General features: G+C 38.3%; 6 protein-coding genes across 10 annotated transcripts; 3 read left to right on the top strand and 3 right to left on the bottom strand.

Moving 5' to 3' along the window:
* Positions 1 to 41,643: 41,643 nt before the first annotated feature.
* On the bottom strand, positions 41,644 to 43,075 carry LOC134750616 (uncharacterized). Its single transcript, XM_063685822.1, has 2 exons — positions 42,842 to 43,075; positions 41,644 to 42,075 (listed from the first exon to the last, which is right to left on the bottom strand). The coding sequence occupies exons 1-2, from the start codon at positions 42,999 to 43,001 to the stop codon at positions 41,660 to 41,662; spliced, it is 576 nt and encodes a 191-aa protein (XP_063541892.1). The 5' UTR covers positions 43,002 to 43,075; the 3' UTR covers positions 41,644 to 41,659.
* Positions 43,076 to 46,560: 3,485 nt separating this feature from the next.
* On the bottom strand, positions 46,561 to 47,668 carry LOC134750654 (uncharacterized). The gene is made up of 2 exons (XM_063685877.1): positions 47,459 to 47,668; positions 46,561 to 47,040 (listed from the first exon to the last, which is right to left on the bottom strand). The coding sequence occupies exons 1-2, from the start codon at positions 47,658 to 47,660 to the stop codon at positions 46,583 to 46,585; spliced, it is 660 nt and encodes a 219-aa protein (XP_063541947.1). The 5' UTR covers positions 47,661 to 47,668; the 3' UTR covers positions 46,561 to 46,582.
* Positions 47,669 to 48,127: 459 nt separating this feature from the next.
* Positions 48,128 to 53,867, top strand: LOC134750643 (serine/threonine-protein phosphatase PP2A 65 kDa regulatory subunit). The gene is made up of 6 exons (XM_063685863.1): positions 48,128 to 48,516; positions 49,124 to 49,358; positions 50,670 to 50,856; positions 51,580 to 51,734; positions 51,978 to 52,095; positions 52,799 to 53,867. Exons 1-6 carry the CDS (start codon positions 48,291 to 48,293, stop codon positions 53,648 to 53,650), a joined length of 1,773 nt encoding a protein of 590 aa, XP_063541933.1. The 5' UTR covers positions 48,128 to 48,290; the 3' UTR covers positions 53,651 to 53,867.
* A 4,639-nt stretch (positions 53,868 to 58,506) lies between these two features.
* LOC134750734 (V-type proton ATPase subunit B) lies at positions 58,507 to 70,656 on the bottom strand. The gene is made up of 11 exons (XM_063685974.1): positions 70,500 to 70,656; positions 68,524 to 68,642; positions 68,108 to 68,237; positions 66,905 to 67,036; positions 66,091 to 66,215; positions 64,953 to 65,183; positions 63,855 to 63,957; positions 62,992 to 63,146; positions 62,181 to 62,318; positions 61,491 to 61,619; positions 58,507 to 59,617 (listed from the first exon to the last, which is right to left on the bottom strand). Exons 1-11 carry the CDS (start codon positions 70,570 to 70,572, stop codon positions 59,480 to 59,482), a joined length of 1,473 nt encoding a protein of 490 aa, XP_063542044.1. The 5' UTR covers positions 70,573 to 70,656; the 3' UTR covers positions 58,507 to 59,479.
* A 1,822-nt stretch (positions 70,657 to 72,478) lies between these two features.
* LOC134750735 (4-hydroxybutyrate coenzyme A transferase) lies at positions 72,479 to 96,056 on the top strand. The gene is made up of 10 exons (XM_063685975.1): positions 72,479 to 72,774; positions 88,441 to 88,603; positions 88,949 to 89,087; positions 89,567 to 89,657; positions 90,018 to 90,206; positions 92,140 to 92,266; positions 93,299 to 93,387; positions 94,196 to 94,315; positions 94,873 to 95,019; positions 95,362 to 96,056. Exons 1-10 carry the CDS (start codon positions 72,600 to 72,602, stop codon positions 95,544 to 95,546), a joined length of 1,425 nt encoding a protein of 474 aa, XP_063542045.1. The 5' UTR covers positions 72,479 to 72,599; the 3' UTR covers positions 95,547 to 96,056.
* Positions 96,057 to 96,719: 663 nt separating this feature from the next.
* LOC134750478 (serine/arginine repetitive matrix protein 1-like) lies at positions 96,720 to 135,504 on the top strand. Of its 5 annotated transcripts, none has more exons than XM_063685648.1 (9): positions 96,720 to 97,003; positions 110,383 to 110,486; positions 112,654 to 112,775; positions 113,566 to 113,760; positions 115,666 to 115,765; positions 123,562 to 123,664; positions 125,605 to 125,691; positions 130,353 to 132,199; positions 135,225 to 135,504. In XM_063685648.1, exons 1-9 carry the CDS (start codon positions 96,869 to 96,871, stop codon positions 135,301 to 135,303), a joined length of 2,772 nt encoding a protein of 923 aa, XP_063541718.1. In that variant the 5' UTR covers positions 96,720 to 96,868; the 3' UTR covers positions 135,304 to 135,504. The 5 variants fall into 5 exon arrangements, with proteins under 5 accessions (XP_063541718.1, XP_063541719.1, XP_063541716.1 ...); XM_063685649.1 differs by lacking the exon at positions 96,720 to 97,003 and adding an exon at positions 103,606 to 103,881 and having other exon boundaries at positions 110,380 to 110,486; XM_063685646.1 differs by lacking the exon at positions 96,720 to 97,003 and adding an exon at positions 108,115 to 108,474 and having other exon boundaries at positions 110,380 to 110,486.
* Positions 135,505 to 144,179: the final 8,675 nt, after the last annotated feature.

The following is a 144,179-nucleotide window of genomic DNA, read 5'->3' as shown; positions in this document are numbered from 1 at the left end:
TGCGATCTCTGAAAATGACTATTGTCTGACAAACCAATTTGTCAGTAGAAAAAGCCAGCAATCTTGAAAAATATAGACGAGAAAAAGTGACGAGATACCATAAAATTTTCACTAATATTTATCCTTTATTTCCTAATATAATACATATAAGATATTCTTCCAATAATCCCGTCATCTTCTAAATTCTTCAATGATTTCTTTATTTTCCAGGCAGTTCAGATTGTGGAATTCATTATGTTTAAAACTGCAGTAAAAGAATATTGTTTATAACTTCTGTAACGTTTTTTTGCCTTGTCCCCACTACCCAAAGGTTGTCTGGAATAGATTGCTCTTTAGCGATAAGACCGCCTGTTGTCTACCATAGTTTGTTATATGCTTAATACGTATGTACCTATTGTTTCAATTGTGATAGTTGAGTAATAAAGAATATTTGTATTGTATTGTATAGGTACCTACAGCGAGCTGCAGAAGTGAAAGATCAAATTTAAAAAGTGGGTATGCACTTGTGCAACTGTGTGTACATGGGTTTTTAGAAAACTCAACTCACTCTCGCTAACCTCTCGCTTTGAGTTATCACTCAAAAGTTTTTCCATACGCAAGCTAATGGACTCCAAGATACGAAAACATGCGTGTCGTCATCAAGTCATATATCTTGTCGATGTAACTGTAGCATCACCGTACTTAAAATTCTTTACTGACAAAAATAAACTCTATTGACTTGTAAATTAAGTTTAGATTTAGAAAAAAACAAGGAATAGCTTTCTGAATAATAAAAAAAGAAAATTGTCGAAGAGATCGTGACATTCGTGACGCATTTGTAGTTTCACGAATCAACACTATCCACAGGCTACTATAGAACTTCCGTGTTCCTTACACGATCCGACCACGAGATGTTCATTATGTCACGCAATTAATTACAATTATGTTGGAGGGGTGCTGACATGCAGTGAATATGGCCGTTTGCTGCTAAAATCGGTTATATCAGCCACCTGAGAGCTCACGAACGCTCTCATTAATCAGCATTCATTACAACAGTCGTCGTTAGGCCGCCCGTACTGAAAGCGAGGACCTACAACTTTAAAAATGGAATAAAAAAAACATAAAAACAGTCGCCGTGGTCGAACCCGGCCACGACAGTATGATGAAGTAACTTAACAATTTGGTTTGGTTTTGACACGACCTTAACGCTCGTCTTGGTTATTGGCGCGCATCTCACGCACAACTTACACGTCTTTTCGAATGCACCAATCAGCTTGAGCGATCGTATCAAAATAAGATCAAAACCGTAACAAGTTTTTAAATCTGAATCAGGCTCCATATCAATCGCATCAAGGTTACCCACTGTACAGTCTTTGTAAAGTAGTTTCAGTTCTGACGAGTGTACGCGTATTTATCACCGTGCGGCAATAAAATCAAAGTTAACAGATTAAAGCAAAAATTCATTCTAATCTTGCAAAAATACGAATATTTCACCTACCAAAGCAAATAAATGAAAGGTAAAAATACAGGAAATAAGACGAGGTGCATTGTCGCCTGCTGCGGTGTGGTGTGACACATTGCATTGCACTAGTGTTGTGCCTTCGAGTCTAAATTTGAAGAACTAGACTCGTTTTACGCGACTGCGCTTAAAATATTTATATTGTCAAAAAATTCATTTTTGATACAAGCTTTTATCGCTGAATGTTTTCTTTTAACAGACAACTAATACTTATCGAGACCATTATACCTAATTTAAACACAATTAGATTGCGTTGTTTTATTACAGAGTTCCTATGACCACCTGTGTCCATCATCAAATCAGCTCGATGGTACCATAATATTGCATTGTCTAATGCAATATTTGACCCGAATAAACATGCTAACCTACAAACAATCAATAGTTTCATTTCAACGACTAAACATTACACTGTTTGTTTGTAATATGTTTATTCGGGTCAAGTCCTTTATTAAGTGTTTTAAGCTTTATTGAGTGCTCGCTTAAAAGTCTTTGCTTACGGTGGCGTCGTTGATCGGGTCGCCACTTTCCCGAATGAAGGTTGAGGGAGACGATGGCTGAGATACGCGTCATACTCGTGAACGGGTGCTGTTTGTGGAGACTGGTCTGTTTAAGCTAACACGAGTTATATTAGTAACTTTATTTTTAAGTATAATTACAGTGAGACGCCTCATTCTGTTCTCGTATGTTTCTTTTCTCTTAATGAATTTCTTTCGAGTTAGGTCACATTCTGAGTTCGTCACATTCTGAATACGTCACTTTATGAGAACGCCACTTTCTGAGATCGTCAGTTTTAAAGTTCGTCCATTCAAAGTAGTTAAATCATTTTTAATTACTGACACTATTAAAATATAAAATAAAATAAATTAAACAAGAACTTACTTGTCGGCAAAATGAAATAAGACGTTCTATTGACTAAATTGAGGCCAAGGTGCGCTTCAGACCAGATGGCGCCACCTAACGGAACTTCGGAGCGGTGGGGCAACAAGCAGTGGGAAGGCATAAAAACCGGTCCACTGCGCCCGCGCCGGCATTCTGTTGCGGACCTCCGACGGATCGTTGTGCCTCTAGTGATTGACTTAGAATATTCCTAGTAAATTGTTGTTGTTAATTATCGAAAGTGATTAATGTGTAATTTGTTTTGATCAATATACCGCATATTAAAAGTGTTCCATTGTTTTACTTACTGCTGCTAAAATAGTCGTCTTACACGTCCACATGTCGGATCTTGAGCAACCCAAAGACCCTGACAACGGCACTAAGCCGACATCAGAAGTGACAAAAGAACCCAGTGACGACAAAAGCAAATGTGGCAGTATGCAAGACAAACCATCCGCGAGTGCAAACAATAATGACGCTGATATTTTTATGCGAGTATTGCGTAATATGGCAAGTGGTTTACAATCTCAAGTGACACCTAATTCGGCGCCTGGGCCGCCACTGAAGCTCATTCGTTTTGACGCTGATATTGAAGGATGGTGCAACATAAATGAGGTGATAATAAAACAAAGGAAGCTTGAAGGTACCGATTTATTATTGGCTTTAACACATGCATTGCGTGGTCGTGCAGCTTCTTGCTTAACAAAACTTAAAACTGATTGTATCACGTGGAACAGTATAAAGGAATTGTTATTATCCAAATTTGATAAGCCAATGCTTATGCAGGACTACTTTGATAGTATTATTAAATTCCAAATAAATAACAAAGAAACTGCTGCTGATGCTGCTGTACGACTATGGCAATTAATTGAAAAGATTCCTAATCTTGATTTACCTGAGAATGTGATTACTGGCTTTGCCATATCGGTTCTATCAAATACTGACCCGAATATTCGACGCGAACTAAATGCCCACGTTATCACTGCAAAATCTCATTTGTGCCGAGTGTTGCGAGGTGTATCTCTTCTAAAAAGGAAACATGATGATTTTGAACAACGCACCGATAATAAACGAACACGGTATTTTGATTCTCGCACTTTTAGCGGCACGTGTCACCGATGTGGTGAAGTTGGCCACAAAATAGTGAACTGTCATCTGAATCGACCTACCAGTTCGCAGATTCCAAAGCAGCCCTCCTCTCGACCGGAAGAAAAACGCCCTGTTACCTGTTTTACCTGCGGCAAGCCTGGACACCTGTCATCCACCTGCCAAGCCATCAAAGGAAAGAAAGATAATGTGACGATCAAGGAAGTTAACCTATGTTCCAAGGAAGCGGTAACTGGTGAGCTGAATATAGCAGGTACTAACTGTCATTTTATTTTTGATTCCGGTTCTGAAATTTCAATGGTTAAACGAAGCGTTGCGCAACAAATCAAAGGAACACCATTTCACGAAACAGTTCTTTTGAAGGGCGTAGGTGAGGGTGTTATATGTAACGAGCAATTGCGTTGTGTTGTTAACGTGCAACAGTTGACATTAGAGATATTGCTGTACGTCGTTAGTGATAGTAGCCTAGTAGAACCTGTATTAATAGGTCGTGATATTCTTAAAATGGGGGTACGTGTTGAAATAGATGACGAGTCAGGGCTCACAATATTTAAATCAAAATTTGCTCAAGTCTGTAATGTACTTCCAAAAGTTGATTTGTCAAAGATTGATACTGACGTTACTGGGTCAGATCAAATTGCTCTTTTAGAATTGATAACAAAATTTTCTGATAGTTTTGTCGACGGTGTGCCCACTAATAGAGTGAACACTGGCTTTATGAAAATTGAATTGATAGATGAAAACAAAACCGTACAAAGACGGCCATACAGACTTTCGGCTGCTGAAAGACAGGTTGTTAGGAGTAAAATATCTGAACTAATGGAAGCAGGCATAATACGTGAAAGCAATTCGCCTTTTGCTAGCCCCATTCTTTTAGTAAAGAAAAAAGATGGTAGTGATCGTATGGTAGTCGACTATAGGGAACTAAATTCCAATACTCGTGCTGATAATTACCCACTTCCTAGAATAGCTGACCAAATCGATCGGTTACATGGTGCAAATTATTTCACCTCACTTGACATGACCTCTGGTTTTCACTGTATCCCTATTGAACAAGAATCCATAGAACGAACATCATTCGTTACCCCTGATGGACAATTTGAATATGTTGCCATGCCATTCGGTCTCAGAAATGCGCCTTCCGTTTTTCAAAGATGTATTCAAAAAGCCCTCAAAGGTTGCGATTTTGCACAAATTTATATGGATGATGTCTTAATACCATCTCAAACTATTGCTGAAGGGATGGAAAGATTAAATCGTGTTCTCAATGCTCTTACTGAGGCTGGTTTCTCTTTGAATATGAAAAAATGTAGCTTTTTAAAGACACGAATTACTTACCTCGGTTATGTCATCCAATCGGGAGAAATCAGACCTAACCCGAATAAAGTGCAGGCCTTAGTAGACAGCCCTCATCCTCGTACAGCTACTCAAGTTCGACAATTTATCGGTTTGGCTTCCTATTTTAGGCAATTCATACCGAAATTTTCGCAACTAATGGCACCTTTATATCCGCTAGTCCAACAAAAGGGAACAATCAATTGGACAGACCAGCATACTGATGTTTTCAAAAAAGTTATAGAGATTTTGACTTCGGAGCCTGTATTGGCCATTTTCGACCCCAATAAGGATATAGAGCTTCATACGGATGCTAGCTCTCTTGGCTATGGTGCAGTCCTGATACAGCGGCATAATAAAGTCCCTCACGTGGTGGCCTATTTTAGCCGCCGTACCACTGAAGCCGAATCGCGTTACCATTCGTATGAGCTCGAGACCCTTGCTGTAGTTCGGGCTATAGAGAATTTCAGACATTATTTGTATGGGCGTCGATTTACAGTACGTACAGACTGTAATGCACTGAAAAGCTCTAGTTCAAAACGAGACCTGACGCCACGTGTCCACAGGTGGTGGGCAATCTTACAATGTTATGATTTTGACATAGAGTATAGAGAAGGTCGACACATGTCACATGCTGATTTCTTGTCAAGAAATCCTCTCCCTACCTCCTCCTCTTCCGATACTGACTTAAAACACAAAATTGTCCAAAATGTTGAGTTGCAATATGGATGGCTAGCTGTAGAGCAGCAACGTGACAGCGAAATTTCTGACATAGTTTCGAAATGGAGTAACGGTGACCTTCCCCAACACGTAGCACAGTCTTATGATGTTAGGAAAGGAGTATTGTATAGGAAAATCCAGCGCAATAAACGTAGTTCGTGGTTGCCCGTGGTACCCCGTTCCTTGGTTTGGTCACTCATTAGTCATATTCACGTAGAACTCAAACATCTTGGTTACGAAAAGACATTGGATAAGCTGTATGACTGTTACTGGTTTCAGGGAATGGCTAAGGCGGTAAAAAGATTTGTTGACTCTTGTCTAATATGTAAAACATGTAAAGGAACTTCTGGAGCGCAACAAATTCAATTACATCCAATCCCTAAAGTGTCTATTCCTTGGCATACCGTGCATATCGATATTAGTGGTAAACTTAGCGGTAAAAGTCAAAGAAAAGAGTACGTTTTCGTGACTATTGATGCATTTACCAAATACGTTTTGTTGCGTCACACACTACATTTAGATTCCACTAATGCAGTTCACACTTTAGAATATGCCGTAAGTTTATTTGGACCCCCAAAACGAGTCATTGTAGAGTAAGGGCGCTGCTTTGTCAGTAATGAGTTTAGGGCCTTTTGCATCGAAAATCACATAGATTTACACATCATTGCGACCGGAGCTAGTCGAGCAAATGGACAGGTAGAAAGAGTTATGCAGACTCTTAAAAATCTTTTAACAATAGTGGAAAATAATGATGATAGTGTCTGGAGGGATGAACTTGAAGAAATTCAGTTAGTTTTAAATACAACAAGATGCCGCGTAACGGGTTTTACGCCCATCGAGCTTATGCTCGGTATTAAGAGCCAACCATTAGGTATTGCAAAGATAATACACGATGTAGACGCTAACGATAATAATAGGAATACTTTGGAGGAAGACAGGCAACTCGCGGCTGATAATATTCTTTCTTCAGCTAATTCCGATAAAGAAAGATTTGACAGGGGCAAAGCTCAGGTAAAACCATTTAGTGAAGGTGATTTTGTGTTCTTGAAGTGTTGCGAACGTAACCAGACTAAGCTAGATCGAAAGTTTAAAGGGCCTTTTAAAATTACTAGTGTTTTGGAAAATGACCGCTATGAACTGCAAAACATTGATGGCTCAAGTAGGACCTATAAATACCCCCATGAAAGCTTGCGAGAGGTACCTAAAGGGCGAGCAGGGCTGACTGAAGTGGCAGAGGTTATGTGTGATGATATTTTTGCGGAGGATGAGACCGTGTCGGCAAGTGAAAGCGACACTAATGAGAATAGTCCGATGGTAGTAGATGTTGAGGTGCATAATGAGATGGAAGACATTCCGGTAGTCCCTGGGACTAGCCGAATGTGAGACTGCAGTATTTTGTGTGAGAGTGAGCTGCATATTTGTTGACTGGCTGCAATCTTCTGGCTTGCCTCACTCTATACGAGTGTCGGCCCCCAGATAGAGGCGCAGAGCTGTAACAAGTGCAGGACGAAATCCGTTGGAGTGACATAAGTCTGATGAATTGATTTGTAGTCAAAGTGATGATAAATTTAATTATGATTAAGATTTAAGTGAAATTTATGGTAAATGTTTACAGATTAGGCGCCCGAGGACGTGCGAAAGTCAGGAAGGCCGTGTCGGCAAAATGAAATAAGACGTTCTATTGACTAAATTGAGGCCAAGGTGCGCTTCAGACCAGATGGCGCCACCTAACGGAACTTCGGAGCGGTGGGGCAACAAGCAGTGGGAAGGCATAAAAACCGGTCCACTGCGCCCGCGCCGGCATTCTGTTGCGGACCTCCGACGGATCGTTGTGCCTCTAGTGATTGACTTAGAATATTCCTAGTAAATTGTTGTTGTTAATTATCGAAAGTGATTAATGTGTAATTTGTTTTGATCAATATACCGCATATTAAAAGTGTTCCATTGTTTTACTTACTGCTGCTAAAATAGTCGTCTTACACGTCCACATGTCGGATCTTGAGCAACCCAAAGACCCTGACAACGGCACTAAGCCGACATACTTATTAAAATTCCCGACTCAGCTACACCAACGCACACCACCATTGTGGTAAAAAGATTTGCCAGTGTTAACTGAATCCTAACCACTCCGGCAAACGAAATTCTAAACTTTACCCCCGTCTCACTCCCTCCTCAGTCTCAAAGTACAGAGTGAGAGAGATAACAGTTTCTAGTTTGGAGGTAGTTTTCGCTGGTCCGTTGATGGAATTTGAATTGCAAATGCAGTGAAGCCTCGTCAACTTCGGTTTTATTTAGGTGAGCTCAGGTGCTAGAAAGTGTCATAGTGTGGATTATGCTTCTGGCAGTTTTGTAGATAAATCTAGTGGCTTTAGCCTATTTACGAATTTTCCCACTGCGAATGTTATGCGAAAATCGTAAGTTATGGATGCTTGCATCTCCAGCAGCGGTGCCACGATCCACGAACGATTGTTGAACTTTTATTCATTAATTAATTTAAATTATCTTGTACAAAAAAACTTAATGTCCAAAAGGTGAACTTAATGCCATGAGTTACCAGTTTTGACTGCAAAGGAGAAAAGATCCTTTAGAAATGAGAAACCTATTGTAGGTAGTAATACAAAAATTTACAATTTACTGTGTTAACACTTGACAGGCGTTACATTTTAAGCGAGGTTTAGACTAGCAAGAACTTGCATGCAATTTAAGTTACATTGCCGACTACTAAAGTAAACTGTATTCAAAAGGTTGATAAGATACCGCAATGTAACGAACATTGCATGCAAGTTCTTACTAGTCTAAACCTCGCTTTACATTACGGGCAAATGCAGGTTTTTTACAAAAGAAGTACGTAGGTAATCAAAAACAGAACATCACATTAATAAGTACATTGCTCCTTATGTTAGCCGATATATTACGATTGCTCAACCATAGACCTAATTCTATTTATCCCAGTCCGTAGAACCCATTAAAACTAGATTTATATCCTCTTCATAAACATTATTCACAATTAGCATTAAGATTAGCTCATTCGTAATTATAAACTGGCAGCCATATTGTTTTGCAGGTGATTTGGATAATATATAGAGGTTTCGTAATATTTTTAAAGCGGAAAGTGTTGGAAGATGGCCTATCAGGTGAGGTTTCCGGCATCTATGGAACATTAGTGGTGACGAATTGTAGTTGAAATATTTTAAGCTGGAGTTAGGTAATGTTTGTTTGAAATTAAACAAATAAAATAAGGATTTAGGAGGTCTTCACATGGATTACATACATGCTACGAGTATTCAGGTGCACTGCGCTGTCTCGCACCGTGCGTGCCTGCGCGGCGTGCGCGGCGTGCGCGGCGTGCGAGGCGTGCGCGGCGTTCGCGGTGTGCGCGGTGTGCGGATCAGCATTCGTGTCATACATACCAGTTCGACTGTCAGAATCACATCAGAATGATAATTGTATCATTTTATTTAATTATCGTGTGTATCGCCCGCGCCAATACATGTACGAACAAGTACGAGCAAAATGCACGATAACTAAATAACATGATTCAAACATCATTTTGATGTCAGTGTGCGTTCGGATTGGCCTGATAATTTCAGTAGCAAATTCTGAAGACATCAGAGGCTCGATTCCAGCCCCGGGCGCTGGCCTAGGCCTTTAACACTTTTTATTTTGTACCTATAGGTAGATATCGTGTGAAATATAATCCACACGGTAGGAATTTGGGCGACAAATAACCCCCATGGCTTCAGTACCTATTTATCATCTTCTGAAAAGGACTCTTTAACTCATAGTACTTATATCTTTATGTCACATAATATCACGATACAAAGCTTAGCAAATAAAACCGATGCCCCGCTTACAGTGAATTCAGAAACATGATGGACGACGGACGACCGTTTCTTTACACCTCAGACCCAAATCGACTTATGTCCAAGTTATTCTACACGCGATTTTACTGTTAAACACTTGAAACCTAAGATTCAAAGTAGCGTAAACATTCACATCAACTTACGAGTATGTTATTCTGTTATGGGTGTAGATGTACGACTTGTACGAGTATCAATATCAGCATTTTATCAGTTGATGGCTACAACAGTTGTTTGGCAAGTGGCGATTCTGTGAATGGAACTTTAAGTACTTAGATGTGTGTTATGTCATGTCGTACAGTCGTAGTTATGTAATGTAATAGTTATAAACTGAAATAGATGTCATATATTAAAGAAAAAATGACGAAGCCCTCCAGTGGTGAAGGCCGGATTCGAACCGGCGTCTTTATGGCCACCCCGCCATCGCGGAACTCGTCACAATTTCTCACAACACAAACCAAAATATTTAATAAAATAAATAATTTGATTTGTTCCCAAATTGTGTATGTAATAGTTGTAAAATTTGAGATAAATCCGAAGTAATAAATAAAAACCGCATGTTGGGCCACGCTCAGTGTAGGGTTCCGTAGTTACCCTTCAGTCACAATTAGGTTGAACGAGGGCTATTAGCAAGTACCATGGACATTACAAGCAAAATGGAGTACCTTCGGAGTGCTTTGTACGTCTTTTTACTAAAAAGGGAAGGCTTTTCGCGATAACTCAAATACGACTTAACGAATCACGTTCACTATATTAGTTATGCTGTGACTATAGGTATAATTTTATACCTAAATCTGACTTTTGTAAAGGAGTTAATTTTCTGTACGGTAGTACTATTAGTTATTCTGTGACTATAGTTTTCATTGAAAGTATTTATTAAACTTTTTTTTTTACGATATTGTTCATATATTTTGGGTCAAAAGTAAGAGGGTGGCGGATGCATATTTTTTTTATTTCGGAGCGATTATTTTGAAAGTGGCAACTTAGTTTAGCGCGGCGGCGCGGCGTGGCGAAAGTTGACGCTTTCCGCACGGAGAACAGAAAAATTACAACATGTGCACATTCAATACCTATAATATTTTAATCTATACCTACCTATACGTAATCTGAAATTTGATTTGAGTGAAATTCAACATTCCAGCCTCATGGCATCCTTTGGAATATGGAAATAATAAGTTTAAATGTTTCAAAAAATGTATTTATTTATTTCCAAGTAAGAAAAAAATATGGAATCATTCGATTCCTTACATTTTATTTAAAAAAAATTGTTTCACCGACAAAATCGCAATTTCCTTGTTTTCCATAAATATATCGAAACGGCTTCTAAGCAATAGCGACATTACATGGTGACGTCACGATATATTGCCATTTAGTTAGAAGCGTTTCGTCAGTAAAGTGCGGGTGCCAGACTTTGACCATCATTTGTGACTTCTTAATTGTTTTAAGACAATGGGTCCCATACAGATATTTGATCCTCAAAACAAACCTGATCAACTCTTACTCAACGTGAAAGTTTCACGAAGTAATCAATTAAATAAGCTCTTATAACTTGTACATAAAGTCTGTGTCATTTAATGTTTGATGTGTCATTTTATCATGTTCTACAATTAAAAGGAATTCTGGCGCCACTGATGTGTATTGTGCTAACTGTTTCTTCCGTGTGCTGTATTAATAGACAATAAATTGGTGTGTATAAAACGACGCTTAGTGCTTGTTATTTACATCCGCATTTGCACCCGCTTACCGGCACGCTTGACAACAGCATTAAGGCAAGTCTACCTACCACATCTACATCATGTTCAGTTTTATTTTCAAGCTTTTAATTTTATTTTAGATTTTTGTTTACTTCCGATGGTTTAAAGAAAACTCGCCTCAGAAATCCAGTGTAAAATGTGAGACAAAAGAAATGAAAACAATATAGACGTCACTAAACTTGCAGCGATCTTTCGCTCTTATATATTGGTACGGTCAATGAATTTGATTTCTTTGCCACTTCGTACCTTGTCACAGTGCCAATAATATGAGAACCTAGCGGCTTTTATGTACAAATACGACTGTGACAACCTTGTCCTACGAATTGGCGCAGAAATAAATTATTATTTTTAGTGTTCCGTGCAAAACTTTGTTTTGACAAACGGAACACTTATTTGAATGTACAAAGGCTACAAAGTTTAGTGTAGTTGAATCTGCAATGTAAAATTATTGGAATTTCTCAATAATGTTTTATTTATTTTTGAACAAACATAAAAATATAAAAACAGAAATAATACTAAATTAAATTAACTTAAAATATCTACCAAATATATACAAGTAAAAAATGGGAGCTAGCTCGGTAGGGTGCCCAGAAGGCTGGTGGCATTGCCGCGCTGAATGGCGATGCCAATTCGCTGGGTAAGGAAGTACCCAACCCTGGTCACCCGTATACATATAGCATCAGTGAGACCAAAGATAGATATAACTCCGTAATAGATATATACAGTCTAAGGAAAAAACGTGCCTCGAAAATCAAGATAATTTTATTCTCGTTCAGAGGGCGCTACTAGCTTTGGCTTACTGTCGTATAGATGGCGTTGACGGTTTCGTTTGTTATTTAACAATTTTAACGCATATCAGTGAAAGAACATGGGTCAAAATCATAAAAATAATTAATGCAAATAAAAAAAATCATTTATCCATATTTAAATACATTTTATCGTATTTTTATAAATATTTATTTTTAGTTTTAACGTGTGTCGACAGATGGCAGTGAATTTACTGGGGTTACAAAATTTACTATGACAGTACCGCTCTAGTATAAGTTACTCTATGGTGAGACGCTTCGCTAGCTCCCCTAAATACCTTGTGCTCCAGGTCCCCAAGGCCCGAGGATCTCCTCCCTAAACGGCTCAAACATGCAACCAGAATCAATGGCTGCATATTTGCGCCGTTTGAGGTGCTCGGCAGTTGCGGCGGCCGACCCAGCCTTGTTCGAGGTCCCTGGGACGGCGCAAGAGTATCGACACACGCGGCGTCCCAGACTAGGGGCCGGCAAAGCTTATTTACTTGATCCATTGGTCAGATGCAGACGTATATAATGTATGAGAAGGTTCCTAAGTATAGGTAAGTTAAACTGAGATTCATAAAGGATCACGCTAGAAATTTTCGTTAGAAAGCATCACGTGATCAGCGATAACCCGTCATAATAACTGAAGTCGAACAAACGAAAGAACGAACGAACGGTATCGAAATCCTCGGCCCGGGCCCGGACTGTACTGTATACCACTCATTACTCCTAAAGCGAATGCTTGCTAAGCAATGAAAATAACACATGTCTTACTATAAGCTTGTTGTCATTAGTTTATGACTAATTATATGAATGAAATATTTGTGACGTGCCACCATATTTATAGAACCGGAGTGTGTAGGGCAGATGTTTCGAATCAGAAGTTACTACAGGAAATTAACTTTTTCTTTGTCACTTTCGGGGTTCGTTGAGTTGAATAATCTTTGTGTCAATCCGGAAAGAAAGTGTTAAAAAAGTAATTTTTTCGAACTTATTGGCCAAAAATGTGGGAGGTCGTGCCGCTCACGCATCGGCCTCCACAGTCACCAAACCCGTTGTCTAAACAGCAATGCATAAATCGTCTGCAATAGACGCAAAGGCCTGTGAGGCTGTGATGAACAGTATTTTGTTTTTGGTTATATTTTAAGTAGAATCATGTCATGGGGGTTGACTATCGCGGGGGTTGAATATTACAAACACAAAATTTCACCTCACCGTCGCTTGTGAAAGTGTAAAATCAAATTCGTATTCAATGTGATCAAAATTACTTAATGTATATTAGTATTTTAGTTCTTAGGAAAATCTATTCCATAATCAGTCTTAAGAAAAATTTTACACAATTTGTACCGTAAAACCACGCAACTGTAGACCATAAGCTCCTAACTATGGTTCAAAAATATCTTAAATATCTCCTTGGAATATAATATTTTAATGCAATATGATGTAATCAAGAACATTTCAAACACGATGTGTTTTCTCTCAAAACGAATACGACACGGTCCCCAATTTCCGCAGCCGCCATATTATATATTATATCTCGTATATCTTATATCTTAAGAGGATAGTGGGCGAGCGCTACTCGACACAAACGTAGTCCCCATTTTCCTCCCTGGATATTGACTTTATGGAAGTAATTTTTACGCAATTTGACGTGTAGGTACAACAATGCCCCTTCGTTTGACTTTTTTCTATTTTTTGATTATTATAAACTAGCGACCCGCCCCGGCTTCGCACGGATAGTTCAACTAATTTACACAAAACCTTTACAAATTATACATATAAACCTTCCTCTTGAATCACTCTATCTATTTAAAAAACCGCATCAATATCCGTTGCGTAGTTTTAAAGACCTAAGCATACATAGGGACAGACGGACGGGCAGACAGCGGAAAGCGAATTTGTTTTATAGTATGTATAAGAGTGAAGAAAAAAGAAAAGACGAACAAATTCCAAACTAAATTTTAATTACTAACTGCGCATAGCTCGACGGACATTGCTGTAGTAAATTTATATAAAAAATTGTAAAAATATTTTCTATAATGTAAAAGCACTGTGATCCAGGGAGGAAAATGGGGACTACGTTTGTATGGAGAAGCGGTCAACCACATATCCTTTTGATGGTGACGTTTGATGTCCGCCGCAGCGATGATTAATGGACTTGGTGACGTATAGATAAGCTGTGAAATATTAGTCTTTATAAGGTGGAAGTCAGAGTACCTACTCATCACTGTCCAGTGCATGTCATCCTACTTATCTTACAATTTACGACATTAGAAATAGAGGTGACAGCAAGGACTTGTACCCGGGTATGTCCTTAAACTACGTCCAAAAGAGAGGTATGGGCACTGTGAATGACATCTCGCTTTGTGTGGTAGGGCACAGGACAGCGGATGTCATTCCAGATCTAGAGCAGAGCCCAACTGGGGAGGTACCTCCACCTTACAGAAAACCGCAGCCAAATAACACTAGACCCTACTAATAGTGTTGTGTTCCTGCCGGTGAGTAAGGTTGCCAGAGCTCGAGGGAGAGGAGTGTTAGGGTCGGCAACGCGCATGTAACTCCTCTGGAGTTGCAGGCGTACATATGCTACGGAGACTGCTTAACATCAGGCGGGCCGTATGCTTGTTTGCCACCGACGTAGTATAAAAAAAAGGTGTTAACAACTGGAAACTATCTATAATTGTTGTATAAAAAAATCTCATCATCATAGAGCTTTATCGGCTGTAAATGCCTGGTAGTCCTCTCCCTTATGGGAATATAGTTCAGATCCGGAAACCGACCAATTTTTAGCATGTCGTTTAGCATGGTATTAGGTCAGCAAAACTGCCGGGAGACAGCGGGCGGCCATCTACTTCAGCGGAATGACGTCATCAAAATGACTCCCGCCTCGTTGCGAATATTGCATATTGCAACCAAACTATGCATGGGGTCTGAACGCCTTCTTATTTTAAAACTTCGTAGTTACGATAGTTTTTGCATTAGTTTTTACACAAGCAAGGCATTGTTATTGTGTGTGTGGCGAGCCTTGGGGAGGCCTATGTCTAGCAGTGGACGTGTATCGGCTGACATGATGATGATGATGATGATGAAGGCATTGTGATTAGACTGTATAGTTGTATACATTGATAAAACGTAGATCGAGTATGAATACCACTTAGACTACTTTTTAAATGAGTTTGTGAGATTCAGTGTGAGAAGCAACCAAACGCATTAGCGCTATTATTGTCAGTTCCTGCAGTAAAGCTGCCACAGCGGGATGAATGGCGTGGTTTATGGCGTTAGATACTGCACTGTGGTAGATAGGATATATACATTTTAAACATTGTTAATATGGTAGTGTAGCCGACTAACTAGAGCGGTAAATAAAAACTAGGTCCTTATAAAATAAACGGCGTACAACGGTCCTTATAAAATACAGCGTTCGTGGTCACCCGTTGACCGTTCGAAACGTCGAGATGTATTATAAATTCAATATACGCGATATAATCCGTTTTCATAGTTTTATTACATGAGTAACTATCGCGGTAACCGAAGACTCCTTATAGTAAAACAAATTTCTTGAACAATATACATATATTATAATAAAAATTGTTACTCGCTTTCAATCGCGTAACTGCGATTAACAATCGCTTCGCGCCGCACGTTCAAGAGTTATAATGGTTGATCTCGTGAAATTTTCAATTGCAATTGATCATCTCTGGACTGCTTATAGTAGTTTCTAGTCATCATAGCAGTGTCACCGTCCTATTGTAGATAGGTAGGTACCTATTTCTTATTTCCTTAGCACTGATATTTTCGCAAACAAACGATAGCCTTTTACCGGCATAGACGGCCCATATTGTTTCTTCCGGTGCATGTCATATTTATTGGCGAAATTTTTAACAGTCTGCCTTTGTTTACTTATTCTGTATTAATGTCTATTTTATAGGTCTTGCAATTTAAAGAATGACAAATTAATGACGATTTAAAATATATTTGTATTGCCATCAAGGCCATCAAGTTAGCCTAATGCTTGTTAGCCACCTATATTATATTAGAATATTCCTGGTAAGGTCATTTATTTGCGTGTACACAGATGTATTTAAGTATTTATCTGTCATCTATAATCTATATAATGTTTTTTTTTTTTTTTTTATTCACTTTAAATATTCATACAACTTTTGCCAGCATGCCACTATTGTAAACCTCTTTATTTAATATATAGTATATTGGCTAAGAAGTTTTATTTTTATTTTACAGTACATATGGTGCTACTTTTCGCACTAGTGCGTAAAGAGCACTTTTCGTGCATATGTCGAAAGTTTAAAGGGCCATATGTACTGTAAAACGTTGTACGATGCACGTGCGATTAGGTAATTCGCAACTCGTGTCGATTTAAAACACTCCCTGCGGTCGTGTTTTAATTTATCGCCACTCGTTTCGAATTTCCTCTTTTCCGCACTTGTATCGTAAATAACTATTTCAACACACTTGCTGTCGACGTTTTTATTCCACCGATTTTTGGCTCATAATCCTAGATATAATAATAATAAAGTCGTATTTTCATAGTTCCACAACACAAGCCCTTTTGAGCTTACTGTGGGACTAGCTTGATTTATTGATTATGATTGATTCATTATTATTATTAATAATCAAGAGAATAATAATGTTTGAGGCACGCAACTTTCATTTTATCAACTACTCGAAATAAGTAAGTCCCATTTGTTACTTTCAACCCTAGATTATTTGTCTCCCTAGTACGCACATATCTCAATACCGTATCTAACCCACGTCCATCTACAAATTGGATAAAATTTCACTCGCAAGCTGATAAATTCGCTCAAATGAGGAAAAACTGAAAAACCAGCGCAAAAACGTCCCTAAACTCCGACGCTATCTCTTTCTATCCAATCCGTATGTTATTGAAGAGTAAAAGAGACGGAATGTCGTTTGTGGATTGATTCTTTTGGTGCTGTATCGGAATTTTGACGATAAAATATGGAAGTCCGGTTATTGCAAACTGTTCCATGGTTTTTGATATACAGTGAATAAAGTGTTAGAGGCTTTGGAAGGTATTTACATATTCATAGATTATTTACTGGACACGATTCGGGTAATCCTACTAGAGTTAGACCAAGACAAGTCTGCAACGATTTTGATAGCACAGCAGTGCAAGTGCTATTTATACGTCACAATTTCATAGAAGTTTGTCGTTTAAAATAACACTTGCACTGCGTGTACTATCAAAATTGTTGCACACTTATCTTGGTCTCACTATATATATATCACTAATAAAATGTAAAAGTTCGTATGTTTGTTGCTTAATCCCTACTTAATATTATAAATGCTAAAGTAACTGTCTGTCTGTCGGTTACCTCTTAACGCCTAAACCGCTAAACCGATTAAGATAAAATTTGGTATAAAGATAATTTGAGGCCCGAGGAAGACTCGCAAATGAAGTCGAGGGCAGAAGCTAGTAAACAATAATGTTTGTTGCGTAATTGTAATAAAAAGTGCTTAACTGATTTGTATAAAGTTTGGAACATAGTTTACAATCTACATTAAGATAAACTTAAGCTACCTTTTTTCTCGTAAACCATCCCTAAAGGAGTGTAAGATGAGTGAAAATTTGTATAAGAGGGTTTTAGGATGTATGTAGGATCGGATGTAGGATCCTACATCCGCGTAGTCAGGCCGCGGCCCGCGGCGGCGCGCCCGGGCGCCATCTACAGCGGTCACGCACACTACAAAAAGCATTATGCCTACACATACGCAAACAAACAAATATTATAGGTCAGCCAGCTTGCTGACGGGGGCTCCAACATGTCTGAATTTATCGAAAGCGCCTTTCTGTAGGCCTAGCACATGATTGGCGCGACAGTATCTCGCCGCGAGATAGACTACCCGTCTTTTACTAACTGTATGAATTAAAGGGGGACGGGTATTCTATCTCGTGGCGAGATACTGTCGCGGCAATCATGTGCTAGCCCGGCTGATATCGGATGTCGAAAGGCGCCTATGACAAAAACAGCTGCGGGAAAGTGCCATTGGCATTAAATCCGCCTTGTTTATCGTTTTTTAGTGATAATGATTTATTAAATGCATAAATAAATACAGAGAAACATATATCCTACATTCTACTTCCTTCCGACATCCGATATCGGATCGGACAATGTGAAAACGCTCTCAAATTAGAATCATTTATTGCGAAGTTGATTGAGTTCAAGTTTTATATACTTACATATATGTCTATGTCTATGTATGTAGAAGGGTAAGTAGAAAAGTTCAATATACTTTTACGATAAAATCTTGTATCCAAAATTTTACGTTAAAAACTTATTTCCTGTCGTCTCTTATATCTGCTCTGCTGCTGCTGGTGTAGTTGCTCGTTTAATAGTATGTTAGCCTTTTTTCACCCCAATCAAGCAATCGCTTTAACTGTCTAGACTAAATATAGTAAATGCTAAACCAACTTTCATGCCAAAAGACTTTGCACTTTAGTCTCAAAAGACTTGGCACGCAAACTAAACTTATGACAAATCGATATAAAATAAACGTATAATCGTCGCGTGCTAGCAAAAACGCCGTACAATCGGGATCGCAAAATAATTTGGGCTGTTTCTCGCGGGAAGTCGCGACTCGCTGAATTATTCATCCACAGGGCTATTCAGATGAACAATTGTTTTAGGACCATTTTTTTTTCCCCACCCCACATTTCCCCACCCAAAGTGTAAAAACGGGACCCTATTACTAAAGGGGCCCACTGACTATCAGACCTCCGGACGATATCGGCCTGTCAGTTAGAACAAAAATTTGACAGTTCCGAACAACTGACAGGCCTATATCGTCCGGCGGACTGATAGTCAGTGGGCCTCTTAAGACTCCGCTGTCTCCGCTGTCTGTCCGTCTGTCTGTCACCAGGCTGTATCTCATGAACCGTGATAGCTACAGTTGAAGTTTTCACAGATGTTGTAGTTCTGTTGCCGCTATAACAACAAATACTAAAAAGTACGGAACCCTCGATGGGCGAGTCCAACTCGCACTTGTCCGTCAGGTTTTTTATTTATTTGTCGATTTTATTTTATGCCAGATTTAATAAAAAATTGGTAGGTTTGAAGAGTTCCTCCTCATTCTGGTCGGAATAAACACGAAATCCAAATTTGGGACAAAAAAGTACATGTAAATTCCGATTGAGTTAAACCCATACGTTTTCGTAAATAAGGCTTAATAAGATTCGTCCCTCAAGAATAAGCCCGTCATAAAAATGCCATAAAGGTTACAGCCGGATAATCTGCCGCTTAATCTTTCTAGAAACAGGTGAAAACAAGCGCGGCGCGAAAACATAGTCGTGAATTCGTCACACTCACACTTCATTTTCTTGCTGTATGTACTTCTTGTTATGTTAAAACTGGGGAAATATTCGACCAGTTAGAGTAACAAGTCGTAACATGGTTAAAGTATGTATTTTTTCTATATTACAAAAACCATGAATTTATGCCTGTATAGCCACCTATCTTAGCTTAAAGATTTGGGGGTATCTATTGATTCCCATAAAGTTTTAAGTCATAATGTCCTTCGTCCGCATTTTCTTTAGTTATAATTTGGTTTTTCTCAAAAACGCGTAACTTTTCAGGATTGCCATAAAACACACCTAACCTAACCTATCTATATGATAACCTTACGAAAATCCTGAAACTAACGGTTTTAAGAATTATGACATTTATGACTCAATAATAATGTCATACAAAGTCGCGAATATATACATACTAGCTTTTGCCCGCGACTTCGTCTGCGTGGAATTAGTAATTTGGGTACCTTAATTCTTAAACAAATCTGCTTTTTAATCCACCCTTTTTCACCCCCAAATTGGTCCACACTATACATTTCCACCCCATTTTTTACACCCTTAAGGGATGATTTCGGGGATAAAAGTTATTCTATATCCTTTCCCACAGCTCATACTATCCCCATACCAAGTTTCATCTAAATCGGTTCAGCGGTTATTGATTCCCCATACAAATTTCCACCCCCTTTTCACCTCCTTGAGGGGTGAGTTCTGGGATAAAAAGTATCCTATGTCCTTCCCATGGACTCATACTATCTGTATACCAAATTTCAACTAAATCGGTTCAGCGGTTTAAGCGCGAAGAGGTAACACACAGACAGACAGACAGACAGACTTTGGCATTTATAATATTAGTATGGATTGTATTTCGATTCATGGGGATTGGATTACGGAAAAGGGCGTACTTGGGAAGACCGACTGCTGGTGGCCACCCGGTAGGTCTGCCCAGACCGCTGGGGAGACGGTGTAGAAGCGGATCTGAGACAGCTTCAAGCCGATTAGTCATACTTGTTATGAACAAAATGCTGCACTTCATGATAAAAGCAAGCCGCCTGCACAGTGATAGTAGGGACCAAACTGAGCGATTTGACCTGCAGCAGCGGCAGTTTCACCCCTTAGGAATAGAGATGGCGCCACTTCTTTAAAAAATATTTCAAAAAATTCTACAAGCTAAACCAATGAACCGATTTAAATGTTTAGTATCTCAAATGAAAGCGCATTATATACATTACTTTTAAAAAAATACTCAGAAAATATATACTCAATACTTTTGATAAAAACGGGAATTTTAAGTTTGTTTTTTTACTCGAGTGATAATTTTTACTTGATTTCTCAAAAAATTGTATGGAATATGAATAGTTTAATGCATGTATATATTACTGAATAAATAACAAGTATTATAAAAAAAACCCGACACCGATATCTCTCATACTTCCCGAAATATTAAAGTTTGAATGTGAGTGTAAATTTCTTCAAGATATATTCCAAATAATTCTACAAGCTAAACTATTCGACCGATTTTAATGTTTAATATCTCAAATAAAAGATCATCATATATACTACTTATAAAAAAATATTCAAAAAACATATACTGAATACTTTTGGCAAAAAACGGCATCTTAAGTTTTTTTTCTTACTCGATTGATAGTTTTTACTAGATTTCATAAAAAAAAATTATGGAACATGAATAGTTTAATAAATATATATATATATAGTACTGAGTATATAAAAGTATTACAAAAAAACCCGACACCGATACCTTTCATTCTTCGCGAAATATTTAAGTTCAATTATGCACGTTCTTACAAATAAATTCTTTAAAAGAAATCTTTAACCGCAGTAAGTCCACTGATTTCAATATGAAATATGTCATATGAAAAGAAATCACCCAATTTATTTTAATAAATAAAAAAATTAATAAATAAAAACTGAATAAAGTTTTTTCCTGGTGCTGAATTACAAAAAAATATAACAAATCTAAAATTAGGAATTATTTTTATTTAAAGTGACTACATTTGTAAACAAAAAACTTAAATGTCCTCTTCGGGTTCACCGGTAGATGTAGAACTGAAAAAAAAAGTCGTTTTGAGAAGTACTCGTACCATTTCAATACTACAAAATCACCGATCATACATGAACTGGTTGCTATAGATTACTGTTGGATAATTTTTGTGCCTGTAGATTTACTGTTGAATTATTTTTGTGCCTAGTTGATTACCATTAAACCTATAATTTTGTGCCAGACCTATAATCAGTGGTCAGCATGCAAAATAACTCTGGATTGAAAATTACATTAACTTACTTTTGATTTGTACAGCCACCTTTGCATGATTTACACTGGGCTGTGCATGGTAAGCTGACGCGACGACACTCACAACGCATAGTTTCGCAGCCAGATTTGCAGCCACAATGGTCCAAGAGGCTTAATTGCGACCAAATCGCTGTAACTGCCGACCATTCCGGAGTCCAACTCTCTTTTTCCTCAGTCCATCCCCAAGAAGATGGACATGGTATGGAAACTTCTGGTTTCATAGCGTTTCCCCATATATGGCCCGCTTGGTAAGCCGCTCGAAGTGCATGTTTATAGAGAGCAGCTGATGTAGGTGGCAGGCTTGTCACAAGCTTGTTTTTTTTAACAAACAAATATTTGTGAACTTCATTTACGTTTATGTGTTCCGTTTGGCCAAACAATAACACAAATCTAGGGTAACTTTATACTAAAATTAAAATATGTAGTTACACACCTGACAACTGACAAAATCAAAAACTTAAAAGTTGACATACTCCTATTTTCCCGTCATTTTATAGTGGCCAGAGAAAGGCAGCTTGATCTGAACGAATTCTTCCAGTACGAAAACCAAATTTGTCCACCTTCGTTGTCAGTAAATGGAGGGCGTCGTTCAGGGAACAAATCTGATTTGGCCGAGAAATTAGAACCTGCCAACCCTGCCACCTACATCAGCTGCTCTCTATAAACATGCACTTCGAGCAGCTTACCAAGAGGGCCATATATGGGGAAACGCTCTGAAACCAGAAGTTTCCATACCATGTACATCTAGTGGTTTCGGGGATGGACTGCGGAAAAAGAGAGTTGGACTCCGGAATGGTCGGCAGGTACAGCGATTTGGTCTCAATTAAGCCTCTTGGACCATTGTGGCTGCAAATCTGGCTGCGAAACTATGCATTGTGGGTGTCGTCGCGTCAGCTGGCCATGCACAGCCCAGTGTAAATCATGCAAATGTGGCTGTACAAATCAAAAGTAAGTTAATGTAATTTTCAATCCAGGGTTATTTTGCATGCTGACCACTAATTATAGGTCTGGCACAAAATTATAGGTTTAATGGTTATCAACTAGGCACAAAAATAATTCAACAGAAATCTACAGCAACCAGTTCATGTATGATCAGTGATTTTGTAGTATTGGAATGGTATGAGTACTTCAAAACGACTATTTTTTTTCAGTTTTACATCTACCGGTGAACCATATAATTTGACATCACCTAATAATAATTAGTTGCCCGTTTATTTTTGTATTTAATACACTAAAAATTATCTGATTCAATTCGGCTTATATGTATAAAAACTACTAAATTGACCTACTTTTATATTATACACATAGATTTAAGATTAGATCCTAAGTATGCATGTAATATTGGTATGCCCCCACGGGGTCCATGTGGAACTACCAAGAATTTGTAATACCTATAAAACCATGGTTGCAATAAATAAATATGAAATATGAACCCGAAGAGGACATTTAAGTTTTTTGTTTACAAATGTAGTCACTTTAAATAAAAATAATTCCTAATTTTAGATTTGTTATATATTTTTTTGTAATTCACCACCAGGAAAAAACTTTATTCAGTTTTTATTTATAATTTTTTTATTTATTAAAATAAATTGGGTGATTTCTTTTCATATGACACATTTCATATTAAAATCAGTGCACTTACTGCGGTTGAAGATTTCTTTTAAAGGATTTATTTGTATAGGTAAGAACGTGCATAATTGAACTTAAATATTTCGTGAAGAATGAAAGGTATCGGTGTCGGGTTTTTTTGTAATACTTTTATATACTCAGTACTATATATATATTTATTAAACTATTCATGTTCCATAATATTTTTTTTAAGAAATCAAGTAAAAACTATGAATCAAGTAAGAAAAAAAACTTAAGATGCCATTTTTTGCCAAAAGGGTTCAGTATGTGTTTTATGAGTTTTTTTTTATAAGTAATGTATATAATGAGCTTTTATTTGAGATATTAAACATTGAAATCGGTCAAATAGTTAAGCTTGTAGAATTTTTTGAAATATATTTTGAAGAAATTTACACTCACATTCAAACTTTTATATTTCGTGAAGTATGAGAGGTATCGGTGTCGGGTTTTTTTTATAATACTTGTTATTTATTCATTAATATATACATGCATTAAGCTATTCATGTTTCATAATTTTTTTTTGAGAAACCAAGTAAAAACTATCAATCGAGTAAATAAAAAAATCTTAAGATGCCGTTTTTTGTCGAAAGTAATAAGTATATATTTTTTGAGTATTTTTTTAAAAGTAATGTATATAATGAGCTTTCATTTGAGATATTAAACATTTAAATCGGTTCATTGGTTTAGCTTATAGAGTTTTTTGAAATATTTTTTAACGAAGTGGCGCCATCTCTGTTCCTAAGGGGTGAAACTTGCGCTGCTGCGGGTCAAATCACTCAGTTTGGTCCCTACTAGCACTGTGCAAAGCGGCTTGCTTTTATCATGAAGTGCAGCATCCGGGCAAAAAATGGCCATAACAAGTATGACTAGATAATTGGCAGGAAACGGCGCAGGATCGGGAAAAGTGGAGTGCTCTCGTTTCGGAGGCCTAGACCCTCTTTGGGTCGTTGAGCCATGTTAGTTAGTTAGTTAGGGATTGGATTACAAATATTTTAACGGATAGCCTATTCGGTAGTCACCCTGCTGACGATGCAGGAGAGCCCGGGTTCAAATGTGTTACGGTTTAAGTGTGTACGGTCGCACCTTCAGTACTTATATAAAGGATGTCGAAAAATTGCAAACCAGATTAGTTAAGTATTTAGTTGACAGTAAAATAAAAAATATGTGTAAGGATTATAGCGAGTTATTCCCACTATGTAAAATTTTACCCGTACAAAAGAAAAGTAAATACCTGATGGCTTTAGAAAACTATTATTTAGATGAGCATAAAAGGCCAGTATTTAATAAATACAACACAAGACGGGTACGAGAGGGGAAGTTAATACAGCCCCCAGCGGTCAACTATTATGGAAGAAGGTTAAATAAATATTTAGTGCCTAGGCTGTTTAACGAAATAGGGTGGTTGAGAGATAAATCTAGGTTTAGTATGCCGGTCCTTAAAAAGAGACTAAAAACATACCTTTTAGAAAATTGAACATTGGGAAAATTTATTTACTTATTAGGTATTTGTGCATGTTAGTTTTTATGTTATATATAAGGATTACTGTCTAAGCTGTTAATTATTTTGTTCAGGTGCATGATTCCATTTTGTTATTGAGCGCTTCAATCGCCAACAAACTGGTTACAGTTTGGCGATGCATAAATTTTGTTTGTAAGCATGTACCCTTTGTGTAAATAAATTTAAAAAAAAAAATCGTATGGGCATTTATTCGTGTGTTTATCGCAGATATTTGTTTCTGAGTTATGGATGTTTTCTATGTATTTAAGTATTTATCTATCTATAGTATCTATTAACTATATACATTATCGCCTAGTACCCACAACACGAGCCTTATTGAGCTTACTGTGGGACTAGGTGGATTTGTGTAAGATGACCTGTAATTATTTATAAATAATAAATAAATAAATAATATATATAAATAAATAAATATTATAGGACATTCTTACACAGATTGACTAAGTCCCGCGGTAAGCTCAAGAAGGCTTGTGTTGTGGGTACTCAGACAACGATATATATATAATACTTATACAAATACTTAAATACATAGAAAACACGCATGACTCAGGAACTGTATTTAATATAGTATAATATTTGTGCTCATCACCCAAATAAATGTCCTTACCGGGATTCGAACCAAAGAGGATATAATAAGTTATATCTATCTTTGTTCGAACCCAGGACCATCGGCTTCATAGGCAGGGTCACTACCCACTAGGCCAGACCGGTCGTCGAATCATATTAATATCGTTTTTGAAGACATATTGTCTCTGCATGATAAAACACATTGTTTCTTTTGGTAAATCCAAATCCATGAGTAATTAAAATTACACTAACAGCCATATTTATGTCATGATTCCACAATAAATCAATAAAATTTTTATCTTTGCTGTTTAGTGTGTATGTTAACATTATGTACTTACTAATGAACCTCCAGGTCTGTTTTCTTAAGTATGTTAAGTACATTTGTACTTCAAACCCATTTGTATATGTGACTGTTTGTGTTCTAAATAAAGTAAAAAAAATATATATAATAAATCTAGCTGTCAACTTAAAGGACAAGTTTTACTAAACACGTGTAACATTTAGAAACATCAGAACACATTTCTATCTACAGCCGAGAAACAAAAAGTCACGCTGAAATGACTCTTATATTTAGACATTAGGAGATAAAGCTGAGTTTGTGAAGTGTTAGGTCGCGTGATAGATTAGTTAAGTGATAGATAAATGGTGGTCATTTCTATTGTGGTTCTGTCAGAAAGCTAAATGATGTGAAGGAGTGGCCGTACTACTAAAATCGAGCTAAGTAGTTTCTGTAACCACCACCCACTATTTTTTGCTATTAGACTAGATAGTTTTTTTTAAAGTGGATGTATTTTATTTTAGCATCGCAAATCCCAAATTAAAACCTGATTTTTCAATGACTGTTACTTACTTAGGTATTTTTTGGGTGTAAGGAATTACAGTCAGTACCAAAATTAGGGGATCAGATTACGCGTCAAAAGTATCTACATTATCTAAAACAAATAATAGAATAGAATATAAATAATTTATTCGTTAGAACACAAATAGAAAATTATATAAAAAACAGAGAAACATAAAAAAGAAAAAGTGCCACGAAATGGTCTCACCTCAGCATGTTGCTGGCGACTTCCAGCGCTGATTTTCCGGTGATATATGGAACAGATACTATGAAACACAAACTGTAGTCATCTCTATTTCGAAAAGTATTCCAGGGTGGCAGATTCTTCTGGTACAGTTGCCATCAGATATATCGGAGCGGTCAAGGCGCTCACAAATATCTAAACACGCCTCTATGAGGGCTAACGCGTATGAATTCGCCGCTAGGGGCGATAGTGTAGATGGTGGTCTTCGCAAAGTTCGAAATGTCAAATGTCACTTGTCACTTCAATGACTGACAGCTGTTCTTTAGTCTTTTGGACCACCATCAACAGAGGCGCCGACTGGTGAGCAAAAAAACGATAGCCCTCATTTTCAAGGCGTTAGAGTGCGTGTTCAGATATTGCGAACACCTTGGCCGCTCTGATATATCTGATGGCGACTGTACATTCTTTTATTTCATCAGCGGATGCAAGAGTAGCGACTCTTACTGTTGCTGACTGTACCTAAGTTATGGCGCTTAATTATTAACCTATCATTTTAATATATTAATGCGGTCAACAATCAGTAAAAACGGGTACAAATGAAGGAAGCAGCGCCTAAAGCAAACATTTCCTTACAAACAAAATCAACCGTTTCTTTGCTCAACTCTTAGGCAACTCACAAATCGAATCAATAGGCACAGCTGCGAGCTCAAATAATGCCTTCATTACGTATCAGGGATACTTTCCCAACTAGGGCTGTCACCAGGGAGGAAAGTTATAATATCAAACCAAAGCCAAAGCCAAACTTTCGCCATGGAAATGGCAAATTCCACCGTCCTTGACCTTCAGATTAAGGGCCGGCTGAACCAAACCATTTGTAAACGTCGATGCCATTCGTTAAAATAAAAAGTTACTAGTAAAAACCTACATTATTTATTTGCAATCGTGTTATTTTACAATTTAATGTTCTATCATCCCTACGTGCATGACTATGAAAGTGATTCGAAATGAAAGAGCGTGTTTGACGCGGGTGCTGACGGCTGCCGTTATTGAAACCTACTTTCGTCATTTCTTAGTAAAAAAACTCGTATCTTAACCTGTCAACCAAATAAAAAATGTTGGAATAATGATGAATTTCTTACTGAGTTACTGCGTTTCAGTTTTGCATAGCAGTATGAGATATGAGTGTTTTTAAGTAGCCTGGATTTGTCCATCTCAAACGATCGCGGATAAAGATTAGGCTAGGCTCAACTGATCATTCTTATTCATCCAATGATATATTTTTTCAGCACAAAAAGACTTCATATGTATCCAAGGACATATTCACGAAAAAATTATCTGTAAATTTGTGGGCTTTCGTATAGTCATAATAATGCATTGTGTTGACGTGATGCAATACGTTTACAGGAAGACCCGTTACGAGCTGAAAGTATTCCAGCTGCGATCGCGCTATTACGTCCACTTCAGCTCGGTCGAAAGTGCGCGTTCCGCGGCCGCTGCTGGAAACCATCGCGAGCGCGGACTTCAGACAGAAAGGGTCCGCCGCATCCTACACCGGAACAGAAAACTGTGTCGCCAATATGATTTTTAGGGGGTCCTTTTGTTTGACATAATTATTGAAAGTCATAAATACTTAGTCATAATGTAATGATTGTCAGTCATGTCATATTATTCTAAAACCGTTAACTTTTCAGGATTTTCGTAAGGTTATCAGGTTTGTTTTATGGCAATCCTGAAATGTTACGCGTTTCTGAGAAAAATCAAATTATGACTAACGAAAATGCGGACAAACAATACATTATGACTTAAAAGTTTATGGGAAACAATATAGACCCGATTTTTAGCTTATTAGATATCGATCTGTGGGCCTAATTGCCTGAAAAAAAATGATATTTGATTTTCATTAATACAAACGAAATGCCCTACAAAAGCGAGCTTCAAACAGCAGCCAGCTAACTAGTAACGCAAATGGTAATCATCGATGATCGATCATCTAACTGATGTTCTTTGATCGTAGAAAAAGGTAAGCAGGTGATTATTATAATAAACAACGATGCTAATCATCTATCAATGGTGCCCTGAATAGTTGGCAGATTTGTTGTAGAGAAGTACGTCTAAAAGGCAAAGATAGTGCGTTAAAACGTGAGATACCGTAAAATGGGGTGAGTAGGGTTCGCGGGGAGAGTTGGGTTATGAATGGGGAGAGAAGGTATGAAAGGGGGGTGAGATGGGATTTTAAGACTGCTACAAAAATAATGTGTTCCAAGTTAAAATGGAGCTATAGTAATACTCATAATAAAAAAAAATCAATCCAACTATCTTCCAAAATCACCTTTGTATGAAATTACGAGGGACTACGGGGTGAGGTGGAATTGTCTGTTTATCGTCAAAGTTATGAAATGGAACTACACAAAATAAAATAAAAACTAAAATACAAACGTCCGGAACACTTATTATATACACCATTCAGTTTGCATATATAAAAATAAAATGTTATCGTGGTTTGAATGTCAGTTTTGCGCCTACTCACCCCATTTTACGGTAGGTAAATAAGGTAGGTAGGTAAGGTAGACGAAGACGACCGAGGACTCAAAAAGGACGACTAAATATGAGAACATGAGTGCCTATGCAAATATCCTATTCCTGTATGTGTGTCAAAGAACTTGTGTTAGGTTAAACAGCTGGCAGGAATAGCTCAGCAAGTTATTCCGACGGCAACGGCGATAAACTTGCCCCATTGACTGCTTGCGTCACTTCAAGGGGTAGCTACGAGCTACGAAAGGGTTAAACTTAAATGTACGAACATGGAATTTCATTTGTATACCACTTTGTACCGGACCCGGGCCGTTGTAACGTGAGTCACGTTATCAGTTATATTGTGATCCTCAACGGTTTTCATATTGATTGTTACTATTATGACAACGTACGAAGTGGAACACAAATTATCTTATCTGAATGTATTTAAATATCTACCTACTTGTACCTAGAAACTGCGAACTGGCAGACTCAACAGCATCGGGAGGGCTGGAAAAGGCAACGGGGGCCCTTGTCTATCACTAGGACAACACCCCGGGACCATACACATAGTCGACGGGTGGCATGGGAAGTAGGCAGAGACGTAGTGTGGCCGCGCTCCTCGTCATCGGCCGCCAAACTGCCCTGCTGTAGCACTGGGTAAACTTACCCCGGCCACATCGACGGGTGGCATGAGAAGTAGCGAGGGAAGTAGGCAGAGACGTAGTGTGGCCGCGCTACTCGTCATCGGCCGCCATACTGTCCTGCATACTTCCCATACCATTCGTCGAGTGTGTGGCCGGGGTAATACATTTTCGTAATAGACTGAGCGAACGTGAAGCACGAGCGAAGCGTCTCCTGTTCAGCTTGGGCAAAAGGTCTCTGCAAGTCGCATTTCTCCACCTTTAATGAACCAAATTTTATGAACATGTTCGTCGTCATATTGAATTTTGTCGATTAATTTTTTTTAATGTCGGGGGTTCGCGAGTTCTTCAACTCACAAAGCCAAGTGTAATAATAATATATATCTACCCACAGTAAGTAGCACCAGTTTGAAAAGTAACTCTAGTCAAGATAAGTAAAAACGTGAAGTACTTAATACCGCCTCCAACAATTCGAGATCCTCCGAGACGGAGTGCACATACGTCAGCCGGGAGCTATCAGACGCACACACTCGCTCAAATACAAATATATTTACTCACAGGTTTGATGAATGACCTATCTTTAGTCAGGATTAGACTTATAAATAGGTAAAACCTGTTTAGGTTCCAGGGCATCCTCACAGCCTGGGATCTAAAATGTATCCAAATCCATATAACCTAACCCTTCACATACACGTTTTTCGATGCTAGTGTATCGAACAACGTACAGTTGCGAAAACTTCCGTCAGAAATAAAATCTGAGTTACCGTCTAGTCGCGCCTAAAGAAGTTTTACTTCAAAAAAACCGCAAAAGCAAATATTATAAAACCTTGTGATGTTTTTTTTTTAAACGGAACACCTCAAAATGTTCATACACAGCTTGTTTTCGTTGTTTTTTTGTTTATTCATGCAGCGCATTATATCACGTAACTTTTGACAAGGTTCATAAACACAGTTCGGCTGAAATACAAGGCGAAGCAGTAATAAATATTAATCTATGTACTTTGAAAGGGAAGCCATGTTTTATGTGATTTTTTCAAAAAGGGCGCATTCATATAATGAATTATATCTTTAGCTGCGTTGGTCCCTAGAGCTGAGCTACAATAGTGGCAATTATCATCGAATCCAAATTAAAATTGCAAACTATTTTATTTTTTTTGGAAGGACGGAGTCACACAAATTGCTATCATAGTTAGCGTTGAAAAAACCGGGAAAATTTCGGGAAAATTTCAAAACGTCTCGTTTTTTTTTCAAGTTTCTTTCGAAAAAACAATGTATTTTCAATATACTTAATTAGGAATTTAAACAGGTAAGTTAAGGTTGTATGTCTAATGTGTTTGTTTATGGCATTGACACTGTCATCACTCATCAGTGGCATTGTGTGTATTTAATTTTCCTGAATAGAACTGGAAAAAAACCGAAAAAAAAACGAAATTTTGTAAAATTCCCGAAAAGAACATTTGTTTTTTTCCGGAATTTTCATCCCTAATCATAGTACACTCAGCGTCAAATACTCTGTAGCAGTCAAAGTGGCAAAATAGTTCGGTACATCATACTAAATATACGGTGTACCGAACTATTTGGCTACTTTGAAATCTGAGACGAGCATCTTAGAAATCTGAACATGAATTCGTCGTATGGTAATATTTACTACGCCGTAGCACATAGTAACGCGTATGCGTAGCACATATGCTACACACTCATTCATCAAGGAGCGACACGTCATTCCAACTATAAAACCGGACAAGTGCAAGTCGGACTCGCCCACCGTGGGTGCCGTACTTTTTAGTAAGTATTTGTTGTTATAGCGGCTATAAAATTTCAACTGTTTAGCTATCATGGTTCATGAGATACAGCCTAGTGACAGACATACGGACAGACAGACGGACTGTGGAGTCTTAGTAATAGGGTCCCGTTTTTACCCCTTGAGTACGGAACTCTAATAAAAATCTTTTCGTGCTACTCGTCGACTTTAATGGTTAAGACTTTGTATACCAAACTGTAATCGCATCCTATGGGCTTCCGACTCAACTATAATGACTTCTTACGAAACGCTTTAGTCAACTGTAGTGAATTCGACCAATCACGTGTCGCAAAAGGATGCAACAAAAGATATCAACGCTCTATTATTTAATGAATAAGAAGTGCGTTGTCTTTTGAACTATCTCACTATTAAAAAAATCACAAGTATTTATTTTTAACAATTGTTTGCAAACATAGGTATTCGCTCTTTCATACAAAATTATATTCAGCGCTAAAAATAAAAATAACCTAATATAATATGACCTTAAAAAGCTATTCTTAACTAATTATATGTGAGTAATAGCTGATTTGCAATGATATTAGCTACTATAACTAGCAAGCATTCAGCAAGCTTCGTGGCCTAAACACGGTACTCGAGTGAAAAATACTCTATTACATAACAATTGTATACAATACTAATATAGCAATGCAGGCCTATTCGAGCGTATAGAATAGAACAGAAAATAGTGCCATGCTTTGACTTTATCAACGACCGGGCATTTTTGCATGGTCGGGTTATGGCATCATAGCAAGGTAGCGATGGCGAAATACCGAAATTTATAAGAGTGAAAGAGAAAAAGGATTATGCTGCCAGTTTAATGTAACTGTCAATACATGAATATGTCTTTCTCTTACCCCTGGTCGCTCGGTTTCATGTCTATAACTACTATACTATGTCTCTGATGTCTATGGAGCGTACACTGGCATCTAAGGATGTCATTCAGTTATCTTGCATTCCGCTCGCACTACTCCGTACATGTATTTGCGCGAGCGAGGCGATATGATAACTAGTACAAATTATTTTTTGTGATTGGCACCTGCATTTTTCTTTTTTCTCTGATATCGATGTAGTCCACAGTCCACACTGTACTTGCCGCAAAACTAAGTGGCGAGTCAGATCATAATGCCATCTCTTTCACTCTTGGTTGGTCTTAACATGGGTAGAGATAGCAGTTGGTATTGCGGCAATGAATATTTTAATCTTCTAAATCTAGATAAAAATATGTGACTTCAAAGATCTACCTACAACAAGTCTTACAACATGAAAATATAAAAAAAAGTGTGTGCGTGTAATCTTTACGCGCGATTGAAGTAAAACTTCTTTGACGATGACGTTTATCGCTATGTTGGCACTTTGACGCGTGTCCTATCTAGAACGTTACTTCCGTCAGAAAAAAAAAACTGAGTTACCCTCTAGTCGCGCGTAAAGCAGTTTTACATCAAAAATATCTCAACAAATCTCTTCATCCTTGTGCTCACTTTTTTACTGCGAAATAGTATGATAATATTGCATTTAGCCGTTTGATCATTTGTTACCCGTGACAGCCTATTACAGCCGCGAATCATTTATCATTCGCGTCACCGGAATGATTGAATAAGGGAATGTTTGAAAAAATAGGGAAGTTGCGAGCTTTTGGGCTCTTAAGGTATTAGGTACCTTTCGGATGCAAACTACACCTGTATTACTGTTGCAGTATTGCAAAGAGAAATTACTGCCTTTAAACTTTCACGTTTTGTACACATAATTAATGTCATTAACGGGTCTAACGCGACAAAATTTCATTATTTTACCTTTTTTCCGACGTTTCAGCTAGGTTGCACTAGCTGTGGTCACGGAACACTGACGTTCCAGCAAAATGTCAATTGGGTTTTTGGTAAACAACACTAAACTAAACTACCCGACATAGTTTATATAAATGTTCGGGGTAGACAAATAAATGTATCTACCCGTTTCTGTTTAATGTTTATTGTACATGGCACTACACGCAACCTAGTGCAACCTAGCTGAAACGTCGGAAAAAAGATAAAATAATGTTTAATCACGTTAGATCCGTTAATGACATTAATGACTGCCGACTGCATTGCTACCGCAAATGAAAAAATCAATGTTACTGGCCGGATTTTCTGTAGGTATTCTGTAATTTTCAAAAGTAGGGGTCCTTAAAATTGATAGTTAAGTTGTAACTATAAACTGTAATAGATATCATACTCTAAAGAAAAAGTGACCAAGTTCACCGGTGGCCGAGACGGGAATCGAACCCTCGTCTTCAGCTTACGCGGCTAACGTCCCGACCACTAGGCCACCCGGCCACGGCGGTACCCTTCCCAAATTCTCTGGTGTATGCTATCTTCGAAAGGCTACGTGATGGCTTGCCTTTTGCACACTTCAACTATCTTTAAACGCAGTGTCGCTCTAAAACCTAGTTTTTTTTATTAGCCTAATTTGGTGTCCCACTGCTGGGCATATGCTTCCCCTCGTTTTCTCCACTCGACCCCGTCATCGGCATTTTTCCAGTAAAGGGGTAGAATGTGTCCAAGTCGTCCCGCAATCTTTCTCCGGAAAGGTGGGCCAAAATGGTTACTTAGTATGGGACCCACGGAACATCATAGATGGTGCAATCCGGGGTACAGGCAGACCGAAAATCTAGATCTATGTTAAAAACAATCTTTAACTTTCATATCCAGGTCAACATCGCATTAGACACAATTAAGAGTCCCTGGCAAGCTCGGCCGAATTTCATCTTCCCATACAAACGTAGTTTCGTTCTCATTTTAAAACTACGTGTTGGATTGGAAACTTTGCACATATAATGACATGAGGTATATCTAGGTCTGTAATTAGTTTATATAGCTCCAGTTTATAAAACAAACGAAATAGAGCAAAAACAAGTTTTGTATGAAAAACTAATTCGCTGTATTTCTTTAAATATGGTATATATATCAGAAGCTACATAAACTAATTACTGATATACCTTATCCAAAGTAAGTACAAAGTTTCAGAGCAAACTAGCTACTCGTTTCAAAATGAGAGCGTAACTATATACTATGCGAAAAACACTCGTAACCCGGTCCTTTCCCTTCACTCGGCACTTTCACGAACCGTTGAACAGATTAATACGCGGCACTAACCACCGACTTACATTTGCACCCGAAGGCTTTCAGGCTTTGTTTTATAATGGACCGCGAGCCAGGCGCAAATTTCGTCAGTCATCGCCTCCCGGGCGAAAACTTGTATAGCGGTTAACGGCTATGTATGATGAATCCTCGTGAACGTCAGCTGACGCTCCGTTGGTGGGTTGAGGAATGGCAGCTACCGAAACGCGTAACACGATCTTTCCACCGCGATACGACCGGCTGACGATTTGTTTTATTAACAATAGCATCTAAACTATCATCTGACAAAGTATCAAGCGGGAGGCGATGACTAAATTTTTTTATAGACTTTATTTGCTGCCATTCCTCAACCCACCAACGGAGCGGTAGCTGACGTTCACGAGGGTTCATCATACATAGCCGTTAACCACTTTACGAGTTTTCGCCCGGGAGGCGATTGGTCATGGAAATCTGTTCCTGGCCCGCGGTCTATAACATCGCGGTCGATAAACGAAAATGTGGAAATGTCATCTCGCTCGAATCTGGAGCAGCCCAACTGAGGAAATACCATCGTTAACATAATTAACGATAATATATAATAATATAAAATAATATATATAAACATTTTTGGAAAGAGAGAAAGACAAAGAGAGTGTATAAGGGAGAGGTAGAAACGGGAGTTGGAAGGGGCAGACCTCGGCGGACTTTCTCTGATCAGATCGGGGAAATCCTGAAGAAAGGCCAGGTCAAGAGCACCCTAAACCGGCGAGCGTGTATGAGGAATGTTATGAAAGTGAAGGAAGCGAAAGAGATATGTCAGGATCGTAGCAAGTGGAAATCCGTGGTCTCTGCCTACCCCTCCGGGAAATAGGCGTGATTATATGTATCTATGTTTTTGGAAAGATAATGGTCACCGATGTTTACCGATGGTAATTTAAGAGACTAAGGGCCACTTGCACCATCCCACTAACCCGGGGTTAACCGGTTAAACCGTTAACCCAGTGTCAAATTGTACTGGTAACCATGGTAACTCCCGATTCAACCGGTTATCCCGGGTTAGTGGAATGGTGCAAGTGGCGCTAAGTTTTACATACTTACAAAACTTCTACTCGCTCTGTTTCCTTTGCATAACAATTGTTTGCAACCAGACACAGAGATGTATACATATAATACATATGTTACGTGAATGTTCATGCCAAGTTACTCAAGTTACATGAACCTGCTTGAACCAACTAATTTCAGCCTTTTTCCTCAAATTTGTTTGGATTTAACGATTGCCTCATTCATCTCTCGCATCATATCATAGTATCGTTATCAATAAACAATAACAGTTGGCAATAAACTGATTGGGTCAATTCACTGCACAGATAAACTTAATAGTGGGCACGCACCCTATTTGTTATAACGACTACGATGAGTCACGGCAGAGCAGAACGGTCCGGGTCCGAGGCATAAACATTTTCGATGGATTAAGACTTAATTTTTCGAAAAATAAAATACAAAATAATTATACACAATTTATAAAACCTCTACGATTGCCCGCTATGCCCTAGGGGGGGGGGCTAAAGTGGGCACTCGCTTAGGGCAAAGTGGTCACGCACATAATGTACCGAAATGGGATAGCCATAACTATAGAAAACAAACCATCTATTTTAATCTCTCAGCAGCAATCACAGAGGAAAATCATTATGCCTTGCCGTGGCAGTGCCCGCATTACCCTGCCCGCTTTGCCTTTTCTGACACTTAAAATATGCAATCAAAATCGAACCTCAAAATATTGAGAAATGTGGAGTTTAATGCAATGGTATTGCGGCCAGATAAGTAATTAATAATTGACAGGCATTGATAATGTCATTGCAATCATAACAAATGAGAGAACACACGAAACATACCTTGCAATATTTTTCAATAAACAGCTAACATTTTTTCGACAAAGCGTATAATGGCGTGCTCGCAGGTGACCCGGACTGACACGGACATGACGCGAGGTGCGCGGGCACCGCGCTCTTTTTTGAAACTAACGACTTACTTTTTTGAAAGTAATTCGCTTTGGGCACGGTGCCCGCTTTAGGCCACCTTCCCTAAACCGTTAACCCAGTGTCAAAACGTACTGGTAACCATGGTAACTCCAGGTTTAACCGGTTAACGCCGGGTTAGTGGAATGGTGCAAGTGGCGCTATGAGTTACAAACGCTCATGCACTACGGTACGCGTTTACCTAAGGTGGACTAAGTTAAAAGATCTATTTGAGTTCGCTTTTGTGAAAATAAAAAACAATATATTCATACTGACCACCTTGTCGTTGAACTTTAGTTGTTACCCTAATTTTTACGCACATAAATCCTATACAAAACAAATTAATAGTGTTTAATTTCTGCAATAAACCCGAGCGAACCATACTTTCCGGTCAATTCACATCTGACTATTGTCTAAAGCCTCTCTTGCAAGTAAAAGAGACTAACTTTATGCTCTAACAAGCCTTTTTAAATCTTTTTGGCGTGTGGCTTAGGGCTTTATCCAGCCGGAGATAGTGTGTAGGTTAATATGGCAGTTAAATGGAAGCCTAATATTCTGAATGTGTGTCAATGGCTGAAGCTTCAAATCAAACATGTAGCTAGCAAGTGCTTAGGGGCAAATGCGCCTAGCTTAGATTGAATTGGATACGACTGTCCGTCCAAGCATCAACGTGTGAAAGGAAATGCCACCATTACTGTATTTTTATCAAAAGTAGACCTAAAAAATCTGTTGATATTTACAATATTTCTTATCTTGACTATAATATAAGAGAAAGCTCATATCATCAATGGATTTTTCATCTTGATCCGATTTGCCCTGTGGTTCAATTCGCCTCGGTCTACCCCATGATGTTTAGGTATAGTATCACACTTTATCACAGCAAAGTCGTTGCAGAGTTAGCTGAGACGGTCTTATAAGTCCTTAACTTAATGGCTCCTGTACACGGTGGCCCAGCGCTGGACCAGCGAGATGGCCATGCGATAATTGAAAAATGCAACTAAGTACAAGATATAGTTCTACAAACTTCATTACTTCATGATGAGGCCACGTAGTCATCTTTTTAAGCAAAAAAAATCGTAAACGTACAAAGCACGAACGTCCACACTCGACCGCGGTCGAACACCACTGTGAAATGGGCCACGTGTAGATGCGTACTGGCGCTGGCGCTGACCTTTGATGTGCGGGCGAAAAAACGACACGCCGCGCCATAAGCCATCCGACACCACTACCCTCTCTACACGGTGGCCCATCTTAGTGGGCCAGTATCTAGAATTCCGATGCCAGTCATTACAATAGGGTTGTTGACACATGTTAAATTTTATAACTTAATCTAGTTAAATAGATAGATAAAATGAGCAATTTATCACAATAACATGCAGTGTGCAGTTGATCATTATGTGTTCATTTGCCCCGAGTGGCCCTGACTGACTTTGTTTATATGCCGTCGAATAGTGTAAATAGCTCGATAATCTCGAAATGGATCACTGCGTATTCCGATTCCGATTGAAACAAACATCGTATGGAATAAACAATTGCAACACTGTTGAAAATCAACTATTTCATCGCTCCTCAGTATGGCGCAACGATTTAAATATTATTCTAACAATAAAAGATGAAGATAATCGCTGAAATGCGAATGCGAGATTTGGGTTTATTGTACTTATGTGCTTTTAACTTTATAGCGACAGACAGTGGGAGCAGCGGGGTCATTTGGTTTAGGGCCGCGGTGTCACCAGCAAAGATAGATCTAACTCCGTAATAGATGGATACAGTCTTAAGAAAAAAACGTGCCTCGAAAATCAAGAAAATTTGATTCTCGTTCAGAGGGCGCTACTAGCTTTGGCCTATTGCCGTATAGATGGCGTTGACGGTTTCGTTTGTTATTTAACAATTTTAACGCATATAAGTGAAAGAACATGGGTCAAAAATTATAAAAATAATTAAGCAAATAAAAAAAAATCATTTATCCATATTTAAATACATCTTCATTTTTAGTTTTAAAGTGTGTCGACAGATGGCAGTGAATTTACAGTGGTTACCAAATTTACTATGACAGTACCGCTCGAGTATAAGTTACTCTATGCCAATAGCAATACCTAGTATAGTATTATATAATCTGTGCTATTGCTGCCTAAAAAATATACATATTAAGAGAACTTTAGTCACGTATAGCTTTTTCTCTTTATAGGTAGGTTTGTTTTAAGTGCGATTTCGTTGACTGGTACATAATGCGTTCTGGCATTAAGTCCGCCTTTTGTACTTTATGTCCTGTGCAATAAAGATTAAATAAATAAATATAGCAGAGAAGTGACTATAAGTATACGCAGTAGCTTAGTATTACAATCACTATATAGTAATAAAACATCGCTTGCGTCGTTCAAGGAGAGGTTAAAGAAGCTGTGGTTATCTGATTGATTAATGTGCCTATATTTGTATTGTATGTTGCTTTATATTTTTCTACTTCTTTCCAATTTTTAGTGTATTTTCCCCATTCCTTTTTGTGTAATATATTATATGTTTATCCTATTAATTTTGTATGTATTTATATCCTTTATCTTTCTGGTACCTTGTTGTACATTTTGCTACATTTGTCACCCTCTTTTCACTTTCTCCTCTCATCTACTCAAAGGTTAACTGGAAGAGATCCCTCAAAGGGATAAGTTCGCCTTTGTACATCTTATTATTTGTACCATGTAATTTTTAATATGTATATTTGTACAATAAAGAGTTTACTACTACTACTACTACTACTAAAACAAAGTCGCTTTCCGCTGTCTGTCCGTCCGTCTGTCCCTATGTATGCTTAGATCTTAAAAACTGCGCAACGGTTTTGATGCGGTTTTTTTTAATAGATAGTGATTCAAGAAGAAGGTTTATATGTATAATTTGTAAAGGTTTTGTGTAAATTTGTTGAACTACCCGTGCGAAGCCGGGGCGGGTCGCTAGTTTACAACAAAGTGACTTCTCTGCTGTACGTTTAAGCTATATCATCACATCACAATTAAGCTCCTACTAATATTACGACTAGAAAACCGTGATGACGGACGCATGTCGTCACCTCCCTTCGATAAATAGCGCCATCCTGCTTTACGACATCATAAAAGTTAAAACGAGGTTTTAATAATAGATTGCATCAGTTGCTGTTTACTCATCTGGTAATGTTTTTGATGTGTTTTTACTCTTTTTTTAAATCTGCATGAGTAGATTGGCTCTCTGCTCTTCACTATCACTACATAATATAAAACAAAGTCGCTTCCTGCGGTGTCAGCATGGTTGCATTTTTATCACCTGTCACTATGCCTGTCACATTCGCACTTACATACTTGTTAGAACGTGACAGGCATGGTGACAGGCGATAAAAATGCAACCGTGCTCAGCCCGCTGCTGTCTGGATGGATTAAAATTACGCATCGGATTTTGATGCGATTTTTTTTAATAGGAGTGATTCAAGAGGAAGGTTTATATGTATAATACATCAGCATTGCACCCGTGCGAAGCCGGGGCGGGTCGCTACTTATAATATAAGACAGTATATACCCACTAGATAAGGTATCTAGTGGGTATATACTAGCGCCTAAACATAATGTTTTGGTAGGTACTAAATGATCACTTAAGATGGGGCTTAAAGCTAAGAAATTATAAGGGAACATACCAAGGCTATGGCGCGCCGTACGAAACTCGCGGAAAAAATGGCCATAGCGCGGGTTTTTACATTTTTTTCTCAATCACTGAAAAAACACATGTTAAATTTTGTTTGTCAGATCCTTTGGCCATAGAACTACTGCACTAGCTATTTTATACTAATACATATTAGTTCAGAGAGATATATTAGTGATAAAGGCATTGGACAATTTAATTTACAAATTATTAAATATATAACACTTATTCAATTCTGTTTAATTTCTAATTTATTTATATTCTATACATGACCAAATCTGATTAAATAATATAATAATTGTAATTTTATTAATTTTATATGTATAATTTTGCTGCTATTTTATGAATTATTCTAATTATTGACATGTCTATGATTATCATACTAGTAAAATTTTAAATTTTAATGGAATAGTAAATGTTTTATGTGTTATAAATAAGTACGGCTCACCCGGTATTTAGTCCTAGCTCTAAGTTATTGATGTGCATGGTAGGTTTTAATTAATTGTACTTTTTAACATTAGTATTTAAGTTTTTCTTTTGTTACTAACACCTCTATGGGCCATGCCTGAAAATAAATAATTATTTAATTTAATATTGTCTTCGGTTACCGCGATAGTTACTCATGAAATAAAACTATGAAAACGGATTATATCGCGTATATTGAATTTATAATTCACCCGTCACCCGTTGACCACGAACGCTGTAAAGAGTTCGAAACGTCGGGATGAATTATAAATTCAATATACGCGATATAATCCGTTTTCATAGTTTTATTTCATTATTTAATTTAATTTAATTTAATTACAATGGTCAATAGTCAATACTATTACAGTATGTATATGCTATCAAGTAGCCATGTTCTGAGCACTTGGGCCATGTTTCCTGCAATTGCAATTCGGAAACCCTTCAAATGCAAATGCTGTTTGGTGAAATGGTGCGTACCTAAGATAAACGTCCTAGTTCTCGACATGATAATTCTCAGTGTTTAGATGATACCCTACTGTCACCTTTATTGTTAAAGATACCATGTGTCAAGATATTAACACGTTGGCTGCCCACCATACTTTACATAAAGTGTTGCTCCCACGCCCCATACAAATTTAGTGATCCCACCGGTGATGGTAACAGCATCAGACTATTACTGAAGTTAATAAGAGGTAATGAGCTTTTGATCCCACCGGTGATGCTTATGGTCACACAGAGAAGATTTATATGCTGCTGATGGCCACACAGAGAAGATTAGGTACGTGATCCCACCGGTGATGTTCATGCCAGCCAACGTCTTAAATATCAATACGGACAAATTGCCAGAAATATGTATCAACCTTAATATTGCATACATTAAAGTAGTGTTTCAAGTCGTGTTGATATTTAATACCCTGATTGTACTGGGACAGAGACCAGCATTCCCCTAGTACGTCTAGCTTATAACAACATATATATATATATATATGACAATTGGGCCGTTTTGGACCAGCTGAAAAAACCCACTCCTACCTCTACCTCTCATTAAAATTAGTAAGAGAAAGCTCGTATTAACCTCAAATTAAATGTTTTATGTATGTGTGATAATTGGGATGAAAACCCTGAACATTTTAAATGATAGAAACAAATACAGTAACATTCCCTTTATTACCGACGAGGAGGCTGCTCCGCCGCTTGTCTAGCAACCCCATGCACCCTGTACCCGCAATAGTCCATCAACGCCAACCCCAAAGGGTATATCACCTTCGGGCCGAACCCACCGATCTGCGGCGCGGCCAGATACGAGAACACAGCCGCACCTGCCGTGTACCATCCCCACCCGCTATTCTTTTCATGCGAGTAGAACACTAAACAAATTATGTTGATGAACACCATGAGGTTCCCGAAGTGTCTGTCCTCAGTTCCTGTCACTGCGATGACGAAAGGGACAACTCCGGAGAGAAGATGGATGAGGGAGCGTACGTCATCGCCTCGAGTTAGGTCGGCCATTAGACAGGGGATCGGGAGGTATCTGGATGCGGCCAGGCTGATCTTGTAAGCTTGGGCGACGTCACCGAAGCCTCCTGGAAATAAAAGACCCATTGAAGATGGTTTAAAGCCACCGCAAACATATCCGAATCAAACATATAAGATCTGAATGTCTGTTTCTTGGATCAATTTAGATCTGGCCAACCATTCCTGTAACTTAAAAAAGGTGCGCTGTTCAGAACGTCTTTGGGCTAACAATCTTTTATGCAAAAATTCAGATGTCTTTTATCGAAGGAAATGTTTATCCAGAATAGAAGTGTCCCTGGTTCCGGCAAAATTCTTAAATATACATAAAAAAACCTAAAACTTTTCAGAAAAGATTTTAGGGACAATAGACATTGAAATCTGAATTCAGATGAACACTTGCCCTTCAACTCCCAGCATTTTGTAGAGTAAATGATAGCTTCAAGCTTTTCGTAAATTTAGTGATAGTTGAGGGGTAATCGTCAGTTCTTCTCTGTCTGACACGATTTGAGGCCCAAAATATTCTGCCCTCCCAAGCCCAAACTATCTCAAAAACAAATGACTGAAAATTACATTTTCAGATAAAGGCACTTGTATTATGATTGCATTCAATTTTGATATCGTTAATTGGCCTAGAGTCGGACCACGCCATGGACCATGCTAAGTTTTCATGCCAAGTGCTACGTCAAATATGGCGCTTATAGGGATAGGTGGATTTCTTACGCCAAGTTTGTGCAAAAGTATCGTAAAGACTGCCCACGTAAGCAGCAGGGCCGTATTGCTTTATTGTCAAATGGCTTTTAAGATTTTTTTTATAGCTGATAACAGTCAACTAACCGTGATAGTGAAGGAATCCCACAACGCCATGAAGCAGCAGGTTCGTGTGCATACCCGGGTGGGTGTAGTTTTTGATATGCACGCGACCAAGACTGGGTCCTGTGACGCAGCAGAGCACCACGTGCGATAGAGCCGCGTGGATATTTTCATCTTGGCCCATTAGCTAAATAAAAAACATTCAAAAATAAACTTGTGTAGAAAATAGTAAAATTGTAAATGACAGTGACAAACGGCTGTCAAGTTGTATGACTTGTATGTTAATTTAGGTGTCACTACCTTCACTACGTTGTCGATGTAATGAAAAGTGCCAGTGCTTGTCTGATTTATTTAAACGAACATTATTGTTATTCGGGTTAATAATTTAGCCAAATCTATACAGAATGCTTAGAGCCGGACTAAGCTAACTTTGCATGGTTTTTGCAATGACAGTGTTAATGTCAAATTTCTATAAAAATGTGAAGTGTATAATGACACCTCCTCACTTAGTTCTATTCAAGACGGTGCAAAGTTATCTTAAACGGACTTTGAATAGAAGGAATAAGATCACAGAACTAGTAGTATTCCGTGAATAAGATGTTCAACAAGTAGGTAATAGGTATCTAGACTAAGTTTAATGGGTGCAGTAAGCAAAGAAAGTAAGTGTACTAGGTATTGCTCACACCCTTCTCGTGCGGATATTTTTGCGACTGACTGTACTATTAAACAGTTGTGTAATATAGTACACGAAATACACAAGGGTACACGAAAAGAACATGTCTAGTCACTTTTTCCGGAAAATGAGATTTTCATCTCAAAATGTAGAGCTCTTAATGAACTATTACTTATATATTTTGCTACCACTGCATAATATATGTAACACAACTTTTTTTTAGTAAAAAAAGACCTGGTCACGGAATTACCATACATTTTGACATGGTTCCAAATTTTAAAACCGCGATTACTCAAAATGTTACTTAAGTGACTAGACATATTCTTTCCGTGTACCCTTCATATGTATTTCTTCACAAAAACCTTTTGCGTCTGGGAATAATGCAGTAAGTATCGGTTTCGGTTTCTGGATCCTTGATAATGGCCACCAGATGCGGTAACCGATATCTGCTGCTCCCGAAAATAAAGGCACTACCTTTTATATTTCGTTTTAGTAAAGTAGTATATAGGTATAGTAACACTAGTAACCACATATGTATGTCATTCCCGTCACGGAACAATGGTGTTTCGGACATTTGGGAGGCGTGCGCGGAGCCGAAGCCAACACGAAGAAGCCCTTTTGACATTAATGAAATGTAAGGGGTACACCGAGCATATGCGGATGGGATGCCCTTGTCCGAGTCATAAGTATATGGGACGCACGCAGAGGCAGCACCCGCCAGTGACTAATGACTTGATGGAATCTAAAATTAACTAACCACAGTATTGTGTTACCTACAAACAAGTTACTTATACAGTTATACATAAATTGAGTTGAGACAAAGACAAACTGGGGCATTTTCTATGAAAAGGGACCTTATTGTCGATGGCGCTTACGCCGCACAGCGTCGCGCGGCATTGTATTTATATCGGAGCATCTTTTATAATGGCGTAAGCGCCATCGACAATAAGGTCCCTTTTTATAGAACATACCACTAACTGATCTCTGTACAAGGAGTTTTAGATTCTAGCATAACATTGTATACGTTTTAGTAAAGCTTTTGTTTTATTAACTCCGGGAAAATTTCCAACTCATATATCGGGTGTCCCTAAAACCAACGCCAAGACTTAAAGAGTTACAAAACAGCTGATGGGATACAAGATTAGGCAAATTTACCCTTAATGAAAATCTCATGTTTTTAGATATCGGCACTTTTGTATACCTTTTATAATATAACCAGGATTCTTATAAAGGTGCCGATATCTCAAAAAATGAGTTTCATTAAGGGTAAATTTGCTTAATCTTGTAGCCCATCAGCTGTACTATAAGCTCTTTAAGTCTTGGCGTTGGTTTTAGGGACCCCATGTACCTATAAGCTCGAAGTCTCTTAGGTACGAGGTTTATGCAAGGTACTGTATGCTCTCGATATGACTTCAATATTACTATTCTTATATTGGTTACGTTAAAATGCGTAATTCTACTTTCAACTCGTCTAAGACGTAATGAAATTGTCCCGGCAGGGGCTCGAATGGGGCACCCTAGCGCGTGCATTAGGGACACTCACTCGAACACGCGACGGTTGGTTACCCTACCCTGTTATTGTATCGATTCCTTTTGTTTTGTGATGACAAAGCTTTTTGTGACAAAGCAAGACACGTATAGACAATGGGAATCATTTCAAACGTCGTGAGAGGTAAATGGTAAGTTTATGTTACACGGTAGATAGTGGCGGCGCCACTGGGCGGTGCTTCAGTGAGTCAGTCCAGTACGGCTACTACAAGGGCCTGACACTCTTTGATAGAGAAAGATAGTCTTATTGCGATTCCTATAAGAGGAAACAGAAAATAGTGCCATGATTTGTCCTTATCACCGACCGGGTGGCATCATAGGTAGGAGGCGATGGCGAAATACCGAAATTTATAAAAATGAAAGAGAAAAAATCCTATGCTGCATGTATGCTGCCCAAATTTTATAATTAATTAATTATCGAATTTAAACTGTTGTGAGACATACTAACATTAAATCATTTTACGGTTTACGTACGCAATACACGGTCGTCGTGAACGCTGCTCGCACTATTAGTGCTTGAGAAAGGAGACCTAGGCTCTCCGAAACATGTCGCGCGAGTGACTAAAACAAGTGTCTAAACCGTAAAATGATTTAATATTAATTAATTAATTAGTTAATTGTAATTGTATCATGATTACCATCTACAAATGTACACAGTACTGCAATAAATCATTCTTATTCTTATTATACTTACGCCCGGTCGCTCGGTGGCGCGTCTATAACTACTTGTATATAATGTCTATGTCACCAGCCCATATGGGGCATTCCCAGGCATTCCACAAAAAAGTACTTTGTCGGAGACTTGGCGCATATGACAGCTACCTTAATAACCTGCAGAAACCTGTATTCAGTATCGATGAATTTATAGCTATCAAAAGTTATGTGCCAAATATCGGCGTCTTAGCAGAAGTGTTAAAAAATAGCTCGTACCCGATACTTTTGTAATGCCCCATATGCGTCTCATTGTTGGGCACAGGGCACAGACCCCGCACAGGTTTACTCTCATTGTATAAGAGCTCTGGTGTATAAACGTTGGCAGAAAGATTGTGGCCCTCACATATCTTCGAACTTTTTCGCAATAGGCTTTCTCACGTCTCCTTTATATTTCGTGTATAGGTAAGTCCCGAGAAACTCATTGTTACGATCTAACGGATATCATTCAGTTATCGTGCATTTCGCTCGTCCTTAATTTTCCATGTATTGGGCGTATTGGCGCGTGATTGGCTCTGGCGAAACGCACGATAACTATATAAGTAAAAAGCATGATTCAAATATCATCCTGATGTCAGTATACGTTCGAATTGGCCTGTTGATACGTAGATAGTTTGAGGCCCGATAGGACAGGACAGTTTTTATTAATTATCTATCATAATCATTATACCACACAGACGAAGTCGTAGGTAGAAACTAGTTATGTATACAAATTTAGATAGTATATAAGCTACAATGAAAGCTCGTCACTCCCTGTTGATCTTGTGTTATTTAATAGCAAAGCTTAGTCATTTATTTTTAAAACTTCTTCAGAGGGCTAGTTTTCTTTACAATCAACAACCACAAGGATCAATGATAAGCAGCACGGCTATGATAAAATTCATAATCATCTTCTTACGTTCTAATTTAATTTTAAACGCCCTATAAGCGCAATACTCCATCAGTGCCAAGCCAAAAGGATATATGATCTTAGGACCCGTTTGGGGGCACAAATAATAAGTAAAAACCGCTGCGGCAGCGGTATAAAAACCCCACTCCACATGGTTTTCCAGAGAATAATGTCCTAAAGAAATAATGTTGCCAGCTATAACTAAATTCCCCACTTGCGCGCTGTCAAAACTAGTGCCCATCATTGATAATGAGAAGGGAACTAAGCCGGACATCAAATGTAAGCCTGCGAAAAGATGGTTGCCTTTGTAGAGATCGGCCATCATGCAAGGAATAGGAAGATAGCGCGTAGCTTTTCCGCTGAAATTGTATACTGGGCCCATATTGATTTTAAATCTTGCGCCTGGAAAAAAATAATAGCAATAGTTTGAACCCGTAGTTTGAATAGTATTTATGAATAAACGCATGTATCAAGGAACATTTCTACGTTAATATTCATGTGTTTATTGGTATATCTATTACTTTGGCCCACCTTGCACCCCAGGCGACTTGAAAAATAGATGAGAGAATGTTTAATATAGGTAATTAGGTATCTACTATTCATCAATATTCATTTATAGGGAAAACGCGCCAAAACCATAAAACATGACCAGCCCAATCAATTGGCCTCATTTGGCAACAAATCGCATGGGATTTATGATACATTGCGGCTTTTGATCGAGCAATTTAATTCGTTGAACCCACTTAGCCAGCAATGTATCTAAAATTACATACCACTTGTTACAACAGATTCTTGTTGTTACAAAGTCAAATAATAATACTTTGGTGCAAAAGGTATCCAAAAATTCCAAACAGAAATAGGTTGCCGTGCATTCCAGGTTGGGTGAAGTTTATCTCATTCCAGTGACTTATTCCTTGTCCTGCAACGCAGCTCAACACGATGTGGGCTATGGAGGCGTTAATCGCGATTTCATCCTGGCCTTTCGTCTTTTCACTGGTGTCTGGTCCATTGCCGAATCTCATGCCAAGAGTGGAAACTCCTGAGCACACTATGTCATGATTAAATTTTGGGTTTTGATAACCATTATGAACTTTTCTCTCAGATGACAGAATAACACAAAAAAATTAGAAGGAGGTTCTTCTCAGTTCTTCTATAGTTCTATTAACCTATCTGTTAAAATTTAAACTGGGCTGTTTGGATAAGTACCTACTTGCTTTAGTCTAAAAGAGAAATAGGTTTGTCTATAGTCATTTTAATGTTGCCATTGTATTACTATTGAGAACCCATAAATTTGAGGGAAATTGTAATAAACATGAAATAAAAGGTATAGAAATCTGTAAGATTTTGATTGCTAAAATGCTATTTTATATATTTATTTTTTTACTTATTCCAAACAAGTATTATACAAAACGCAAACAAATAGGACAGGACGACATACATAAATATTTTCAGAATTTATAGGGTTTCTAAACAATAACAATGGCAACACCATTTTCACTCTTTGCTCTATGGCTGTGATAGCTGCCATTTTGCACGTCTTGTATTGAGTATTGAATCTTGGCTGCGTACAGTTTTTAACAAAAATCTGAAGTAAATCTAAGTGAAGCAAGAAATTATTCCAATCGAAGATATACAGAAAATTCCATAACAAAATGGCAGCCAGTGACTCTGGGACCGATGAGTCTTTGTATCCGATCGCGGTGTTGATTGACGAGTTGAAAAATGAGGATGTGCAACTCCGATTGAATTCTATCAAGAAGTTATCCACCATTGCCTTAGCTTTGGGCGTGGAAAGAACCAGATCTGAACTGATCCCCTTCCTCACAGAGACGATCTACGATGAAGACGAAGTGCTGCTGGCGCTTGCTGAGCAACTCGGTATGTAAAAATAAAAAGTTCGCCGATTGATTACTCATTCGTACACACAACGCGTTAAAATGATTTTTGTTTGTAATTAATTTATTAAGACCTTCAGATTTCTGTTTATAGTCTTTATCGCATTGTTGTGAAGGGACGTTAATTTGGTCAAACATTATTTCTGTGCTTAACATGTTGCCAAATAACTTAGTGTGTATATAACATTTTGAAGGACGCCATACCTACATTAGGTTTCTTTTTTCTATAATTGTTGTTGTTAATTTTACGCATTGCCAAACCAACCAGAACTAAAGTTGGAATAGAGTTCTAACTTGTGCTCTAACTCGTGCTTGTTCTATAAAAGCATAGTCAAATAATTCTGCTTTTGACGAAGGCCTAATACTGTTCTAGCAACCCTCAACAGCATATAAAAGTTGAATATAAACTCAGTTAATTAATTAATTAAATTTCAAGTTAGAATTATTTTATCAACCACATTTTGGTGCCTCCAATTTGAGTATAAAATTGTTTTTAATATAACATGTGAACTATTTGTTTAGTATAAAATTTCTTCTTATTTTAACGTGAACTCATCTCATTATTATTTTTTCAACTATTAACATTCCAGGCAACTTCATCAACCTTGTTGGTGGCGGTGAATTTGCCCACTGCCTCCTCCCGCCTCTTGAATCCCTTGCCACCGTAGAAGAGACGGTAGTGCGCGACAAGGCTGTAGCATCCCTCAGGGCCGTGGCTGCCCATCACACGCCCCAGGCCCTGGAGCAGCACTTTGTGCCGTTGGTCCAGCGTTTGGCTGGTGGGGATTGGTTCACATCCAGGGCTTCGGCTTGTGGCCTGTTCAGGTAAATTTTTTTAACAAATTACACGTTTTAATTTCTCAACAGTGACATTATCTTGAAGATTGATTGTTATAACTGCCTGACAGCTTAATAAACATGGAATAAATTAGCTGCACATTCCAACTAATTCCTTCTTTATTGTATATCAGTAAGAATTACATATTAGTTTAGAAGATCATTCAATTTTTCCTTAATATAGAAAAAAAAATATGTAAAGGGATGATCAGTAGTGTTCCTATCTGGAACACCTCCAATATAACATGGTGCTATATCAGTGACAAGCTCTCTTATGACAACACAAATTCCCTTTTTAATTTGCTTTACACTATATTAATTTAGTTTAGCACACAAAGACATAACTCCTATGCTCAAGAAATTCATTAAGTTCCAAAAACTTAATCTCTGGTTTTGTAAGCATTATTGTTGGGCCACCAGCACTTTTCTTTGAGCTTATGGTACAAGCACAGTGGGTCTTACACAGGGTCATGTAAAGTATGAGTTTGCCAGTCACTCAATAAAGTTTTCCAGTTAAAACAACATTCTTTTCTCAAACATGCTATGTAATATTGATAATACGTTCTTTATATTAGGCTGGGAAGTATCACGTTTCAGGCGTGGCTAGACGAGATGTCTGTAATGAAATTTCATACAAAGTTGCAGGCCTAGGCCGGGAAGTCGCTTTTTTTTAATTTCTATTTCACATATAATTGTGGCACAGCATCATGGCATTCAGCCATTTTTTTTTAACCTGACGGGCTCTATGGCACTATGGCCATTCGAGCAGTAGGACTGTGTGGGGGGATGGTAGCCTGGGGAAAATCCAGGACCCTTCCGCATCACACGAGACGGTTTTGCTACGCTGGAAGCTGGAATACTCCTAGTTTAAAAAAAAAACGATATTTGATTGATATATATAGTTGGTCAGCAAATCTTGTTAATAAATAAGAAAAAAAAAACTATACTCATCCTTTTCTTTTGGGTGTTAGTACTAGTGTAAGACAAAGATAGTATGATTCTCTCTGTCTATGTTTGAAATAAGACAGTCCTTTGACAAACTATATACCTATATTAAACGTTTGAGAAAAGCACTATACATACATCGGCGTGAAAACGGGTTGTCGGCCTCATAACTACCCGTATATTCTATTCGGCCGGCAACCCCTACCTTCCCGGCCTCTGTAGTAATGTACTATTTTGCGACCATAAAGTGTTGTTGTATATGACGGCACCACTATCCTAGGAAAACAGAGCTTTAGACCCCAATATGATTGCGCAATTAGTCAATGGTGTAGTTAAATTGAACCTCCTTCCCAGCGTATGCTACGGCCGCGTCTCAGCGCCCGTGAAGGCGGAGCTCCGCCAGCACTTCCGCCTGCTGTGCCAGGACGACACGCCGATGGTGCGCCGCGCCGCCGCCTACAAGCTGGGAGAGTTCGCGAGGGTCGTCGAGGTGGAGTACGTCAAGTCCGATCTCATACCCATGTTCGTCAATTTGGCACAGGTGAGTTGAACATGATCTTATCGTCTAAACCCAGAGGCCTATATAAAGGTCTTCTATTTTCCTACGGCTGCGTCTGAGCCCTGTGAAGACGAAGCTACGCCACTTCCGCCTGCTGTGCCAGGATGACACGGTCAAATGGACCTACTCGGCCTTCTCCCACAGTCAGTTTAATAAGGTTCATTTTTATCTGTAGTAGAGGTGGGCCGAATATGCAGTTTGCCGAATACGATGTTAACATGAAATGATTCCCAGTGTATTTTATTTTATTGACATTTGCCTTGTCATGTGTTTTTATGAGAGCGGGTAAACGTAGCCTGATGGAAGAGAGTTCCTACTTGAAAAATTCTGGGGGAACTCACATTTTACAGTGCTGCGATAAGACAAACATAGGTAATAAAAAATATTTGCCGGCACTTTAACCGAATAATTTGGCCGAATATAAACATTAGAAAACTTGCCGAATATTCAACCCATCTCTAATCTGTAGCTTATTTTGTCAGTCATTGCCGTAAGTGCATCGTCTCCCTCTAAAGATAAACTACTTCCCCATACAATGTGACGACAGTATTTGATGTCAACTGAAGTCTTTTTACATGATATTCTTTTATCTTGTTCTCATACTAGATTTTCAAAGAGTCCAGTTCATTATGCCAGCTGAAGTTGCCGCTACCCAATATAAATCTGAGGTGTACTCCTTTAAACACCATAATTGTTTAATAACAGGACGAGCAAGATTCCGTACGTCTCCTGGCTGCGGAAGCCTGCGCCGCCGTCGCGGCTCTCCTCCCGCCTGAAGATATGGAGCAGCTGGTCATGCCCACAGTACGAGCTCGCGCCGGGGACACATCCTGGAGGGTCCGCTACATGGTGGCAGACAAGTGAGTAAAGTAAAGCCTCCTGTAAAAATGATCTGTCCATTGTAGTAATAAAAATAACATGAAACATCGCAAACCTCTTCTGCCTTGTATAAAAGTTTGAAGAAATCGAGAAAGGTGTACGCCAAAATGATGTTGTTAAATTTCGGATATGGTTACTGGAAGCGGGCTCGCACGCCGCGCCGCTCCGGTGCCCGGTGTTTGACAGGGTGTTGTTGATGAATGTGTGTGGTGGTCGGTGGGCAGGTTCGTGGAGCTGCAGCAGGCGGTGGGGCCGGAGCTGGCGCGCGCGGACTTGGCGCAGATCTTCCAGGCGCTGCTCAAGGACACCGAGGCCGAGGTGCGCGCCGCCGCCGCCGGCAAGGTCAGTCAGTCTCACTATTTAACCCTTTAACTGTCTAGACTAAAAAAAATACACGAACCAAGCCTCATCGCCTCAGTCCTAAATATTCTGCATAAGCAAAAAATAATAGTAAAACTGGCCAAGTGCGAGTCGGACTCGCGCACGAAGGGTTCCGTACCATTACGCAAAAAAAAACAACAGAAAAATCACGTTTGTTGTTTGGGAGCCCCACTTAAATATACATTTTATTCTGTTTTTAGTATCTGTTGTTATAGCGGCAACAGAAATACATCATCTGTGAAGATTTCAACTGTCTAGCTATCACGATTCATGAGATATAGCCTGGTGACAGACGGACAGACAGCGGAGTCTTAGTAATAGGGTCCCATAAGGTGATATTTGTTTCCGTATCCACCCCACACTAGTGTCTCGCGAGCGTCAGCGTTTAGTCAACTCTATAGCTGCTGCTCGACGCTCGACGATATCTTTTCCGAGTCCATCCTTCTGTCGCACATCTTACAATGACTTGACACTGACTGATGATTATTGTTGCAATCTAGACAAAACTGGTCAGTGCCATGCTAATATTAATATTACACACCCCTAAGCGCGGCAATAAAAAATACACATGATTATCTTATCACTTTCCATTACACCTTGTGAAGTACAGCCTAAAATAAGAAATAAAGGTATTCATTAGTAAAACGATAATTTTCATTCCCAGGTGAAAGACTTCTGCATGAACCTGGACAAAGCCCACCAGGAGCACATCATCATGACCATGATCCTGCCCCAGATCAAGGACCTGGTCTGCGACCCCAACCAGCACGTCAAGTCCGCGCTGGCCTCCGTCATCATGGGCCTCAGCCCCATCGTCGGCCGCCAGAACACCATCGAACACCTCCTGCCGCTCTTCCTCACGCAACTCAAGGACGAATGCCCAGAAGTCCGTCTCAACATCATTTCTAACCTCGAGTGTGTCAATGAAGTTATCGGAATCCAACAGCTGGTCCAAAGTCTCCTTCCGGCTATAGTGGATTTGGCTGAAGACACAAAATGGCGCGTACGGTTGGCCATCATTGAACACATGCCGCTCCTAGCTGGACAACTCGGGCAAGATTTCTTCGATGAAAAACTCACAGGCTTATGCATGTCCTGGCTTATCGATCACGTCTACGCTATCCGTGAAGCTGCCACCCTGAATCTTAAGAAACTCGTCGAGCAATATGGACCGTCTTGGGCAGAAACTAATGTGATCCCTAAAGTACTCGCCATGTCCCGCGAACAAAACTATCTGCACAGAATGACTTACTTATTCTGCATAAATGTCCTCTCCGAAGTATGCGGCAAAGATATAACTACTAGAGTACTCCTGCCCACAGTGTTGTCTATGGCCGACGACAATGTCGCCAACGTCAGATTCAACGTGGCAAAGACGCTGCAGAAGATGGCGCCTTTCCTCGACCCGGCTGTTATTCAGCCTCAAGTGAAACCAGTTTTGGAGAAACTTAACGTAGATCCCGATGTGGACGTGAAATACTTCGCGTCGGAAGCGATTGTAGGAATCGCCGGTTAAATAGTACCTTATTTTTAATTAGTATTTATTCCATTATTCCCAGTATCTTAAGGAGATTAACGCGGGGAATACCGTTTGTACCGAAATTAAACCTTAGTCTGCAGCAAAAAGTACCTAACAGTGAGGATTCTTTGGATGTTTCATAGCATTTACTTTGCACTTTATAATTATGAAATTGTAATTAGTATAAAAATAATCAATAAAAGCCTTTATCCAAGATACTTGTTTCATTCGTCATCCCACATGATCATTCTAATCGTTAACCGTCAAAGAATTATGCAACGTCTAGCTAGACGTCAAAAGTACTGGACAAAATATTTTTCCATGCTTGTTATTCCGATCCGTTTTAAATAGCTATTTATGCAACAAGTGCGGAAATCATCTTTACGCACGTGTATCATACAATGTTTTACTATGCATTGTGCGAGTAAATAAAAAAACATATGGCAAATAAGTTTAATTATTAAAAGGAGTGTTTTAAATCGACACGAGTTGCAAATTACCTATTCGCACGTGTACCGTACAACGTTTTACAGTACATATGGCCCTTTAAACTTTCGACATATGCACGAAAAGTACTCTTTTCCGCACTAGTGCGGAAAAGTAGTACTTTCCGCATGATATGGCTCCGTAGGAAACGCACTTTTCGAACACATGCATTGTAAACTTTTTTTCATTATTTGTAAGCAAAGAATAATTTTTCAATTAATGTGCTTGTCGTAGAATAGTTATTCGTGCAACAAGAGAGGAAAGTTGGTTTTTCTTGCGAGTGTTTATTTTCCTCACTCCCTGGTATATAACATTTTGAAGGACGCCATACCTACATTAGGTTTCTTTTTTCTATAATTGTTGTTGTTAATTTTACGCATTGCCAAACCAACCAGAACTAAAGTTGGAATAGAGTTCTAACTTGTGCTCTAACTCGTGCTTGTTCTATAAAAGCATAGTCAAATAATTCTGCTTTTGACGAAGGCCTAATACTGTTCTAGCAACCCTCAACAGCATATAAAAGTTGAATATAAACTCAGTTAATTAATTAATTAAATTTCAAGTTAGAATTATTTTATCAACCACATTTTGGTGCCTCCAATTTGAGTATAAAATTGTTTTTAATATAACATGTGAACTATTTGTTTAGTATAAAATTTCTTCTTATTTTAACGTGAACTCATCTCATTATTATTTTTTCAACTATTAACATTCCAGGCAACTTCATCAACCTTGTTGGTGGCGGTGAATTTGCCCACTGCCTCCTCCCGCCTCTTGAATCCCTTGCCACCGTAGAAGAGACGGTAGTGCGCGACAAGGCTGTAGCATCCCTCAGGGCCGTGGCTGCCCATCACACGCCCCAGGCCCTGGAGCAGCACTTTGTGCCGTTGGTCCAGCGTTTGGCTGGTGGGGATTGGTTCACATCCAGGGCTTCGGCTTGTGGCCTGTTCAGGTAAATTTTTTTAACAAATTACACGTTTTAATTTCTCAACAGTGACATTATCTTGAAGATTGATTGTTATAACTGCCTGACAGCTTAATAAACATGGAATAAATTAGCTGCACATTCCAACTAATTCCTTCTTTATTGTATATCAGTAAGAATTACATATTAGTTTAGAAGATCATTCAATTTTTCCTTAATATAGAAAAAAAAATATGTAAAGGGATGATCAGTAGTGTTCCTATCTGGAACACCTCCAATATAACATGGTGCTATATCAGTGACAAGCTCTCTTATGACAACACAAATTCCCTTTTTAATTTGCTTTACACTATATTAATTTAGTTTAGCACACAAAGACATAACTCCTATGCTCAAGAAATTCATTAAGTTCCAAAAACTTAATCTCTGGTTTTGTAAGCATTATTGTTGGGCCACCAGCACTTTTCTTTGAGCTTATGGTACAAGCACAGTGGGTCTTACACAGGGTCATGTAAAGTATGAGTTTGCCAGTCACTCAATAAAGTTTTCCAGTTAAAACAACATTCTTTTCTCAAACATGCTATGTAATATTGATAATACGTTCTTTATATTAGGCTGGGAAGTATCACGTTTCAGGCGTGGCTAGACGAGATGTCTGTAATGAAATTTCATACAAAGTTGCAGGCCTAGGCCGGGAAGTCGCTTTTTTTTAATTTCTATTTCACATATAATTGTGGCACAGCATCATGGCATTCAGCCATTTTTTTTTAACCTGACGGGCTCTATGGCACTATGGCCATTCGAGCAGTAGGACTGTGTGGGGGGATGGTAGCCTGGGGAAAATCCAGGACCCTTCCGCATCACACGAGACGGTTTTGCTACGCTGGAAGCTGGAATACTCCTAGTTTAAAAAAAAAACGATATTTGATTGATATATATAGTTGGTCAGCAAATCTTGTTAATAAATAAGAAAAAAAAAACTATACTCATCCTTTTCTTTTGGGTGTTAGTACTAGTGTAAGACAAAGATAGTATGATTCTCTCTGTCTATGTTTGAAATAAGACAGTCCTTTGACAAACTATATACCTATATTAAACGTTTGAGAAAAGCACTATACATACATCGGCGTGAAAACGGGTTGTCGGCCTCATAACTACCCGTATATTCTATTCGGCCGGCAACCCCTACCTTCCCGGCCTCTGTAGTAATGTACTATTTTGCGACCATAAAGTGTTGTTGTATATGACGGCACCACTATCCTAGGAAAACAGAGCTTTAGACCCCAATATGATTGCGCAATTAGTCAATGGTGTAGTTAAATTGAACCTCCTTCCCAGCGTATGCTACGGCCGCGTCTCAGCGCCCGTGAAGGCGGAGCTCCGCCAGCACTTCCGCCTGCTGTGCCAGGACGACACGCCGATGGTGCGCCGCGCCGCCGCCTACAAGCTGGGAGAGTTCGCGAGGGTCGTCGAGGTGGAGTACGTCAAGTCCGATCTCATACCCATGTTCGTCAATTTGGCACAGGTGAGTTGAACATGATCTTATCGTCTAAACCCAGAGGCCTATATAAAGGTCTTCTATTTTCCTACGGCTGCGTCTGAGCCCTGTGAAGACGAAGCTACGCCACTTCCGCCTGCTGTGCCAGGATGACACGGTCAAATGGACCTACTCGGCCTTCTCCCACAGTCAGTTTAATAAGGTTCATTTTTATCTGTAGTAGAGGTGGGCCGAATATGCAGTTTGCCGAATACGATGTCGCCAACGTCAGATTCAACGTGGCAAAGACGCTGCAGAAGATGGCGCCTTTCCTCGACCCGGCTGTTATTCAGCCTCAAGTGAAACCAGTTTTGGAGAAACTTAACGTAGATCCCGATGTGGACGTGAAATACTTCGCGTCGGAAGCGATTGTAGGAATCGCCGGTTAAATAGTACCTTATTTTTAATTAGTATTTATTCCATTATTCCCAGTATCTTAAGGAGATTAACGCGGGGAATACCGTTTGTACCGAAATTAAACCTTAGTCTGCAGCAAAAAGTACCTAACAGTGAGGATTCTTTGGATGTTTCATAGCATTTACTTTGCACTTTATAATTATGAAATTGTAATTAGTATAAAAATAATCAATAAAAGCCTTTATCCAAGATACTTGTTTCATTCGTCATCCCACATGATCATTCTAATCGTTAACCGTCAAAGAATTATGCAACGTCTAGCTAGACGTCAAAAGTACTGGACAAAATATTTTTCCATGCTTGTTATTCCGATCCGTTTTAAATAGCTATTTATGCAACAAGTGCGGAAATCATCTTTACGCACGTGTATCATACAATGTTTTACTATGCATTGTGCGAGTAAATAAAAAAACATATGGCAAATAAGTTTAATTATTAAAAGGAGTGTTTTAAATCGACACGAGTTGCAAATTACCTATTCGCACGTGTACCGTACAACGTTTTACAGTACATATGGCCCTTTAAACTTTCGACATATGCACGAAAAGTACTCTTTTCCGCACTAGTGCGGAAAAGTAGTACTTTCCGCATGATATGGCTCCGTAGGAAACGCACTTTTCGAACACATGCATTGTAAACTTTTTTTCATTATTTGTAAGCAAAGAATAATTTTTCAATTAATGTGCTTGTCGTAGAATAGTTATTCGTGCAACAAGAGAGGAAAGTTGGTTTTTCTTGCGAGTGTTTATTTTCCTCACTCCCTGGAGTGAGGAAAGTTGCATCAGACAGAAAAAAAAGTATTATAATATGTACGATACGATACGGGACGGGACGGGACGGGACCGGACCGGACCGGACCGTACCGTACCGTAACGTACCATAGTTCATGGCCTTCACTAAATTAAAAAGCTACATTGTTTCACTCCCTGGAGTGAGGAAAGTTGCACTTTCCTCACTCCAGGGAGTGACGAAAGTAGGCTTGTTCGAGCTGCTGAGGTGAAATAGTTATTTGTGCACCAAGAGAGGAAAGTTGGTTTTTCTTGCGAGTGTTGATTTTGAGTCTCGAGTAAGCGAAAGATTCTATAATTTAATCACGAACAAAGCGAGTGATTCTAAGTTAGAATTTTGAGCGTCCCTCGACTCAAAAACACGAGATGTAAAATAACTGCTCTCGTGTTGCACATAATTTTTCACCTCAGTGGTGCAAACATATTAAAGGTTAACATGTATTTCGAATTTGTAATAGACCCCGAAGTATGAAGTGGCAGTTCATGGCCTTCACTAAATTAAAAAGTTACTTTGTTTCACTCCCTGGAGTGACGAAAGTGCGACCTTGTTCGAGCTGCTGAGGTGAAAATAAATGATTCTGATATAGAATTGTGAACAAAGTCGCCCTGAGCCGGGTCCACACGGTAGAAAGTAGGTAGCAGAACGGATCCCTTCAGGATGCAGTGAGGAATTGAGGATGTTAATAGAATAAAATAACAATGAACTTCTATACTCTTTTATTTCCATTCAAAAAACAACAGTATCCTAATTCACTTGCGGTATTTGAACTCCAGATTTGCATCGGCGATGGCAACAAGCGAATGGAATGTAACCACGGTTACGTACAGGGGGTCTACCGAGAACTCTCGACTTTCGAAATTCAACTATCTCCAGCTTTGTCACTCCAATAAAGAGCGATAGAGACGGAGATAGATAAACTTCGATTTTTCAAAGTTCGCGGTGATAGCCCAGGCTCGGTATCGTTGTATATTTACATACAAACATTCACAAAATGCTATAAGATTTGAAGCCGGAAATATATCACAAAAGTGCATAGTAACATTTGATTTCGATTAAATATATTTCATTAAATATTTTTTTCCACTATTTGTGCACATAATTTATATTTAATTATTTGTCGTTAAAACTCCAACGAAGGATAAATAAAGAAGTCTATTCAAAATATATTTAGTATATTGCAAGTACTATCATGTCTACTTTGGAATATGTACAAGACGGCATATAGCATTAGGCTATATTGCCACAGACAACTTTGAACAGCAACACGATATAGTTTTTCGATCGTAAGTAATACACATTACATAAACTATTAACAACTTACTAGTAAACAATATATTATCTTACAAGATAACGTGACGCGTCATTTCAACTTGGCTTTAACAAAACTGACATCTAGCGTTATCTCAGTTAAAATAATTTATAGTAATTATTGTATGCATTTATAAACACACCGTAAAATGGGATGACTTAAAATTCAATCTTTAAATTTGCAGCACCTTTATAGGCCTAACAATTTAGAACTTTCAAAAATTACCTCATTTTACGACAGTAAAAAGGTCAACCGCCCGAAAAAACGCCTCAAAGCTGTCACTGTGACGTTTAGCGCTCCCGCGCTTTTGATGACCATAGACAAGTTGACAAGTTCAAAATGGCGGTCACGCTGGCGGCGCGTTTAGTGGCGCGAGTCACGCGGGTAGAACTCGGCGAGGGTGGAGGCGGGGATACGCTTCAGCATCTCCTTGGGGAAGATGCGGAGCAGCTGCCAGCCGATGTCGAGCGACTCGAATACTGTGCGGTTCTCGTAGTTACCCTGTGGGAAGAGAATATTCGTAAGTTATTTAGTCTATGGTATATCTTCTGGGCTCTCACTCAAATGATCAATTCATATTCCATAAGCAAGAATCTGATCTATTTTTTTATATTCTAAACCTGGAACTTGAACACGTGAAAGGTCAATAATAAATTGCAGCCCCATCCGCGCTTAGGTTTACCTTCATTTATCAACAGCAAATAATATAAATGCTGATAACATTTAATAAATTCATTCATTGAAAAAGAGTCACGCCAAAATGAATCTATAGATCTTGTATTCTTAGCCGGAACAAAGACTGACTAGTTAGATATTCATCAATTTCTATTTAGGATCTTATGACAATGAGATAAAGCCTATTTAATAACGACTAATGTGTTTTCTTAAAAGCTGTAACAGACGGGCATACCGGACTGGGACCCTGGTCAGGCCTCCTTCACTCGCTCAAAGCCACGCGCTATATGCCTACCGCTCGGCGTATCGTCGACGATATAATCGACAGAGGGCCGCCGAACGCCCGCCTGAGCGCTCGCACCGCACGTTTCCCGCGCTTACGCTTCGAAACGCCGAAACCACGTAATTATTGTGCAGTAGATGGGTGTAAAAGTCAAAAAACAAAAGAAAATTTGTCGTTTTTTTAGGGTTCCTTACCCAAAGGGTAAAAACGGCACCCTATTACCAAAGATAGATATAACTCCGTAATAGATGGATACAGTCTAAGGAAAAAACGTGCCTCGAAAATCAAGATAATTTGATTCTCGTTCAGAGGGCGCTACTAGTTTTGGCCTACAGTCGTATAGATGGCGTTGACGGTTTCGTTTGTTGTTATTTAACAATTTTAACGCATATCAGTGAAAGAACATGGGTCAAAATAATAAAAATAATTAATGCAAATAAAAAAGATCATTTATCTATATTTAAATACATTCTATCGTATTTTTATAAATCTTCATTTTTAGTTTTAAAGTGTGTCGACAGATGGCAGTGAATTTACTGGGGTTACAAAATTTACTATGACAGTACCGCTCTAGTATAAGTTACTCTATGCTATTACTAAGACCCCGCTGCCGCTGTCCGTCTGTCACCAGGCTGTATCTCATGAACCGTGATAGCTAGACAGTTGAAATTTTCACAGATGATGTATTTCTGTTGCCGCTATAACAACAAATACTAAAAAGTACGGAACCCTCGGTGGGCGAGTCCGACTCGCACTTGGCCGGTTTTTTCATTTCCGAGAGACGAAGAAAGGTGAGTAGTATTTTAAATCTATCTTTATGAATTTTGTCACTATTTATTTCTTTGAACATAAGTAGATAAATCGTAAATTAAGGAGTTTTTTGAGTCAGGTATTATAAGTGTTGTTTTTAAATATTTGATTGACTAATATAAAATATGGTTGATTCGCAACATTCGTTTTATTACAATAATAACATAAGTAACAGTACAACCCTAGCGCATTCTTACGATGACGCGTTGGCACGTGGCTCGCACGGCGAGCAAGGCAGTCTCGACTCTTTGTGCGCATACTTATGGTACATTTCTTCTCGTCCTGAGCAGCAGGTATTATTATTAAGATTTTGTAGGCTATTATAGAGTAGGTATTTTCGCTTTTGTATGGGAATGATGTATCTGTTACGTAGTAACTATTTATTAATCTGTGCCCTGGTCCGGTCCAAAGCCTGCTCGATCGTGTGTAACGTGGTCCGCCGTACGTTCGTTAAGGGCACAGCTATAAGTAAGAGCGAGAAAGACATATGCTAACCGGACAGAAGTCGCGGTCCGTCTGTGGTTTAAAAATACTCTAAGACTGTTATAGTGAAATTTTGCGTTCCCGCGTTTTTCATGCACCATAGACAAATTGACAGCGCGTTACCTGGGTGATGAAGTTCTTCTCGAACTTGGTGAGGAACTCCAGGTAGAGCAGGTCGTCGGGCGTCAGCGCCTCCTCACCCACCACGGCCTTCATGGCCTGCACGTCCTTGCCGATGGCGTAACACGCGTACTGTGGGAAAATTATACGAATTTGCATTTTGTAATGGTACATAAGATTGGCAGGCAGTAAGCCGCATTCTACGCGGCTAAAAATTAAGCATTAGAATCTAAATGCTAATTTCTTGTAACAAATATATTTTGAATTTGAATATGTGATCTATGTATAATTGGAACTATTCCGTGGTCGCTGGTCGCCTAAGAATCTCGAAATATTAAATCATAAAATATGGTAAAAATGAATGAATACATGAAATGAATGATTGTATGCGAGTTTTATGAGCCCTGACAGTTTCATGATTATCCTCTACGTCCTGTTGTCTCCGCATCTACAGTGCGATTCTAAAAACCTCTTTTATCTTCGAATAAAGGTCACTGGTGTCTAAAACCTTGAAATGAATAATATTATGCAGATAGTTGTTTCATTTCAACAAGTGTGAAGAAGGTAATTATAATAAAACTGTATCATCTATTATTAAAACACAACAGAACTGGAGTCTTCTCGTTGAAATATTCATGTCTTGGCCATGAATGTGGAATATGTTGATATGAGTTCATAAAATGTTCAACATACCAGCTGGTTGGAGACGTCGGAGTGGTCGCGGCGGGTCATGCCCTCGCCGATGGCGGACTTCATCAGACGGGAGAGGGAAGGCAGCACGTTGACTGGCGGGTAGATCTGCCTGTTGTGGAGCTGACGATCGACGTAGATCTGTAACGTAATTATAGAATTTATTGGATGGATAATCGTCATCTTATATTGCTTCTAATTTTATCTCTTTGTAACTGATAAGGGTCAATAACTTTTTTGGTATGAGTTACGGTTATGTGACTTTCCTGTGGACATGGTAATAAATAAATTAATTTTAAAGCCTAATTTTCTTGCCGAGTGCTTACAGACACGCATGAACGTTCTGTTTCTTAATAGCTGTATGGGGTTAGTCTTTATAAAATAAACCAATTACCAAATACTTCTGTATTATCTACGGGAAAGCCGCCAGTTATCCTAAAAGTTTTATAACCAATAGTAACCCACAATAGAAGATTTTTTTAAACTTAACTATCAAGTCCAAAACCTATAAAAGGCCGGGTCCTAGACAATCCAGTAAAATGGTTTATTACATTGAAAATAAAACATCTGCTATACTGGCTGACGGCCAGCATTCAAACCATTACAACTTCCATATTCTGGCTAGATTTCAAGTAAAATTCTTGCCAATTTTTCGCAATAAAACTGCACGATTTCAGCTTATCACAATATTAAGCATTTCCATAACAGTATTGTAACCATGCTGACTGAAAAGTGCTGCAATATTTACTACGTGTGGAATGTAAGTCAGAAAGTAGGCAAGATATGATTACATGATTCCTGGATAAACCCTTACCTGTCCCTCAGTGATGTAACCGGTCAAATCGGGGATGGGATGTGTGATGTCGTCGTTGGGCATAGTCAAGATGGGGATCTGCGTGATGGAGCCGTTGCGGCCCTCGACACGCCCGGCGCGCTCGTAGATGGTGGCCAAATCGGTGTACATGTAACCTGGAGACACAACAATATTAACCTTTTCGACGCCGTCTCAAACACAAAAGCTGTCACTCGGGTCGCCATGTCACCGAAGTTTCAAAACTGAAATTGAACTTTATGCACATGCACGTAGGTCTATGTTGCTCTGTGGTCTTTGACCGATTACTGTCTTTGGCGTTGGACCTGCGGTGCCGATATATCCATCATTGGCGTCCAAAAGGTTGTGATTCACTTTTCTTTTTCAGTGTTGGATATGAATTTTTTTTTACTACATTTTTTTAATATTTTGTGTCTGCATCCTAATATCGAATGGTTTCCAATTCTGAAACTGATTTTCGATATTGGGCTCCAATTCCGGCATTCCGGAACTAGTGCTTGTAAAATCCGATATGTGTTTGATTTTCTAAAACTGAAATAATAAATAACTATACATATTATAATATTGTCATTTCTCAAATTTGGAAGTATTTACAAGCGCAATGAGAATTTGTACTTCTACAATTAGGATTCCCTTTTGAATCTTACAAGAACTTCTAAGAATGTGTTTGATGGGAAGCTTCGAAAGGAACAACGAAATTCAAATCTTGTTGTTAATTAATAAGGCTGATTTTAAGAGAGAAAGAGTCAAGTGAAGTCAAGACAAGAACTCCCACCATATCCGTACTGGAAACCTAAGTTTGACTATGATGTATGTATGTATGTATGTATGTATGTTTAGGGTACCTGGGAAACCACGTCGGCCGGGCACCTCCTCGCGCGCGGCGGACACCTCGCGCAGCGCCTCCGCGTACGAGGACATGTCGGTCAAGATTACCAGCACGTGTTTCTGTTCACAATAACATGTGTTTACAAATGTATGCTTCAAACTAAAGACAACATATATTCAGGTTGTCAACAAGGCAATACTGTCATAAGGAAGTACAATGAGGGTGATTAGAAATTGCCCTCATTAACACCCAAAGGGGATCCAGCTTATAAAACTTATTTATTATCATAGAGTAACTTATACTAGAGCGGTACTGTCATAGTAAATTTTGTAACCCCAGTAAATTCACTGCCATCTGTCGACACACTTTAAAACTAAAAATTAAGATTTATAAAAATACGATAAAATGTATTTAAATATAGATAAATGATTTTTTTAAATGCATTAATTATTTTTATGATTTTGACCCATGTTCCCTCACTGATATGCGTTAAAATTGTTAAATAACAAACGAAACAGTCAACGCCATCTATACGACAGTGGGCCAAAACTAGTGGCGCCCTCTGAACGAGAATCAAATTTTCTTGATTTTCGAGGCACGTTTTTTCCTTAGACTGTAAACATCTATTACGGAGTTATATCTATCTTTGTTTATTATAAACCCAGATTGAGATTTTCTCGATGGTGGGATCGTTCGCCAAGTTCAAGAACAGACACACATTCTACATGGAGCCGTTCTCCTCGAGGTCCTTCTTGAAGAAGGCTGTCTTCATGTTGACACGCTGCACCTTTACCATCTACTCCATTCTAGGATGCTCCCAGACCAATTAAATGGGCCTAAATACTTGCTTACCTTATACTAGACTAGTTGATCACTAACCAGACAATGTATACGATCCATACTAATAATAACAAGTAGATAAATAACATCGACATCAGACAAAATCTATTGTAGCGTTATCATCGACGGAAGCAGAGTACATGGTAGAAAGACACCATTTTACTTAAAAGGCCTGAATAAGTCAGTCGAAGGTATACCCTGGTCAAGATTGAAAATAACTGTTGAAAACCTGTGGAAATCTTTAAAAAGTCTAACCAGTTCTCTATGAACTAACCTCGCACTGGTAGGCCAAGAACTCAGCGGCAGTCAGCGCCAGACGCGGAGTAATAATTCTCTCAATGGTGGGATCGTTGGCCAAGTTCAAGAACAGGCACACGTTCTCCATGGAGCCATTCTCCTCGAAGTCCTGCTTGAAGAAGCGGGCGGTCTCCATGTTCACACCCATGGCGGCGAACACGATGGCGAAGTTGTCCTCGTGCTCGTCGATCACGGATTTGCCGGTTTGCTGGTGGAGATAATGAATAGTTAATTAATATAACGACGGAAGTATCCCACCAAAACATATCATGTTGGCCGTGTCGTACGGCTGCGATCGTGACCCAAAATGGTTCCGCCGGAAGATCAGCGCTGACTTTCGGGTCAGCATTATGCTGAGGCGAGACCATTTCGTGGTAAACTTGAACTCCTATTGATTCTGATTCTGATGTCAAGACTGCCTCTGATGCTTTTACTCTTGAAATAGTTATGAGATCTCGTAGTACCAGGCCTTTATGTTCGTAAGACCTAGTTTTAAACCTATTAAACCCATCTTACTCGAGCAGTATGGCTCAGTCATATTCTACTACCTGTCATATGCTAAATGTTACTTAAATAGACTGAACAACCAAAACAAAGACTTAATAGAAATTGATGAATGAAGTGTTCGTCTAAGCTAAATCTGTATTGACTATGACAAAACATAGTGTGAATATGTTATTATAAACATCAACTTTCATCATATTTCTGATGATATTTCCACATTTAGTCATTGCAAAGTTAGCTTGATTCAACTGTGTTTTGACTGATTGTTTCCCAAAGATTGAATAAATCAATAATGCCAGAAGTACACATACAAATGACAAATGAAGACAAATGACAAGTAAATACAGATGTCATGATTAGTCTTAAAAGTAAGTTATTTAAATTTTTAATTGGCAAAGCATAAGCATAGTGTAAGTGAATTTTTGTTAGATGATTTTGATAAGTAATGTTAACTGTGCTCAGCATGCAGCCACAATCCATAAATGGAAAATTGTACGCCTTACGGCACAACATAGTGATACAATGATTATGTGAGACCTGTACTTATGTACCTTACCTATGTTGAACAAATAATTGCTTTTGACTTTTGTATGTATATGATATGAACGTACCTTGACCAGACCGGCCTGTCTACAGATCTGGGCGGCGATTTCATTGTGGGGCAGACCGGCGGCCGAGAAGATGGGGATCTTCTGTCCACGGGCGATGGAGTTCATCACGTCAATGGCGGAGATACCTGCACAGATACTATCATTATTAGTGTCCAGCGTAATTCAGTTTACTAAACCAGACAGCAGCTAAAATATTTTATGCCTACGTATATTTTTTAAGTATAATCAAGTATGAAGTTAAAATCATAGCTATGTGAGCTATGACATATCAAGAGACTACTTATAATTGCACTTTGTTGTTTGTTTTTGGCGCATCCAAAGATTAGACAAATCAGTTTTTTTTTTTGTGTTCCGTGCAAAAATTTGTTTTGACAAACGGAACACCGGGTTTTTCTCAGAGACCGTTTGACATAGATACCTGATTTTTTTTTGGTTTAGAGTATCGTTTAGTAAGGGGTGTTTCTTCGTAGAGTACAATTGCCAGATTTTGCCTGTCATTTTCGACTTTTGTATTACTTTATTGCAATGGTTCCTAAAAGTAAACCAGGGGCCTATTGCTTAATAAAATACAAGCTATATTAATTTATTGGTAATAAGGTAAATTATTAGTGATTTTGTATGTAAAATCACTAATAGTATTAGCTTGAATTTTATTATGCATTAGGCCCCTGATACATGTAACCCAATTTGAGAAACGCAGTTTTGAAACAACAGAAAAAACATGATTATTGGGTAGAACTTCAGATTTTTAGTTTCTTTTAGCCATTTAGTACAGACAAATGTTTTTGCATATAAAAGTAATATTTGAACGTACCAGTCTGAATCATCTCCTCTGGGTAGATACGGGACCAGGGGTTGATGGGCTGGCCCTGGATGTCCAGGTAGTCCTCGGCCAAGATCGGGGGGCCCTTGTCGATGGGCTTACCGGAGCCGTTGAAAACGCGACCTGTGTTACAAAACAAAAACATTTGTGCCATTTTCAACCAAAAGGGTATTATTGTCGCTTGTCAGTAAGGCGCTATTTCCATATAGCTTCAATTAGAAATTTAATCAACCTTATCGACAAGCGACGAAATACTAACATTAACACATTGACAGTGGCGTAGCGTGAACCAATCTAGTCTTGGGCGAAAACCACATCTGCGAGGCCCTTTCCAATGTGTTTCCCCAAGGTAATAAAAAGGTTGGCTTTGCGTGGCCCTCCTAAGTGCGAGGCCGTGGGCGAAGGCCCCCATTCGCCCACGCCTAGCTACGCCACTGCACATTGAGTGCAGGCAACCCGCTCGGGGGGCGCTCTGTTCGTACTCGCTTTCCTCTATAACCTCTACGAGCGTAGCGCTACGAAAACGTTGGCAGTTAATGTGTTAAGGTGATATGTGGATCAAAATTCTTTTCGTTGTCTTGTTTCTGACCACTCGGTCACGCTTCTATTTTTGTCTTTTATCAAATAAATAAACAAACTTGAGTGCTATTGCATGTCTTTCTAGCTGTAGATTATAATTCTCTTGAGAAAAATTAAAAACTTAATTTCACCCCATACAAAAAGCTCAGTCACATTTTTTGGGGACAAAAAACAAGACAACGAAAAGCATTTTGACCCATGTACCTAGTTTCAGAGGCGGAAATTAGCCTTTAAGTGAATTAATTATTACGATTACGCAGCTATTAGACGTCAAAATTTGTAAGTAAATTTATGTAATTTATCATGAGGCAGTGAGCCGACTTAATCATAAAATGTATGGCTCATAAAATAAATAAGATTTAAAAAAAAAAAAACATGAGGCAGTGAAAATAATACCAAATATTTGTTGGCTAAGTGCGGAAACAGGAGCTCCCATAAACGTATGCCCCCATCCGCAATATGGATTTTGAAATCTGAATTAAACATTTTTTTTTCATAAAAGCTCCGTCACTTATCTTAATGTTTCTTCACTAGAGTATGTCCTTGTTAAGTTGCTAGCCAAGTCTCCTGCTTTTGTCTCTTCTTTCTTCAGATTCCCTAATTATTCATGCTTACCCAACATATCCTCGGAGACAGGTGTGCGCAGAATGTCGCCGGTGAACTCGCAGAGAGTGTTCTTGGCGTCGATACCCGAGGTGCCCTCGAAGACCTGTACGACGGCCTTGGAACCGCTGACCTCCAGCACCTAGATACCAACAAAATTTTCAATCAAAATTAGGCGTATAATTTGTTAAGGTTTTGTGTAACCCGTGCGAAGCTGGGAGGGGTCACTAATTAATATGAAATTTAACATTTATTTGTAAAAAGTAATAATAAGAAGTACTGTAACATTAAATATATAATCAAATCTCTGTTCTCAATCATTGACTGATAAATAAAGTCATAGCATTAAGTAGCATTTTGTACTGTGTCTTATGCATTTGTTTGTTTTTTTTTGTATTGACAGATCACACAATGAACATGATAGTTACCTGACCAGATCGGAGGGTTCCATCGGCAAGTCTCAGCTGCACAATCTCTGAGAACTTGGGGAATTTCACCTCGTCGAGGATTACCAGGGGACCGTTGACACCCGACACCGTCTTGTAAGCTGCGATAAAAACGACACTTGTACTCAGTCATTTTCAAGTTAAGAACAGGAAAATAGGAACATGATTAGCAGTAGCATTAACTTTGGAGTGGTATTTTAACTAAATACCCAAGGGCGTCGTCAGCGAGTGGCAGGAGGAGTCCGCTGAGAATAGAAAATAAAATTTGTAACTAAATGTATGCCCCTCCCCCTCCGCCATATCAGCTGCCTGTCACTAACATATCAGCCACATCGAGTCCCTCCCCCAACCCATCAGCTGGCGACGCCCATGTAAATGTAGGTATTTAGGGTTGTACCCAAAAGGTAAAACCGGGACCCTATTACTAAGACTCTGCTGTCCCTCTGGCACCAGGCTGTAACTGATGAACCATGATAGCTAGACAGTTGAAATTTTCATAGATGATGTATTTCTGTTGCCGCTATAACAACAGGATAAAATAAATATTTACGCGGGGCTCCCATACAACAAACGTGATTTTTTTGCCGTTTTTTGCGTAATGGTACGGAACCCTTCGTTCGCGAGTCAGACTCGCACTTGGCTGGTTTTTTCAACCCTTTTTGTGTACTGAACAATTTTTCCTAAAAAAACTTGAATGTTTCTTACATTTCAGCTAATCAGAAGTCAATATTCCTTTCAGAATATGGCTGAGGGTTGAAATAGCACACTGTTTTGCATGCCTGTTTCTGGTGGAATGTGTGTGACCATGATATATTTTTTATAACATCTTTTGTACCACATTTTTAAGCAAAATAAAAAATATTCTATTCTATTCTGTATTAACCCCTAGTATGGGGCCTGTCAAAATTGGTTAATAAAATGGTGACCTTAATATCTAAAAGAATAGATTTAAATTCTTGTACATATATCCATATGAGAGGTTAAATCCAAAATTGAAAAAGCTGTACAACATTGTGGCATGAGGTGGGTTTCTCTGGGTGACCTCGCAATGTTTTTGATGTTAAGGTTTTATTAAGTTTCTGAATTGCCCTGAAAGTGAATGTTTTTTTATAGCTTTATTTTCACTCTTTTCAGTTTAGAAAGTTTACCTTATTACCAGCAACCATTCCATGATACATCTGGGCCCAATTTGAGGTAGTTTAATAATATTAATGTCTACAATTTAAAATTATAATCACATGACTGGCAAAACCTACACTTTCTAGATAAAAATCTGTACCATATATATGACTTTTTTTACTTATTGTATCTTTCTATAAAAGAATCATAGAAATGTTAAGGTTTATAATATTATTCAATCAGATATGAATCCTATAGGAACCCAGTGTAAGAATTACAAAAACATTTGATCATTAAATTAATAATAGAGTAAACACACAGTCTAAATATTTAAACATCTTTGATAAAATCTTTTCAGAACGGCCTATTGGCCATAGTCATATGATCAACACTGACAATTGAACATGCTGACCAATATTAAAACTTAGCACCTTAAACATAAAGTTCTCTTTCCAGACTTCATCAACCAATTATGGAAATAATCCATCGTTTTACTTATGATTCGACTTAGACAACATCCCAACATGAAATTTTAGTTACAGCTAATTATGTGAACTAAATATACATGATCTAAGATATATCCGAATTACATAGATAAGGCTTCCAAGGTTGACAACTCCCTAAAAAGAAGCCATTACGGAACTTCGGGAACGTAAATACACTTTAAATAAGGAAAAACAAGGGATTTGATTGACTGTTCCGATATAACAAATAATGAAATAACAAAATACCAAAGGAAGGTGTAGCAAAATCGATAATTGACGTTACCAAGTGAAATGACGTTCCAAGACGTCCACGAACCAAATTTCTGGATAAATACGTTAATAATATTTACTTACTCAGACGGGGTTGGGATATGAAGTCCCTGGACACTGCCAAAATATGCTCCTTAGTCGCCTGAGCCTTATTCATTTTGAGTACACAGGCAACCAGCTCAATAAAACACTAAACTGCGCTGTCCTGTCCGCCTGAAAACTGACGAATGGATGTCTTGTCTATGTTCCTTCACGTGCCGTCACGTGACCTCATCACAAGATGACGTTACTCTATGACAATCAATAAAACTGAAATTAATTTTAAATTGAACACCTAAACATTAATTGATGGTAACAATAAAACTTTCATTTTAAATTAAATACAATAATGAGATTAGTAGATTTCTTTCCAAAGATTTTTTAAGAATAATTATACTGAATGCAGCTCTATTTTTTCTGTATATTGGTAGAAATCTCATAATGTTAGAATTTTAAGGTTGGTACATATGTTTGGTTAAAGATGAACTACACCGGTAGATTCGACACAAAGACAATAAGCGAACATCCTTGTCTACTTTAGATGAAGTTGGGTGTTTTCATGGAGACTATATAAAGGAGCCAAATCTCTATGTATGAAAAGTGTCCATCAAAAAACAGTAATTAGGCGGCGCCACCATACACCGAAACACTACCAAAAACAACCTACGTAATTTGGTCGGGTTATTTGTGGTTCATGTTATACTCATGTCCCAGAGCCTAACTAGCGCCACCGGAGAGATTAGGAACTATTATTTAAAGCTGAAAGCGGTCACTTTTGCGACAATTCTGCCATAAGAGATTGCGATCCTTTCTATACCATCCATAGGGTGTTTTTAGGTTTTTTTATGTTTTTTTTTCTTCATTCGAAAGCAGCAGTCCACTATTGATCGTTCCATCCTTCTTACAAGATAAACATAGCCAACATGGAGACTATATAATCCTTTAAGCTAAATCTCTATGTATGAAAGGTGTCCATCAAAAAACAGTAATTAGGCGGCGCCACCATACACCGAAATACTACCAAAAACAACCTACGTAATTTGGTCGGATTATTTGTTGGTTCATGTTATACTCATGTCCTAACTAGCGCCACCGAAGAGATTAGGAACTATTATTTAAAGCTGAAAGCGGTCACTTTTGCAACAATTCTGCCATAAGAGATTGGCATCCTTTCTATACCATCCATGATAGCCAATATCTATTTAAAAAGTAGGTAGGTAGTAGGTTTGAAAGTTTCAGTGATATCAAAATAACTTTATCTTAATATACTAAAGTACTTATAAAACCTCTTATTTCGAATTTATAAATATGAACCAACAATCAATTTAGCAAGTCCATTCGTGCATCAATCGTGATTATTCGTATCCTTTACCAGCAGAAGACGTATCGATTTGAGTATAGTTGGTCAAACCAAATTGTCAGTAAATAAGAACAAAAAAACTATACTCATCCTTTTCTTTTGGGTGCTAGTACTAGTGTAAGACAAAGATAGTATGATTATCTCTTTCTATGTTTGAAATGAGACAGTCCTTTGAAAAACTATACCTATCCTGCCGCCAACATCGAAAATGGACAATCGATTTACAAAAAATAAAAAAAGTTTGTTTGAAAAGTTTAAACGTCCAAAGAGGTTGTGATTATCGTCCTCGTCCGTCAATTAAATCAGCTAGATTTTTGTCAAAGTAAAAAAAATGTTCAGTCACCAGTCTCAGATCAGTTTTTTCCTTGTTTTTCAGTTGCATTAATTTTATGCATTCTGCGAATCGGAGCAACGTGAGAAGAATGCGAAGGACTAGGTATTTATATTTACTTACTTAATAGTTGGATTGTCACATTGTTTTATTGAATATAATATAGCGCATTAACTTTTTCCTTCGCATTAATTTCTGAACTTGGCGCCACTCTCTGGATACCTATGCCGTATAGATTTACGATTCCACCGTTCACGACTGCACGTAAACGTCATTATTTTATTTATTATCAGTCATCAGTCGGCCTGCCGCGGCGGAGTCGACGACACGAACGTAACTTGTTTATTTTTAAGCTGGAGGTGTCTCCGAAATAACATTTATTATTTCGCTGCGATATCAAAATATCCCGCTATAAATAGTACCGTGTATAAAGTAACGTAATATATCCGCCACCATGTCTGTTATGGGAAAAATAATACCTAATGTTTCGAGCCGGAATTTCGGGCGTATTAGTGCCGCGTTGTCAAATAGAACCTATTTTACATATACACAGGAATTATCGCAGCCTTTGGACAGGAAGCCCGAGACGCTGACTGCAAAGGAGGCGTTTGAAAAATGTTTGAAATCAGGTGAGTACCCTATCTCCCTACGCAGCTTCACAGTTGTAGTACTATGCAGGTATAGTGCTTGGATTGGTCGTAATAGGTTTATTGCAGGCCTATTATTGATGATTAGCTAGTATAGGGTGGGATGCTACGACTTGGGTACAAAGTTCATCAAGAAGACTTCAATGTACATTGAACATTGTATTTCACAGTTAGTCGGTTAGTAAACTTCTACTTCTGTTTTAAACTTTACTCATTAAACCCACGTAACAAATATGAATATAAACCGGCCAAGTGCTAGTCGGACTCGCGCACGAAGGGTTCCGTACCATTACGCAAAAAAAAGTGCAATAAATCACGTTTGTTGTATAGGAGCCCCACTAAAAAAAAAACTGTTTTTTAGTATTTGTTGTTATAACGGCAACAAAAATACATCATCTGTGAAAGGTTCAACTGTCTTGTTATCACGGTTCATGCGATCCAGCCTGGTGACAGACAGATGGACAGTAAAGTCTTAGTAATAGGGTCCCGTTTTTACCCTTTGGGTACGGAACCCTAATAAAAAACGTCATTTGATTACGGTGTATTTAGTTATGCTCTAAGATTGCATGTTTTAATACCTACACACAATACAAATTTCAATTCCTACATGATTAAATAATTTCGTTCATAGTACCTATAGCTGTTTCTTTGATTATAACTATTATAAGTTATGTTTATTATCTATGAATCATTCAAGCATACTTCTAAGATTTATTACATTTACTTATTTTTATTTTATTCATGCCACAGTTTGTAAGTTCATAAACATGCGACAGAGACAAATGATTGGTAGGCATGTTATTGTTTATTCAGTGATAATTTATGCTACCTATTACAAGACTATAATTGGGACACTGACATTTACATTCTATCTGGTATATCCTGTTGTAAAAATAATAACGTACACCCCAGGCCAAAAGTGGATACAAGCTTGTATTTCAATAGAAAAGTGTGATCTTTTAAGCGATGGATTTTATACTACTCATTGACAATTTGGTAAAAATAATAATAGAACATTTTAAAAGTAAATTACTCTGGCTGTGATAGCTGCCAATTCAACATTTTGTCATGTAATTAAAGCGTAGGTATAATTATGTAACTTTTTCCTACTTTATTTTTTTAGCTTTTTGACAATATTTTAGGATGTTTTGATATTAAGCGTGTATTTTTAATGTTTTGGGTTTGCCTAATGTAAGACTTAGTTTACAAATATATACAACAAAGATAGAAACATGAGATATTAAAGAAAACAATGTTGTTTCCATACTTTTGGCCTGGGGTGTACTAATAACCTTTCCACCAACTTCCAGAAGTCTGATTGTCTTGAAAGTTAGTAAACACAAGTTATTCTGATAGTAATGTTATTATACATTACTATCAGAATAACTTGTACATACAGTTTCACTGATGATAAAATAAATATATTTGTGGTGATACAAGTACTGGTAAACCGCTGACGACCGCCATCTTAGTGACATTGGCTTGCGATTAATTTCTTTATTTTTGCTCATTAATGTTGTTTAAAGTGTAATACTGATAGCTTGTTATGCATTAAACTAATGTGGAAGTGTGCGGATATGAAGAATTATTAATCTTGATACGAGTTTAACCACCATTCTAGCGGCAACTCCAGGGTCTCCAGGTTACCCACGTGGCCCATTGTAAAATCCAGCTGTCGCTAAACAAGAGCTAATAACCGTACAATATTCATTGTATATATAGCTCTCAATAGCTTGAGTTGACACTGGCTGAATAGTCCCACTGGACCGAAGCCATTAAATTTTCAAGAAACTCAACTGAAATAAATATACAGACTATGCTAACTGTGCTAAGTGAACTATGATTTAGACGTACCAGCATCAGCTGCCTGTCTAAAATGAAATAATAATAATAATAATAATCATTGTCCCGATAGTCGTTTCAGCGAACGGTCTCATAGCGAAGAGTCTCGACCAACACCTTGAGAGACTCTCGCTAGGTGGTTGGATCAAGGGTCAGATGCAGAAGGCGGTGATCTTGGACACGGCGCGGATAGTCCGCCGGTTCCTCTCTCTGCGGCCCTGACCCCTGGCCCTGCCCCGCTGCTGGCGGCACCCTAGGTTAGGTTTTTTATAATTTGTTTATATGTATTTTGTATTGTTTTGTAAGTGTTTTTATATTTTACTTTTATATGCATATTATAAAAAACCTAACATAAGAAAAATAATAAATAAAGAGAATAATAATAAATTTATAATTTACTGTAAACAAGATTCGGTAAACTTATGAAACCAATAGGATCAAAACATCTGTTCCTTATCCTAATATCAGTTATTTTTATTTATTTATTTTATTTATTAGGAAAACTTACAGCTGAAGTAACACGTTAGGTGATAACATAGAAGCAGTGAGCCAATTACAAGTTTCCACAGATAGAAACTGCCGAAAGTGCATGGTGTGCGAAATTACAACTAATAATACTTACTAACTTATAAATATACTTTACTTATCTTACTAGAGAGGGAAAATTGGTTTAAACAGTTAACAAGAAGAACAAAAGAGAGAAAAAAGAACAGGATAGAGATACAATGTTGAGTTAACACTTTTTCCACTGTTAACACTTAAAAGTCCTGAGTCATTAGCTTACGTATCGAACTAAAGCTATCGTAGAACAGATCGATGAGATCATGATGTTTGCAAAGCTGATTGAAAGACTTACCAGCTCTTAGAAAGAAGGAGTTTTTCCTGTAATTAGTATGAACGGAGGGAATATGGAAGGTTTTTTTGGTGCGAGAGGATATGCGTGGGGGCTGTGAAATTCAAGTTGGCTAGTAGATCAGGACAGTCTACATGGTTCTGAGCAATTTTCATAATATATATTACGTCGGATATATTACGCCGGATGTAGAGAGGTAGCAGATGAAGTTTTGCACAATGCTGTTTATAACTTTGTTTTGGAATTTTGAATTTAAATCTCAGAGAACGAATAAACTTTTTTTGAACTCTTTCTATTTTATTTTCTGTTGTATAAGATGATCTTTAGATAGCCCTCGCATGTTCATCAATGGTTTCGGTTCAAAGATAAGATAACCAGTCTTATTAGTAATAAGACTGGTCTGACTGGTTATCTTATCTACTTCTGCACTTTTTCACTTCGGTACTTCTGCTTGATAAACATTACAAAGTATTTTTGACAGATAGAATAACTTATTATTATTCCATTCTATCTGTAATATTTATCATGCAGAAGTACCCACATTTATAAACTGAAAATATTTGACAAAATAATTTGATTTGTTCCCAAAAGTTGTTAGTACAGTCACGCTCCTTGATTGTTATGTCATTTAGGGTTCTAGCTAAATTGGACATTCTATAGCAGAAGTATTAAACAACCAGTTTACCTAGGACCCTAAATTGCTCAACAATCGCGGAGCGTGATGGTACATTCGTGTTTCTTCCCAGTTGATATCATCACCATTTCTCTAGTCATGAACTAACTGCTATATTGGATTGGACGCATATTTTGCTCACTGAGCTTACTGTTTTCTAGCTAAAGTATGTACAGTCGAAGGCAAAAATATCGATCCAGACAAATGGCCCAAAATTATGTGAACACGACTTTATTGTCTAAGGTGTAAACTTTGGGAATGTATATATATTTATGCCCTTGACTGTATTGTTCGATCTGGCCCGGTGTAAAGTTGGTATTGGTACAAGTAGACCGTGTGTCGTGTCGCGATACAAATAGGAAAAAATGTAACAAAAACATACAGTAGACACGCATTTAGCAGCCATTCGTATTGATTTAATAAACGGCCAATGATCTAATCCAGCCAACAGGTTCCGATATAGAACACTGTTGTCGTTACCTAACCTTGAGTGTGTTTGAGCGTGTTGGCCGCATCTTGTAAGTTTAATGCAAATCGTCTTTCTTTAAAGCGCTTAAACAGTTTGCCTAAACGGGCAAACTCCAACCTTACAAGTTTAAAGTTGGCTCGATAGAAAAAAAACACCAAAACAAATGTCTAATTGTTATTTGTTTTGGGTTATTCCCACTAGTTACCACCAAGTCGGGTTGGTGGTAACTAATTGGGCTCCTGTTGATTTTCTTATCATATTATGGTGAATACTCGATATAATATGGCTCAATTAAGTGGGTATTTATTTGCGAATAATCAATGTTATCTATGGAATGATAATATTGCTATTTTTTGAACGTCGTCGTCGGCAATAAATGATTATTCTTGAAATTTGAATCAAACATCCGTTATTCCTTTCTTTTAAGATACTATGTTACTTAGTTTTTTTTTTTTTTTTTCATTTTTTCGATTGGCATCATAAAAATACGGGTGATTTTGTCAAATACAAGAACCGGTTTAATAACACGACAGTTGAAATTCTTCAACCCTCAACCAATGCTTGAACTGGCCTCATATCTCTGTATGATAATGTCCACACACGATTATTACCTTAATTTTATTCTCAGATCTTTGTTGGCCAGTTTGTTGCAGGCGTCCATAGGCTACGGTAACTGCTTACGATCAGGCGGGCCGTATGCTTGATTGCCACCGACGTGGTATAAAAAATAATAATATAAAAACCTGTATGTATAACACATGATTAGGGTCAGCGCTCAGCCAAAAGCCACGCGCTATATGCCTACCGCTCGGCGTATCGTCGACGATATAATCGACAGAGGGCCGCCGAACGCCCGCCTGAGCGCCGCACCGCACGTTTCCCGCGCTTACGCTTCGAAATGCCGAAACCACGTAATTATTGTGCAGTAGATGGGTGTAAAAGTCAAAAAACAAAAGAAAATTTGTCGTTTTTTTAGGGTTCCTTACCCAAAGGGTAAAAACGGCACCCTATTACCAAAGATAGATATAACTCCGTAATAGATGGATACAGTCTAAGGAAAAAACGTGCCTCGAAAATCAAGAAAATTTGATTCTCGTTCAGAGGGCGCTACTAGTTTTGGCCTACAGTCGTATAGATGGCGTTGGCGGTTTCGTTTGTTGTTATTTAACAATTTTAACGCATATCAGTGAAAGAACATGGGTCAAAATAATAAAAATAATTAATGCAAATAAAAAAGATCATTTATCTATATTTAAATACATTCTATCGTATTTTTATAAATCTTCATTTTTAGTTTTAAAGTGTGTCGACAGATGGCAGTGAATTTACTGGGGTTACAAAATTTACTATGACAGTACCGCTCTAGTATAAGTTACTCTATGCTATTACTAAGACTCCGCTGCCGCTGTCCGTCTGTCACCAGGCTGTATCTCATGAACCGTGATAGCTAGACGGTTGAAATTTTCACAGATGATGTATTTCTGTTGCCGCTATAACAACAAATACTAAAAAGTACGGACCCCTCGGTGGGCGAGTCCGACTCGCACTTGGCCGGTTTTTTGTATAGGTGAGTAGTATTTTAAATCTATCTTTATGAATTTTGTCACTATTTATTTCTTTGAACATAAGTAGATAAATCGTAAATTAAGGAGTTTTTTGAGTCAGGTATTATAAGTGTTGTTTTTAAATATTTGATTGACTAATATAAAATATGGTTGATTCGCAACATTCGTTTTATTACAATAATAACATAAGTAACAGTACAACCCTAGCGCATTCTTACCATGACGCGTTGGCACGTGGCTCGCACGGCGAGCAAGGCAGTCTCGACTCTTTGTGCGCATACTTATGGTACATTTCTTCTCGTCCTGAGCAGCAGGTATTATTATTAAGATTTTGTAGGCTATTATAGAGTAGGTATTTTCGCTTTTGTATGGGAATGATGTATCTGTTACGTAGTAACTATTTATTAATCTGTGGCTCAGCGCCCATTTCAGACATGAGACGCAATTCTGCACTGTTTGTTGTTAGCTCGTGACATCGCCAATCTTTTTATACGACTGCCATGATAAGAATATGCCACAATCATGTCCAAATGTCATTATTTATTTTATTTATTTATATCAATCAATCAGCACTAACAACTAAACCTTACATGCTATTTGGCATTATATTACTTATTGTCTAACATGTATTAATTACTTTTAAATAAATAAAAAATACAATAATAAATAAAATAAAATAAATTTAAATGAAATTGGATTGAATACCGAATATAGAATAATGAATAATAAGTTAATGACACGGTCACAATTTTCTCAATTAAAATAAATTTCATCTCTACAGACTTAAGTAATGTCATATTTTACTCTAATACAATTAATAATGAATTCATTTCTACATAGTAAATTAGACACTTAAGAAAAAGAAGTCAAATTGGTTAAATAATAATTACTGATTTAATGTTTTCCTAATATTCACTCATTGGTAAATAATGGAGCTAGTGGTAACGATTTTCTCGATATAACGACATGATGCAGCTAGGAATTTGGTCACGGTTGTTGAAGATATCAAGTTGGTCGTCGCTGTCTAAAATATCGTTCAGTAGCGTCTGTGCTTAATAAAGAGGAGAGAGTAAGCATGCATGCGAGTTCGAGCTGTAGGGACAGCGAAGAGACCGCGGCGTCAAGGACGTAGCACTTTAGGCTTGATTTCCTCCTACGCTGACATCGGTCGCTGACGTCTATCGACCGTCCGAATTAACATAATGTTCTATGGGCCCCCGCACAGCGACGCTGACGTCCGCGGCAGATTTTTCTACCGACGATACGCTCGACCGACGTCAGCCACCGACTTCAGCGTGTTATTTGTGACACGGAGTGTTATTTGTGACAGTAGTTGAGGGTTAGTTATCGTCCCCCGTATCATAGAGTAACTTATACTAGAGCGGTACTGTCATAGTAAATTTTGTAACCCCAGTAAGTTCACTGCCATCTGTCGACACACTTTAAAACTAAAAATGAAGATTTATAAAAATACGATAAAATGTATTTAAATATGGATAAATGTTTTTTTTATTTGCATTAATTATTTTTATGATTTTGACCCATGTTCTTTCACTGATATGCGTTAAAATTGTTAAATAACAAACGAAACCGTCAACGCCATCTATACGACAGTAGGCCAAAGCTAGTAGCGCCCTCTGAACGAGAATAAAATTTTCTTGATTTTCGAGGCACGTTTTTTCCTTAGACTGTATCCATCTATTACGGAGTTATATCTATCTTTGGCCGTATTAATTGGAGGAAATATTTCACTAGATATATACTCCTGCTAGTTTCGAGGGACGTGTAGTCTACCATACTCAACGCGAATAGTGTTGGATACAGAAGAGGATAATACCCGTATAATTTCTTATATATTAGAAACCTTACGAACGATTTTAAAAGCGTGTAATGTTTTCATGATGGGGATTCCAAATGATCGCGTTTGTGTCTGTTCGTGAACAACTTGGCTTGGCGTATGACAAACCCTAAGCATCTTGTGTGTAAATGTCACGATTATAAAGATAAGATCCCGATATTCACTGATGAAATCGCTTACTTTTCACGAAAAGGGCGATGTTATTGTCAATATCGCTAAAATTACAAGCTGTCATGACGTTTAATCAGTCTCGAGTAGTTTTCAACTTTCCCGCAGAATTATCAAAAGACAGTAAGTATACTAACAACAGCACACTTACTTGTCCAAACATATACCTTATATCGTTGCATTAAAGTATACAAATGGTCAGCTAAATGATGGTACAATAAACCCAACATTATCTTGGCATTCTGCCTACAAATGACATAACAGTAAATCGTAAACACTTGCCGCATGCTTTACACCCTTGGGAGAAAAATGTAGTATAAGACATTTTAGCAATAATCTATACATATAATAAAGCGGAAGACGGTCGAAAGTCTGTACATGGAAGATATTCGAAAAAAAATTGGCTGGGGATACTTAGAATCGATAACAGAACACATTCCAACAGTTTTTTGAATTTTTGTCTGTTTATCTGTTTATCTGTTTATCTGTTTGTCTGTTTATCTGTTTGTCTGTTTATTTGACCGCGCAACTAATGAAAACGGCTGAACGGATTTTGATGCAAACTTTACTAATCTGTCGAAAAAATCCACGGCCAGGTTATAGGCTATAAAAAATTGAGAAATTTTACCCCTAAGGGGGTTAAAAAGGGGATGAAAGTTTGTATGGGGTTCAAGATTTATTTTAAGCTAGCAATTTGAAACTTCGTAAGAAGATATATTATTGAAATACAAGAAAACTAATTTCAGCGTTTTTGAAAATTCATCCCCTAAGGAGGTGAAATAGAGGTTGAAAGTTTGTATGGAGATCAATTTTTTTTTTGAGTGCATTACTTGAAACTTTGTATAATGGGCATATTATTCTAATACAGGAAAAGTGATTTAAGCGTTTCCAAGAATTCGTCCCCTAACAGGGTTAAAAGGGGGTTGAAAGTTTGAATCCATTACAAATGCTTTGAAACTTCTTAGAAAGGTATGATAGACGATTACAGAAAAACTAATTGTGACGTTTTTGGAAATTTAACCCCTCAGGGGGTTGAAAAGGGGATGAAAGTTTGTCTTGGGGTGCAAATTTTATTTTAAGCTAGGAACTTAAAACTTTGCAAAACGTTATTATATTAAAAAGCAAGAAAATTACTTTCAGCGTTTTTAAAAATTCATCCCCCATGGTGGTGAAAAAGAGGTTAAAAACTTTATCTTGATAACTATATCATTTTAGCTACTAGGCCAAGTTAGGTATCGTTTTTGTATAAATCGGGTATGCCGAATTCATTTATGATATCAAAATGACACCATTCCCGAGTGAAAACACAAAAAATATGAAAAAACTTTTTTTAATTTCTCTTTACGCTTAAACCGCTAAACAGATTTAGATAAAATTTGGTATAGAGATAGTTTGAGTCCCGTGGAAGAACATAGGGTAGTTTTTAACCAAAAAAATGGAGACTGCGTTTGCATGGAGAAGCGGCCGTGCCCTTTCCTCTTAATAATGGTCACGAAGGTGGGTACTTTAAAAAAAACATTTTTCAGTAAATGTCAAACGATTTGGGACTTAAACGCGTTACCATGCCTTCCCGAAAAAAATCGAATCTTTCGCGAAAGTCTCGCAATGCATTGCGGCCACAAGGGGCATGGTCTCAGGAATCTGAAAAACCACGGTGAGAGACTCAGTGGCGCTCTAGCCAGGCAGGTCGCTTCGCTTTCGGCTGAAACGGCAAGCCAGCGCGAGTTCGATTGTGATCCCAAATACATCGTACGTAATACATATGTAGGCGCAGATCCTGACGGAGTGTGGCGCCGGAGAAGCCGTGTTTATCCCGCGTATCCCCCTCATTCCGAGCAACTTCCCGTTCTGCTTCAAGCGCCTACAGGTCCCCGTGAGCGTCTGCTTCGCTATGACCATCAACAAGTCGTAGGGGCAGATGCATTTCCCACTCCGAAAACTAAAAAAAAGGGCATGACGTTGCCCGCCGCCGGTGTCATGCTTAGACTGATTTGACTGGAGGACCGATTTGGATGACATGATTTTGATGGGCACACCCAAATATTCCGAAATACGTTTTTCCGAATTTTATAACCACGACTTTCATAGTCCCGATTATTTATAAGTCCGAAATATCAAAATTACGATTTTTAAAAACACGATGGAATAAAATCACGAATGTGCTATTTCCGAAAACTTTAAATCCGATTGTCACTTGACAGAAAGCTTAAAGTTCCGATTTTACACTTTTCCGAAAATATTTTTTTTTCCGAATTCCTAAATTCCGAAAAATCATTGTCCGATCGGAAATAAAATAATTCGGTATTCAGAAAGTCGGTTTTTTACAAGATCGGAAAAATTAAATCCGTGATATTCAAATGAAGACTCATGTTTTAGTAATTATTACGGGTACCTGTCGTGCCGCATCATGTTAAATTCGGCATAAAATATTTTTGGCATAAAAATTCGTCATAAAGAAATTAGACAGAACTGCGAACCTGCGAACCCGAACTGTTGCTAGAAGTGGGTTAGGTTAGGTTAGAACTGCGACCCCCAAGAAAACTGTTGCCAGAAGTGGGTTAGGTTAGGTTAGAATTGCGACCCCCAAGAAAACAAACTGTTGCCAGAAAAGTGGGTTAGGTTAGGTTAGAACTGCGACCCCCAAGAAAACGAACTGTTGCCAGAAAAGTGGAAATTTAAAAATTGGGATATTTAAAATAGGAATCACGTTAATTCGGAATAAGGGCAATTCCGAATTCGTGATTTTGAAAATCGTAAATGTTAAATTCGGTGTTTGCCACCATCGGAATTGTTATAGTCGGAATTATGTAGTTCGGAATTTACAATATTCGGCTTTTTGGGTTTTCGGAAATATAAATCTTCGTGATTTTCATCATTCGTATTATGACAGTCGAAATTTTGATGGGCCGAGCATTTAAAAATCGGAATGATGAAATTCGACATTCTAAAATTCGGAATAAAAAATTTCGGAATTATGTAGTGTACCCGATTTGCATAGGTACAGTCAAGGACGTAAAAATACAAAAATGGTACTGTATCGTTCGATATACACCTACTACTCTATGCCGTTTAAATCACGTCAAAAATTTGAATAAGGGCAAAAAAAATATTCATTTTGGAGTGAAATTTTATTTAGTGGTAGCAAAGAGGATATAATATTTTAGAGCGGTACTGTCATAGTAAATTTTGTAACCACAGTAAATTTACTGCCATCTATCGACACACTTTAAAACTAAAAATGAAGATTTTATTAAAATACGATAAAATGTATTTAATAATGGATAAATGATCTTTTTTATTTGCATTAATTATTTTTATTATTTTGACCCATGTTCTTTCACTGATATGCGTTAAAATTGTTTAATAATAACAAACGAAACCGTCAACGCCCTCTATACGAGAGTAGGCAAAAGGTAGTAGTGACATCTGATCGAGAATCAAATTTTCGTGATTTTCGAGGCACGTTTTTTCCTTAGACTGTATCCATCTATTACGAAGTTATATCTATCTTTGGTGGTAGGTACCTAATTGTAAAATATTTTATCTGGACTACAGTCCTCTAGCGTATCCATCTGTCAACTTTACTTTAAGTTCTGTCTCCAGGGAGATAAATTAGGGGTCAATTAGCCGCTTACTGGCACAGACTGAATTCCACGCAGGCGAAGCCGCGGGCACAGCTAGTAAATAAATATTAGGGGACATCTTACACAGCCCCAAACTAAGCAAAGCTTGTACATTCAGCGTCAAATACTCTGTAGCAGTCAAAGTGGCCAAATAGTTCGGCACACCATACTAAATATATGGTGTACCGAACTATTTGACTACTTTGGTTGCTACAAAGTATTTGACGCTGAGTGTACTATGGGTGCTAGGCGAAGAATATTTGTTCCTTTTTTTTTTTTATACAGGGGAAATGCGTTGCGCATACCACCCGGGTGCGGGGATGTACCCGGGATGGTTATGTGGGACTCACCACGTAAGTCCGGTATACCCACTAAAACCACCTGTCTGTCGCCTCGGTGCTGTAAGGCGAGGCCATGGGAACGCCAGTGCACTCTACCATGACCCCGCAGCGAACGGCTGTTAAGCCCCTTCTCTGGAGGAAAACTCCAACCATCCATTCGGGGGGCGTCCTAGAATGCCCCTCACCACGAGGACCTAGATTCTGTCAGGCGACAGTCGTCCCCGTGACTGCCACCCAGAGGTCCCCGTTATGGCGGCAGGCGGCGGTCATGGGCGACCCGCCTCCGCCTAGCTCGTTTGCGCCGCAACGGGTGAGCTTCCGCATCCTCCTCCCGCGCGCGCTCTGCCGTTTCTTTTCCAGCCATGACTGCCTCGCAAAAAGTGGCCATAGCTTGCCAGCATCTTTTATTTTGGGTCATTGCCTTTATAATGGCCGGCAACGACAAATCTCCTATCACTGTGGCCAAATCTATTCGCGGCTCATCCCAACTTGGGCAATCCACCAGCGTGTGCTGCGCCGTATCTTCTACACCGTCGCAGTGGTGACACGCTGGCGTTGGCTCCCTCATAGCCCTCTCGCACAGGTATTTGCCAAAACACCCATGGCCCGAGAGCACCTGTGTCAGATGGAATGCCACAACCCCGTGTTGTCTCCCAATCCATTCCTTTATTGCAGGCTGAATCGCGTTCACCGTCCAGTGGCCAGCACTTGGAGTTTCCAGCCTTTCGCCCCATTTACGAAGAACAGTATCGCGAGCATCCATTCTCCAACGCTTTACTTCCTCCAGCATAGGCTCTTGATTCCTCGCTCGCGACTCCGCGATCCGCCAGTATGTGTCCGCCAGAGCTCTTGCTTCTAAGTCCCAAGGCGGGGTCCCAGCCAGAGCGCATGCCGCCTCATAAGAGATAGTGCGATACCCTCTAATTACCCTTATTGCTATGGCCCTTTGGGGTCTCCGCAGAAGGGTCTGATTTTCGGCATTTAGAGCATATCCCCATATGGGCGCTCCATATAGGGCCATTGATCGCACCACCATCGTGTATAGGCGGCGACAGCCCACGTTTGGCCCCCCCACATTTGGTAGCAGTCGGCTTAGAGCTCCAGCTGCACCCATAAGTTTCGGAACCAGGCGTTTAAAGTGCTCCTTGAAGTTCCACCGGCTATCGAGAACGAGTCCCAGATATTTCATCGTTGACTCGACACCGATGGAAACTCCGCCCACCACCAGTTGAGCGCCAGCTGGAGGCGCTCTTCGAGGACCGTGAAAACAAATGGCTTCTGACTTATGAAGAGCAACCTCCAGCCCCAGCCTAAAGAATATTTGTTCCTGAGTGAGTGATGGGACTTGGGATGGGTGTTTTCTATGTATATAAGTATGTAATACATACTGCAAGTGTTATTTTAAACGTCAAAAAAATTAAATTTAAATTACACTTGTACAGTCTGTGCTATCAAAATCGCTGCCGATTCTAGTTTGTTCTGATTCGTGTCCGACTCTATTAAAGTCAAGAGTGTGGCCAATGGTCTAATATTAATATCAATATTATCAAAAGTGACGCATGTCAACAATGTTGAAATACTTGAAATGGGCGTGTTGTTTTACTACATTATTAATAAATTATTATTATCAAAACACGTATTTACCACATAATAAACTTTTATCACTATATTTGTTGTTGTAAAATGGTATAGTTCATACCTAATAATGATAACACCTCAAGACTCAAGTGGTCTCTAACCTAACACTAATAACCTATGATCATATCCTAGTAATTACTTCTAAAGTAAATCAAGTGTAATACAACATATCTTATGGGTGTTTACTATGGGTTATCAGTGTTATGGGTCATGCACGGTAATTTAATGAGTAATTAACATCAGGGATTATCTAATTGGTTATTGACATTATTGTTATATATGTTGACAGGTATTGGCGGGTATCGATGGAACAAACAAAGATCCGTATTTAATCGGATTTTAACTTTAACCAACTGAATTAAATTACCGGCCCTTAAAAAATAGTTTGTTATCTAGATATATTAGGGACAGGGACTTTATACATGGTGGCTAAACAATAAGTGCATTCCCGTTGCCAGGGAGGTTTTGGCATTGTACTGAGCAACTTTTACTATGAGACCAACCACGAAATCGCGAAAAAATGTTGGCTGTTTCATACATTTTGGCTGCTCCATTTTCTATGGGAGGGTAATATTTTTTTTCGCGATTTCGTGATTAAAAAGTAAAAAGTAAAAGTTGCTCAGTATAATCCCAAAACCTCCCTGGCAACGGGAGTGCACTTATTTTTTGCCACCCTGTAATCTCTGTATGTACTGCAGTCACCTGCAATCATAGAGTAACTTATACTAGAGCGGTACTGTCATAGTAAATTTTGTAACCCCAGTAAATTCACTGTCATCTGTCGACACACTTTAAAACTAAAAATGAAGATTTATAAAAATACGATAAAATGTATTTAAATGATTTTTTTTATTTGCATTAATTATTTTTATGATTTTGACCCATGTTCTTTCACTGATATGCGTTAAAATTGTTAAATAACAAACGAAACCGTCAACGCCATTTATACGACAGTAGGCCAAAGCTAGTAGCGCCCTCTGAACGATAATCAAATTTTCTTGATTTTCGAGGCACGTTTTTTCCTGAGACTGTATCTATCTATTACGGAGTTATATCTATCTTTGTCTGCAATAATACTTTACACAACGAAGGCCGCAAAAACCACCACCATATACCATGTATATGTACCATGGATTGCAGTCAATAAATTAAATTAAATGAAATGAAAATAAAATATCTGACACGATCTTTTTTCTAAGAGCTATAGGAGCGTGTGCAGCTTTCGAAGAGTAGGTAAGTGAATGTACACACTACCACAGAATAAATAATAGTACTTGGTACAGAAGGTTCACTCTCTAACAAAACGCGTCTATTACGACAGATATGACCGCTAGGTGGCGCAAGCGCGAGCGCCTCTTCCGTTCCGTAGCGGTGCGCGGCAACTACTATGGCTAGACACCAAAATTGGTGTGGGCCGCGTGTACTTGTAGCGACGCGACGAAATCGCGGAGTGAGCCACGCCTGATACTCTTCAGTGTGACACTTTTTTCAGTGTGACATAGGGAATTAATAATAATATTACATACCTACTTAAATTAGTTAATTTGTATGTATAGGTATATATTTTCAATTTTTCTCTCTCAATAATATCTTTTAATTTAATTTTTACTTTTAACGTTGACATTTTGTTCTTAATAATTTTTTTCTTATTCTGACATGTAACTGATTTAATTTAATTATTTTTACTTTTTAATTGTTGACATTTTTCTTTATTATTTATAATTGATTAATTCATGTTTATATAATTTTGGAAATTTCTACTTTTTTTTAATTACGTATTATTAATATTTTTATTGGTGGCTATGATGTTTGTTTTTGTAATTTGTTTTGTGTGCATGTGCCTAGTTTTAAGATTTCAAACACAATATAATAATGTTTTTGAATAAAAAAATGATGATCATGAATGATGACTCCATACTTTTGTCTATTTCCGTTGTGTATGGGGTAAAGTGCAAGCAGCGACAACTCACGGCGTGGGAAAAATATGAACTTTTTTGGGACAACATGTGCCCCATCAAAACTAGCCGCACAGGCTGAATTTGTGTGATTTTATTTTTATTATTATTAACTATGAAATTGTTAACGTTACTCCAACTTAAACAAAAGAGATTACATCAGCCGAATCATCAGCGAATGTTTGTTAATTGGTTAAATGATACAGGCATTTATCATAAACGATAAATTAATCAGTGGAAGGCAAACTCCAAAGTACAATTCGCGCACGAAGTCCGAGTATGCCTGCCATGAGTGCAATCGCGATGATATACCTACAGGCCAATTCGTGTTTTAGTTCAATCAAATCAATCTGTTTCCAATATGATACTGATCTGTCAGTGTCAAAAGTGATATTTCTTCAACCAAAAACGTCAATCAATACCTATCATATTGAAAACAGATCGAAATTCCTCTTATTTACTCAATAAATAGTTCGGTAATGGAAGTTCAATTTGTACGCGGGTTAGGTTAGGTGTAGGAAATTGTCCCTTACAATCGTGCCAAACTACGTCGCCCGAAAAAAACTCATACATTTTTGGTGTTCCTGTTACTATACCCGGCTGCAGCTAAGAAATTTACATACAGCACACTTATTATTAAAAAAAAATCTTCATTGGTTCCAGGTCAAACGGTATTCTCCCAAGGCGCAGCAGCCACCCCTGCGCCACTCCTAGACGCCATGACCGCGGTGGGCAAGGCCGGCTCTTTCAAGGACATCAGGGTTGTCCACATGCACACAGAGAAAGATGCCGCCTATGTGGCACCCGACTGTGAAGGCATCTTCAGGTGAAGATGTTTGAAAATAGGTTTTAGCGTTCTGAGTTAAAGTTCAATCTAGATTCTAGAAATAAGAATGGTTTCAAGGACATCAGGGTTGTCCATAGGCACACAGACAGAAAAAGATGCCGCCTCATCTCATGACGCTAAATGAAATCTTAAGAGTCCGCAGCAACCTCGGCTGAATTTCACCTTCCCATACAAACGGAGTTTCGTTCAACAAGAACAAGTTACAAAACTTGTTTTTGCGTATTTAGTGACCGAAGTCGAAGCTAGTTCCAAGCCGAAAACGAGGCGAGATTTTCTTATAAATCTAATTAATACCTAAATTAATACAAATACATTGGTTTCCAGGTCATGTTCCCTGTTCATGGCAGCCAACGTCCGCAAGGCAGTGGCCGAAGGTCGTTCCGACGCCATCCCCATCTTCCTTCAAGACATCCCCAAGCTGTTCCACAGGAAGATCATCCAGCCCGACATTGCTGTCATTCAGGTAATGTGACCATTTGATTGGACCTTATATCTCTGCAACAAGGTTCACAATCAAACAGCGTCAATGGTTGGCGACCAACGTCCGCAAGGCAGTGGTCGAGGGTTTACACGGGCTACACAGAACGCGAGCCGCCTAGCGAGGGAATTGCCGCGTGGAGACGTGCCTCCGGTGCCTCGCCCGAGACACCACGCGTTCTGTGTGGTGTGGACCAAATCTTTCAAAAATAATTATTAATTATATAACTTATGTTCTAATGATATTGCATGGCTCGACTTTTATTATTTTTGGTTGGTTGCAATATCATTAGAACATAAGTTAAGTTATATAATTAATAATTATTAATTATTAATTAATAATTATTAATTATATAACTTATGTTCTAATGATATTGCATGGCTTGACTTTTGTAACCTATAATATTTTTAATAGTTTTTTTTAATTTTAATTTTATTATTTAGTTTAATTTATGTTGGTTGCAGGTGTCTCCCCCAGACAACCACGGCTACTGCAGTTTGGGCACGTCCGTAGACTGCGTACGCGCCGCTCTAATCAACTCTAAAATTATTATCGGTGAGTTGTCTAATAGTTTATTTACTGCTGCCATTGAATACAGAACTAGAAAATATCTAACAAAAGAGAAAACTAAGAAAAATTAGCCATCCCAGACAATTAAAACATCAGCCAAAAATGTCAAAAGGTAATAAAATACTTTTTTTTTTTTCACGATTTGGGTTTAACCCGTAGCAGGTAAAAGTGGTTCAGTATGATTTATATTACCTTCAGATCCTAACCGATTTCGATCACAGCTACTGTTTCTGTTTGGACTTACTATAATAGGCGTGTGTTTAAATGGTTACATATTATTATCCAGTATCCACCTCCTTCGTCAGCAAAAAAGTATTTAAAAAATCACACCTTTTTTTATTCCAGCTCAAGTGAACGTAAACATGCCTCGCACATTCGGCGACGCCATCATCCACATGTCGCACATCGACTACGCCGTCGAGGACAACACTCCATTACCGGAGCATGGAGGCAAAGGCGGGAGTCCTGAGGAAACGAAGATTGGACAACTTATTGGGGACAACTTGGTTGAAGATGGAGCTACACTTCAGATGGGTAAGTCAATGAGACCTAACGGTGACAAATAGAGTTGACTACTCTAAGACAACACTTCTTCGTTGCTGGAAGTAAGTGAAATGAGAGATGATATGTGTTACCTAACGGTGCCAACTAGACTTGACCACGCGGTCGAAGACAACTATCTTTTACCAGAACATGGTGGCAAAGGCGCTAGTGTCGAGGAAATAAAGATTGAGGCAACTTATTGAAGACAATTTGGTTGAAGATCGTGCTACATTGCAGATGGGTAAGTAATTTTTTTTTATACTACGTCGGTGGCAAACAAGCATACGGCCCGCCTGATGTTAAGCAGTCTCCATAGCCTATGTACGCCTGCAACTCCAGAGGAGTTACATGCGCGTTGCCGACCCTAACACTCATCTCCCTCGAGCTCCGGCAACCTTACTCACCGGCAGGAACACAACACTTTAAGAAGGTTGTCTCACGGTGTCATATAGAGATAGCTTGATAAGTGTTTCATAATAGTGCCAACTAGATTTGACAACACTCCATTACTGGAGTATGGTGGCAAGGGCGCGAGTCTCGAGGAAATGAAGATTGGACAATTTAGTTGAAAATGGAGTTATATAGCAGATGGGTAGGCTAAGTAATGTAAAAAGGTTGTGTAACGGTGTCTAATAGAGACAGCTTGATAAGTATTACATAACGGTGTCAACTAGACGCTACGCAGTCTAGGACAACATTCGATTCGGTAATGGTTACAACCATGCTTGCATGCCTGGTCGCTCGCTTTCATGTCTATTACTACTTGTATATACTATGTCTATGGTTGAAGGTGTAACTACGCTACAAATAGGTAAATATAATATTCAAATTAAAAACTCCTAAAAGCGCCATTTGACGGCTAAAAGCCTATAAGAACCAACGCTAGAAGAACAAGGATTTTTGAACATCACTGAAAAAGTAATCTCAATCGTTAGATTAGTTTCCAACACACTATTTGTGTACACAAACAGCGTCTCTCCCTAAACACCGCCAGTAGGTTCGTGTTCTTCTCTCACTCTCACTGGGCGTAAGCGAGATGGATGTGCGTGCCATAAATTAAGCCATTACACCCGGTTTCTCAACAAATATAATAATATTGTTAGGTGACAATCAAAGCTCACTAATTGCACAAAAATCAACCTTGTTTTATATTATATTATATTGTTTGCTAGCAGCAGTAGCAGCTGAAAGCTGATGCGTGTATATCACTGCACTTGTTTTTTTTTACTATTAGGTCTATTAGTGTTCATTTTGTTAGTTGTTTTAAGTGTTTGTCAAGTCTGTTTTTAAAGCTGAAGGAGCACATATCACTGCTTCTGGTAATTTATTCCACTCGCGTACGACGCGGTTTGATAGAAAGTGCTTCCTAGGATTGCTTGTGCTGGGAACTCGAATAATCTTTAAGCTGTGGCCTCTTAGACGATTATTCTTGCTCATAACAAACAGGTCCTTTAGTTCAGGTAAGTCATAATGATCGTGTATGATCTTGAATGTTTCAATGAGGTCACCACGCTGTCTTCTTCGCTCCAGGGTTGTCAAGCCAAGATTGGCAAGCCTTTGGTCATATGGCTTATTACGTAATCCATATACCATCTTAGTTGACCTGCGTTGCACCTTTTCAAGTAATTTTGGAACAACACAATTTCAATATCAATCAATCAATCAATATATTTTATTTCAGACTAATGTCCATAGTGTTAGTGTACATTCCCTTAAGCCTATGTTAGTTAAACCTATACTAACTTATAATATCCCATCCCATATGTACATTGTCCCAATGTTTCCACTATCCAGAAGGCGCAAGCAGGCGACTCTAACACTATACAAATATGGCTTTTAACTTTTTGTAGTAATTAGTGAGTTTTGGTTGTCATCTGACGATATAGATATATCATATATTTAAAATGTATATCATATGTGCCAGGTATCGGCAGCATCCCTGATGCTGTGCTCTCCGCGCTGAAGAACCACAAGGATCTCGGCATCCACTCGGAGATGTTCAGTATTGGAGTCATTGATCTGTTCCGTCGCGGCTGCATCACCAACCACAAGTATGTTAAACCACACATATAGCAATGTGTATCGTATGTGCCAGGTTCGGGAGCATTCCTGATGCTGTGCTCTCCGCCCTGAAGAACCACCACCACTCTCACACTGGAGATCTCAGCATCCAATCGGAGATGTTCAGCGTTGGAGGTTGGTGGGTTGGAGGGTTGGACGGTCTATTCCTATTTGTCCCCGCCCCACGCGACCGCCGCCATACATGAGGTGAGGACAGATGGGAATGATTCACATGACATTTATTATTCCGGTATCTGTGCCCTGCGGGGACAAAAGGGAATACACCGACAGGGCAATCTCCTAGTCCCTAACCCCATCGTGGGGTGGACTGGAAAGTTTAGATTTTTTCCTTAACGGTGCCACAGGGCGGACACGCTATACATCCAAAATCACTTGCGTCTTGTTTCTATGTGTGAACGGCACGTCTGTACACGCGGCATGTGTCATAGTGTGAGTAAGTTGCTTAAAAATAGTACTGAGCGGCCGGCAAACGGCCGTCAATCTGGTGTCGCGGGGCGAGGTAACTCGAGTCGGGGCGGGTCGGTGCGTTGCCGTTCTGTATGATAATACTATTACTTATTCTGTGACAGTGCAGTGAATGAAGTGATGCACTTCATGAAAGCACTAATCAAAAATATCGCTGGACTGCGAAAAGCGTTTAAAAATATGGCTGCGTTTAACCCTTTATAAGACACACTTGTAAAATTATCTATTATTATTATTATGTGACCTGTAAAATTTGCTTTTACCAATAAAGTTCTGTATTCTTGTATGTTATACGGCAAAAATGACCATCCTGTAACATCATCTTCTTGTATTATTTTTCTAATGCAGAATTTTTAGGACTAAAAAATGAGGTATGTTTCGTGTATTTTTATTTAATTTTGCCCGTTAAAGGGCTAATGTTTCCAGTATCTCGGTATCACTTATTTTTTTTTTATTATATATTAACGGTTAACTCAATATACATAAGTTTTGTTTTGTGTGAAAACTAACCCCCTATTGATTGTATGATATTACAGGAAGAAGACTCACCGTGGTCGTATCGTCGGTAGCTTCTTGGTCGGCAACCGCGACCTCTACGATTTCGTTGACAACAATCCCGCCATTGGTACGTATTTTATTGTCCGAAGAGGTGGTCTTAGGCTGCGTCTCCACCAAGGATGTGCGAGGATGCGTAGCGAGAGATATGTTTGTTTTCTTCGCTCAGCGTGTAGTAATTCTATTGGTTTAACAAAAACATCCTTCGCTACGCGTCCTCGCATATCTCTGGCTGAAACGCAGCCTTACATTCAATTCAATGGCACATTAGCTAGAGGCACATTTGGACCTTTTGTTTGTTAGCTTGTGACCGACACGTCCTTGGCTTGTTTTTTAGGGTTCCGTACCTCAAGAGGAAAAACCGGAACCCTTATAGGATCACTTTGTTGTCCGTCCGTCCGTCTGTCTGTCTGTCTGTCTGTCTGTCTGTCTGTCTGTCTGTCTGTCTGTCTGTCAAGACCCTTTATCTCGAGAACGCGTGGACGTATCAAGTTGAAATTAAAACAATATACTCAGGTCTACAGTCCCTTGATGATGTGAAAAAAATCGAACTTCTAAGTTAACGTAAAAAAAAAAGATACGGCAGTTTATGCCGCAAAAACGTAAATTTCGACACTCAACGGAATCAAAGATTATAGGTTACTTCCCGATTACCTAGAACTATTAAATTTGGCAAGTAATATCGTTTTACACTACAATTACAGAGTACAGGGAAAAATGTCAAAACTATAAATTTGTAAAAAATAAAAAATAAGCTGAGTTTGTACGTAACCCTCAGTGGGCCGAGTCCCGACTCGCATTTGTTCGTTTTTTTTAGTCCGCAACCGGAGCGTTTTTAAACCGAAACGGGGGTGTATTTCCATTTGTGTTGGTTACAGAAATGCTGGAGATCGACTACGTGAACAACACGCACATCGTGTCCCTGCAGCCCTCCATGACCGCCATTAACTCCTGTATCGAAGTGGACCTCACTGGCCAAGTGGCAGCGGACTCCATCGGTTAGCATTTTCGCATGTATACGCAATACCAACTGGTCTGAAGTCATAACTTCATCTACTTCTACTTCACGCTTGCTAAGATCAAACAAGATTGATATAGATGACATTACATCTTCAGTTGATACTGGGGATAAGACAAAAACGCGTTTTCTATTAGTCTCTCTGCAAATTATTTAACGCCAACTTCCAAATTAAATCGGCTAAGCTAATCTGTTAAGGTTTAAATTACGTAGCGTATGGGGCATCTCAGGCCTTTGCCCCGATTCTGTAGGGTTAAGTGAGGCGCGTGGATACACGGCCATGAATCCCAGCCTTCGCCTAAAAATGTGTTTCGTATTTGAAATAGACTGTGGGCGGTCTAGTCCTACTTTTCAAATTTGTTCTCGTTTTTAGTGATAAAACGGTTGGCTAGACAATAGCAACTCATTGTCTTATACTCTGACCACGCTAACTTTGCACAAACTTGGCAGTTAGAATGCATACATATCCCTACAAGTTCACATGACATGAAAACTGTCCGTAATCCGACACAATTTTTGCTCAAAAACGTATTCCAGGCACTCGTATGTACTCCGGCTTTGGCGGTCAAGTGGATTTCATCCGCGGCGCCGCCGAGGCCGTGGACGGGCGCGGCAAGCCCATCATCGCCCTCGTGTCCAACACCAAGCGCGGCGAGAGCAAGATCGTGCCCACGCTCAAAGTCGGTGAGTGGGTTCGAAATCCTGGTCAAGGCACCAGATGTAACAGTCCCCCCCCCCCCCTCAAAATTTATTTCATTTGAAGGTATGAATTCACTCCAAAATACTCTTTGATTATAAGTCGTACAAATACGCGTTCGACTGAAACAGAGTTTTTTTTTGCCGAAACCGAATGTTCGAACCATGATTTTTATACCTGCCGAAACAGAAACTGACACCGAAAGTTCGGTCGGACACGAATTAATTGCGCTCATCCAGTGGACTCCTACTGGATGACTAAACCTGAAAACTAACCTCCACGTTTGCTACTATTATATAACCTTATTTCACATATGTTTTGATTCACAGGAGCCGGCGTAGTGACCTCACGCGCCCACGTCCAGTACGTAGTCACCGAGCAAGGCATCGCGAACCTGTTCGGCAAAACTCTGCGCCAACGTGCCTACGAACTCATCAAAATCGCCCATCCCGACCACCGTGAGGGACTCGAGAAGGCCGCTTTCGAAAGACTGAAGTGCATGCCTGCGCCTTAAATTAATAAAAAAAAAACCATACATATGCAGAAGTATTCATAACACAACCGTTGTGGGTTGGCAGTATATAAAAACTACGTTATGGTAGTTTATCTTACTAGATAGTTACTAGAAACGCACTGCCTTTATACAATTTACAACTGTAATTTACATTGGCTGTTTGCAGCGATTCCATTATGCATTTGGATTGGTTTTAGGACGCTAGAGGTCAGTACTGTCAGTAGTCTCCAATATAGCCTAATGTTACCGATTGCCTTATATTGTCAATATATAAAATGTATTATTTTATAAATACCTCGTCATTCGTAGGTAGTGTAAGCGTACTGTTTTTTTAAGATCACTATATCAACTTATTTTTCATTATTTGCCATTTTGGTCGGATTTATTTATAGTATTTTTTGTAAGTTATTGCTTCTTGTAACGCTGCGAATTTATATTGTTAACAGTCATTATTTTCAATTAATTATGTTGTATTTTTTATGTATTAAACGTACTTCTAGTTGAATAAAACTCTTTTCATTTACTTAACCTAAATCTATGGAATAAGCCTACGTAAAAAGGATAGTGCGACATAAAATAGTAGAAAGTAGAAATTAAATAAAATGTTGATAAAATGGAACTAAAAAAGTTCCATATTAAATAATTGCCATAATTTTCTATAATTTCTTGTCGGACCTTGCACTCCAATCCAGCTCCTATCCATAAAGTACTCGTATCGTATTAGAAACTTATCGTACCGGCGGGTATGCGCGCACCACTAACTTCATGGCGCGCACTGGTTAGAACAAAAATTTGACAGTTTTCAGTGCCAGCGACGAGCGTAGCCGATAACATGTGAAAACACAAATGTAGCGACTGTGCGCCCGCCTGGCGGGTTGCTATAGGATGTTGGCCCCATTCATTGCTCCATTATGCAAACACTAGATGAGATTGACGCCAATTAAATTTCCAATCAAATTGGCAATTATTCACAAAGTTGGCAATTTTGACTGTTTTAAGATTGACTCAAACATATTTTTTACTGCAAAAGTACCCAATAATAATAGACTCCAGGGTACACTAATCCGACTTCTCACTCGCTCTACAGTAGTTGGCGTAGAAACTAGCGCCACCAGGAATCTGAAAGTGACGTTTTGATTCGGTCGGTTAACCGTTGTATCATCTGTCCATCTGTCATTATTTTCAGTTCATTTTCATTAGTAAATAATATTCAAAATAAATGGAAATGTTAGCGTGTTTAAAATAATAGTTTTAGTGTGAATTCGAGTCGTCTTAGTCTTAGTAAAGTTAGTTTATCTTAGTTGAACAATAAAATTGTCACAATGCCTACGTTTCAGCAGATGCTGTCTTTCAAAAAAGAACTTTTTATTGACGATCGGTACCGAGTTATAAGACGCATAGGCGGAGGATCTTTCGGAGACATCTATTTGGCGGTAGCTGTAGAGCAGGATGGACAGGTAAGTAGAGTTCATATTTCAGTTAAAATATTTGTGAAATGCACCCCATTGTGAAACCGATTTTCGATTCGCACAGTTGTCAAAATGTAACCTAGATTTTAGTTTAGTCAAGGATTCAGGTATAATTGGGGGTACAGACGCACCGAACGGCGAGATAGAGGTCATAGATACCTACTGTCTAGCAAACAAAGCAATGCTACACTGCAAATAACAATTTGAACAACAAAGAGTTTGGCTCTTCTTATTTTCTAATATCCTTATTGATTTGTAAAAAAAAAATATGACTGATTTCATTTTTTTTTCTATTGAGGGTCATTAGAAAGCCACAACTGTGTCTACATTAGCCAAAATATGTAGATATAGAAATAAAATTTCACCTATCAATAGTCACTAGATAAAGAAAACTCTTGTTTGGAGTGAGCACACGTAAGCTTATTTATTTGTCAATGGCACAGAATAAATAATAGTACTTGGTACAGGTTGGCTCTCTAACAAAACGCGTCTATTACGAAAGATATGACCGCTAGGTGGCGCAAGTCCGATCAGGCGTTCGTTCCGTAGCAGTGCACGGCAAGCACTATGGCTAGACACCAAAATTGGTGTGGGCCGTATGTACTTGTAGCGACGCGACGAAATTGCGGAGTGAGCCACGCCTGTCATCATAATTGTCACATTTTTTTTATTTTATTTAATCTATTTATTCACTTTAAATATTCATACAACTTTTGCCAGCATGCCACTATTGTAAACCTCTTTGGTTTATGTAATAGTTGGCGAGTTCGCGCAGTCCGATCCGCGTTTGCTTAATACTATTAGGTATACTATTATATATATATAAAACTAATCTATACACATCAGATCTCTGCATCTATTTTATACATTACTCTAGACTTAGGTAGTATTTTTTTAGTCTTGGCATACATCTGCCGTGGTTTTCAACAATGTTAATGAGATCATACAGTACATTTTTAGGTAAGGTGTTCAGTATACATGGAAGTAGAAAGTCAGTTACTCTTTTACCATATACATTGTTACTTTTTGGAGTTGTATATAATAATAAATAATAATAATAAATATTATAGGACATTCTTACACAGATTGACTAAGTCCCACAGTAAGCTCAAGAAGGCTTGTGTTGTGGGTACTTAGACAACGATATATATAATATACAAATACATAAATACATAGAAAACACCCAAGACTCAGGAACAAATATCTGTGCTCATCACACAAATAAATGCCCTTACCGGGATTCGAACCCAGGACCATCGGCTTCACAGGCAGGGTCACTACCCACTAGGCCAGACCGGCCTATGCAGTATATACGGTATATGCAGGTAGATAATCTAAGGTACGCAAATTACTGGAGCGAGTATTTTTATCTAATGATGGTATCATTTCACACTCCTCTTAGTTATAAGGACAAGCAAAACCTATCAAAAACGTTAATAACTTTGCAATGTTTAAATAGACCCTTTTTATCATTTTTATACTTTCCTTTAATTTTATTTGGTACAATTGTTTTAAAAAGTGCTTATTGTAGGTTATAGATTTGTTTCAAGTAGGTTTTGAATGTCCGCCCGTAGCTTGTGATACCATAACTTATAATTGAGTCGGCGAGTGATAAGTATAGCATATGTAGTGTATTATATGGGAGTTTGTATTTAAGCAATGACAAGTTGGCCATGCTAAGGAACAGTCATGAAAAATGGAGTAAGATAGTAACACATTGGTATCCTAGAGACGGTAAAAGGAATAGAGGAAGACAGTACAAGAGGTGGGAAGACGAACTCAAACTGACGGCTGGTCCAAACTGGAGAAGAGTAGCGAATGATAGAAAGCAATGGAAGGAGTTAGAGGAGGCCTTTGCCAGGAGGCACACTGAACTTAGAGACATATTATAACAAAAATAGAAAACTACCAAAGAAAGGAAGAAAAATCTGAGTTCAGGATAAAGGGCTTATATAGATAGATAGAAGTTGGCCATGACGGATCTAAGTTTTGAACATATGTGATCTATGTGTGGTCCCCAATTGAAGTTATTATCTATAATTAGGCCTAGATAGGTGTGGTGTTTGACAAGTTCAAGTGTTTCGCATTTGCAGTTATTGCTAGGGTTGTGTGCAGTGATGTGCATGTGCTATGATGTTAGGGACCCGTATTTCTCTAGTGTACGGTGATCGTATGTGGATAACTTTAGTTTTTTTAGCGTTTATTGTAAGGCCTACGTCATGAGCCCATTTGCATAGTAAGTCGAAGTCACATCCCTTGTAAGATACAATCAAGAAGATAAAGAAACAAAACCGACCCAAAATGTACTTGTGTCTTGGGTCATAAGTTTGCCCAAAAGGAGGACTGTCCCCCTACTGCTCCTGGTACTGATTTTCTAAAACTAGAACCTAGTACTGATATCCGTTCTGGCCACATACATATTTGGTACAATTCTACCCGCCAACGTCAGAAATCAACTCAAAATTTGCATCATATTACTTCGCCACTTGTGGATAAAATGCACCTTCTCTTCCGTTTTTTATAGATAAAGAAGGTCCTTACGAGCTTATGTGGTGAAAATAAAATTGTATCATAGTGTGTATAAAATTCACAGAGAGGGCGTTATTCATTAGGCATAATATAATGTTTTCTCAGACTAACCTATCTGCTTATCTCGACTCTTACTCAAATCATTCCCGCACTGAAAACCCCGATGTATGCATCTCGCATATCAGTGACTAAATTCAGCAATAGGGAGCTGTGCGCATTGGAAGGTCTGCCATCTTGTGACCTGAATCGGAAACATAAACTACCTATACATTGACACTTCACCCCAAAGTAAGAGCTGCCCTCTACATACAGTTCACATACATTTTCTTATGCATTGTAGGTTCTGCCATCTTGTGGGCTACATTGGAAGCTTAAACTTGACATTTACACTTTGCGCCAATAAACAGGAGGCTCATGCTGCCCCCGACCGTAACATGCACGCTCCCTGTATGTAAAAAGCTTTATGATTTATCATTTACTACATACTAATAATAGGCTAAGCAATAAGAAGGTATAGAGGGAAATGCTAGGAACACAATTTTTAACTTCGTAGCTTTGTTTGGACTAGTTAGGAGATGAAAAGTCCCCGACCGTAACCCTGGTGCTGAGGGGGAGAGGGGGGTTTGAAGGTTAAATTTTTCGGTTTTTCGATTATATCTCGGAAAGTATGGGTCTGAGCGAGATGATGGCCACTTATACAAAGTAAAAAGTGATTTAATTTGTTACATTAGGTAATTTTTTTTGATATCTTGTATAGTTTTTGAGATATCCGCTCTTGAAGGTTTATTTAGGGCTCTCATTTTTATCTTGATTATCTACATCAGTAAAGCTGCTAGGCCGGGTTTAGTAACGTTTTCGTATAAATCGGCGGTGCTGAATTCATTTATGGTATCAACATTGACACCTTTCCGAAGTAAAAAGTAACCCCCCAGCACCAGGGTTACGGCCGGGGACTTTTGATATGTTCACCTCCTAACTAGTCTAAACAAAGCCAAGAAGTCAAAAATTGTGTTCCAAACATTTCCCTCTATACCTTTTTTTGGGCATTTATTTCCTGGCCTATAAAGTAGCTTGCCTTCAGACAATAATTATGAATAGTTTAATTAGATTATTTAGACAATTAATGCAGTTTTTTTTTTCACTGAAGGTTCCTTTAATTTTTTTTGGGTTTAAATTTAAAATGTTATGAATTTCATGCAATGTATAACGCCTCAAGTTCCATACGGTTGGATGAGAAAAAAGTTCAGGACAAAAACTTTCAGGGGCGGTAAAACAAAATTGGCACTTTTGTTTGCCATTATTTCATGAACTATGTGGGCTAGAAAGTGCATTCTTCTTTTATTGAGAATGTCCTTTTTACCTTTTATTAATACATCTTTACTGTACCGCATTCAAGAAATAAATAAATAAATGATTATGATTATTTTTGATGTGATTGTAGTAATTTTTAATTTTTATACTATTTGAAAAGGTGGTATTTTTGCTAAACTTATTATAAATAATCATAAATTTAATTATATTGTCTTCAGTTACTGCGATAGTTACTCATGAAATAAAACTATGTAATAATGGGATGTATAATAAATTCAATATACGTGATATAATCCGTTTTTAGGGTTCCGTACCCAAAGGGTAAGAACGGGACCCTATTACTAAGACTCCGCTGTCCGTCTGTCTGTCACCAGGCTGTATCTCATGAACCGTGATAGCTAGACAGTTGAAATTTTCACAGATGATGTATTTCTGTTGCCGCTATAACAACAAGTACCAAAAAGTACGGAACCCTCTGTGCGCGAGTCCGACTCGCACTTGGCCGGTTTTTATAGTTTTAGTAGTTTCATGAATAATAAATAAATAAATATTTGGGGGTATATATTACACAGTTCGACCTAGCCCCAAACTAAGCAAAGCTTGTACAGTCGCCATCAGATATATCGGAGCGGCCGAGGTGCTCAAAAATATCTGAACACGCACCTAGCACCTTGACAATAGATGCGTGTTCAGATATTTGTGAGCACCTTGGCCGCTCCGATATATCTGATGGCGACTGTACTATGGATACTAGACGATAGTATACATACGTATATATATATATGTAAATACATACTTCTATACATAGAAAACAGCCATGACTCAGGAACGAATATCTGTGTTTATCACAGTTGTTTGTTTTCAAGATATTTACATCTTAGAAAGTTAAAGCCCTTCCATCATGATCATGACTCATGATCATGAGACATGATTTTGACGCACTATTCCCATTACTCTAGTGTGATATCTAGCCAGAAATACCAAAAATGTATTTTTACTGCGTAAAAGAGCTCGATGTCGAAACGGTGTGAATCATACCTTATATAACTATATAACTCCTCCACGGCCGATTCGGCCACGGCGACTGCTGTCAACTCCGTTATTGTTGTCTCTGGTATGCTCGCAAGTGGCTGACGTAGCCGATTTTGTTTCCAAAAGTTCGCGAGCATTGCGGGCATGTGAGCACACCATTTGAGTAATTATAATGTATTGCCGCAGGTGGTCTGGCCTTTATTTCGTCGCGCTTGGAATCCAGCTCTAAGCGCCGTCGCGATTCGAATTCAGCCACCCGGGCATTTATTGTATCCCGCCATTCCGTTCGTATGGCTGCCTGCTGCCCCCATCGCGAGGGCTCTATACGACACTTTTTCATGTGCCGCTTAAGCACATCTTTGTACCTGAGGAATTGGCCGCCCTGTTTCCGCTTGCCCTCCTCAAGCTCAGAATAAAAGATGCGGTTAGCCACACGCTGGTCGTTCATCCGTGAAACGTGACCACACCACCGAAGCTGACGTCGCATGAGGTACCTCGATACCACCCACATTTGCTCTACGCAGTACTTCGGTATTCCTTACCTTACGCGCTTATTAGATCTATACGATTGCCCGGGCACTTGCAAACGGGGGCCGGTCAATGGGTGCTTAAGTACTATCCATACAAATATTATAAATGCGAAAGTCTGTCTGTCTGTGTGTTACCTCTTCACACCTCGATACCACCCACATTTGCTCTACGCAGTACTTCGGTATTCCTTACCTTACGCGCTTATTAGATCTATACGATTGCCCGGGCACTTGCAAACGGGGGCCGGTCAATGGGTGCTTAAGTACTATCCATACTAATATTATAAATGCGAAAGTCTGTCTGTCTGTGTGTTACCTCTTCACGCTTAAACCGCTGAACCGATTTAGTTGAAATTTTTGGCATAGAGATAGTTTGAGTCCTGGGAAAGGACATAGGGTAGTTTTTATACCAGAAGCCATCCTTTAAGGGGGTGACAAGGGGGGGTGGAAGTTTGTATGGGGAATCGATAAAAAGCAGATGGATAAAAAATAAGCTACCCAAATTACTAACTCCACGCAGACGAAGTCGCGGGCAAAAGCTAGTTTTAAATAATATCAAAGCTCCTGTGGTACATTAGTGAAGGTGAAATACCTGCCTATCTATCTCATTTGTATGCATATACTACTCAATGAGGCTCATAATGGATCATGTAATTTTGATTAGAGTTGTAATATATTAGTTAGTATTTAACTCGTGGTGGTGAAAAGAAAAACAAAGTTTCACTTTTTGAACACTCGCTACGCTCGTGATTCAGTATTACAGTTGTTTTGTGCTCGGGTCCCAATATTAGCAAGTGGTAAACAACCACTTCACGCTCTTTTATAACAAAAAATAACTATTCTTAGGTTCTCAGAACCCTCTGCGCGATTTTTTTATTCCTAAAGAAAGCATAATTTCTACCAAAAATAAATTAACTAGGTCACTTCGTACTGGCAACATTATTGAACTGGCACGTTCAGAAACTTCATTCAATTTCTTTTGAAAATGGTCTAACCTTTTTCCATGATATCAACATCAAATGTATTGGTTATTGAAAGTTAAAGCGTGAATTCAATCATGTTATTATCAAATTAATTATATTTAGCGTTTTCTTGCATTATTTTTTCTTTTTTATACGTATTTTACATTTTCGAAGTTAGTTGTTCAGAATCGATAATTTTGCCGTCGGCACGATATTGTATTCAGAACGTACCGCGACGTCCATTCATCCATGGATTCCGTCACAGTATCGTAAAATGTAGCTCGGAATTCTATCATTGTTGTTATTGCGACATTGCATAATTTTGTGAAATCGAAATATAAATATTGTGCTATAACCGTGAAAAACTAAAAAAACCTTCAAGATGTCTTTCATGGTCTCAAGGAAGGAAATATTGATTACTGGGAAATATAAGGTCGTGAGAAGAATCGGTGGTGGATCATTTGGTGACATATATTTGGCGATCAACATCTCAAATGGCGAGGTAAATTAATCTAATCTATATGTTCAGAGGATACTTTGAGATATGTTTTAGTGCTTCCACGCGTCATGTATCGCGTTTACCTTGGCATAGTTGGAGGGGGGGTATAGGAAGCCTATGTTAGCAAAAGCATCGAAAACAAAATGTTACTTTGCAGGTGTCATATTTTACTGACGATAATTAGTTAAAAGTGCTCATGTGACCACTCGAATAGCCATACGTTGATGAATTTACTTTTTTATTGTCATTTGGATACATTCTGTTTCTACCTACAGTATGCGATTTATATACAGATGCGTGAGATAAACTTTCCCAGTGTCTCGCGAAAAGAACAAAAACTGTCTATGCAATACAATGTTAAATGATAATGATATCACTTGTAACAGGCACTTGATGTGTTCTAAGGTGTAGGTAGGTACTTGAATCTTAGAAAATCTTACCATCACAAAGTAATTGGAGGTTGTCAATTTATTGATGACATGACGACCGGTCTGGCCTAGTGGGTAATGAGTTGATCCTGCCTAAGAGCCGATGGTCTTGGGTTCGAATCCCAGTAAGGGCATTTATTTGTGTGATGACTTGATGAGCACAGATATTTGTTCTTAAGTTGTGGATGTTTTCTATGTATTTAAGGGGATCCCATGCCCCAATGACCTTCGATCTAAATCCCTTAGTTTTCTAATGTTTTTTGTAGCTTATCATATTAACAGCAATGGCTTTAAGCAATATAGTATCCCATATTTACTTCAAAGTTCATTGTTTTCGAAATATTTGGCATCAAAGTTGAACAATTTTAGGCCAAAAAACTGGTATTCTGGCCATAACTTTTGTGAAAATTAAAACCTTAGACAATTTTTTTGAGACATCAAAGACGAACCCAAATATGTAGATGTTGTATATGTAAGATCTTTCACAGCCATCGAGATACGAAAAAAGTGTTTTTTAGACAATAAAAAAAATACATAAATAAATAAGTATTCATTTCTTTCAAAATCCGGTAGACAAGAATCATTATTTTATTATTATTTATTTATTTAATAAAATACAGAGTATTCATACAATAATCATAGCCCCGCAAAACTCAATAAAGAGTTTGACTGTGGGGTCATCAGTCTCTAGTTACATATGTACTTAACTTAATTTTATAGTAGTGCAATTACTACAAAATATTGAGGTAGTAGTGTATTTTTAACATAGATTTAAATTTAGACTTCTTATTTTCACATCTTATGGCTTCGGGCAAACTATTAAGCAAATATGGAATTCTTTTCCTAAGGGTTCTATCCCCGTAGTAGTTATTAATTCTAGGAACGCATAGTTTGCCTGAAGTCACAGACTTTGTGATGTAAGTGTGATTAACTGGTGTTGTAATTAAATTTTACTCAATACTCAATATTTTATTGCAAATTCACAAAGTAATAAGTAAGGTAAAAGTAAGTAGTAGTTTTGCAATTGATAATATCAATGTGGCTTTTCATCACAGAAGGGTCCTTATGCTTCAAGTGCAATAAGATGTTTCCATCTGAAATTACAACAGAGATTCTGATAAAAAGATCCTTATTGCAGATGAAGCATAAGGACCCTTCTCTGATGGAAAGCCACATATATTCTGTACACTGTGGTATTGAATAACCCGACAGATTTTAAAGGTGTACACTTGACCGCATTTATTAGTATTTGTTTGTTGCCATATCTCGGGACCATAGGGTCCCGGACCTTTAGGAGGCATGCGCGGGCCGAAGCCAACAGCGCAGAGGCCCTTTTAGACAAATTTTTATGTTTTGTATGACATTTAAAAAAAATTACTCCTTATCTCTAACAGTTCGTATAATAAAGGCTTTAATAATAATAATAAATTAATTAATAAAGAGAAATAATAAATTATAATGACCTCAGCACTGCATGGTTAGAATCTGTTGGGTTACTCGAGCCCAAGTTTTATTTTCTTTTGTACTTCTGGATATGTGGCAATAAACAATTCTTATTCTTATTCAAGGTGTATACATACAAATTGCAATGAATGTCAAAGTTTGTTGAAGCTAAATATTAATCAGCTCGGATTTCCATTGTATGAATAATTCAGTAATGTATAGGTTGCACTCTTTATGCACTTTGGAAAGTATCCACTTGAAACAATCACAGAAATGTGGTTGTTAGTTGCTAACTCTCAAGTGACGCGAATTTAAAGTGTTGAAATAACAGAGCAGACTTGTTAAAACACCGGCCAAGTGCGAGTCGGACTCGCGCACGAAGGGTTCCATACCATTACGCAAGAAAACGGCAAAAAAACACGTTTGTTGTATGGGAGCCGCACTTAAATATTTATTTTATTCTATTTTTAATAATCTAGCTAATAGTGCTCCAGTTGTAATACTATCTGACTCAAAGAGTGCACTTCAACACCTTAATCGTTGTGTTTATGGACAAAGAGGCATGCCTGTTGCATATGAAGCTCTACAGTTGATTCATGAGTTTATTTGTAATGATAGGGTTGTTAAAATACAGTGGATTCCTTCCCACATAGGGTTAGTAGGAAACGAGGCAGTAGATAATCTTGCTAAAACCGCTGTAATGGATGGCTCTGTACTCGATTCTATACCATATTCAAGTGAAGTAATTCCCAGAATTAATAAAAGATGTTTACAGAAATGGGAATACCATTTTGGAGAACAAGCTTTATCAAGGGGTGTTGGAATCTGGTACAGAACAATCCAAGATAGACCCTTGTGGATACCCTGGTTTGATTCTGCCAACCTCTAGAAAAGTGTTAGTCTCAGCTTTCCGAGTCCGGTCCGGACACATCCCTACAAACAAATTTCTGTGCATGATGGGTGTTAAATCGTCACCACTGTGTGCAAACTGTCAGAAGACTGATGACTTGTCTCACGTGTTGTTGGAATGCGTCCGGAATTCGGACTTGAGAAAAAGAATTTTTGGTAGTCTGGGCTCCATGCACAATGGACAGATCAATTGTTGGTTGGCAGAGCCTATATTGGACAAAGCAATCAGTGTTTACCACTTTATTGACCTCTCCCTTGAGTAGGGAACTATGATAGCACCCATGAGGCTGACATGTTCACCTAGTGTCCAAAGCCTCCATAAAAACCAGATTTAAAAAAAAAAGTTGTTGTTATAGCGGCAACAGAAATACATCTGTGAAAATTTCAACTGCCTAGCTATCACGGTTCATTAGATACAGCCTGGTGACAGACGGACAGACAGACAGCGAAGTCTTAGTGATAGGGTCCCGTTTTTATCCTTTGGGTACGGAACCCTAAGAAGCAGTTAAATTATATATTTTTCACAATAATTTGCCATGTCATTGAGATAGTACAGCGCAAAGACACAGGTACAGGGGGCCTAGCCAAGATGCCAATTGTTCGCTCTGTAGCAAACAATACGGTAATCTCTTTGTATTACTCTTCCATATTAGTGCGACAGAGAGACATATACAGTCGTCTGACCCATTTTCCCATTTATAGTAAGCACCCATAAGCTAGTGTTTGCTAACCATCATGTGATAATATGCTTGTTTGCCACCATTGTAGTTAAAAGTTAAAACAGACACTACAACTAGGAATGCTTGGGTACCTGCTATACTTTGTTATTTCTGAGAAAAAAACCGTTTTACAATGCTTCAGTAGATCTGTGACCTACTTTCGTGATTTCTTGCTTTTTAAAGTAATAAATCTCCACATTCCTCTATTTGAAGATGATGATGTTCATTGTAGTTGATATTGACATCTTTCTACTTTATCATACCGATCTGTATATGTTGATAAAATGTGATAGTTTCCCGTTAGATGAAAAATAAATGCCAATATTAGCACAAAAACGTGATTAGATCTGTTTGACACATCACTTGCAGATGCAGTAGGTATAGATAGATTTATACTAGTAGCATTATTCGTACTGATACTGATACCTGCGTAAGCATAAATTTTAGGTCTGTGCTGATACCGTTCAGTTAGCTTTCCAAAATAAATCATTTGTCCCACTCGCACTCCCAACTCCCGTGTTTTGCTAGAAACAGATGAATGATATTTATGTTCATTCCGCAAATGATATTTAACGAAATTTTTCAATTTATTTATTCAAGAAGTAGATAATTTAATTGAATTTTTCATAAATGGTATATTTTAGTTTGAAAAGTCAGCTGATATCTACAAAAAGTGGTAGGTTTTTTTATACTGATGATATGGCAACATTCCCAATACAGGTAGGTTTTTTGCTTCTCTTGTAGCTGGCATCACTGCCATTGTGACGTCACGGTAGATAGGCTGACGACATTGTCTCTAGACTTTGATTAAAAATGATTTTATGCACTTTTCCTTAGTATTTCTACGTCGTATTATGTTTTTCGATAGTTGCAAACCCTAAATTACAAAAGTGTTGTGACAAATCTGCTCGGTGTGATGGACGTTTTATAAATTTAGTGACTACGAGTGATGAAGGCAAAAGAAAATGGCTACCTTCGAACGCATGTTGATAGCCAGGAAACATGTAATTATAGCTAATAAATACAACGTCGTCCGCAAAATCGGAGGTGGAAGCTTCGGAGACATATTTTTAGCAATAAATATCAACGATGGAGAGGTAAATTTCCGAGTTTATAATTATTTTATGTCCTTCGTACATGGCTAACTTTTATGTCAGGCTGTTAGTATTTCGATGATTTATTCTTGAAGATGGCGGGTAGGGCGTATTCTTGGCGTATTAACTTGGGTGTTTGATGACACACTGTTGTCGTATGTGCTATACAGCTGAGTCTCAGTGGTTGATTTACGTAACTTATTTGGGCTACCACAATATGCCCAGAGCCTCGATCGAAACTTGTAAAGCCCTTTGTCATCAAAAATGACTGTGTTAGTAACACAATCCCCTTTATAATCGTAGATTCTCTCATAATTTTAGTGATATTTTCCACATTAGTCATCCAAGAAACATGTTTTGTCATGTTACATATCGCAATACGAAAACCTGTAGGTTTAGTGTTTTGTTATTGCACAATCATAGTTTACAAGAGAATTGGGTCAGAATCTGCATAAGAATGACTTTGTTTCCAAAATATTTCAGATTTTCAGCATTTTCAGCATTCAATCATTATCAGTGTGAAAATTAAAAAAATCCCAGCAACAAACCAAGTTGTTTATGACTGTCTTGTTTAGCTGTAGGTTTTTTGTAGTTCATTCATTTATTCGTATTTGTTATTTAGTGTTCAATGTGTTAATTACTGCCATGAAACATACCAACCGAGGGAATTCCATTTTCTTAAGCCCTCAAATCACAGCACTGATAAATTTTCAAATACTCCCAGACATTTCTGATTCTTTATACATTGATTTATGTACTTAGTTGTCATGCTTGATCAGGTTTTATGGCTAGTTGTTCCTGTTTCCATGGACCATTGGTTTAATAATTGCTTGTGTCCTGTCACTAACATCTGTCTGGGTTTAAAACCAGTTTATGGGCCTTTAAAAATAGAAGCAAAACATGTTTGTTACTCAGATGTTTATGAAAAGGATCCATCCTCACGAATTTGTCTTTATTGTGGATTTGTGCTTCTTTTAAGAAATTTCAATTTTATGATTAGTTTTTTTATTTTATTAGTAATGTTTAGGTCTAGATTGTCTATTATCATAATAAAAGGTAAAAGTTAAGTTACCATTACCAAACTTAATTCAAACATTCTAAAATAAATGCCATTTTATATTAACCTCTAGCCACCACCCAGAAGCCTATAAAAGAGCTTCCATTCTATTTTGACATATCAAAATTGCATTTGTCCTGGCCTGTTTTGTTCTCTAGCACATTATTCGGTATTTTATGGTGTTGTTCCCAGGCCGGACGACCCGATAGTTGGGACCATTGTACTACATGTTTATATGACTAAATTTTGGCAATGATGGCAATGAATGTGCTAGAGGATATGTAAAATTGTTACAATATGCAGGTCCCTACTTTGACTATGTTGTGCCAATTCTACTTTTTGGGGACAATCAAGTGCACTAATTGGGTGTTAATGGTTAAATCATATTATTATAACTAAATATGTTGCTAATGATATTGTGACATTTGTGACAAATCTAAATTGCATATGTCCTGGCAAGTTTTTATTCATGGGCAGTTAAACAAAAGTGCCAATTTGGAAATCATGTGTAAAATAAAACATGCAATTTTTATAATCTCTATTCATCTGTACCAAAGAGGCATAAAGAATGTTGTTTTCATTTAATATTATGCATAAACACTTAATGACTAATCTGTATGTTTTATATACTAAGTAATAAATTTTATATTTATGTCGAAATTTTACTTCGCTCAAAAGTTAAGTTTTTTTGTTTATTTCTCACTGCACCTACTTGACGCTTTTCTGTTTTGCCCTATGGTTGACTGGCAGAGAATGCCTATAGTGGCATTAAGTCCGCCTGTTGTACTCTTTTTTTATGTGCAATAAAGTAAAATAAATAATAAAACTAAATAATGTCTTGTTTGTTGTAGGAGGTAGCAGTGAAGGTAGAATCTATAAAGGCGAGACACCCCCAACTCCTCTATGAAAGTAGAGTGTATAAGATGCTCCAAGGGGGCATCGGGATACCACACATAAGGTAAGTTGGCTTTTTGACTAATAGAATTGAATCAAATATTTTACTATTTTAGCAAATGAACCAAGTCACAAAGTATCACTTATCTTCAGATCATTTTTATAATCGCTACATAGTATAAAACAAAGTCGCTTTCCGCTGTCTGTCCGTCTGTTCCTATGTATGCTTAGATCTTTGAAACTATGCAACGGATTTTGATGCGGTTTTTTTTTTAATAAACAGAGTGATTCAAGAGGAAGGTTTATATGTTTAATTTGTAAGGGTTTTGTGTAAATTTGTTGAACTACCCGTGCGAAGCCGGGGCGGGTCGCTAGTTAATAATAATAAAATGTTTAATGGGATTAGCATTACTTTTGTTGTGGAATGACCCATGACTGAAACTGATGTGAGGTGGGGTTGTGAAACTTAGATCATGTGTGTAAAGACATCTCTATCTATCTGTATACAAGTTACACAATGATTTTCTAATTCTGTTTGTAAAATTACGTGTTAGAATTTAGCATAAGGGGTGTGTTTTGTATAATCCATTTTTTGTTGTATGTATTGTTTACTTTTAATATTATCATGATGACGATTATTTTGATATGAAATAAGTTCGTCAGAATAACTCACATGAAAACAATAACAGTCATATAAATATAACAAACATATTCACCCAATAATGGAACTTTCTAACAACAACAATACTCTGCTGTGCTATCAAGTAGGTTATCAATCAAGCACAGGTCATTAGTTATAGCTATTAGTATATTAGTAATAATATGAATGCCTGTATGTTGGGCCATTAGTATCATAAATATCATACTATTAACTTGACTAATTAGGATGACTGATGACTTTTGTTCAGTGTCTAAAGTGTACTTGAATCTTTTTTGTTAAACATAAGATAGGGTAACCTCGTTAAGCCAATACAATTTTCGGTTATTCAAACTTGAAATCTTCTGATTGTTGTAACTCATAATCATAATCGTTTATTGCAACCATGATATTACAAGGTGTTGGTTCTTTCATTTTAGACAGTACAGACATAACTTGTATTAAGTTAGGTATAGCCATCCTGCTTAGATAGCCTACATTAATGATCATGACGTTTTACGTGCTAAAAGGGTGTTAGATTATGAAATGAATGAGAAAAGTACATTTCTGAAGAATTAGTTTTTAGGATTCCGTACCCAAAGGGCAAAAACGGGACCCTATCACTAAGACTCCGCTGTCTGTCTGTCCGTCTGTCACAAGGCTGTATCTCATGAACCGTGATAGCTAGACAGTTGAAATTTTCACAGATGATGAATTACTGTTGCCGCTGTACAAGTTATACAACAAATACTAAAAACAGAATAAAATAAATATTTATGTGGGGCGCCCATACAATAAACGTGATTTTTTTGCCGTTTTTCGTGTAATGGTACGGAACCCTTCGTGCGCGAGTCCGACTCGCACTTGGGTTCTAGAATCCCAAATGTGATAAACGGCCATAACAACGGCTGAATCAATGTTAATATAAAATAAAATCTTGACAATGTATAAATGTGCCAAGGTTAGGCTAACTTTCAGAATCTGCATGGGAAATTGTGAAGGCCACTCAGGCCTAGTGCATAATAATCATAAATCAATATAATTGTACTGATTATGCATTTTTCGGCATTACTAACCATGTCTGTAAATAATTGTACCTAAGATACCATACTATACTTAATTGTTTTTTTGCTATGGTCATTAATATCATCTTAGTTTTTTAATTGATTTATAAAAAAATAAATTTCCCAAGGTTTTTTACTATCAATTCTCTTTTTACTGCAAAAAACTTATCAAAATTAATATTATTTTATGTACAGTCAAGTGTAAAAATGTGGATGCACACATCATACTCAAAAATATGTCCCATAGTTCTTAATTCGCTGACATAAGAGATATGGGACATATTTTTGAGTACAATGTGTGCACCCATATTTTTACACTTGACTGTACATTATTTACTGTGTTGATAAAATAACCATCATCTTTGCGTTTCTTTTAATAATTACAAATTGCAGACATAATCATTCGAAAAAATTGCACAAAAATGTCTTAAAATTCGGTCAGACAGGCAGGACAGACAAGAGGTTGAACCATTCTAGTTTTAGTCTACTCGGTACCGGTATCAATAGTCTAATGATGTGTTTTGTCTCAGATGGTACGGCTACGAGAAAGACCACAACATCCTCGTGATGGACCTGCTGGGTCCGTCCCTCGAGGATCTGTTCAACTTCTGCTCGCGCCAGTTCACCATCAAGACCGTGCTCATGCTGGCAGGTTTGTATCATTGTGCTATGTGGACTTGCATCTTTTTTACGGTTCTGTATCTTAAGGAAAAAACGGAACCCTTTTAGGATCACTCGTGCGTCTGTCCGTCCGTCCGTCCGCCACAGCCTATTCACCTAAAAATCAATTTGCACGTCAATAAGTTGCTTATGTAAATAAAAATAAAAAAGCCCTTTATTCGATGTAAAAACGGTTACATATAAATTTGAAAAAATAAAACAAACTTAAAATTAGTGTTTAATTACATGAATCCCTGGTGGGTAAAGGCCTCCTCCAGTGCTGCCCATTTGTCCCTGTCCTGTGCTAATGACATCCAGTCTGTGCTGCCGGCTGTTCCTTTTATGTCATCTTCCCAACGTGTAATAATAATAAGTTGCTTATGTAATAAACATTAATTTTTTGTGTGAAAGATAAATAATGTAGACAAAGAGAGGCCAATGTTGGATATGTTATTGTCAATCTGTGTTATGTGTATACTATAAATTGATAATAAAATAATCTAGGTAGTCAATTTAACTAATATTAATTAAGAGATCCAAAATGCGGCATTTAAAAATATATGTTTTTTTTAATGTATTAAATACAATTTTAATTTTTTTGTTATCTTTAAAAAAAAAAATATGAAACTGCTTTTAGCTTGAACGTTAGTTTTATGACATAATTAGCCTAGTTGGCAGTGACCCTGCTTACAAAGTTGGCGGTCGTTTTGCGTGGGATTGTACCATTTGTACCCACTCACGTTCATTTTAGGCATGTTAGTAATTTCTTTTCACATCAACAGACCAAATGCTTGGCCGAGTGGAATTTATCCACTGCAAGTGCTTCATCCACCGCGACATCAAGCCGGACAACTTCCTGATGGGCATCGGCCGCCACTGCAACAAGCTGTACATGATCGACTTCGGCCTCGCCAAGAAGTTCCGCGACCTGCGCTCCCGCGCGCACATCTCTTACCGCGAGGACAAGAACCTTACCGGTGAGTGTCACACTTGTTTATGATAAGCCAACACAACATTAAGCCGGACAACTTCCTGATGGGCATCGGCCACCACTGCAACAAGCTGTACATGATCGACTTCGGCCTCGCCAAGAAGTTCCGCGACCTGCGCTCCCGCGCGCACATCTCCTACCGCGAGGACAAGAACCTTACTGGTGAGTGTCACACTTGTTTATGATAAGCCAACATGACATCAAGCCGGTCAATTTCCTGGTGGGTACCGCCACTGCGGCCTCGTGAAATTGACTTAGTCCAACTACTACCCACTTATTGGATGGATCATATAAGACGAGTCACAGGTATATATTTGTTTATTTATGTATTAGTTGTAACAGTTTATTTTAGTTGAAGTAAACATGGGCTATTGTCCAAATAGGGCAGGATGCAAATGATCGATAAAAAAGTTTCTTCAGGTTAAGTCTATGGAGTGTTGTTTGTTGGCCACACAAAATTATTCAATGATTCATATTTAAATCGTGATCAGGTTCAACATAACGGATTTTTTCAATAATTTTTCTTTTTTTTTTCATGACTACCTTCACTCTATCCCATACCTAAATAAGTATTTCAGGCTAACTCAGCCTGACACTGTTAGTTAATCATACAATACAATTTACAATAAAATGTCATTAATCATTTCAAATTGTTTACCGTTGGCACAGCAACCCTTTAAAAGGCTGTAGGTATATACAAAAACTGACAACCCTTAGTTTCCCCCACTTTCATGACTAAGAAATCCACACCCACACCACCCATCGCAGCACCCTTACGGCTCTAATAACAACAAATCGTTATGTTGCGTGTAAGCTCTGTCGCCATGGTTACGAGGAAGGCTTTACTAGTAAATAGATCGATTCCTAATGATGCGTGGCTTTCAGCGGTGGCTTTTTATAAGTTACAAATACTCAATCACTTAAATTGGAGAAGTATAAAAAGACTGCGGTAACATGCGATGTGACGATAAATGTTCTAAGTATAAGTCGATTCACAAGAGCTATGGATGATTGACAGTTTTACTATTCTCAGTATTGTTACATATGTAATATAGCGTGTGGTTTACAAGTAGGCACAGTCTAAAAAGTATACAGTGGACCGACGACTTCGAAGTGTACCGAGTTACTAACAATGGCGAATGTATGCAGCTCGGGTGCGCGCAGTACACCCCTCGCACCCCGCACGATTACGCTGTCTAGACGGGTTCATTGTTTTATAGACTGGAGTGGGGATGTCACTAATAGTGCTTTTACCAATTATGAATAACGATTATTTAAACGAAGTTAAACATTAGTAAAGATCACATACCCAGCTCAAATAGTAAAAAATACAGCAGTGAACAATTATTATGCTATTCAGGAATCAGAAATGTTTCATAGAAATATTTATGTGGAGTAGAACTAAAAAATAAAGTGATCTTAACTCATAAAAATATTAAAAACTGTAATAGATGTCATATATTAAAGAAAAAGTGATGAAGCCCTCCAGTGGTGGAGGCCGGATTCGAACCGGCGTCTTTAATACCTATCGCGGCTAACGCCATGAACCCCTAGCTTATGAAACTTGCTCATAAAAATATTAATATTAAATTTGTAATTTAACGCATTAATCTCAAATACACGCCCATGTAAAATTACTTTTTCTAATTGTAATTAAGTTAAAATCACATGATAATGTTAAGACTTAACTGACATTCCGAAAATCTTCTTGCCAAAGTATAAGCCCTACCATTAATATTTTACATAACCTCTAATTATTTCCTAAACCTAAATTACAAAACTCGATTCAGACATTGCTTCGCCAACATCAGTCTATAAACGTGTAAACCATTCGTTTTCCCTAACGGTAAAATTTCCCAAGAGTTGTTAGTGACGTTTTGTACGGTTTCAGGTACCGCTCGCTACGCGTCGATCAACGCCCATCTCGGCATCGAGCAATCGCGACGGGACGACATGGAGTCACTCGGCTACGTACTTATGTATTTCAATAGGTGAGTGCTAGTTTTTAAGCGAGCTTTTCGTGTTACAGGGTCACGTCGAAAGTTTAGTCGCAAAAATCTTAAAAGATTGAAATAAATTGAAAGTAAGGATGTAAGGATTTTTTTGTCGGTAAATGTAAGTTGATTTTGGACATTTTTACTTTAAAAAAAAGCGTTCATCCATTGATTAACATCACACTATGCCTAAGGGTGTCCAAACATTAAAAAAATCCTCTGCGCTGGTAAATTCCGCTTAGGAAAGTAGCGTGTTCACGGTTTAATTTCAGTTTTCAAAATCGAACACATGCCGGCCGGATTTACAAGCGCAGTGACGATTTTTAAGCTAACAATTTGAAAAAAAAGTATGTCTGAATATACGAGTAGGACCAACGAACTATAATTAAATACCAACTATGTACTTATTTTAGGATCTACCTTGGTTGATCTTGTAAGTTATTCAGTCCAAACCACGTCCAAGTTAAAATCATCGTAGCTCACTTAGCTCAGCTATAATTATTGCAGTCTAAAGTGTTCTGATGTAAAACCGACATGTTTATGAATGAGTGATATAAGATTACTCATGCAATGCTTTAACTCACGAATTAATAAACTAGTGGATGTGAAATGACTCCTATTTAGTATGAAAACCAGTGTCGCTAAACTCACACATTCATAGCCACGTTAAAATACGTCACACACTTACAAAATTGCTCTGATTCGTAGCAACTTTCCATACCAAAAAGTTATTACCGGTGGACATTTCTCGAACGAATATCAACTGTAGGCTACATGAGTGACGGTTTAAAATATAATGTCAAAGCTATATGACATACGACTCTTTCATTATCTCATTCATCTCACAAAAGCTCGCTCAACGTTCACCTAATACAACTACTCAACACCAGATGGCGTTATTTTATATAATTTAAAAATCACTTACTTATTACAGGCGAGAAAAGGGCTAAAAAACCAGTATAAGTAAGGTCTAATTACGCATGGTTTGTTACGGATCTCACGGTCACGTTACACTGGTGTTTTCGAGACCTCTACACGCCTGCGAGTAGCTAACCGTTGGAACTTCTTTCCATTCGACGATATAGGGAGGGGACAGTGTAATCGGAGTGTTTTATCGATATTTGTGTGTTCAGTTAGGTATTGATATTTCATTACCGTATGTTTTAACACATTTAGATGATACTTTATTTATGATTATAATATAGGTAGTGATAATCGTGATTGTATGAAAAATAATATGTAGTACAGTACAACAAATATCTAACTAGAAATTTGTTTCTTATTAATTGACCAACTAGGTTGTTAATGTGAACATTAAATATGTATGTATGTAAACACTTTATTGTACATAAGACAGATTACAAACACAATAAAAGAACATAAATATATACAATGTACAAAGGCGGACTTATCCCTATAAGGGATCTCTTCCAGTCAACCTTTGAGCAATTGAGAATGAAACAATAAACAGATCAAGATAGACAAACGAACACTATGAACAGAAAGTAAATTATGGTTCAATTATTACAAACGTAAATAATTAAAACCTGTAATCTAGAATATAAAATAAACATATATATACAATACATATCCATATAAACACAAATATATACCCATAAATACATATATATACATATATATATATATTATCACAACTAAATAAATAATCTTAGTACTCAACTAAGTACAACACAAGTCATCAGAAAGCCACAACTTATGTAATTTTCCCTTGAGTGATGCTACCGACTGGGACTGTCTAAGGGATAATGGCAACTTGTTCCACAACTGTACAGCGCGCACTGTGAAAGACTTCGCATATGACCGGGTCTTGTTACACGGCACAGCGAGAGTCAGGTTTGCACTCGATCTCAAGCGATGACCACTACCATCCATCATAAATATATCTTAAAGTCAAACAGATAAATTCATAGTTCTTTAAAGGTCTATTAACTCGGTATTGCTGTTATTTTGTAATCACAAATCTGCAATTACTTACATAGGTAAGTATTCGTCTTTAACAATATATTTACTTGTAGCAGCATTTAAGGCCAATCTAGACGGGACAACCTGATTAAATTGTCAAATTAATTGTATGGTGTGAAAGCATACATGAAACTGGCTCATCGATCCCACTTGATTTGATTGTAAGATTGTGACCTATCAAATCAGGAAGGGGGGCGGCAAAATTCCAATATTTGACGCTAGTTTGCGTGGTACGGAACACTTTTTATTAATTTAGTGAGCCCGAATGTCACTAATAATTACTAAATTAGTAACTAAGTTTTAGGCGTGTGGACGCTAGATGAGATGTATGGCAATTTTATCCCCAGAAATCTTTCTCTAAGAAATGCTGCTAGCAAATGGTGCTATATTTTTGCGGAAACTAATTTTCTTGCCCAGTAGCATTGATCCATTTATTTTTAATATCGGCATCTTGTGGTGACCTACAATAATTAATAATAAAGAAATAGAAAATATAAAACGTTTATTCATGGCACATTGCATGCATTGTACGCATAAGTGCATTAAGTACCTAGTCTAATTATATTAACGATGAAAATATGATGGGTGTAAAAAACAAAAACGTATGTAAAAGAATACGAAGGTTTGAAAGGTTGCCATGAAATGACCCCGACTTAACTTAGTGCTTGATGACCAGAGCTGCCATATTTACTAAGACATTGATTATCCCAAATAATAATTAGAAACGTGTCTAAAATCATAATTTATTACCGAACCAAACATCAAACTTGAAATATCGTAACTTTAACTTTATCGATATAAATATCGACATTGCGCAGCATCTGAGTAGCGAAGTTATTTGACATTTAGGATAGCGAATATTCCAGATAAACGTAAAGAATAGTGACAAAGGATTGTGAACTCTAAGTTCTAACTGATAAAATATAGATTTACTTAACGAACATTCGTAAATAATGCAAAAGAAACAGATTTTTCGTATTTATCGGATTATATTTAAATAAATAACCACCGGTGATAGGAAATACCTCCACGTGAAAGATTTTTTAAACCGCTGTGATTTCTGCAGCTTAATACTGCACAATACGGCATTTTAAATTTAATTATCAATTTTTGTTAGACGAGCGTACGTACGACGTGAATGTCATTCGAGCATGAAGTTTACACAACAACTGAGCATAGTCTGTGCATAAAGTGAGTCGGTCGCTACTAACTGTCGGATAGACGGGAACGCCCACTTGCCATCTCCATCCTACTCCGTGCTTTAACTTGAGCCAACTTTGTTCAAACTTATACACATGACATAAGTTGTTTTCGTCGCGCATTTGTAGACTATCTTTCAACGCTTGTTTCTATTTTTTGTGAACTACACAATATAGTAAGAATTACATAGTATAATAAGAATAATGTAGGAAGAAAAAAAAGAAAACAAGTACTTAGTTCTAGCCAACGAGTTTAGGTTATTTTGAATGCTTCTATTAAAATTCTAAAGATAACACAAATTTCACCTTCTCCCCTTGCCTGTACAATGACAAACGTATGAATAACTTTGGAAATTCCATAACCACTTGTATATGAAACAAAAGTACTGTCAATATAGGTAAATACAAAGGTAATCACTCGCCATTTCACTGTTCAATTGAAAGGATTCCATCACCTTACCAGTGAGTCATGATCACGCGGTGACTCATCTCTACTAGGATATTGATACCGCGCCACGTTAAGGACGACACAAAAAACCTGTTCTATTTTCGATTTCCAACGCGTTTTTTGATAGAACTGAGGCTGTGGCGCGTATCAAATTTTTTAAAGTTGTTGGTTAATGATACATACATATTAAAATGTATAAAATCTCATCTTACATCGTCTACTGCATAGACATCGTACACATTTTTCGTCTTATTGCAAAGGTGTAGGTGAACATATCTTTGACGTAGTCTGTACTTAATGAATACTGTAGATACATTGTTAAAAGTTACGAAATACAATCCTATTTTGTCTCAAATTAAGTCCATGCCTTTGAAGTAATTGATCTAAGGTAACTTTCAGATCCTAGATAGATACCAACATTTCGTCAACATCGCGAATCTAAAAGTCATAATACAATCCAAACTTCGTAACCAACAAGTATCGTCCAATGACTTTCGAAAAACCGTGACTAAACCGAGCATTATTCTCAGTACCCGCACGCACTAGACGGTTTTAGACACGTACCTACTCGATATCGATTAATATTACGTTTAGGACGTAAGCGCCATGTGGTAAGGTGAAACGCCCACATGGCATACATTGATATGTTCATGTTAGATGTTGGTTACGATTATGTTATGTAGTTACGACAAATGGATCATACACACAGAAAACTGTTATGTTCCCGAAATTCAAGGATACTCAGGAATGTTGTGGGGCTATGTCAATTAATTATATCTAAAATCGGAGTGTCAACAATATTCTTACATTTTAGGCACAAAAAAGAACGTAAATCTGTATATGTCCCAAATTAAAGCAGTTTAGTTATTTCTGTTACATTTCGAGTTATTAAATAAAAAATCCACGCAATAAGAATATACACAAAAAATCACGGGCATTTTATTACCAGATCGAGTTGTTATAAAAAAAATAACATAAGAAATCTAATACATCAAATGGCGCAAAATCGTATGCAGATCGAGCCGAAACATTTCACCTCAACATGGCGTTTACGCTATTTATACCCAAAGCATGCCGGCGTAACAGTGTGACGTCGGCCCACTTCTGACGTATTTATATAATGATACACATCGACACGCCTCGATAAGTGATCGGAATAGTTGCGATATCGTGGCCAACCTTTGACGACGCTCAATAACGTCTTTATTTTGTCTAGGGAAAGTATTTTTAAACGCTAAACACGTCATTTTATATCCCAAACTCAAGTCGACGAGTCATTTTGAACCGTCCCCAGTCCTATAAGTCTTATTTCTAAGTAAATGTCATCATCATAAAAATGCCATGAATGTAAGTTTCCGTAGTTGACGGAGTTGACCTGCTCAAGTAGGCACTAAGACCACAAGTAAGCAAGATGTTTGTTTTAACGCATGTAAAACAAGTTTAAAAATCAATGAGAAGGAGATGTCGTTTACGGGCAATAAAAAATGCCGCCCGAGCGCCTCCGCCGACCTCATTTCTAAAACGCATTTTGAGAGTCTAGTTCAAACCTTATTAACGACGTTTTGGAATAATACGGCTATGGTTACCGCATAAATCTCTTAACTACAGAGGAAGCCCGTTTAATGATCACTTTGGAATCTTTAATGTTACTTCATTGATGAAATTCAAACCGGTTTTCTGGTTCCGATTGTTGTCGCAAAGAGGAGAGTGTATAGAGGGTTATTGTCACAGTAAATTTTGTAGTTACAGTAAATTTACTGCCATCTTTCGACACAGGATTAAAACTAAAAATTAAAATGAATAAAACAGTATATATATATATATATATATTTTTTTTTTTATTAGCCTATTTTGGTGTCCCACTGCTGGGCAAAGGAAGGCAATATATATAAATGCTTTTTTTTTAAACGCCATATGGCTTTGACCCATGTTCTTTCACATGTGTTAACATTGTTAAATATTAAAGGGTGTCGCCAAAGCCAGATCTACACGAGTATAGGCCAAGGTATGGCGCCATCTGTTCGAGCATAATTTTTAGGGTTCCATACCTCAAAAGGAAAAAACGGAACCCTTATAGGATCACTCGTGCGTCTGTCTGTCTGTCTGCCCGTCTGTCACAGTCTATTTTCTCCGAAACTACTGGACCAATTAAGTTGAAATTTGGTATACATAATTAAGTTTGTGACGCAAAATCAGACATGTAACGTAAATAAATGAATTTTAAACACGGGGGCCACTTTTGGGGGGTAAATAAGAAAATTAAAAAATAAAGTTTTTCAAACTATATCGTGTTACATATCAAATGAAAGAGCTCATTATTAGAATCTCAAATATATTTTTTTTATAATTTTAGGATAGACACTTTAATAGGGAAGATGGCTTTTCTCTACCACCAGCTTGGGATCCTGTAGTCCACCTGATAAAGGAGCAAGCGAGACATAGACTGTGAGACCGTAGTGTTGGATGATGCTGGACATTCTGATGTTTTGAAAAGATGTGTCCCGCCGAGTTTGTTGCCGGTCCCATATTGGGATACCCTCCTACAATTTAGGAGGGAATTAAATCTTCTCGGGTCCGTGGTGTAGGGTTGGAGCCGGCATAGTTTTTATCGCGTATATAATATATATCTTTACTTGAAAAATAATTATAGTGTATAACTAGCCTTATGAACCGATTTTGCATGTACAACCAGCCTTAAAGTTTGTAGTCTATGATTGTTCATTATTTTTTTAGTATGTGGGTATTTTTGCATTTTGTAATTTTTCCTCAGTCACCCGTTGACCACGAACGCTGTAAAGAGTTCGAAACGTCGGGATGAATTATAAATTCAATATACGCGATATAATCCGTTTTCATAGTTTTATTTCATGAGTAACTATCGCGGTAACCGAAGACAATATTTTAGGATAGACAGTTTAGAAGTTATTCAAGGAAAGAGGCAAAAAATTACCATTCCCCCTCCCTTTATCTCCGAAACTACTGGGTCTAAAATTAGAAATGTGCAGTCAAGCGTGAGTCGGACTTAATTACTTAGTTTTTGATCCGACCCCTACGGGTTTTTTAAAGAAATTTCACTCACGTTTCACACGTTTCAAAAATACATTGTTTAAACTGTGTAATGTACGGAACCCTTGGAACGCGAGTCCGACTCGCACTTGGCCGGTTTTTCTTGATCTTCCGAGGTACGTTTTTATCTTAGACTACTTATCTTATACAAAGTTACATATATCTTTGGTTCTCGTAAACGGGTCTTGCCGACAAAAATAAAAACGTTTTGATTTTTAACAATTATATTTCCTACTTATTGGTTATTTTGAAAAGGCCACAGATTACTTAAACCAAAACTACAAGATGGAGCATACAAGACGTCATATAAGTATTATATTATACATATAAGTAATCTCACATCAGCCGTACTAATTGAATATGGGAGTGCGACCGCTTCAAACGGTTGTGTCCGCGTTTATGACCCCCATGACTCATTTAAACTAAAATATCAGAACTACAAAAAGTTAGTTCTTAGGATGGAAATTAGCCGTGGGCTGTCGTGGTATAAAACAGTATAAGATGTCACAGTAACATTTTACAAGTAAAAACCTCGCTCTCTTTTCAAACTTAATGATCTCTGTGTTAGTAGAATAGCCATTTTCATAAAAATGGTTTTTTTCTTGTGATGAGACGAATAAATACTTGAATGAGTCGCTTAAGTTCAAACTCAGATAAATCCCACTGTCAGATTTTGCGATTTTGGCATTAGGAAAAGGTAAATATTTCTTAAGAGGGTCGAAAAGATTTATCCGAGTTTGAAGTTAAGCAACTCAAAAACTCATATGTCCCAAATTATATACAGGTTGGCCAAAAAATTAGTGCATTTCCGTTGCCAGGAAGGTTTTGGGATTATACTGAGCAACTTTTACTATGGGACCAACCACGAAATCGCGAAAAAAAATTTTATCCTTCCATAGAAAATGGACCAGCCAAAATGTATGAAACAGCCAAATTTTTTTCGCGATTTCGGGGTTGGTCCCATAGTAAAAGTTGGTCAGTATAATCCCAAAATTTCCCTGGCAACGGGAATGAACATATTTTTTGGCCACCTGTATAAAATATATGTATTCAACTACGTTTACGAAAAAAAATTATAACATTGTTTTGTTCGACAGGGGATCACTGCCGTGGCAAGGCCTGAAAGCGATCACTAAGAAGCAGAAATACGAGCGAATTAGCGAGAAAAAGATGTCCACGCCCGTTGAGGTGCTTTGCAAGGTAAGATTATTTTATTTACCTTACATACAGAATGACTAGTACTACACATTCACGTTTACATCGGACTTCTATGGATTCTAAGCGTAAATGAAGGAGAATTTGCGTAAAAAGCATGTCGTCACTACAGTAGTCACGATTTGTACAGTAAACATTGTAGGAAACAATACGAATTTTCCATTGGACTTTATCTTGGTCTCTGTACTCAGGTGACACTTTTAAGTCAATCACTGGTCGGTTTGTAATAAAAATAATACTTAAAACATCAAAGGATGTTATAAACTTCTTAATGATTTATTGTGGCCTTTTTCCTTATTTTCTATAGATAAGACACCATATAAAAAATTATGCATAGCTAGAAACCGCCTAAAAACTGAATCAGTGCTTTTTAAATTACTTTCTGTTTTAAATAAACATTCATAAGGAAATTAATATCTTAAGTTAATATCTTCTTTGTGTCTTGAGTGAATATCTTTTTAATAAGGTGTAAAGACATAACCGAGAGATAACCTTTCAAAAACAATTGGCAAAGCTATCTTGACAACATAATCTATTTGAAGACGCGAATGTGTGTTTTTGGCTCGCCCAAGGTCGGCCATTATGCGACGAGGTTTCGCGGTACCGCAGGTGTTGGATTAGCTTTATCTAAGCGTTGAAGGACTTTCCTAACGACAATTAGTTTTGTTTTGACAAATACGATAAAATAATCGAGTCAATTTATTTTACCGACATCAAAATTGTAAAAGAATTAAGGATTTAAATATACTTAGAGGATTAAAATAATATTGGACAAATTGCTTCTGTTTTGTGATCAGAATATAATAATGCGCGTTTTTAGGATTAGAAAGGACACCGCAAAGGTGAGCTTGAGCGCAAACTAGGTACTTTATGCAGTAAAACATGGAAGTAAACAATCATGCTAGTTACGATATTTCAATTGGATACCTATTAAAGTGCCCGAAAATATCTTTAAGGTAAGCACGAGATATTTTTAGCGAGAACACTAACTATAAAAACCGGCCAAGTGCGAGTCGGACTCGCGCACCGAGGGTTCCGTACTTTTTAGTATTTGTCGTTATAGCGGCAACAGAAATACATCATCTGTGAAAATTTCAGCTGACTAGCTATCACGGTTCATGAAATACAGCCTGGTGACAACAGCGGAGTCTTAGTAATAGGGTCCCGTTTTTACCCTTTGGGTACGGAACCCTAAAAATAGCCTTAATAGCGTATGCTTTATATGGTAGTTGCTGTTTCACGTGTCACACAAGCTTTTAATAAAACCAGTGGTTAGACGTAACCATATATAGCGCAAATGGCGTGCGAAAGTGGCTGTCATGACTTTAGGCAATTACCATTACACAAAACAACGAGCGGACGTAAAAAACAATCCCGATCTTAAGCGGCTTTCGTTAAAAAATGTCACGTTGCTTTTTTACGATTGTGAGTCACTATGTGACGTCATTCTCTTTTACCCTAGAAGGATAGGTACATTGCCTTCGTAATGGATAATCGCGCTGTAAAATTTTAAAGTAAGCCACATAATTAAAATAGCTATTCTTCTTAAAATACAGTGTCACGATCAATGAAAACGTCTTTTTATGAAAGTTTACATACAAAATGAAATGTATTTGTTAATTTACGCAGTATAACATTTTGCGTCAAAGATATCTTACGTTATCCACTGTTATATAACACGTTTTATCAACGAGATAGCTAAGTGATGACTATTTGCTAAAACTTCTAAAAACTCCATTATAAAAGTAATGTAATATGTATATATTAGCGCACCATTCAGTAATAAATTGAGGATAAACGCACTGCTACAATAATGCTAATAGATTGATATTTTTGGCCTTTTTAAAGTACCAAACTATACTTTTTTCCTAACGTATACAGCACCCGCCTTGTTACCATAAATGTGACGTGTTATTTTGTTCCAGGGATTCCCGGCCGAGTTTGCGATGTACCTAAATTACTGCCGCGGCCTGACCTTCGACGAGTCGCCCGACTACATGTATCTCAGACAGGTGTGTACACTACAATTACTGCACAGCTGTTTAGGGCGCTCCACACTCATGCGCGAATCGCGGCGCGAAGCCGCGAACGTAAGTGTGGCGTTGATTTCGCAAATTGTGGCACTCCTTCGCGCCTAGTTCCCCGTTTTTTGTCGGTTTATTAGCCCCTCGTCAAATGAGGCGCGAACTGGCAAGACTCCACATTACACACTATTTTGGCTCATATGTGGCAAGATCAATAAAAATTATATTACATAAAGTGGCTATATTTTACGGTTTTACAACAAAACAAAATGGAAAATAAGGTACAGCACGGAAGATGCCGTTGATAAATGACAGTTAAACTCGATCAGCTGACGCTTTTCCGTCATCTTGACGCAAACCAAACTGCGAAATCGCCGTGAAGTTTGCGAGTGTGGAATTATATGTCAACATCGCTACATGTTCGCGCCGCGATTCACGCACATAGTCTGGAGGGCGCTTTTGGTGTCCATTCATAAACAGTGCGTCTACTGTTTGGACGCATTTTATAAAGCTAATAACTTTATCAATGTAAAGGGGTAACACTGTCTAAAACATTAGTGATTGGTCTAGCGCGTGTTACGCGTGGCGCGTCGTTTTAAGCCTGTAACGTGAAGCTTTTGGGGTCTTGGGGGCTCATTTCACATACATGAGAAAATATCTTCGAATAAAATGGTGTTTAAAAGATACTTTTTTTAATAGTATTTTGCCTTTCTCGTTATACTATTTTCGCTATCCAGATACTAAAATGCTAGTTCGACTGACTAGTTTTCCACCCCATCATCCTGTCTTTCTAACAATATTGTTCTAAAATGACAGATTGGTCCGTAAAACTTGTCATTTTTATATCTGAAATATAAAGAGCTTAGTAAATATCGCAAGTTGAAAAAGCACGGAGGGTTGTTTTTCGTATTTTTTTTGGATAGACCTTGAAATAATTGTCATAAATAATGCCCTTTTCGACCAGTGTATTCCTGACATACGATTACAAACAGTTTATACGAATGTAGAGGTCAAGTTAAGTAAATAGCGCTCGAGTTGGAACCGACTCTTGAATAAGGTTAAGACTGGTGAGATTCCTTTATTAAATTAGATACATCGTTTTCTGAGATACTATGAGAGTGATTGTTATACTATTATGTACTATAAAATTACGTATTTCATTTCATTTCATTTATTGATTGTAAAGTCATGTACATACATTTTATAATTTAGGTGTTACATCAATTCTGAAAGTCAGTCCATGACGTCCTGTGAGGACATACAACAATATATTAGACCGTAATCTAGGCTAAACATTATAAAATAAAATTAATTAATAATCATGCGAACTAACAAATCTACAGTCTCCTAAATTAGTAATGCATTAAAATATGTTACAATTATTATAAAAAAAAAAAATATGTCACTTAAATTACAAATTTTACACATTTTACAAAACAAAAAAAAACAAAAAAAGCTGTTAAAGTCGCTCAATTTCCGCCACGGTCTGAATATGTCAGAGAATAGCACACACCGTCGTAGTCTAGGGCCACTAGATACACGACGTGTTTATATAGACCAAATGTTTCTGTATAAACTCTTAAATGGCCTTACTGATTCTTCCACTCTTCTTGAAAAAATTGTCTTTAAATTGCCTCGTATTCCCACGCGCCACCCCCAAACATTCCATATCGATTTTTGTAGATCTAATTTCGCCAAAAATACTTTTTTTAGACGAGCCTGTCATGATTACAATGTTAATTTCATAAATCTAGATATCTTCTCATTACCAGTATACCAGTACAAGTATCTAGGTCATTTAGTTACTGCCGACCTCAAGGACGATGCTGATATAGAACGGGAACGTAGGGCCTTATCGATCAGAGCTAATATGATTGCACGCAGATTTGCTCGGTGCTCAAAGGAAAGTAAAGTGACATTGTTCAGAGCTTTTTGCACGACATTTTACACCTGCAGTCTGTGGCGAAAGTTCACCTTGAAGTCGTATAAGGCCCTACAAGTACAATATAATAACGCGTTTAGGGCGCTGATGGGGCTGCCGCGATATTGCAGCGCGTCAGGGATGTTTGCGGAGGCGCATGTGGCGTGTTTTAAAGCTACTATGCGCCTGCGAGCCGCTTCCCTGGTGCGACGCGTCCGCGCCAGCTCCAACAGCGTCCTAGAAATGATTGCGGACAAGTTTTGTCCGTATATCACATTTTGCTGCGGACTTCATACGCCCGGCGGCACTGTGGTAAACACATTGAGAAATAGATGAAGGGTGTCAATGTGTTTACCACAGTTACCTACCTTTATGTAATTTTTGTAGTTTGTTTGTTTAATGTTTGTGTTTTGTTTAATGCTTGTGTTTTTGTTTAATGTTTGTATAATGTACTTATGAGTCACATCAGATACTCGAATTAAATGAATTTTAATAATTTTTTTAATTTAATTGTCTTTCGGTAAATATAGTAGTGGTCTGCGAAGCTTACTTTTTCCATAGCAGTCTTTGTTTTAAAAAAAAAAAAAATAATTGTAATTGTTCTATAGTCTTATGTAACGTATGTATGTTTGTAAGCATGTTTGATACTTAGGTACTTTATTAGTTGTGTATCCAATTGTTACTTCTGTGTATCTTCCTATTTATAGGTAGTGCCGAACAAGCCCTGTTTCTACTTGTTATCAATATCAGTATGTTATAATTAATGGAACTATAGGTCTTATTGTATATCTGCAAGTTTAAACTTATCTGTATGTGACTGTTTGTTTCCTAAATAAATAAAAAAAAAAAAAAAAAAAAAATTAGAAATTAAACGAATAAATAGTCAGTATATTAAAAATAAAGTAAGAATTATAAATTATCATTAAAAAAGTCACTAACTGAATAATAGCATTTATCTATTAATAATTTTTCTAATTTAGTTTTGAAGATCGCATTTTGAGGTTCTTGCTTAATCAAGTCTGGAATTTTATTAGTTATTAGAATACATTTGTAATGTGGACCATTTCTACATATTTGCAAGTTCGTTTCAGGTAGTTGCAATACACGTGCACGTATAATTCAATATAAGAAAATTAAGATGATGAATATTATTAAAAACAAATTGTGTTATTGTTAGCAGTACAGGATATTAGCTTATTAAAATAGGTAATTAGAAAAACGATACGTAAACTCAAATCACCTTTTTCACTTTATAATCCAGAACCGGAACTACTTGTGTTTTTTGTATCATATAGTCAATCCTGACAAGTTCGATCTTGCATTTAACGGTCGCACGGCGGTTCCATTTTCCATTAACTGGCCTTTTGAAACCGGTATTAGTAAACTGTGATGTTATATGAACAAGTCACTACTTGTTTGCGTGACTGTGCCCAAGCCGTTGAAAAAACCATACCACCATTTTTTTATCTGCAAATTACCTCACTATTATTCCTGTTATGAAGATATTATTTAGCGTATCACTGAATGAATTCCCCTTTAGGATAGCACGCAAACTGTTTGAAGACCTAACCCACTAAAATCTTATTTCAAAGTAGTTTTAACCTTACACAAACATATCGTTATTTCTACGTTACATGCAAACATAGGCTGCTAAAATTATAACATTTGTGACTTTTCAACTATACCACATTGTCGGTTGTCCATAAGGTTGATTTCAAATTGAAGTTTAATGGAAATAGCGCCTCATTGACAACAGTAGAGAACCAAGTCGTTTCTACAGTTTATTAGTTTGCAAACTACGTTTTATGCCGAAACGTTACCTGCCGTAATCGAAACCCGCTTGGGCAAAACAACATCCTATTTTAGCCGCGGCCCGCCCGCTATTTTTAGTTTCTGTGATAGTTTGTTCGAATATGGACACGGTATGTTTATAAGCTCTCTATTGACCTGAATGTATTTATGGTGTTAAGATGTTTTATATTGTTTTTTTTTTTTTTATTAGGACAGAATAAAAATAGATAAATACATGAATTGACGCGTTTTACTTTGGGGTGCAATTTAGGCCAGTTGGGACCACTGAGATCATCGATTGTTGGGAAACTAGGAAGGGTATGTAGAAATGTTCGATAAGCTACACGCTAGAAGAATGAGGGGTAAATTAAATATGACATTCTTTGGTTCGCTGTATATTAATTTACGGTATGTTGTTTAACCCGAGGACTACAATAAAGCGATGTTTTGGTCGTGGCTTTGGCATATGAGTAATCGTCGTCAATCTTTTCGCCAGCGCAGACCGACGTGCGATTTACTTTAGACATAATACGGCGCGGTCAACATGTATGCTCTCTTACTAATTTTATAGACCGCGGGCCAGGCGTAAATTTCGTCAGTCATCGCATCCCGGGCGATAACTCGTAAAAATTTTAAGTTAATTTTGGGTTAAGGACGATGTGTAATGAACCCTCGTAGACGTCAGCTGCCGCTCCGTTGGTGGGTTGAGAAACGGCAGCAACCTAAACACGTAATATCGCGACGGCTTCAAGTTTACGACCTGTTGAGTTGTAGGTTAAAATTAGGGCTTTTTAAATATAATAAGTGTGTAGGATGTAATTTAATAGTGATGTTCTCTTCGTAAAATTATACATATTAAATGACATCTCGCGCTCTTAAACTCTTTGTATTTGTGTGTAGTGTGCGTAGTTGTGTATAAGTGTGTGCGTGTTTTCAGTTGTTCCGCATCCTGTTCCGCACGATGAACTACCAGTACGACTACACGTTCGACTGGACGATCCTGCGCCAGCGCAAGCAGCACATGGAGGCGGGCGCCGCGCCGCCCGACCGCCGCTCCCCCTCCGTGCAGCGCCGCGCGCAGCAGCAGCCGCCGCAGCCGCCGCCCAACAACGAGGTACGGAATACCAGCCCTACAGCTACAGCCAGCCCTGTCGACTACACGATGCCGCGCCAGCGCAAGCAGCACATGGAGGCGGGCGCCGCGCCGCCCGACCGCCGCTCCCCCTCCGTGCAGCGCCGCGCGCAGCAGCAGCCGCCGCAGCCGCCGCCCAACAACGAGGTACGGAATACCAGCCCTACAGCTACAGCCAGCCCTGTCGACTACACGATGCCGCGCCAGCGCAAGCAGCACATGCTCCCCCTCCGTGCAGCGCCGCGCGCAGCAGCAGCCGCCGCAGCCGCCGCCCAACAACGAGGTACGGAATACCAGCCCTACAGCTACAGCCAGCCCTGTCGACTACACGATGCCGCGCCAGCGCAAGCAGCACATGGAGGCGGGCGCCGCGCCGCCCGACCGCCGCTCCCCCTCCGTGCAGCGCCGCGCGCAGCAGCAGCCGCCGCAGCCGCCGCCCAACAACGAGGTACGGAATACCAGCCCTACAGCTACAGCCAGCCCTGTCGACTACACGATGCCGCGCCAGCGCAAGCAGCACATGCTCCCCCTCCGTGCAGCGCCGCGCGCAGCAGCAGCCGCCGCAGCCGCCGCCCAACAACGAGGTACGGAATACCAGCCCTACAGCTACAGCCAGCCCTGTCGACTACACGATGCCGCGCCAGCGCAAGCAGCACATGGAGGCGGGCGCCGCGCCGCCCGACCGCCGCTCCCCCTCCGTGCAGCGCCGCGCGCAGCAGCAGCCGCCGCAGCCGCCGCCCAACAACGAGGTACGGAATACCAGCCCTACAGCTACAGCCAGCCCTGTCGACTACACGATGCCGCGCCAGCGCAAGCAGCACATGCTCCCCCTCCGTGCAGCGCCGCGCGCAGCAGCAGCCGCCGCAGCCGCCGCCCAACAACGAGGTACGGAATACCAGCCCTACAGCTACAGCCAGCCCTGTCGACTACACGATGCCGCGCCAGCGCAAGCAGCACATGGAGGCGGGCGCCGCGCCGCCCGACCGCCGCTCCCCCTCCGTGCAGCGCCGCGCGCAGCAGCAGCCGCCGCAGCCGCCGCCCAACAACGAGGTACGGAATACCAGCCCTACAGCTACAGCCAGCCCTGTCGACTACACGATGCCGCGCCAGCGCAAGCAGCACATGCTCCCCCTCCGTGCAGCGCCGCGCGCAGCAGCAGCCGCCGCAGCCGCCGCCCAACAACGAGGTACGGAATACCAGCCCTACAGCTACAGCCAGCCCTGTCGACTACACGATGCCGCGCCAGCGCAAGCAGCACATGGAGGCGGGCGCCGCGCCGCCCGACCGCCGCTCCCCCTCCGTGCAGCGCCGCGCGCAGCAGCAGCCGCCGCAGCCGCCGCCCAACAACGAGGTACGGAATACCAGCCCTACAGCTACAGCCAGCCCTGTCGACTACACGATGCCGCGCCAGCGCAAGCAGCACATGCTCCCCCTCCGTGCAGCGCCGCGCGCAGCAGCAGCCGCCGCAGCCGCCGCCCAACAACGAGGTACGGAATACCAGCCCTACAGCTACAGCCAGCCCTGTCGACTACACGATGCCGCGCCAGCGCAAGCAGCACATGGAGGCGGGCGCCGCGCCGCCCGACCGCCGCTCCCCCTCCGTGCAGCGCCGCGCGCAGCAGCAGCCGCCGCAGCCGCCGCCCAACAACGAGGTACGGAATACCAGCCCTACTAACAAATACCTAGGAAACCCCCCCCCCCCCCCCCCGTACCCCCGCGTTCCTCTGCCGGTCACAATCGCCAAACGTGCACGCTGGTCGCTGATAGTTCGGATGTGGCTTTTTCCGCGTTCAACACGTCAATAGGCGGGTCCCCTACAAGCAATTTCCTCGCGATTCGGCTCGTGTTGGTAAACCTGCCTAGTTATTCCTACTCATTGAATATGAATACTCAGGTTTTGTGATTAGAGTCAGTGTGATACTCATATCAATGATCCCCAATAGCCGGTTCCTCTGCCTCTCCTTTCCTACCTTTTCTAATTAATCTTATCTTACAGGCAGATAAAACAAATCGATTTAAAGTAATAAATGTCAAAATTCTGATCAGATTAATGCTATCGCTGCAAAACTTAGTTCACTAGTAACTACGCATAATTTGCATTGAGTATATTGAAGCAAAACAAAATAATGAACTGAAACCATTCACAGACGGCGAGCGCGGCTGCTGGGAGAGAGCGAGGCGGGAGGTTCTCTCCGGTCGCGCTTAATCTTGGCTGCCAACTCGTGCCGTGGTTCACAATATGGCTCTGATTGTTTTGCTTTACTCAGTATTAGATATTATTGGCATGATTGGGTCAATACATTTCTGACAGTCTCTTCTACGATAAAAACTAACGACCCGATATAACTACATCACGTTATTTTGAGTCTCAAGTACTGAAAAAATGTATCCTGCCTGTATAGTTTACTTTGCGATCCCCATAAGAATGACTTGTTAAATATAGTAAAATGTGGATGAGACAGTTGCTTTAGTCGAGATGATACAGTCAGTGAATGAGATTTTGACTTTTTGATAAACTTCCCTTCCTATTTCCTTTCCCTAGGTAAAGTCAGTGAACGCCAACGAAGCTTCGAAGCAAGTGATCAAGCAGTCCATCAGTCAAGTCAAGAAAAAATCCACCCCAATATCCTAAACATTCCCAACATCCTGAATATCACTATGGTGACGCTACCGCCATATTAATACGCAACAAATTCTAATTTTTTGGCGACATATAGCATTGGTTTTTGTAGGGAAATTGATTTTTTGGTATGCTCTTTAGGTCTGGTTTGAGCATGTTTTACTCATGACATTTATTTGTCAAAAATGATTATTAATAAAAAAATTAACTTATTTTGCATGTGTTAAACAAATAAGGATACTTTGTTAGCTTCCTGATCGAGTACTGATGCAGTTACCATGTGGGCAACGAAACACAATGGAGTAAAATAATTGGTCTGTTCCAAAACTAATGTTAGTTCCATTGATTGGGGTTAATCTTATTAAAAGGCAACAGTCGGTCAGTATCGTGTCCTTTTCCTCCTTCCAGAGGGGAGATGTAAATTAAATAGCTTATTTCTATTCCCAGGGCTTAGATAGATGATTTCTGAAAAAAAGAAACAAAATCTTATGTCCCCAGGATTTTACTATTTCCATACTAAATCTCGTCTAAATCTGTTCAGCGGTTTAAGCTGGAAAAGGCACATAGACCATGTTACTGTGGCATTTATAATATTAGTGTAGGGATTATTGCAGCTTTAAATGAAATCGTGAGGCTCGTTTATTATAACAAGTTTTTATAACTATTTGTCTTATCCTCCTAAGACCCCTCGTACAAATCTATTTTGAACTTTTATAGAATAACTAGTTCCAGATTCAAAAACGTAAACTGCGTCTGGGCCTCGGCAGTTTAAAACTGTATTCGATCAGGTAGCTACCAACGGTACCAAGTTGATTTTAAATAATTTAAATGGATTACCGGCTATAGCTTTGTACGATACTGTGATTGGAAGCGTGTATGTTTGTATGTGTGCGTATCTGTTGTAAATTTGTATTTTATAAGTTATAGAGAAATATTGAATATACGTTCGTTTTACCCATTGTAATGTATACTTATAAATATAACTAGTTAATTTTCAAAAACAACCAGAGTTCTATTTCGTTTTGGCTTTTGACACTATTTATTTACTAATGTAATGAAAATAAAGTGTCTAGAAAAATTGAATAAATTACAAAATGAGTGCCGATTTGCTCTTTAAAAAATATAGTTTTTGTGAATTAAGGCGCATCTATACGACGAAACGTCGGCTGTGAATTTTGTATAAATTAATTAAAAACATGCAAATGATCACCGCTTTTCCTTGCATTGATAATCAGTCAAGGGTATGAGCCAAAGTGAATGCAGGTAAATGGTTTACTAAAGATAATATTTAGGTAGCAATCACAGTACAAGTACTTATGTAGGTATGTAATTAAAAAACTGCGTAGTTTGTGATTAATATTTATCGCGAAGGCGATTTAATATTTATTTGAGTATTTAATTTTAGATTACACATACGATTGTTTTTTACTGGTCGATAGCGTCTGTCTAAGACGGTTATAAATATGTAGGCCATAGGAGATTCATTGGTACAACGAAAATTTTATTTTTGAGTCTTATTGTTGGTTTTATATGTATTTATCTTAAGGATCTCCGGCAAGCTCGGTTCTCCATACAAACGTAGTTACGCTCTCATTTTAAAACGAGTAGCTGGTTTGCTTCGAAACTTTGTACTTACAATAGGATAAGGTAATTAGGTGTAATTAGTCTATGTAGCTTCAGATACCATAGTTAAAAAACAGCGAATTTAAGTTTTTTATACATAACTTGTTTTTGCTCTATTTCGTTTGTTTTATAATCTGGAGCTATATAAACTAATTACAGACTTAGGTATTCCTCATGTCATTGTATGTGCAAAGTTTCATTACAATCCAACACGTAGTTTTAAAATGAGAACGGAACTCTGTTTGTATAGGAAGGTGCAGTTCGGGGCCGAGCTTGCCGGGGAGTCTTAATAAAAATAATTATTTGCATTTAGCACTTATCGTTCGAGCCTTACTTAGATTAGATGATTATGTAGATTCAAACTTGTCTATGATATGTATTATTATTTACTGAAGCTGTTTGTTCTTTCACTAACATTCTGTTTTCTTTTCCAGTGAAAGAGACTACGACGTTCGACAGCCACGGGCGGTCCGGCGAAAAAGAGAACGCGATAGCAGTCGCGTGCGTGTGTGACTGTGTGTTTGTGTGTGTGACCGTGCGACGCGCGTCGTGTCGAGCGTCAACAGCGTCCAGCGTCAAGCGTAACGTCGAGCGTCTAATCTACCGGCAAACGTCGGAGAACTGGCTTTATTATATTACAAGAGGCCTTTGTTTTAAACACTGTCTCTCCGTCATCGGGCGGATTTGTTTTATTTTACGATTATTATAAACGTATTAAACTTCGGTGACTAACTTTAGACGTGTAGACTAGCGGACAAATCCAATCCGATAAATAGAAAATACATAACAACCGTTATGAATTTCAGTCGTTATTGTGCATTGGGTTTGATCGCCAGCGGGTATGATGTAATATAGCTCCGAAATGTTCGGTTCGTATTAAAGATTTAAGATTGGAATGCATTTTTCGGAAGAATAAAAATATGTAAGAATGTAAAGTAACATGTAACGCCGGGCAGGCGTCGGGTAGACAGTTAATCGCTCTCAATATTTAGTTAGTTTCGATGTTAGTTTCTTTTTCTAATTAGCTAGTGTTTACATTGAATTTATTGTATAATTACTGACTGGCGATGTATGTCAGCAATACTCTGTACATACACACGATGGCTGAGATACGGCGGCAGAAAAAACGATATTGGCTAAAAATGTTCATTAAAAATTTAATGATTACTAATTATAAATAGGATTCTGTATTGAAATAAAAAAATGTAAAAGATTCGAAAAAAATATACTTAGAATAAGTAACTGATCGAATTCTTGAAGCTACGCGCGCGGTGTACCCGTTCGGCGAACCTTCACATTGTATATAGAAATAACCGCGCGCGAAGCTCCGGAAAAAGAATTGGTACATTGCGTATCGTATATTTTAAAGCGAGATAACAAAATTGTAAATATAAGACAGTGTTCATTTTAACTGTTATTTTTTTAAGAACACGCTAACATTTTTGAAATGACGATGTTTCGTGACACTGACGCGACAGCCGGAGATGATATTTTTATATTGAACCAACCCGATAGCACGCGACCCGCAGCCATGCTTCCATAGTAACCTAACTTGTGTCACGAGACGTCGAGTACCGTAAGTTACAGCAAGGAGAATTAGGAAGACATGGAGTGCTCATTCCATACATCCGTTTTGTTACCAAAAAGACTATTATTATCGTAGTCTACATCTAGCGTCAAGTAGCGGAACTATCAGTACTGCTACTCGACACTAGATGTCCCATGTGTCGCGACTGACGAAAAGTGTATTTCTCAACAGTTTATAACTAATATTATAAGCAGGAGTTGAAAATAGAGTTTCGGTTAATCCGGTTATAATATTAGCTGAAAATCGTTGAGCATTAGACTTTCCGTTCGCCGCTACATCTATTGTCGAGTAGCAGTACTGAGAGTTCCGCTACTTGACGCTAGATGTAGACTACGAAAATAATAGTCTGTTAACAAAACCGATGTATGGAGTTAGCACTGTCTTCTTAATTCTTTTTGGTTACAGTTAGAGGATGTATGTAATATAAGAGATCTTGAGTGGTTATGAGTAGTGGGGTCTACTGGGGACGGGGAGGGCTTCGCCTTCATTTGACTATGGAATTTGTGACTACGCCTCGTGATAAAATGGATCTCAATATTCCTTTTTATATTAACTTGCGATGATACCGTAATCGTTAATAGTGTAACGGCCTCGGCGCTTCCCGTCCCCAGTGGACTGAGTTTACTCAGTGTACTGCACTTTTAACTATAAATAAAATTAATGAATAAAAAAATAAACGAGTAATTTAATTTGTATTTCCTGACTTTGGTTTACATCTATCTGCTTACCCTACGTCTGCATCGAACAAGCTCAAAATGTGCACCAACTATCTATACAGGTGTAACAAACATAGTGGGGATCCGTTTAAGGGCATATTCGAATTAGCGTTCGGTATCGTGTTCTGATTAGGTAAAAGTAGAAAAAAGATTTTTTTACGCGAATAATTTTGTTCACATCAATTCAAAAAAGGGGGTTTTGTTCTCTGCTAGGAGGGATCAAAGTGGCACTTTTCTTCCCTGCTAGGAGGAATCAAAGTAACACTTTTCTGTTGTAGGACACTATTTTTGCATTTTTTTGCACATTATTTTTTTAGCTTGTATGATATTTTTTAATACAGTTGCTCAAAAAGTGCTACTTTTCGTGGCTGTTTAGCGTGCGGAAAGTTGGTTTTCGCGAACTAGTGCTTTTTACTTTTCCAATTTTTTTAAATTTTTACTTGTTCCATTTCATGACTACTTATTGATGAGTGTTAATATTAGTTTCCTTTAAACGTCGTAATCTACGAAAAATATGCATATTTCATATTTTATTACTTACCTCTTTTTTAATGTTGAAAAACCGTTCTTGATAAGTTGTCTGAATGGAACGGAACGCCTGTCAAAAAAGAGGCGTATTTTCTTACTGCAAGAATGTTTTAAGTTTCCAAAGGCAACATTCGATATTGTTTTTATAAATATACGATACACAAATAATCGTAAATAACGATATTTAGGTAATAGTAGTACAATGTTTTAATATTTACAATTGTTTCTGTCTTATAGAACATCCATTTGAAAAAAAAAAAACTCATTTAAGTGGGTTCAATCATAATAACAAAGTCTATTCTAGTCGAATAAAAGCTAGAAAAACCTCAGAATAATGACTAAAGCAAAGAAGCCGGGCAAAAATAAAAGCTTGGTAAAAGATATCGTATTCACAACACGTTATTACTTTTTGTCTATGAGTGAGTGAGACAACAATCCGCAAGTTCTTTCGTTTTTTTCAGTATTGTCATAAGATAAACTGAGGGAAATGTCAAATGGTCCTATGTGGTTCTATAATATAATCCAGCCAAATAAAATATATGTTCGTTATTTCACAGGTAGGTGTCAACTGTAACAACTTGACATAGTCGTATTATTTTAGTTGAAATATTTCGGGATGTTTCAGCGGTCATCTTGGTTTATTTTAATTATATTTTTGCTATTCCTGAAAGATTGTTGGAAAACGTGCTGAGTTTTTATTTGTAATGGTTTGAAGTTCCCTTTGTGATAATGTCTTGTGTGATCGAGGGCTGTAAATCGCATACAGGAAGAAAAGAAAATACGCACGAACCGATAACCTTTAATCGGTGAGTTTTGTTCAATTTTGAAGAAATTTATTTATAGGACCTGACCCTAATCATAGAAATCGATATGTTGTTTATGTAATTATTACTTGCATTCAAGTCTATATAGATTTTTGCATATATATTCGAACTTTTCTGCTAAGTATGAAAGGTTATATTTTTGGCATAGTGATGTATCGACCTCAGATCAATAACCTATCGACATTTACAGCTTTCTTATAGTTTGGCCCAGGACTGTCTCATTTTAATTGATGAGTACAGTCAAGGGCATAAATATATATACATTCCCAAAGTCTCAAAAATATGTGTACGCTCAGACAATAAAATCGTGTTCACATATTTTTAAGCCATTTGTCTGGATCGATATTTTTACTGTACCTATAGTTTTCTTTGTTCTTACTTACTGACAGATTGTGTTTGCCAGACTATAGTTTAATACTAAAAACCGGTCAAGTGCGGGTCGGACGCGCGCACCAAGGGGACCGTACTTTTTAGTATTTGTTGTTATAGCGGCAACAGAAATACATCATCTGTGAAAATTTCAACTGTCTAGCTATCACGGTTCATGAGATACAGCCTGGTGACAGACAGACGGACAGCGAAGTATTAGTAATAGGGTCCCGTTTTTACCCTTTGGGTACGGAACCCTAATAAAAAAGACATTAATGATCATTGATGAATGTTCCTTTTATTAATATTGTTGGTCACAAAACTCAACTTTTTATTTTAGATTTCCAAAGGACGAGGAATAGGGGATATTACTGCAATGTTCTGCCACCAGTGCAGCACTAGCTTTTTTAGTGCACCGTAGAGTAACTTATTCATACTGTACCTTTAACAGGTTTTTGACAAGTTTTCAGGGGACCTACCGGAAAACTCGAATCCGAAATTTCGTTATCTAGCTGCCTCTTTATCGCTCGAATACGCAAGAGTGACAGAGAGCGATAGACCCTCAGATTGTGATAGTGGCGCCACCTACGCCGAGTTTCGCGTAATATTCCCTATTATTAAATAATAAAAAAATATTACACGAACGTTTTTTTTTATTATTTCCTATTTGGTACAGTCAGCTGCAGAGAAAAGGTACCCCACGTCCATACTAATTTACAGAACTTTGTATGCAGGGGGGTGCCTTTTCTCTGCAGCTGACTGTACATGACTAGAAACTATACTTAGTCTTTTAGCATTAGAAAAAACGGTAAACCATTTCCACGTGTCTTTTTATTGACAAGTTTTTTTATAAATATAACAATATTTTACTTATGAAAGCAAAAGTATGTAAATGATCGTATATTATATTTGTTGTGACTTATTTTCAAAGTGTTTTTCGATAAAACGACACGTTAAGATCGCTCGCCTTCTTTCTAATGATAAAAAAACGAGAGGTATAGTTAGACGGTTCTGAGTGGTAGACTGCAAATGAGATAAAAGCTATATTAGGTACATGCATTAATCCTCATATCAGGCGGCTCTTTGATTCCAAGGATTGTATAATTTTTATACTTTTTAATGATTTTTAGAATATGAAAATTATAAAAAGTGTAAAAGTTATGCAATCCTTGTATTCCACGCATTTCATTTCATTTCAACGAGCCGCCTGCTACAGATTTCTTGAAATTGTCGCGTTTTTTCAGGTTCAACTTTCATTAGCCAGACTATTATCAATTTGCCAATTTCGTGATTATTATTTTACACGGCACATAAACTTATGCATAATTTATCGATATAAAAAGTCGACATAGTTACATCCCTAGCAAATTATCAAACTTATGACACCGTACGTAAATGAGAAATAACAAGCATATATGCATCTCTTTTCGGCACATTATCTAATTCGTAAGGAAGTAAAGTACGGGTATACATATTTGCGAAGCATTTTTGCCTGACTTCTATGCTTTAGTCATTATTCTGAGCTCCATACAAAAGCCAAAAAATTTTCGTGTCAAAAAAAATTTCTTTTAATATGTGCCATTTTCAATCAAGAAGGTACTTATTGTCGGTTGTCAATAAGGCGATATTTCCATACAGCTTCAATTTGAAATCAATCTCATTGACAAGCGACAATGTGGTACCTTTTGGTTGAAAATGTCACATTATCTGTGGTCGTATACGCAAAGGGACGTGCTGAGCCGAGAATGCCCGAAAGGAGTTTGGCACATTGCGGCCCAAAGAATCTGGAATTTTCTGGACTCAACGGGCATTAGTAATGAACTACAAAGTCACAATAGATCACTCTCGAAGTGACACCCAAAGGCCCGTATGCCCCGTATCAACCCAATAATAATAATAAATAATAGGTACTAAAGGCGCCCAACATGACAATTTTAGTTGAAATAATACCATGTAGTTAACTAATAAGGTAATCTGATAAATTGTGGGTTTGCCGAGCATTGCACGATTTGAGCTTTTTCAGTGTTTAGACTGAATCAAGTATTTTAATGCGGAACTCCCGTAACAACTTCTTTGAATTACAGTACGGTGCAGTCTCCATCAGATATATCCAACCGGCCAAGGTAGTGCTGTTCAGATATTTTTGAGCTCCTCGGCCGCTCCGATATATCTGATGGCGACTGTACAACAAAAAGCATAGATAGGTACAAACGGTTACTTGCAAGCCGTCATGTAAATATAAAAACAGAAACGGATAAAGTACTCATATTACTAGGTGATATTCTACCTATACAAGTTTAGGATAAGGCGGTTAGGTTAGCAACTTAACACACTGGATACGATTCGCATGTCGTTCCGATATGCGAGCGGGATGCCGCTTTACTACGTACATGGCGTTGCCTCGCTCAAACATCGGAGCTCTTTAGGTTGTATGCGGTAAGAAAAACATCGATACACATTTTACACTTTATTTAACATTCTTTATAACAATAATTTCACGTCGGGCACAGAATGAACACCTAGTCTAACGGCAACATATAGTCTGTCAAGCCATTTCCGCCAGTAGAAAAAAGTGGCGCATTTAAAAAATATAGGCGCGAAGATTAATCGTCCTATAGAAAATTTGAATTTCGCGCCTTTTGCTACTGACAGTTGGTTGACCGGCTATACAAAAACATCGATTCAGTACCTACAGTAGTAACGAATGGGGATACAGGATAATACTGAAAAGTAAAAACATTTGCTCATCAGAAAGTGCAAAGGCTCGTCACATCAGCTTATTAATACTATAAGTTATTATTACTATAGACGACATAACAAACAATGAAATTGTCGCAATCACAACCTGTATCACGCGACCAAAACGTCTTAAGCGCCGTAAAATTCATGGCGCTTACGCGTTTAGGTCGCGAGATTCACGCTCCGCTTATATGGTTTGATGCCAAAACGGCAGCAACTCATGGCGCAAAATACTGGTTCTCTGTGTCGGTAATAATAGTTCAATGAACGATACTTTGAGATTTTGACTAGTTTCGTTAGGGAACTGGAAAAACGAAAAGCTGTGTTTAGGAGATATGGTGGGCAGTTATATCTTGGAATTAGAACATATTGTTACAAAAGCAAATAATTTACGCAATTACATTATTTATGAATTCAATACTTCAAATGACATTTGACATCATTCGATATAGTCGCACTTTTGGTTTGACAAGCAATTTTATCTTGTAAGTTGTAGATCTATCTGTAGGTCTGTGTTAGTTGTTATTTATAATGTGAGTGTATGTACGTTGTACGGCGTCAAGAGAAAACCAAAAAGCCTAGATTTTTGCTATCAAATGCTGCGACCCAGTGCAGACCCGCCCTTCATTGATGAATGAGGTTGGCCGGTCGAACTATTTAGCAGATGGCGCCAGCGTAGCTTGCCCTGTCAATCCCTAGACTTGTGTCAAATTCTTGTTTTTTTTTTTAAATATAATTTTATGCCCTGGTTGCCAGCCCTTTAAGCCCAATCTCATCAGAACAATTAGAGAAAGGGGAAAGCTATGATGGCGCCATCTATGCAAACCTATGACAGTTGCCAACCCCATTGATGATTTAGCGAGCCCTTTGCAATTTCAGTTCAAATAAGTATAATAACAAGTGTAAAGATAACAAATGAATTTGAAACTACTTTTAATTTCAATGATTTAAAGTCCGTTTTCACTGAAACGAAACTAATAAATAAATTTCGGATCTACGAACTCGACTCCACACGCGTTTGCGGCTTCGCGCCGCGATTCGCGCACGAGTGTGGAGGGTGCTTATGGGTAAGTTATCTAAAAATCAACGCTAAATATTATTTGACGCGAGACACGAACATTAAACATTTGAAAGGAGTTCAACAGGTGATTGATAAAGCTGTTATAGTTGCCGCAAAACTAAGTGGCGAGTCAGGTCATAATGCCATCTCTTTCACTCTTGGTTGGTCTTAACAAGGGTAAAGGAGATTGCATTATGACCTCAGTCGCCAGTTGGTATTACGGCAAGGCTTGTAGGCACATTTATATTAATCTCCTGTCAATACAATGTCTATTGAGGTTCGAAATTGCATGGAGAAATTATGAATGAATTCCATGCAATTTCGAAACTCACTGTACGAAACTCCTCGTGATAAGAATCCTTTCGCTTTAGTAGGCGATTAAGTTTACTTCTGCGTTTCATAATCAGTGGCGTAACTAGGGGGGGGGGGAGGGGGGAGCAGAGGGGGCAAGCGCCTCTGGCACCATCCAAGGGGGGCAAAAGGCAGCAGCAGGGAAACTTTTGTTAGTCGTCAGGGGGCGCAAATTTGGTGACTGCCCTCTAGCTACGCCCCTGTTCATAATCGACTAATATAAATGTGCTTACAAGGTATCTAAAATACAATGCTATAAGTACAATCATAAGGTACGAATGACTAGTAAGTATGATTACAGCCTATTTTGCTAAATCGATTATACTATGGGTCTGGAATCCCGTACCGTACACAATATTACAAAACTATGTTAAAAACTGTCTTAGAAAAACAACTGTGTTACACTATTTATTTTATTAAGTGCTGAATTTGTGTTGAAGCTACGAACACCATAGTACTAATATCTGTAATCTGTTATGACTAGAATGGTCAAAAGGGAAAAGTAGATACGTCTTTACGAATGCCGATCTGTTATACCAATTATAAATTATAAAACTGCATAGTTTTATACATTTACTACCTCTCTACCTGTACCTGTACCTGTATTGTGGTACAGTCAGTACCAAGTTAGCAACATTATCAACTTGATCATCAGCAGTGCCGGCCCGAGTCCTTGATCAGGGTAGAGCGAAATCGGGTTTTGGCGCCCTTCGTTAAAGCTTTTTACCCAAAAGCAAAACGAATCGTATTTTTGATCCCGCGTCACACTCGTCTTTTAATTTTTTTTCTCTTATTCGCCATTATGGTGCCCCCCTTGCCATCCGGCGCCTAGAGCGGCTGCTCCACTCGCTCTACCCTAGATACCCTGTGAACATGATCTTCGCACGACTTTATTCTATGTAGGGTGAAGGTGACTGCTATAGTTATAAAGTTATTGGCCACTACATAGTAATTGTGACCACTTATGCTTCAATTGGCTTATTTCTTTTTGATTTGTAAGGAGTTAATTACTATGTAGTGATAAAATAAAACTATGAAAACGGATTATATCGCGTACATTGAATTTATAATACATCCCGACGTTTCGAACCCTTTACAGCGTTCGTGGTCAACGGGTGACTATAATCCGTTTTCATAGTTTTATTTCATGAGTAACTATCGCGGTAACCGAAGACAATATTACTATGTAGTGGCCAACAACTATTAGCTCACCC

Source organism: Cydia strobilella, chromosome 20 (genome assembly GCF_947568885.1).
Source record: "Cydia strobilella chromosome 20, ilCydStro3.1, whole genome shotgun sequence".
In the NCBI taxonomy this organism is placed as follows: domain Eukaryota; kingdom Metazoa; phylum Arthropoda; class Insecta; order Lepidoptera; family Tortricidae; genus Cydia; species Cydia strobilella.
Note: the sequence above shows the minus strand (reverse complement) of the source record. Positions and strands in the feature narration are given on the sequence as shown.

Excerpts from the sequence above, each read along its gene's own strand:
- LOC134750616 (XM_063685822.1), bottom strand. The coding sequence starts at position 43,001 with ATGGGCCAAGATGAAAATATCCACGCGGCTCTATCGCACGTGGTGCTC. Across the intron at positions 42,076-42,841 it reads GGGATTCCTTCACTATCACG|GAGGCTTCGGTGACGTCGCC; the intron begins GTTAGTTGACTG and ends TTTTATTTCCAG.
- LOC134750654 (XM_063685877.1), bottom strand. The coding sequence starts at position 47,660 with ATGAGATTCGGCAATGGACCAGACACCAGTGAAAAGACGAAAGGCCAG. Across the intron at positions 47,041-47,458 it reads TGGATACCTTTTGCACCAAA|GCGCAAGATTTAAAATCAAT; the intron begins GTATTATTATTT and ends ATTTTTTTCCAG.
- LOC134750643 (XM_063685863.1), top strand. The coding sequence starts at position 48,291 with ATGGCAGCCAGTGACTCTGGGACCGATGAGTCTTTGTATCCGATCGCG. Across the intron at positions 50,857-51,579 it reads TGTTCGTCAATTTGGCACAG|GACGAGCAAGATTCCGTACG; the intron begins GTGAGTTGAACA and ends GTTTAATAACAG. Across the intron at positions 51,735-51,977 it reads CGCTACATGGTGGCAGACAA|GTTCGTGGAGCTGCAGCAGG; the intron begins GTGAGTAAAGTA and ends GTCGGTGGGCAG.
- LOC134750734 (XM_063685974.1), bottom strand. The coding sequence starts at position 70,572 with ATGAATAAGGCTCAGGCGACTAAGGAGCATATTTTGGCAGTGTCCAGG. Across the intron at positions 68,238-68,523 it reads GAACCCTCCGATCTGGTCAG|GTGCTGGAGGTCAGCGGTTC; the intron begins GTAACTATCATG and ends GTTGGTATCTAG. Across the intron at positions 66,216-66,904 it reads AGAGGAGATGATTCAGACTG|GTATCTCCGCCATTGACGTG; the intron begins GTACGTTCAAAT and ends GTATCTGTGCAG.
- LOC134750735 (XM_063685975.1), top strand. The coding sequence starts at position 72,600 with ATGTCTGTTATGGGAAAAATAATACCTAATGTTTCGAGCCGGAATTTC. Across the intron at positions 93,388-94,195 it reads TGACAACAATCCCGCCATTG|AAATGCTGGAGATCGACTAC; the intron begins GTACGTATTTTA and ends TGTTGGTTACAG. Across the intron at positions 94,316-94,872 it reads AGTGGCAGCGGACTCCATCG|GCACTCGTATGTACTCCGGC; the intron begins GTTAGCATTTTC and ends AACGTATTCCAG.
- LOC134750478 (XM_063685648.1), top strand. The coding sequence starts at position 96,869 with ATGCCTACGTTTCAGCAGATGCTGTCTTTCAAAAAAGAACTTTTTATT. Across the intron at positions 112,776-113,565 it reads GACCGTGCTCATGCTGGCAG|ACCAAATGCTTGGCCGAGTG; the intron begins GTTTGTATCATT and ends TCACATCAACAG. Across the intron at positions 115,766-123,561 it reads GTACTTATGTATTTCAATAG|GGGATCACTGCCGTGGCAAG; the intron begins GTGAGTGCTAGT and ends TTTGTTCGACAG.